We start from the raw sequence: 144,179 nt of genomic DNA, 5'->3' as shown, positions 1-144,179 counted from the left end.
GGTTTGAGGCCTAAACAGATAACCATACACAAAGAGGGATGGATGCTGGGAAAGTAAAACAGTGTGGCTGAGCACTGAAGCGGAGGATGAATATTGGTAGTTCTATTACTGTTTGTTATCTATCATGTTATGAGGACTGATTTTTGGAATAACTAACATCTCTTGGCCTGAGGGTGCAAGGAGAGAAGAAGACTGATGTTTATGAAACCATTCTGAAAGAGTACTTACTTATTTTTAAAAAAATCTCTTCATGTTCAGTTCCTCCCCCTTTGCCTCATATCTTACAGGTCTTGTCTTTTTGTAATCTACCAAGGCTAACAAAATACTAGATATAGATAATACAACTTTACTCTGCTTCTCCACATTTTCATTTTTAAGGTTCACTGTACATTTTTGTTCAACTGGATTCCCTCTTTCAAATTGTCACTTTTTATTGTTCCCCATCTGTAGACTTCCCTCTTGTTACAAACCAAGAAAGAGTACTCGATAGACCTGTAAGGTATGCAAAGACTGACTTCCAGGTGAGACAAATAATGCTGGCAGGAGCTACTCTCAGTGTCATTTCCATGATGGCCAGAGGGATTCACCACAGAAAAAAAAAAAAGAAAGAAAGAAAAGAAAAGAAATGCTGCCTCCTCTACTTCCTCAAATCTCCTTAGAATCATAGAATATCAGGGTTGGAAGGGACCTCAAGAGGTCATCTAGTCCAACCCCCTGGCTCAAAGCAATTCCCAACTAAATCATCCCAGCCAAGGCTTTGTCAAGCCTGACCTTAAAAACCTCTAAGGAAGAAGATTCCATCACCTCCCTAGGTAACCCATTCCAGTGCTTCCAGGGAATCTTTTAGGGACTGAATTTGATTTTTTCCATATGGTGCAGAAGAAAAATTTCCACAAAAGAAAAAGCAAGTTGGAGGCACAGAGGAGTAACCTGAAAACGTAGTGTGAAGCTTTTCTAACACCACCATTCCAGTGCTTCACCACCCTCCTAGTGAAAAAGTTTTTCCTAATATCCATCCAATGTGCATTACTTTACATTTATCCACATTACATTTCATTTGTCATTTTGTTGCCCAATCACTTAGTTTTGTGAGATCTTTTTAAAATTCTTCATAGTCTGCTTTGGTCTTAACTATCTTGAGCAGTTTAGTATCATCTGCAAACTTTGCCACCTCACTTTTTACCCCTTTCTCCAGATCATTTATGAGTAAGTTGAATAGGATTAGTCCTAGGACTGACCCTTGGGGGACACCACTAGTTACCCCTCTCCATTCTGAGAATTTACCATTTATTCCTACCCTTTGTTCCCTGTCTTTTAACCAGTTCTCAATCCCTGAAAGGACCTTCCCCTTTTATCCCATAACAGCTTAATTTATGTAAGAGCCTTTGGTGAGGGACCTTGTCAAAGGCTTTCTGGAAATCTAAGTACACTATGTCCACTAGATCCCCCTTGTCCACATGTTTGTTGACCCCTTCAAAGAACTCTAATAGTAAGACATGATTTCCCTTTACAGAAACCGTGTTGACTTTTGCCCAACAATTTATGTTCTTCTATGTGTCTGACAATTTTATTGTTATGATAGATGGGATTCCAATGCCCTTCAGCTTTCTTTTAAAAGGTTTCCAGTAGTTCTTGACAAGTGGAGCTGCTCAGGTGACACACAGACAACAGTTACATAGCTTATTAAATACTGAAGATGACCCTACTCTCTAGCTGCAACCTAGGCCACAAAGAGAATGAAATATACAAAAACACAAGACAGTACAGAATGTGTGTCACTTTTATACAATATCCATTTTCCTGAACTATAAGTTGCACCCGTGAGAACATTTCTGCTATATTGATATCAGCTCAAAAGGAGCCTCAATGAAAGCCCCAAAAGAAGGGCCCCCACCCAATAATCTTGATTTTCTTGATAGAATGATGGGTACCATATGAGAACTAAACTACACAGTTGTTAAATTATTCACTGACTCACCACTGACAAATGATGAATCAATAGAGCAACTGGCTGAATTTTTCACAGCCCAGCCACACCCAAAGGGAAAATGCTCATGGGTTCAAGTTGTAAGAGTCCAGCCCATGAGCAGTTAGGTCTAGTGGTTGGAGCAGGAGTCAGTACTAAGCAGTGTTCCCTCTAGTTTTTCCCACCCATGTAGGGAATGAGTTTTGTTATGTGCACCCATATGGAGGTGATGTGTGACACATCATCTCCATATGGGTGCACATAACAAAATTCATGCGACAGGGTAGGGCTGAGGGGTTCAGAGTATTGGAGGGGGCTCAGGGCTAGGGCAGAGTGTTGGGGTGTGGGGGGGGTGAGGGCTCCATCTGGGGGTGCAGGCTCTGGGGTAGGGTTAGGAATGAGAGAATGGGGGTACGAGAGGACTCAGGGCTAGGGCAGAGGGTTGGGGTGTGTGGGGGTGAGGGCTCTGGCTGGGTGCAGGCTCTAGGGTGGGGCCAGGGATGAGGGGTTTGGCGTCCAGGCTGACCCGGGGCTACAGGGTAGGGGGGGAGAGAGGACTCTCCCCAGCTCTCTCCCCCCCCGCAGCAGCACCTGGGCTTCGGGGGGGGAGAATTAGGGGGGGTGGAGAGGTGCACCTTTCCTCACTGCGGCAACTCTGGTGGGGCTGGGCCAGGGAAGGGCTCCTCTCCCCAGCTGCAGCAGCTCCAGTGGGGTTGGGCATGACCGGGGGAGGGACTTCCCACCAGTCAGGTGGTATAGCCAATCGGGCAGCCTACTATAGACTATCTGTGCTCATTAGGTTGCCCAGAGACTAGCACTGCTGCAGGGCCTGATTCCTGACACAAGCAGGCCATCATACAATAGATCTGCTATTCCTAAGTACTAGGCTGGGCTGAAATTTTGGGTCTGAATTCCTCACCAGAAGGAATGTTTAATGTAGGACTAGGTTAGATAGCTTGCTGCTCACAGAGACATCTTGGTTGATGAATTATACCAACACATGGCCTGTGCTTTTATTTATAAATTCAGAACAGATACTTACTGTGTAATCCTTTGGAGTCTAAATATGCTTCCTTTATGGTACCATATTGAACTCTTTTGTGCCATTGTTTGGTAGGTTTATGTAATATCATTGTTTTGCATCTCTCTGCATAATTGTGTTTGACAGCCATGGTTTTCTTCTGTTGTTCCTGTAAGTCAGAAAAGGCTCCTCTCTATTCAAATATACAAATAGATTAGTCACAAAGGTACCTCTTAATTAGTCAGTGGAAGCCAATTTTTGTTTGTTTTCAGTCTGAAGATTCAGGATGCTGATCAGGGATGGACAAGTTATATTTGTTCAGGTCCTGTATGTGGCTCAGGTTTCTAAGTTAGAAATTGAATCTGATAGCATGGCAGTGTCACAAGCACTTAAAATTCACTTTATATAATATAGGCATACACATGCACACTATACTATACTACATGGAAGCTGTGAGTGGAAAGAGCCTTTGGGGGATTGATGGTAGGTTAATGAAGCCATCAGACATTCCGCCAAGCCCTGAGAACAAAGCAAAAGGTTTGGGCATGCTCAGGGGTGTCCTGAGAAACAGCTTCCAGCAGGAAGGGAAAAGGCATCCTCCCCAAATTACCACCACTACTATTTATCTGTATTGCAGCACCACCTAGGAGCCCTGGTTCTGAAGCAAGGCCCCATTGTGCTAGATGCTGTACAAACACAGAATAAAAACATGGTCTCTGCCCCAGAGAAGTTACAATCAAAACTAGTGGGAACACACCATCGTTTTTTTAACAGAGAGGGGCATGTAGCCACATTTTGGGAATCATTTTATCCCTGTTTAATTACAATTTGAGCACTACCTAGGGAAGGAATTCAGAAGCAGAACAGTGTAGAGTTTTTTCCTCTTCCCGTGTCATTTTCCTTATTAACTGGTGCATTACCTGTGTAAAATCCCTCAAGCTACTATGTTATAGTGTTATTTTATGCCTAAATTGTGACTGTTTCTGAAAAGGCAAAACAGGCTATACTAACAGCCCTCTTCTAAAAGGCGCCAAAATATGTTTTAGAAATCCCCTGTAGATGTAACAGTTGGTCAGGTAAGAAATATTATGCTCTCAAGGGACATTTGCTGGGTAGCTCATAGTACACCAAGCATATGTTACACAGCTGAGGAAAAGCTGACAGTTTTTGTGAAAGCACAATTTTGTGGTTTTAGTATTCTCCAAGTTAGGCTGTTATATAAAGTAGGTGATTTTTGGAATTTCCATACGAGACCGGGAAATCATTAAGTGCAGGACTAAGACTTGCATAGTTTTCCACCAATTTCTTTTTAAATGATGTGCAGCATTGTGAAAAATCTGGGAGAACAAATTTGGACAAATCTGCTAAAAACATAAATTTTCACTCCTATTGCCAGCAGCACTAATTCCCTTCTTCCCCAACCAAACTGATTCTTCTTATGGAAACTTCTACTCTGAACATTGATAGTGATGTACACTAGCACTGATTTTATCTTTGAATGGACTTGGAGTTTTTCTTTCACTACCTGTGCTCTCCTCTTACTTGACCATACCTCTCAACAATTCAAATGGCTTAAGCATGACACAGTGCCACTCCGACTTGCCTGGCCACCCCTTTGTAGATGGAGCTATCAGGGCTGCCGGGCCATACCTGAGTGGCACTGTGACCCTATGCACCAGGTCGCAATTCCAGTTGGTTTGGATGGCCTGTCAAACCATGGCTCAGGGCACACAGCCTACCCCACACCAGCAGCCCTGAATGTGGAAAATGGTCCACTTCAATTGGGACTGGGGGGTCAAAGTGGGACCATCCCACCACCTGGGACTTTTGGAAGGTCTGCCTTACTGTATAATGAGAGATAATCACCTGCCCAAAGAACTTATAACCCAGACTGACAAAAAGGGAAGACAGAGAGAAGCAACAGAAGATTTTCTTTTACATTTTTTGAAATGAAAGATATAATGAACCAAAGCCCGTATAGTGAAAATTGCAGGAACTCAGCATATTACATTTGTAATCATAATAAAAATTGTTAAATAGGTATTTATAGTTGTATCTGGCTAAGTTAAAAGAGCACAATACTATCTCTATGATACCGGAATGATTTCTCATGCTCAACTAGAGCAGAGACTGGAGTAAAAAACATTCCTGCACTGCCACCTTGTGGTGGGTGTGAATGTAGGTAGATTTATTATTTATTTTTGCTGCACAAGAGCATGAGCCAATTGCAAGAGGAATGATTTCCTTTTCTTTTAAGACGCTTTAGAGATTTTTTTTTCCTGTGTGAAAGTGTATGGGGAAAAGGGCACCCCTTTAAGTGTCAGGCTGGACCCTACAGCAGGCAGCATGAAGATCATAAGGACAAAGCAGGGCCTACTTAATTAACAGGAATAGGAAGCAGAGAAAGAGGGTTGGGGAAGGGAAAGAAATGGAAGCCAGGAAGGCGGCAGATACAATGTTACTCTCCCAGGCACAAATCTAAACTTACTCAGAGACTTGGGTGTGGACTGTATGTTTGGAAGCCATGAATCAGGGTCCTGATTAACTGTTTGTTACAACGGTTCCTGTCCTGGAAATCTGATTAAAAGGGACCATGGAATTTTGTTTGAAAATGTTTAGCTTTTCCTTGCACGGGGTGGTTAAAGTGAATCGATTGTGGCTCTACTTGGGGAAGTTAAGGTGGGATACAGCCCCACACCAGACTGCAAGGAGGCTCTCAGGGATTGCCTGCACTTTTACAGCCCAACTGAGTTACTAAGTCAAAATATTAAGTTTTCAAGGTGTAAAGGTTAAAGTGGAAATCTTAGAAATGTTAGTTTAATCACAAATAATTATATTAATAATGATAATATTTTTAAGAGTTGACCAGTATAAATCTGTACTACACAAGTTACAAAGAAAGACACAGGCCCTGACCTGAAAAACCTATAGTGACTAGGGGCGGGGGAAGCACCATAGGGTTCCACATTGATTATGTCTCAATCACTGCAAATTCAGCTTGCAATCTGAGTGCAATTGGATTTTTCTTCATATGAACTGTCACCAATAATAAACGTTTTGCAGATTAAATTAGGCCATATGTGACATCAGTATAACAAATTGTCTTCAGTGCGAGCTATACAGGTGTTACATATTAGAACTTCGAGCCAGATTGTGTTTATCCTTACATGTGGGCAGAGATGGGGGGGGGGCGGGAAATGACTGGGCAAGGAGCTTTCATCCCCTACTTGCATATGTCCTGTATAAAAGCTTGTAACAATACAATCCCTCACTCAGGGGAGTGTAATGACTGCTTCTTCCATTCAACCCCAGAGGTGCCCCAAAGTGGGAATGATGGGGACTCCATTTATTAGTCCATAAAATGTGCCCGGCACATCAAAGAGAGCTCTAAAGGGTAATTTTTCCAAAGCAGAACGCCTCTCAAAGCTCCCCACAGGGTGGGTGGCTTCACGTTGCTGCCAACCCAGGACTGTCCTTAAATGGCACAACCAAGGCCTTAGAAAACTATTCTGATGATGCAACAAAGAATCCTGTGGCACCTTATAGACTAACAGACGTTCTGCAGCATGAGCTTTCGTGGGTAAATACCCACTTCTTCAGATGCAAGTCATTCTGATGATGATGCACAAGCAGGAAGAGAATCCAGCTCAGTCTCTCTCAGCAGGGCTATACTTGTCTTTCAAGTCAGCAGATATGGTCCTGAAGGTGTCCCAGGACCAGATCTGTGGAAGAGGAAGATGGTATTTTCACAGTGTTCTGTATCAGAGTAGAAGCCAGTGGAGAGAATTGAAGAGGGAGTGATGTTATCTGAGTGCTGGACAAAAAAGATCATTGTAGATGCTTCATTCTAAATAGACTGGAGGGAACAAAGATGGAAAAAGGTGAAGCCAGGGAGAAGGTTGAAATAGTCAAAGTGAGAGACAACCCAGGCATTGACAAGCATCTTAGCCAGTGGGACAGAGAAGGGGGATGATTTTATTTTTAACCGATTAGACCTGGGTGAATACCAAGCCTCAGAGTATATACAACTGTTTTCTTGAATTGGAAAATGTATTTGCTTTGACTATGCTTATGGCATGTTTATGTTCCATGAACATTCAAGCAATTGAGTTTAATTTGCATGAATGCCAACAGGGAGCTTCCTTTAATATCGCACCCACATATTCCCAGAAATACTCAAAGTTACCAAAAACAGTATTTTTTGATAAACAGAGGAAGAATTCTCCAAAAGCCTTGCCAGAACCCTGACTCAAGGACAATTAAAGGAACAAAACAAGGATCTTACCATACTCTAGACAACTATAAGTATGACTACACATTCTCATTCAAATACTCTATGAATGAGCTGAGAGAAAATCATGTGTAAAATTTATACCTAGTCATTCAGTCTTATAGTAGCCTATATTGTCCAGGAATGATGCATCTGCTAAGGCCTATATAGCCCAGAAATGAAAAGCTTTATGTTTTTTTTTTTTAAATTACGTGATCATCTTTCACATTTTTCTGATATTCAAAGCTCTGCTGGCTGGCTCAGGCAGTTACCAAGCTAATCAGTGGGCAAGTTGTACTGAAGCTGCAAATCAAATGAAAAACAGAGAGAAATTGGAAAAAAGTTTTCATGATTTTGTTGCAAAAAGCATAAATTGGCCAAGCCATGTTCAAAGGCTTTATGAATGGTAGCAAACTTTGACACGTAGCTTCACGTTTCATTTCAAAACTTGTATTTTATGTAGCTCTGCATTTTGTAATCAACATTTTGCACAGCTACAGCAATTTTACAAAAGCTAAGATGTGGGTCCAAATTCTGCTCTCATTTAGCTACAGCAACATAAAACTGGAGTAACTCCATTGAAGTAAATGGTGCTACATCAATGTATATCTATTATAAGTGACACAGATTTGTGTCCTCAGATTCTACATACTAAATCACACAAAAACGATAACTAGAAAACAGTTGTTTGCAAACAATTATATTTTCACTTGAGGATGAAGTGCTACTCCTGATACCCTATCAATCAGAGTGTGATCTGACATAATAGTTACAGTTTTCAACAATGTAAGACAAGAGCAGGGAACAAGTTATGCAATTTGCAAACTTACATCTATGCTTGTTTTATTGACTGTGGGTCTAAGATATTTAATAAAACAGCTGTTTTCAGAATCTCACACACTAACTTGGAATTACTCCATCATTTGACTCCAAAAAAATCGGTCTGGTATAAGTATGATTGTGTCCTGAACTACAGTACATCCCCCATAATAGCCATCTGAGAGCACAACCAAGCACTCTTGAGATGTCGAAGAGCATGGAACATTTTATTGAGACGTCATCACATTATTGCCCACAGCAGAAAAACTACTCAACTGTCTAAGAACCAGAGTGCTGCAAAGGGTGCCATTTTGGAATGGTTCCCCAAAAAAACCAAAAACAAAAAAACACCTCTGTCAAATATGGGGGCCCAAAAATTATAAGAAAGAGTTAACAGTGAGATAGAGTTTGAGTTACTTGAGAAAGAAGACAGTGAAGGCTAAGTGGGGCTTCCTCACTGATGAGTTAACTAAAAAAAATATATATTGAAACTCAACATTGTTCCTTGAATGGCAAATCCCAGTTATCAGAGGAGGAAACTGGAACCAGATACAATACATCTTTATCATATTCTCAGAGATACAATTGCGCTAATAAAATACACTTTAAAATGTTGTAGAATACTGTATGTTTACATAAGTTAATGGCAGGAGAGAACAGTCTTTGAAAAGACTGTATATACACCATATAGCAGGATGGACAGACTCTATAAATGGAGATATAAAGAAGCAGATATTCTGATTTGATGAAGCATGACCACAAGTCGCCAAGTATTGTACATGCCGGGTTGCCACGTGGCATTAGCAATAAGAATGGTTACATTCATCTTTATGACATATAGGGCCACATATTTACATCCAAGGATGTAAGAATATCTGTTTTTACTGCAATCACATGTGAAAGTGGGGTAAATGCCATACACAGACAATAAGTAGTACGTGAAATTGAAATGTACTATTTGTTTTCACAGCACTCAAAAGTTTGCTAGAGGCTTGTACAAATACAACATATTTTGTCCACAGCACATTTTGTGCTGTCCTTTCAGACTGTAAAAAATGGCTCATAACAGTGTTTAATAAGATATACTAGACAATTATATTCTAGTGTAGATTTGTATGAACAAGAAGGTTCATACATATGACAGTGCAGGTGCTCTCCAATAGTGACCCTTCTCATTCATGAGACATCTCAAATGGAGCAAACAAGGCTGTGTGCCTGCTCCAGTGCTGTTCAGTTTGTTCTTTTCCTGTGTCTTCAGCCATGCCACAAGGGACTTGGGTCAGGGGATATATATTTGCTACCTAGTAGATTATTCTCTTTGATCTTTGAAGACAAGGCTAAGACCAAGACACTGGAGAGACGTCTCACTGTTGCACTTTTTGCAGATGACTCTGCCCTGATGGCCCATAGACATAACCTTCAGGCCATTGTTGACAGATTTTCTGAAGCATCACAACTCCTTGGCCTTACCATCAGTCTCAGCTAGACAGAGGTCTTATTCCACCCAGTACCTTATTCCAGTACCCCAGTGCCGCCATCTCTATCCCAGGTACACAGCTGAAAAATATGGATCAGTTGAAGTGTTTGGGCAGTACCCTCTGTAGTGATGGTTCGCTTGCTAAGGAAATTGCCTCCAGAATCAGTAAGCCAACCAGGCCGTTGGCCAGCTCCAAACAAAAGTCCTTAACCAACACAACATTTGTCACTCCACCAAATGGAAGACCTATAGTGCAGTGGTCCTAACATCTCTCTTGTATGGTTCCAAGACATGGACTCTTTATAGATAGGACATTAAAAAGCTTGAGCAATGTACCATGCACTCCCTCTGCACAATAATGAGCATTTGCTGGAGGGACAGAGTGGCCAATATTAAGGTCCTTGAAAGAGAAAAAAACAACCAATATTGAGGAAATTCTAGTACGAGCACAACTAAGGTGGACCGGACATGTCATCAAAATGGAAGACCACTGCCTCCCAAAACAGATGGGGAGCTCAGGCAGAACAAAAGAAAGAAGGGCCATCCATTTAAGTGCTTCAAAGATAACTTGAAGAGCAATCTTCATTGGGACGCTTTCAATCTCAAAGAACTCAAGAATACAGTTCAGAACAGGACTCACTGGTGGTCTCTGACAAGATTAGAAAGCAACAGATTTGAGCAGGATTGGCTAAATCATCTCCAGTCTGCACGTGAAAGGTGCCACAGAGATGCATCGTCAAACATCATGCATATGGACTTCATGTCCTTAGTGCAGCAGATTTTGTGCATCAGAGTTTGGACTTCAGAGGCATGTACGTAGCCACAGATGAGAATTGCAACAATATTGTCAGCGATGGACTACTACTAGTAGTATTTTCTAGTATATTACAGGCTATAAACAGAGTATACATGCTTTTCGAACTATCAGAGTGACAAAGTGAAATGTCTACTTCCACAGAAATGGACAATATTACTTTATTTAACTACTTACAAATAGTTATGAGACTGTATACATTTTTTATGATTACAGAAATATTTCTAAACATTTTTCACATACTAGGATGTGGATTAAGAGTTCAGAAATAATTACCAATATTTAATACTTAGTTAATGAGACAACATTGTCCCACCTCAAACAAATCATGAAGCTACAGAGATATAAATGTGCTGGCAACTTTCACCAACTATCCCCAGATCAGAATATTTCTAACCCTCTGGAAAATCATTTGAAAATCCTGTCATCTTGCTTAGCTTGATTTTCTCATTGATTCAAAGTAATAAAAAAAAGTAATGACATTCAAATGAACTAGTTATAGTCAACAACAGCAAAATTATTGACCATAGTAAGTTTCTTTTCTTTAAATATTTATATTAAATATTTGTTTTCCAAAATATATTAAGTATACCTTATAAAAATGCATATACACACACAAAAGTATTCATACTCATATCAGTCAAATAAAGGAAAACTTTACATAGAAATAGACTATACTGAAAACAATATAACACTGACAAATTAAATTATACCAAATTTAAGGTCAAGTATGTGTCCCTTAGCTTAAATATCTCTGGACCGTCTCAGAAATCAATCAGCATGGATACGTATTATGTTCTAAAGGGATACTTGCATGAGACTTGCGTGAATCATTTCCATATTGGACACAGATCCTGGCACACTATCAGCTGGCAAGAAATCGGATAGTGCAATTTTGGTGTGGTAGACCAAACAGAAGAAGAATGCAATACGTTAACCTGATGACCCATGTAATGTATCTGATACCAGAACAATACTCAAATTTAGAACAGTATCACAAAGATCTGTATTTTGATAGCTATATCAGTAGACTTACCTGATTCTTGTTAACATATATTAAAACAGAAGAATTTTAAGCAAATTATTTTCACCACCACTGCTCATGTTGAGAGGTTTGAGAGTTGGGTTCATGCCATCCCTGAGGCAGAGGGTACAAAGTCCCCAGAAAGTGTTTTTTTTAATTATTATTATTATTAATTTATTTATTCAGGACAATCTAGTTTTCCATAAGGTTGAAACTGTTTTTCACCCATAGTTTCAAGAGGAGCCAGATATTGGCATCCATGAAGTAAAGTGTGTGAACTGATTAATGCATAATCCATGTTCACCTTACATTAAGAGCGGCCTGGATAACTTGTTTTAAAATCATTTGTTTCATAGTTTGTCATTGAACTTGAATTTGATAAGGTAGCACACAACCATTTGGTGATTTCCTAGAGTACACAACAGTCCAGATTCTATACCAACCACTCCAAAAGTATCCTAACATAGCTGTGAAGTATTTTGTTTGGCTGTTGTGATGAAAAATGACCAAGCATCTATATTAATTGCATTTTTGGTCTGTACCCAAAATATTATTTATGTGCTTGATTTCTAAGATTATACGTTAGACTAAGGAAGGGGAATTGAGGGGGCCGCATGTGCTCAGGCTATGTGCACACTACACCTTATGTTGGTATAAGTCAGGGGTAGCCAATTACTTTTGGCCAAGGTTGAGTCAAGGTCCAGACTCCAGAGACAATTTATTTAAAAAAGGCAAATAAAAAGATTTTGGGGTCCATTCAAAAGTGTCTGGCAGTCCGAATTTGACCCATGGGCCAAACTACCCCGGATATAAATTATGTTGCTCGGGGATGTGAATAAGCCACCCCCTTGCAGGTTACACCAACCTAACCACCAGCATGGACAGCACTTTGTCGGCGGGAGAAGCTCACCCGCCAATATAGCTACTGTTGCTTATGGGGACTGGAGTATTTAAGTTAATGGGAGCAAGTTCTCCCACCAACAGCTGTCCACAGCTGTGCTACTGTAAGCTTGGTAGTGTAGCCATAGCTTTAAGTTTTAACACCTCACCTACATGGAAGATGTACGAATCAGGTCAGTGGTTACAACTCATTGAGACTTGAATGGATCTAACCACTCCAACAATGAACCAACATCATGAAGGCAGTCTCCTTGATAGGTCTTGGTGGGTGTTCTGGGGGAAAAACAGCTTGAAGCACCAGGAGGACTTCACACATGGGACTGGAAACAAAGAAAATGATTAAGCACTATGGTAATGGTTTCCCTGTGGAATGGGAGGGCCTCTCTTCTATTTAAGACAGACTCTCCCCAAAAAAATGGGGCAAGATGAAGATCAGAGGGCACAGTGGGAATGTGTAACCAGGGTGGTCATAGAAGGGTCTTGGCAGTTGAAACCATGTGAGTTGTCTCAGTTCTGTTCCTGTAACTTAAGAGGAAAGCCCATCTAAATTTAGCTTATAGTGAAGCACAAGATTAAATGAGACTAAATGTGTGTAGGCTGTTTTATTTTAAAATGCTTTTTCTGTGATGCTTTGTTCCAACTGCTACATAAAAATACTTCATTTTAAGAAAGCTCTTAATCAAAATCACTAGTCACAAGGTCCTAAAAAAATACATACAGGTGCCTGAAACCCAGTCAGAGCAGCAGGCTAATAATCAGTTAGTATACGCTGGAGCTAAGGCTACGTCTACACTACCCGCCCGGTCGGGTAGTAGCGATTCGATTTTCATCGATCGATATCGCGCTCATCTAGACGCGACGATATATCGATCCCACGCTCGCTCGATCGAACCCGACCCACTCCACCGGCGCGGCGTGCGGCGCGATATATGAGAGCCCCGACATCATCATCCATCGAGTGGAGGATATAAGGTATCGATATAAGAATCTTCTTCTCGCTGTTAGTTGCGTATCTTATTGATGATCTATATCTTTTTTTTTCCCTTTTTCCAGTAGACCCTAAGAGTGGAAGGATTGCAAGATTCCACTCCTGCTGCAAGTAAAAAGACAAGAAGCCTACGTCTGAGAGGATGCACTCAGAGACCAGAAAGGGGAAGAGATACAACTAGCCCCATAACTGACATATTGGTGGCAGCATGTGAGGATTATGATGGTGGTGAATTTCCAATAAGTGACAGCAGCAAAAAATGAATGGTATTGTACAGAAAAAGCAAGGGAAATGTTGTGTTCTTTTGAGGAAGAGAATAGGAGAAAACAGTCTGGAAAATGAGTTATAAACTGTCCAGAAAAGATGAGCTAGTGGAGTCAAAGAAAGTTGAACTGTAGGGAGCTTAAAAAGATGCAACCTATTAGCCTGCTGCACTCAGACAACTAGAAAAGGAATGGTTTGTAAGGACTCAAAAGGAAGAAACAGTACATTGGTGGAGCCTGAAAATGTCAAGGTAGATAGAGGCCTGAATGGACTAGGAGAACTCTGATATTAAGAACAATGACAAGATTTTAAACAGATGTGCAGATGAGGATGCCTGAGCTGTATATAATGACTAGATGGGCAAACCAGACCCCCTCCAGACCAAGGACTCTGAACCAGAGTAGTCCAGGGTGAAAAAACTGCATCTCAGGAGAAAGAAGGTGGAGAGAGACTGGTTAACAGAGAAAAAGACCAATAGCATGAACTGGAGAGACTGTGCAAGCAGCTATCCACCAACTGAATAAGTGGAGACAGACTTTGCTCATAGATTGTTACCTCAGTATAAAGACAGAGATGGTGATGTATTTCTAAAAGCTTTCAAGAGTGGGTGTGAATTAAACCTGGTGGCTGCCTAGGACGATGCACTATCTGACTCCCTTACTATTGGGGAAGGCCTTACACACCTATAGTAAGATGGCTGATGAGGACTACAGAAATTAAGAGTATTTTACAACTTGACATATTTCAAAAATTGGAATGGATATCTGAAGCACATAGGAAGAAATTTTGGAAGGGTCAGAAAGCAGGAGATACAAATTATTCCAAAGTTGCAAGAGAAGCTAAGGACTATATAAGGAAATAAGTGGGGCCTGACAACTATTGAGAGGGCCTGTGAGCTAATGGGGCTTGAGTAGATTTATGCCTTATACTTATATGACTTAAAATTGTGGTTAATAGACCAAAAACCTATAGAAGCTAACACAGCTAGTAAATTGGCTGATAAATATAGACTGTAGTCCTGGGGCCAATAGGAAACAAGAGGAATGGAGACCACTGACCAGGCCTATTGCACTTCTTTGGATGTTTACATTTTTGGTCATGTTTTGTGAGAGGAGACAGAAGAAAGCCATCTTACAATCAATTCTTATTATTAGTCATTCCCATTCTGTGCCTTTTGATCTCTTTTAACGTGACAGCCACAGCACTTTTACCTTCAGTTACAAAAGTTATCCCAACATGCTTTGAGGTTTTATTACAAAAACAACAAAACTTATGTATTTGCATATCGACAACCACTATATTTTAAAATTATGTGCAAGATCATGGTCCCTGCTGGACTTAATTTTAAAACCCGGGGCAATTAAAGGGGAAAGTTTGCACTTTCATATGTGAAGCACAGTGAACTAGTTTTCATTAATAACTTTTATGGAGGTATTATTCACCTTGATTCCTCAATATACCTGTTTTTTAACCTTGCTGCAAATAGATCCTAACCTTCTTTGTAATGTGTAGACCATGCAGGGCCACCCAGAGGGGCGGAGGGAAAGGGACAGTTTGGCCCAGACAACCCATCTGAGAGCTCCCACCCCCAAGTGATGTTGCAACTTGGCCCCAGGGGCCACATGGGGCAGCCAGTCCAAACCTGAGTGGTGTTATGAGCCTGCATGCAGGTCGCAATACCTAGAGTAAGGAGCAGGGCCCAGCCCCATGGGACAAAAGCTGCCACTGCAGGGTGAGTTTGGTTGGAGGGGGTGGGGATGGCTCACTCTCCAATCACCTCCCCCCTGTGGCCTCTTCTCTGTGTTTTTGTACACTTGGTTTCTTTGGAAGGGCCTCAGTTTCACATTTTGCTTTGTACAATACAGAAACCTCTCTGCAGCCCTGGGACCATGTAAAGTCATTTTGGAGTTTCTCTAAGCTCTGCAAATTTAGGTTATATTAGGATAGAAGCAAAGAATACATGTAACTGTTTCCAGATATATTCCTGTATCCAGTCCTATCAGAGAAACATTACTGTCTCATACTAACGGGGAAAAAAATTCAGGGCTTATATACAAATTCTCCATCATTTTCTTCATGCAACTGAATATTTGTAATCATCTCAGACATCTGATTCAGCTACAAGTGGGAAATTCCAAATGCACTGCAGAGTTTAATTGGTGTGGTACTATGAAGTCATTTACCTTTCCAGATACTGTAATATTGCCCATGCATATGAGGGGGGTGGGGGGATGGAGATAGAGAATACACATTTTTACATAGAGGAGGGTCATGTTATAATTTACAGCTATTGCAAATCAGGCATCCATCATCAGAATTACTGGATAACTGTACATTCAGCTATGGTGATATTCTCCCATAGCTGCTGGCCTTTGACTCTGGCTCCAGCTCTTACCATTGGCTCAATTCCCAGCTCCAACTCTGACCACTGGATCTGACCGCCCAAGGCCCAGTCATGGCTCCAACTACCTATAAGAAAGTAAATTTATAAAGGAATTATAGAATGCCCCTTTTCTCCAGGAGATCCCTCAAGTCCTATGGATTTGGGTGGGAAGGAGTGGGAGGGGAAGAGGAAGTGAACACACCTTGTCTCTTAGGCTATGTCTACACTTCAAACTTTACAGCAGCATAGATGTATGCTACAGCTGTGCCGCTGTATGGTTGCCCATGTAGCCATTCTTTGTCAGCAGGAGAAAACTCTCCTGCCAGCATAATTAAATCATCCCAAACGAGTAGTGTCAGCTATGTCTGTGGGAGAGTGCCTCCTGTCAATATAGCGCTGCCCACACCAGCACTTTTGTCCATCAGGGTGTTTTTTTCCACACCTCTGATCGACAAAAGTTTTGCAGACAAAAGCCTTCGACAGGGAATGACACTGTTCTTCCCTGACAGAAAAATTACTAGGGGACTTATGAAGATTCCATTTCCCTAGCAGCTTGTACTTGCCTTGGGGAACATCAGCCACTGAATTCAACAGATTTTATTCAGATTTAAGTGCAAGTGAAGGTATAATCTGCCATGATGTATTACTTGTATTATCAGCACCTAGAAGCTCAATCATGGACCAGGAACTGTTTGTGCTAGGCACTGTACAACCACAGAACTAAAAGACAATCCTTCCCCCAAAGAGCTTCCAATCTAATTATAAAAGACAACAGATGGAGACAGACAGACCAACAGGTGAGTACAAAGATATGAGACAATATTGGTCAGCAGGGTAGACTGTGGTCTCAGTGCACCAGCAGCTTCCTACTTCTCCACAGCTACCAAAAGGCTGCTCCCCCAAATCCCAACTGCTCCCCCAGTATGCTCTTGTGCATAGATCTGCAAGGCAGGAGAGCCGGGGGGAGGAGCAAGATAAGGCCTACATTATCCCTGTGCTGCTTCTGCATTGGGGGTATTCTCAAGGAAAAGGGAGAGTTCTGCTGCCTGTAATACTCCTCTATGCCTCCAGAGCAGTGTAAAGCCTCTGTGGAGGACAGAATCTGCCACTCAACCTCTGTTCCAAAAGACAACTAAAAATAGATAAAACCACCACATTGTGTGACGAAGCTCTTGTACATGATGCATACATTTATATCAACATTTTATAGCAGAACAAATAGCCAGAGCATAATAGATTGCCCTTTTGAAATAACTGTATGAAATTTCCTTTGGTAACAAAATGGATCATAATATCAATTACCATATATTATAGCATCAAGAGCAATATATACAGATATCTAATCACCACAATAAATGATGCTTACGTCTCTAATGAAATACTATCCTGTTCCACATGGTTTTTTAATATACTGTAATATTTCTAAAGAGTTCAGGCTGCTGATAGTAAACATTCTACAGTAAAATCATCAACCCCAGCACATTGACAGCAGACAAAATACTAAAGGATACCTCAGTGATAAGGCTGAAATTAAATTAAAACCAACAGCAAGAACACCATGAATGTAACTCTCAGACATGCAAACACTACCTCTGAGGAAATGGCCTATTGTGGGAGAGTGGTTAAACCCAAAGAAATTCTGGTTTGGATTCAAGCCCTTATAAACCTGAATCTATGGAGTTCAACAAGGTTCTCATTTGTATTTAGGATATTTGATGTTCCCATATGCTAAAAGAAAATGTAGGACTTCGGTCTTGCAGGCTTCAGGTACAGATTTAGACCTAAATAAATTCATATAAAAAGGCGTCAGGGATGCCAACTCTGGGTAATGCTCCACCACCTTCTAGCATCTGAGCTGTAGAAAACAGCCTCTACATGAAGACAGTGATATGTGGGGAGGGAAATCCTAAGTTTTCCTTTCTTTCCACCAAACCAGTCACCTATTTATACCATTAGCTTTCTCTTTCTGCAGTTGGTACATTTAGTTCCCAAATGTATCCCAGAATTTTTTGCAGTGGCTGCAGTAGTGTTTTAAAGGTGATGCAGTAGCAGCCATGGCAAAGGATCCTGGGGTCTCTCTGAGATGTTAAACCCACTCACTGCATGCAACTCAGCAGAAATGCATACAACTCACCTGAGTAAGACAGCCAGTGTTTGGTCCTACTAACAGAATATGCTCTCCACTACAGACAAGTATGAATGCACCTAGTTCCTAGAAGTTAAATTACTACACAAATTAAACTGCATCTGCAAACATTCTACTCCTACTTAACTTAATCCCTTATTGCCTCCCATTTGCTATTATAAATCTATTTGTTTCTCAATTTGCAGAACATGTCTGTAAAATTGTTCTGCACTCACTCATACTGGTGAAGGACGTTCGCATGGGTGCCATGATTTGGAACCTCCAGGAATGACATCTACTTAGAAAACCAGAAACACAACATCAAATTCTCTGTTGGTGTTATTCCATAAACAACTGGTATTTTTCAGGTGCTTTATATTGGACAACTAAGTGGCGGTGGGGCTGAGCACTGCTGTTGTGTGGTGTGTTGCTTCAGTTCAGACAGATTGATGGTGGAATTGATTGTATAGAACACTGCTCTTCTAAGGAAGCATTTTAAGAAGGCACTTGAAATCCCTGATTGCAGCAATACTTCTTAGGCAGTCATATACCATGGTGGTGATGAGTGTGGTATGAGAAACTACTTGGATTAAACTAGTAGAGAATTAAACCATTGAAAGAGACCAGAATACTAAACAGGCCTGTTTATTTCAGAACATCTGTATTGTCCACTTACAGGTTTAAGTAGATTCTGACAGAATCTACTTATTATTCTACTAACCATCTTATTTAGCATTAGGGGCCAGTTAGTATTGTATCTTCCAATAATTGCTCTCTTCTATAGTTTCCTGATTAAAAGTGAGTTAAATCAAAAGAACATGACATAAGATAACTTACTTAGCGTTCCTACTTTTATGTCTACATCTGTTCTTACATGCATTATAAACTGTAGTGTTACAATATAGTAATGAGAGCTGATGGAAACTTTCAGGTTTTTCAATCAAAAATGCCATTGAAAATTGAGTTTAACAAAAATTGTCAAAAACTTGAAATTTGGAATGTTTCCTGCACCTTTAATACTTTTATCTTTTTATTCACCATCCTCTTGTAATCTATAAGGAATAGTAACAGGATAGGATTTGCTATAACAGAGACCCTCCCTAAATATGTGTTCTGCATATCTAGATTCTTATACTGCACCCATTCCCAAGGTGTCTGAAATCAAGAATACCAGACTAACAATATCTACAGATCACAGTACTCCCTAGTTTTCTTATATACTTTTGGGAACCTGTTCAGAATCTGTCAAATATTTGTTTGACTGAAGAGCATGAAATTTTAGTATTGTAAAGAGCTTTAAGAGTTAATTGCCAAAACTATTTTGTAGGGCCTGCTATACACACAGCAGGAAGGCAGATTACCCAGCGGCTGCAAGAACAAGGACTTTTGTTATACAGCCTCAGAGGTCCCATAACTGCAGATTGAGACATATGTGTAGCATATCAACACTGCAAATGACAGGTCTGCAACGTGCAACAGCCTCCTGATGGTCATTATGTCCCTAAAACCCAGTTTTATAGAAGATCTAATTTTATTACCAGAGAACTGAACATCAGAAATCACTTTAATATCTCAGAGCTATCAATTATTTGTGCTTGGAAGAGCTACAGGTCTATGTTCTCTTCAATAAGGAATTGATATTAGTCTACAACAGGGTTCGGCAACCTTTCAGAAGCGCTGTGCCGAGTCTTCATTTATTCACTCTAATTTAAGGTTTCACGTGCCAGTAATGCATTTTAACATTTTTAAAAGGTATCTTTCTCTAAGTCTATAATATATAACTAAACTATTGTTGTATGTAAAGTAAATAAGGTTTTTAAAATGTTTAAGAAGCTTTTTAAAAAAAATAAATTAAAATGCAGAGCTCCCCTGACCGGTGGCCAGGACCTGGGCGGTGTGAGTGCCGCTGAAAATCAGCTTGTGTGCTGCCTTCGGCACGTGTGCCATAGGTTGCCTACCCCTGGTCTACAATGTTTCTCCACATCACTTGAGCATCAAATTGTAAGGGCTTTTGGGCCTGTTTCCCCATGGTACAAGTGTATAACTTCCACAGATTCACTGACACTCATGAAAGTTTTATATGCACATATCAAGTGTGAAAATAACCACCTTTAAAGCTGATAAAAATGGATCATGTTGTGAATAGCCATATAAACCAGGTGGGCTAAATACTTCAGGTTACATTAGGTCCTCGATTTTTGCTCTGGGGTATGCAGATGTAAGTTGATATACACACAGACATGTCCATATTTATATGACAGAAAACACACACACACACACAATAAGTGACTCTGCATTTGCAAGCAAGCTTTTCAGCCAATTTCACAAGCAATATGATGTTATGCACTCATGTTTTGGAGGGAAGTATCAATCTCTGAATCAATAGAAATAAAAGACATTCTTTAAATATTTTAAAGATATTAACAGAACAGAGTTGGGTGTTATAGGGTCTGCATCATCTAGTGCCTAGAATAATGGGCTCCCAACATCCTACTGAAACAAATTTACAGAGTTCCTTGTGTGGAAGTTGGGAAAAGCACAGACATTCTTAGTCTTCTAGGAATAGAGCAAGAGTCAGGCTAACAAAGTCAGGCTGACACTGACTCTAATAACACGAGACTTAAAGGCCTAGGCTAGTAGAAAGCGAATGAGAACAGACTGTAAGAGATACTGTTTTGACCTTGTGTTAGATAAGAATGGAATGTAGACTGTGGCAGAAATTAATAAGAAAAGTGAGATATCTGGAAGAAAATGTATAACAAAATACATTTGTTGCTCATTATTGTACGTAATGAAAGGTATAAAAGCTTGCCTAATTGTTTATCTAACGGAGAGCTGCCCATGTGTACTCTCCCGAGCATTTGCAATTGCTCGAAAATAAAGTTGCCTCTGGCTTGTAGCTTCAAACTCAGAGTGAGGACTCGTTTTTCTTCCATACTTGCTAAAATGTTGCTACCAAACTGAAGAGATGGGCAGGGGCAATTTTCCCTGCCTCCAACTGAATAACCCCTTCTCCCCATACTGTTAAATCACTCCTGCCAGAGATTCCTTAGAACACAAATAAACTCTGCAAATACATACTTTGCCTTTGTAATGGGATCAGACTGCACTAAGCATCAGGTATTTTCAAAAACATTTCCTGAGGGAGGATACTCCCAAAATCCACTACAGTATCTTTTCTGTTGCTCTTAGATGCACATACTTTTCTATTTCAAAGTACATACATTGAATATATATCATACCTTCAATAGAATATTTTTTTCAGAAAATGTCAATGAAGTGCAGCTTAATATGAATGTTTGCCAAGTGGCATTGCTTCCCTTCTTAAAGAAACATTTAAAATTTACAAAATCCCAGTCCCTCATCCCTCCACTCTGTAAGCCCACATGCACCCTTACACATATGATTTATTTATCAGTTTGGCAAAATTCCTGAGGATAGCTCAGAGAGAACTTTCGAAAGAGCCCTTCTTTATTGGCTGCCCATAAATGTTGACTTTTTAATGGTGACCACTCTACGTTGCTTAGTACATTTAACAGGACTTAGACTACTCTAATAAAGTTACAAGCTCTCAGAGAAAACATGTAAAGATGGTAGGAACACAACTGGTGAGAGATGAAGTATATTGCCACTGCCAACAGATGATGGACAAGCACCACATGAGCAGGTAAAAAAAAAAATCTAGTGGTGGTGAAGGTCTGATGACAGCTGTGGGTCTACTTCATTTATTAATCTGTTTCCATTTATATTCACTTGTGTATCTTATGTATTTAGGGTTTTATTTTATTAGTATCTTTGGATGTATTTAAGCAGGTACTCATGCACATTTGTTTAAGACAATTAAAAATGAAAAAGTTAATAGGGGCACATTAAATGACACAAGAAGGTTTGTGAGCAAGGCATGCTCATTGCAAGTAAAAGCAATAACTGGTGAACATTATTATTGGTTCTTTATCATTTAAATAGTTAACATTTTTTCTCTCTGTTTTATTCATCTTCATAATAGAGCAAGATTGTCTGGGACAGATTATAACAAATACATGTATGTTGCCATATATGAGGACCTTCACATTCTAAGGTTTCTTTACTGATCCACCCCATCTCCTTCCTGTCCCCAGCCCCATATTATAGGATGTTATTTTATAACCCACTCTATGATCTCATCTGCCTTCCTCTGTATTTATCTTGTGACAGAGGCACTGATTCAGGAAAGCGCTTACACATGTTTCTCATCTATGACTGCCAGTAACAAAAATCCCCAATGGCCCACAAAGAGACACTAGATGGGGAGAGCCCAGGTGTCTGGCTGGTGGGTTTTGCCCACATGCTCATACTTGGGGTCAGGATGGAATTTTTCCCTAGATCAGATTGGCAGAGACTCTGGGGTGGTTTTGCCTTCCTCTGCAGCATGGGGCATGTGTCACTTGCCGGTTTAAACTAGTGGAAATGGTGAATTCTCTGTAACTTGCAGTCTTTAAACCATGATCTGAAGGTTTCAGTAACTCAGATAGAGGTTAGGGTTCTATTTCAGGAGTGGGTTGGGTGAGGTTCTCTGACCTGCCATGTGCAGGAGGTCAGACTAGATGATCATGATGGTCCCTTCTAACCTTAAAGTTTACGAACTTGAGTCCCATTGACTACAAGTTAGTCAAATTAGTCACATGCTTAAGTGCCCTTCCTGAATGCAGATGCTCTGCTCAGTCGTGGTCTAAGAGCATTCAGAATCATTGCTGGTCTGGGGTCATTCTCCAAAAGTGCTCTCCTACCTACTTATTGCCTCTTGAGGAACAACACACTGTTGACAGAGTGCAGTGTAAGTTTGTGGTCCTATGTAAATGTAGTAAAATAATATTAATAGATGACAGTTTCCTGAAAAGCTTTAGAAAAATGTGTTACAGAGAATTAGCTTAAAAACAGGATTAAGTCACAAAATGTGGATCCGAGTTTCAACTTCCCTGATTCTTTAAGGGCTTAAGGAGTTCTGATGCAGGGCATTAGAGACAGCCCAAGCCTTAAAGTTTAGCTCCCAATCTGGAGGTGTAGTTGCCCAAAGTTCAGATCTGGGGATCAGATTAGGCCTAACCTGTCTTGAGCCCATTTCTTATTCTGCACCTGAAGTTACAATCTCCTCTTTTTGATATCATGATCATCACAGCAAGTAATTGTCATGTCACTCTAAAGAAACTAGGACTGCTAAAAAACATAAGCAACAGAGGAAGATGAACTCAGTGAAAACATGATTTTGTCTCAAAACATTTCCTGAACAATAAAATTACAAAGAGAAGCAGAGAACATATAGAAGCATAATTATATCTAAACTGTATTTTTCCAAGAGATAGCAGCAGATCCTTACAGCTGAACATGTTTTATAAAAACTCCAAGTTTGCCATTCCCTGCAGTGCAGAAGTCCAAAAGTTCTCTCCTAACTAGTCTTTTAGCTTCTTACTGTAACTCATGGTTAAAATATGTTAATGTATACACACACAGATCAATTGCCTCAAACTCTGAGATGCTTATGAAGGGAGTTAGCATTTGGCATGGAAAATGAAAACAGGAATGGTACAAGCACATTCAAAGGAAGGTGATGTCAAAACTCAAGCAAAATGCTTGCAGGACTTACCTTCTCTTCTTACAACACTGATATATTTTCTCAATTACATACTTCTGTCTTTATACCACAAAAATCTCCTCCTGCATGCAGGACTCACTTCCTTAGTAGAACTAGTTGAAACAGTTGGATTTTACCAATACCTTTTTACCTAGAAAAAGAACACTCTTGTACAATTTATAATATAAGTAGTAATAAGTTATATACACAATTTAATGTATCATTTTTATGGCATCCTGCTGTCATTTGCAAAGTTTACAACAGGACCTGTAAATATGAAGTTAGTGAAACTCCTTAGAGGCCAAGTCATATGAAGCACTGGTTTGCAAAAGGTGCAGTAGGGGCATGAGGGTTCATGAGAATTAGTACTGTTGTGATAAGGCTCATCAGAGATGATATAAAAAGAAGATATATTCAAAAGTGTATGTTGTTGACTAGGCTGTAGTCCCAAAGTGGAAATCAAGATACACACCTTATATCTACACACACACATATGTACATACATACATACATACATGTATGTACAAAAAAAAGAGAAGCGAATATATAATGGTGTTGTGTATGAAGATTTACTGGCATGAGTTTAGGATTGCTCCCATTCACAAGTTTCAATGCTATGAATGAGTTACACAGGTCATCTCAAACCCTTTATACTATCCCGTATGGCCATGCACCACATTTTACCAAATGCTTTTTAAAAAAAATTTTTAAAAGGTTCTAATATATCTTTTCTTCTCCGTCCTGCAGGATTCTTTGGTACCATACACAACACGGTATAGCTCTTGTAGGGAGAAGATTATTTTTTAAACTCTAAGAAATTCCCTAAAATGAAAATATTCTAGAAGTGAGTTATGATTTTAAGCTCTAATATGTAAATTAATGGCCAGGGCCCCACCTATCTTAGGAATTGCCTCTTTCAATGCCACACTGCCACAGCTGTGCTTGAGCTAGATTCCCCTTGTTACAAAAGGAGCAGGGTGAGGGAGAAGAGGTGGCTGCCAAGCCATTTTCTGGGAGGGCTCCAGAACTTTTTCCTCACTTTGTCCGAAGTACACCAAAACCAATGACCTTCTAGGCCCTCTGCAAAAGACAGCTGTTTGAAAGGGTTTTACAAGATGGCTGTGCTCCTAGAACAATGAATGGGTGGAAAGGAGTTTCTGTAGGTGTCTGACTGGCTGAGTTCCTGTTAAAATGATGAATATAATGAAATCTCAGCAGCATGAATAATGTGTTAAGGTGCCTGGAGCCTTGGATAGGCATCTTTTAAGGTATTATTTAAAGTCCCAGCTCCTGGAGTTATGGTATGTAAAGGTACGTCTACATTGCACACTCTTTTGGCAGCATTGACAGTACATACACTACATGTCCCTCCCAGGGACATAATGATCATAAATGATCTGGAGAAAGGGGTAAATAGTGAGGTGGCAAAGTTTGCAGATGATACTAAACTGCTCAAGATAGTTAAGACCAAAGCAGATTGTGAAGAACTTCAAAAAGATCTCACAAAACTAAGTGATTGGGCAACAAAATGGCAAATGAAATTTAATGTAGATAAATGTAAAGTAATGCAGATTGGAAAAAATAACCCCAACTATACATACAATATGATGGGGGCTAATGTGGCTACAACGAGTAAGGAAAAAGATCGTGGAGTCATCGTGGATAGTTCTCTGAAGATGTCCACGCAGTGTGCAGAGACGGTCAAAAAAGCAAACAGGATGTTAGGAATCATTAAAAAGGGGATAGAGAATAAGACTGAGAATATATTATTGCCTTTATATAAATCCATGGTACGCCCACATCTCGAATACTGTGTACAGATGTGGTCTCCTCGCCTCAAAAAAGATATTCTAACACTAGAAAAGGTTCAGAAAAGGGCAACTAAAATGATTAGGGGTTTAGAGAGGGTCCCATACGAGGAAAGATTAAAGAGGCTAGGACTCTTCAGCTTGGAAAAGAGAAGACTAAGGGGGGATATGATAGAGGTATATAAAATCATGAGTGATGTTGAGAAAGTGGATAAGGAAAAGTTATTTACTTATTCCCATAATACAAGAACTAGGGGTCACCAAATGAAATTAATAGGCAGCAGGTTTAAAACAAATAAAAGGAAGTTCTTCTTCACGCAGCGCACAGTCAACTTGTGGAACTCCTTACCTGAGGAGGTTGTGAAGGCTAGGACTATAACAATGTTTAAAAGGGAACTGGATAAATTCATGGTGGCTAAGTCCATAAATGGCTATTAGCCAGGATGGTAAAGAATGGTGTCCCTAGCCTCTGTTTGTCAGAGGATGGAGATGGATGGCAGGAGAGAGATCACTTGATCAGTGCCTGTTAGGTTCACTCCCTCTGGGGCACCTGGCATTGGCCACTGTTGGTAGACAGATACTGGGCTAGATGGACCTTTGGTCTGACCCGGTACGGCCATTCTTATGTTCTTAGGACTGATATAAGTAGTAGACAGTGAGGCCCTGCTTAGGTGAGTAAAGACACGACCGAGCCCTGTGGGTATATATCTTCCGTGGCTCTCTACAGACCTAAGCAGTGCCTTCACCCATCTACACTGCTACCTTTAGCAGTGTAGTGTCCTCTTGCCTCCCAGTCTTCCCTGCCACAGGGAAAGACTCCAGCAGTAGGTCAAGGCTCTGGCAAGGGGGAGGCAGTGAGGAAAGACTGCCAGAACCTTTCACTCATAGGTGTAGCTACACAGTGCAGCATGGACACAGCCTGCCTTTCACTATGGCATTTAGCTATGCAGCCCCTTCTTTTGTTGATCTTACACTCCTGGCTAAATCTTGCTTTGGATTCCACTAGTAGCCCAACTGTCAAGGCAAGAGCTAGTATTCAAGCGATAGGTTGCACGATGGAATGGAAATGAATTAACCTTCAATAGAAGGGTTAAATATTTATAAAAATTGAATGTGTAATTCTGCATAGTCACAGCAACAAATCTTCAATTGGTGTTATAGTTTGGGAGCTGTATGGCCATGAAAAAAAAAGTGATTGAGAATGGAAAAAACAGACTTGTCTGGATTGTGACCAAATGAAATATTTCAAAAAATTTTGAATCTATGCCCTGAAAGAAAGAAAGAAAAAAAATTACCACTGAAGTTTTTTTAAACATATCAACACCTGCAATATCACACCTTATGAAAAATATAAAAAAGTTTTTCCAGTGACAAAATAAGTTTTAAACTACTACTAATTCTTTAAGCTGGAAACAAAGTTGATGTTGTGTTGGCTGTAGAAGACAAGTTATTCTTAGCACAGTCAAACCAGACAGGAATGTATAAATTAATCATGGATTTTTTCAGGCAGTAGAAAAAAACACTACCACAGACTAGTTAGAGGCAGACTTGTCCTCAATCTTTGTCTGTTCCCTCAATAAGAACTTGTAGGAGGGAAATATTTCTAGGGTTTGCACCATAAAATAGCTGGAGAAGTGGGCAGGAATACACTTCGTAAAAGTTTTCCAAGCATGAAACAATGCCATAAAATGTGTCATTTTTCATTTAATTTTGCAGTCTTTTTGTGGTTGTTTTACACAAAAAGTTATTTTCCCCCAAGCCATTTTTGTCACTCTTTTCTGAAAATAGTAGAATTGACCACTTTATGTGCAAACATTTCAAACAACTGTAGAAATACTTATTACTTTTAAGTTTCTGCATATATTTTAAACAAACAATTTGTTATATTTTATATAGAAAATTGCTTGGATAGAAAAGATTCTTCCAATGCATATTTATACATCACTCAGGAAGTGAATCATCTTTCTTAGCCAGAATATCTAAATACCTTAGTGGACACCTCTAAATGGTTTCTGTTCTCATTAAATCTTCAGTGTTCTGCTGCTTAGAAAGAACAGCATTATATCCTTAACAGATGTACTGGTGGAATGATTTTATGCTCTTTTGAGCAATGACAGTATGATTTATGACTCTAACAAAAGTGTAACTATTTTGGCTGGAGTGCTGTCAGTAGTGAATGACAATTGTGACTGACTGGAATTTGCTGGGGAAAAAAGAGCACAAATTGGTATTATTATAATGTGGTAAAGCTCTAATAAACTTGAGTGAAGTCAGCTTGCCACGTTTTTCTCATGCAATGGCCATCTAGTCAAAGTAATGGAACCTAAAAATATGGTTTGTTGAGTCTTTAAATTGAGACATTCTTTGAAACATTCATGTTGCAACTTTTCAACATGTCTAAGGTCTAAGTCTGAAAAGGCTTAAGCACATGGAGGAATCCCAATGATTTTGACTACTCGGGTAGAGTAACACACATGCTGAGGTTGTTGCAGGACCAAGGTCTAGGTCTAAGTTTGCAGCATGTTGGCTTGACTCTACTTCTGCTGCAGTCAATGGCAAAACTCCTGTTAAACTCTGATGTGAACAGGATGATGCTCCTGATAATAGATTTTTCTCCACTCACAATTAAGTACATATTTGAAAGGATTTAGAATTTAAAGTCTATACATTATTTCAGTATTAAGCCAAAATAAAGTATTTTATTTAAATTAATAAAAAAGTATCCAAAAATGGCTTTTCATTTACTGAACTTTTCAAACTTGTAAGACAATGTATAACTCCAATTTTTTAAACAAAAAACACCCCAATTTTCTTCTCCTTTTTATATTTTGACATATTAAGCTTTTTTGAAGTTTTAGTCAGCAATGCATTAGCTGTTACACTAACAAGTGTTAATGTAGTTCCTGCCTTTCCTCTAAAGAGCTATAAAACCAGAGTACTTTCAGGATTTAGGCATGATATAAATCTTGGATCCAGGTGCTTCTAACTCACTTTCCATAATCTGAAATTATTCTAGTCTTGCGCAACTCTGGCTACATTTCTTGAGTGTGATACATGTTTGTATTAAGTTAAACTATCTTAAGAATGAGTATATAAAATAAAACAAAACTCACTGACATATTTACTTCTGGGAAAGCATATCAAATGAACCTTAAAATCAGATTAGAAAGTCCAGCTGTGAAAAGGTATGCAAGAATGATAAATGAGAGCTAAACACCATCCAAATCACAAACTGAGCAGGATGAAACACAGTAGGTGAGTCAAAATTCCGCTTAATTTAGAATCTGCTATTAGTCTTCCAATTTATGTCAATATTGATGCTGCCATTCATTATATAACAAAAATCACGTATTTTTAGCAAGTGCAAGCCATTTTTAGTATAACTAATGTAAGCAGTGAAGGTTTCAAGCACTGCTCCTGAAAGCAGAGTGGAAAACTTCTAAGCTGCCAAGCCCAACACAAATTCCCTCAAACCTGTGCCCACTAATCATGTTTCTATTTTCAATTAGGTCCAAGCCCGCTGCCTCTGGATTAGAAATCTTTCTCTCATTAGCTTGACTGATTACTTCAAATAGCAAACGAGTTAATCACTAGCACAACATTCTAGGTATCAGTTCCACAAATGTACAGAATTCAATGACATGGTTTGGGTCCGTCTAATTAGGAGGAAAATTAATATTAATGGCCTAAAAATACGATGCTGAGCCAGGCTATATGTGCTTGACTGAATAATTTCCATATACTGTCTGTCCAGCACAAAACCTTCAATGATTACAGCTTTGTTTACTTAGCATATTTATTCCAGAACAATCAATGGTTATAATTAATAGAACTTTCTACTGTGGAAGTTGGGAATGTTCAGATGTGTAGCTGGCAAAATATCCACAATGGATTAAAATTATAGAATTACTAACACTACAATTAAATATTTTACTATATGGATATTTTCTGAGAATTGTGGTGTATGTTTGACAGTCAAAAAATAGTTCAGTTTTGTTGGTAAAATACAATATTGCCCCACGTTGACTTGTCAGGACTTTGAAACTGAGGAACGACCTAGACCAGCTTCTTTCTTGTTAAGTTGTCAAAATATCTAATTCATATTTTGTTTTGTGATATTCCTATTTGCTCACCTCCTTTTGACTCCAGACTATACCTCTTACCATCATATTGCAAGCTCTGTGTTGAAGTTAATCTAATATCAGATTGTAGTCAGTTTTTTGTTGTTAGTTTAGGTTTTTTGGGTCTTACCATTGACTGAATTACTACTTAGATGAGCACAGTTATGCTATATATAATCTTTACTAAGCAATCTTTTGTTCAACTCTGTGAAAAGTAGTTAGGCATATTTAGGGGCCTATTGTAAATTTGGCACCTGTTATCCATATGATTCAGTTCTAATCAAGCACAATAATGATGCTAACCACACATGTGAATAATGACTTCTCCATCTGTAGTAATATACTGTAAAGCTTATTCACTGGGGAGATAGGAAAGCACTCTGCTAAACATGGTATAGACAGTTTGACTGGTTGCTGACTGCTTTTCTGTGAGGATAAAATGGGGGAACCCAAAAATGATTGGGAGGGAAGAAGCCTATGAAATACAAAACAGACTTTTTATTAATTTAAAACAAATTCCTTAAAGTCAACTTTGAACAACAGAATGAATGTCATTCTGAACACGTTATTTCAATTTCAATTTATCATAGTTTTAGATCTTATCAATATTTAACCTTATACCTGTGTTAAATATAGATTCTCACAAAAACATTACTTACACAACCCTCCACATCTCTCCTGAGTAGGTACAGAAAACATTCCACTTTCCACTCATTCCCCCGTCCAAGAAAAGCAGTCATAACTATGGCTTTGGCTACACTTGCACTTCAAAGCGCTGCCGCAGCAGCGCTTTGAAGTGCGAAGTGTAGTCAAAGCGCCAGCGCTGGGAGAGAGCTCTCCCAGCGCTGTCCGTACTCCACCTCCCTGTGGGGAATAACGTACTCCACCTGTCCGTACTCCACCTCCCTGTGTGGGCTTTGACCACACTGGCGCTTTGCAGCGCCGCAATTTGCAGCGCTGGAGAGGGTGTGTTTTCACACCCTGCTGCAGCGCTGCAAATTTGCAAGTGTAGCCAAGGCCTATGTTATCAAAAGTCATTCCATTGTTGTCATCTCATAAACCTGAAATATCACTGCTAATGTAGTTTTATTGAGGAGTGTCAAGGTTCCTTCCCCACTCTGGACTTTAGAGTACATATATGAGGACCTGCACGTGAACCCCTAAACTGAATTACCAGCTTAGATCTGGTTTACCTGCCACCACTCCCAAATACTAACTCCCTTCCCTGGATAGTCTTGAGAGTCTTCTTCACCAAGTTCCTGGTGAACACCGATCCAACCCCTTGGATCTTAACACAAGGAGAATTTAACCATCCCCGCTCCTTTCCCCCACCAATTCCTGGAGAGTCCAGATCCAATCCCCTTGGATCTTAAAACAAGGAAAAATCAATCAGGTTCTTAAACAGAAGGCTTTTAATTAAAGAAAAAGGTAAAAATCATCTCTGTAAAATCAGGATGGAAAATAACTTTACAGGGTAATCAGATTCCTATAGCCCAGAGGAACCCCCTCTAGTCTTAGGTTCAAAGTTACAACAAACAGAGGTAAATCCTCTTAGCAAAAAGGAACATTTACAAGTTGAGAAAACAAAGATAAAACTAACACGCCTTGCCTGGCTGTTACTTACAAGTTTGAAATATGAGAGACTGGTTCAGAAAGATTTGGAGAGCCTGGATTGATGTCTTGTCCCTCTTAGTCCCAAGAGCGAACATCCCCAAAATAAAGAGCACACAAACAAAAGCCTTCCCCCGACCAAGATTTGAAAGTATCTTGTCCCCTTATTGGTCCTTTGGGTCAGGTGTCAGCCAGGTTACCTGAGCTTCTTAACCCTTTACAAGTAAAAGGATTTTGGTGTCTCTGGCCAGGAGGGATTTCATAGTATTGTACACAGGAGGGCTGTTCCCTTTCCTTTATAGTTACGACAGGGGGGACAACTAATTTTTACAGCATGTTCACCAAAAGGATTGTAGCATGCAAATAACTTACATTTGACAGTCCATTATCAGCAAAGATATAATTGTACCACCTACACGCATTGCCATTCAAAAATGCAAGATTTGCCAGACACCTTATAGTTACCAGTTATTTCATATATAGAATGTAAAGAAAATCTGTGGTATCTAGGCTACTGTATAGTAAAAGTTGGCAAATGCTTACATTTTTAATAGTAATGACTGTATTTGGTAGAGGGTCATAACTAAGGTTACTAAGGCTACTGTTTAGTCCATGGGGCCATCTGAGTGGCTGGCTGCACCAGTAGCGGCTGGAGCGGCTGTCCATGGGGCCGCCTGACGGGCTGGCTGCAAAGCAGCACCAGCAACAGCCGGTGCAACTGTTTGCGGGGCTACCTGAGCGGCTGGCCCCGGAGCCAGTCACTCAGGCAACCCTGAGATCAGCCACACTGGCTGCTGCAGAACCTCTGTGACAAACATGGAGCCCTAGTCATAACCACAGTTAACTAAAATGAAGGGTTGTAACAGCAAAGTGTTTTCGCTGGTTGTTTTCTTTAATATATTTGACTGAATAATGTTGCAGATATACTAGACAGTTCATATATTTTTTAAAAATCTTGACAGCTGTCAAACACAATAGAAAGTTAGTTAAAAGTATTGTACATCCCAAGGTTTCGATGACAGCCACACAAGTTTTGCATTCTCAGCTATTGAAACCTCTAATGGGCCATCTATAGTAACTCACAGGTGTTGACCAAGGTTACTTTTGCCCCCTTTCTTTGTGTGTGAATGTAACTGTGAACATAAGGCTATGCCATACCTAATACACTACCCTGATGATGAGCAAAGCTTAGGGTTGGGTGGGAGCCTTTAAAATCAGCTGCCTCTGAGGCCATGTCTCCAGCCCTAGCCCATTCATCACAGTAACTGAGTGCAGGAGCATGGGAGGGTTTATGCTCAAATCCTTTTCCAGCAGGAGTGAGACATGCTGGACTGGATTTAGGAACCGTACATAAGATGAAACCACTCTTCTGCAATTTTTTTCCTAAAGAAAATGGAGCATGTTTTCCACTGCATGCCAGATGGTGAAGACTGGCCATGCAGAAGGTACCTAGTTAAAAGCACTAAACTTGGGAATAAAAAATGTCAGTCACAGGTTGGTTTTTTTTGTTTCTTTTTTTTTTTTAAATATACCCTGACGTTTGTCAGAGATTAATTTGTAAAAACTTTGTAGTAAGGGCAAGTCAACTGTCCTGCTGAATACAACATTCAATATTATGGAATACATGATGCAGCTCTTCTCTGTTTTACATTTTCTTAATCAGCATTTCTAAGTTGATTTTATATTTTAAAATGTACTCTCAAGCCTTCATAAAGCAATCATTCCAGATGACTAATATTTAACTCACTGAAACAAAGACATTATTTTAAATTAATCAGTCACAGGTTTAGTTTCAGAGTGGTAGCCATGTTAGTCTGTATCAGCAAAAACAACGAGAAGTCCTTTTTGGCACCTTAGAGACTAACAAATTTATTTGGGCATAAGCTTATGTGGGCTAAAACCCACATCATCAATTGTATGGAGTGAAAAATACAGTAAGCAGTATTACACATACAGCACACGAAAAGATGGTGGTTGCCTTACCAAGTGGGGGGGTCAGTGCAATCAAGGTGGACATTGCCATTTCCAACAGTTAACAAGGTGTGAGTATCAGCAGAGGGAAAATTAGTTTTTGTAGTGACCCATCCACTCCCAGTCTTTATTCAGGCCTAATTTGATGGTGTCCAGTTTGCAAATTAATTCCAGTTCTGCAGTTTCTTGTTGAAGTCTGTTTTTGAAGTTTTTTTTGTTGAAGAATTGCCACTTTTAAGGCTGTTATATGGAGATATACCTATCTCATGGAACTGGAAGGGGCCCTGAAGGGTCATTGAGTCCAGCCCCCTGCCTTCACTAGCAGGACCAAGTACTGATTTTGCCCCAGATCCCTAAGTGGCCCCCTCAAGAACTGAACTCACAACCCTAAGTTTAGTGGGCCAATGCTCAAACCACTGAGCTATCCCTCCCCCCCAATATATGGAGATATACCTATATCTCCATATATTGAGTGTTAGAGTGTCCAGGGAGACTGAAGTGCTCTACTCGTTTTTCAATGTTACAATTCTTGATGTCTGATGTGTGTCCATCTATTATTCTTTTGCGTAGAGACTGTCCAGTTTGGCCAATGTACAGGGCAGAGGGGCATGGCTGGCATATATCACATTGGTTTAGCGTGTTCATAGCTTTTAGAAAAAGGAAACACTAATATACTTTGTGTGATCTCCAGAACAATAGACATGTTTATGAAATTTCACCAACTTTAAAAAATGTTTCCAAAGATTTTAGGCATAACAAAGGATTTTATATACTACTAAGGTACTGATTTTGCTAGAGGGTTCTCTTAAAACTAGTTCATCAAATAGTCAGTAGTAAAGAAAGGAAACTACTTTGTCCAGCTATCTGGAAGGAAAGGGGTGTTGTCCCTTTAAGGGCTCGCTTCAATGTGGGGGGTGAAGGATGAAACAGATGGACAGAAAGGACAGGAAGACTATGGAAGCAAGTTTTTGGTACCATACTATAGTAATTAAAATTAAAATGTGTATTGTAGATAAGGGTGGTCTTTTGAAGTATTTATTTTAAAAGAACTATATGTCTGAAGATCCAAGCATTTAAGGCTAAAGATGAATACTCAGATTGTGCATCTAAAAATCTATGCAACGATTTTTTAGAGATGTGATTTTATAATCTTCAGCAACACACTAATGAAATATTTTTAATGCAAATTTTAAACTAAGGTCCTGTAGACTAACATGTTCTGAGTAAATCTTACAGTAATGCACAACTATTTTTATCAGTAAATTCAGAAACTGACAGTATATACTGGGGGTTGGCAAATGCCTGTTAAATGACTTCATTACCACTTGAATGGCTCTTTATCAGTTTAAATGTTGTGTTAATAGGTCTGGCGGGCTGGAAGGCTTTTTCACTTTCAAGAACTAGATCCCCTCTAGAGGAAACAGATCTAGAAGACCCTTCCTGCAGCAGCCAGCTGTGGGAGCCTGCAGGAAGGGTCATAATGGGGATAGGAAGAGGCGGGCGGGTGGACACTAAGACCCAGGGGTGCCCCAAATTTTCAGGTGCCCTACTCAGCCACGTATGCTGCATATGCCTAAGGATTGCCCAGGTTGTTCTGCATCTACTAATGACCACTTATTTTTTTGGGCATGGTAGAAGCTTTGTATAAAGATCCCAGTTTTGATTTCTAATTGTACTATGGGGTGATGCAGGAGTTTGGTTATGGTTACTCACAGTACTGGAAATATCTTATTTTACTGAGGAGGAGCCAATACAGATGGTTTATATGCTCTTCCCTTAAGGTTTCTTACTTGGACATTTGCTATCTCATGCCAGTTGCACCACTTCAATAGCTATTAGAAGGTGTCTGAGAACATAGAGCTATACTGATGTATAGATACCACAAGAAGGGAGGGGAAGTATATTCTTAGCCTCTTGGTTCTGTTGCGGTGGATATTTGGCTTTTAAAGAAAGGCTAAATGAATCATTTATTACCAGCCTCACGGGTCTTGTTTGAGGCCTCAGCTGAAAAGTAGAAAACATTAGATGACAGGCACGCTACACTTGGCTGTTCTCTGGCTGAAACTCAGCCTGTTTCGTTCAACACCATGCTAGATGTTCTAGAAAAAAATTAAGCTGCCATCTGCAAATTGAATTCCAACACAACCTGGACAGTTGGAGCAAACACGCAAGGTAATAATGGGTCCATGTTGATTAAATTCTTTGTGCTTTCCTTAGGGAGCAAAGGGTCACAGCTCCATTCAAACAACAGTAGTTAAACCCTTGCTGAAGAAACATTATCATTGTATTGAAGACCTTACTACCTACCACCCTGTCAGTAACACACTTTTTTGGGTGGGAGGACAAAACCACTGAGACTGTGATGGAAAGACAGCACTAGCACCGTCTGAAATCCTTGGATTTCCATGATCCTCAACATTTAGATTGCCATAGGTTTGGAAAAGCCTCCAGGAGCAATTAAATGTCTGAAAAGAAGGAAAACATACAGGAAATAGTCCAGCACTTTGAGAAGAGGCTGGAACAGCAGCCTACAAAATATAAACTTTTCTAAAAGTAAAGCAGAGGAAGCACTCAGAGGAAGTTTGTTGGGTGAAAAGAAGACGACTTTCTATTCAAAATGGAGGGTTTTACATTGACCAGTTGAAGGAGACAGATCTGAAGTGGGTCTGAACCTTCCAGATTACTTTGGAAGTTAGAAAATAAATACTTGGAGTAATTGATTTAGAAGTGATTGGAAGCTAGAAGTGGGTGGTGAGCATGAATAATAGAAAGCTTTCATCTGTTTGTAAGTCAACTGCTTTCTTCTCAGAATGTGAGGTAAGACTACTTCATTATGTAAGGAAAAGAAATCAAATGAATTCTGTGTAATATGATAAGAATTTCCCTAGAGATTTTTTGTCATTATGTAACCAGTCTACACATAGAGGAAGTGGTGGAGTCTGCTGCATATAGAAGCATATAGAAGGTTTGAGCAGCTGCCCTTCATTATGGGTTCCTAGTTAAGTTGAGGGTTAGGTCCTCTGGGCTCTGCTGATGTCTGAATAATATTTTATTTGGTTAGTTCCATAAGAAAGAGCTGAAATGATTGCCTCAACTGACAAATTTGCAATGGTACCTTTTCTCCTAGGTCTTCTTAGGCAATGTTAACTACATAAGTTGGTGGAATCCTTGATGATCTCATCAAAAGAGATTTTTGAACAGCCTCAGTGTTCTAAGTGAGGGAAGTCTCTGCATCCACTGCCATAAACTTAGCTCGATGCTCAATCTAGCTACTGTGGAACAAATCACAGAACAATAAGGAATATGAAACAGCTCATGCAACATCAAGAATAAGGGCTGGTCTCCACTACGGGGAGACTGATACTGCTGCAACTGATGCAGCAGGGATCAATTTAGCGGGTCTAGTGAAGATCCACTAAATCAATGGCAGAGCGCTCTCCGGTCGACCCTGGAACTCCAGCTCTCTCAGAAGAGTAAGGGAAGTCGACTGAAGAGTGTCTCCCATCAACACAAAGCAGTGAAGACACAGATAAAAGTCGACCTAAGCTACATCAACTCCAGCTACGTTATTCATGTAGCTGGTGTACTTTAACTTAGATTGACTTACCCCCGTAGTGATTATAAGCCCTGGAGCCTTTTGAGTTGTGTGTTTTTTTTGTTTCAATATGTTTGACTTCAAACTAAGGCCTGCATAAGCAAGAAAGGTACTAACCACTGGTTAAAGATACTTTAAAGAACCAAATTACCCAAGTCTTTAAGAGCTATCACTGAGGTTTGAGCTATGTGAAGTATATCTACCATGGCTGATCACAGCAGCACTCTGGGGGAGTCACTATTTTCCTAAGAAACTGACAAAACAGGAGTAACCACTTGAGAGAATGAAACAAAATGTATCATCCTTGTCCTTCTGTACTGTTTATGACACATGGCTGATGAGCGTTTTTTTCTTCTCAGAGTCCCTCCCATCCTCAAGGGGCTAGGAAAGGGAAAAAGCAGTCTTTATTTTAAGGGGATCTAAACAATTTCTATTTAATATCCATGTTCTGAATAATATTTGCCATTAATTGATGAAGTTTGTATAGAACTAATGTGCTAAAAATCCAACTCTGACCCAGCAAAGGAAAAGGAAAAAGCTGGGGGTGATGTCAAGACAATTTATTTTCCATGGAAAAGACTCTGCCATTCATGGCAGCCTTCTTGGAAAACTTCTTGGGAATTTTTATTTTGCCCTACTACTTAGAATTTGTAGGAAGTTACTTAAGCACCTAAGAGTGCTTAGAGTCTCATATATTTGATTAAGAGAGGAATCCAGCTAGCCCCCATAACACAGACTCTTCCATCACTTGGGATTGTGGTATTCTGGACATAAGATATGGTCCAATTAGAGTATGAAAAAAGATCAGGCCAATGATTAAAAAAAAAAGAGAGAGAGAGTTTATTTGGAAGCTGAAGACTGGAGATCCGTGCACCTATTTCCTGAATGTTACTAGTACAAGAAGATTCTTCTTGAGAGGAAATAGTATCATCCCTGAAGGAAACAGAAGGGCCTGTAAGCACATCTAGGCTGGGCCAAAGCTGTGTGGTCTCTGAATAAAGCATAATGGAAAATTTTGAATATGGAGCAAATTCTTTTCCAAACAGATTCTACAAAAGGTACAGTGGCACCTTAAAGATCAACAGACTTATTTGTGCATAAGCTTTCGTGGGTAAAACACTCACTTTCTTCAGATGCATGGAGTAAAAATTACAGATACAGGCATAAATATACTGACACATGAAGAGAAGAGAGTTACCTTAGAAGTGAAGAACCGGTGCTGACAAGGCCAATTCAGTTAGGGTGGATGTGGTCCATTCCCAGTAATTGATGAGGAGGTGTCAATACCAAGAGAGGGAAAATTGCTTTTGTAGTGAGCCGGCCACGCCCAGTCCCTATTTCAAGCCCAAATTAATGGCAGGGCTGCCCGGGGGAGAGGAAAGTGGGGCAATTTGCCCCAGGCCCCAGGAGTCGCTCCGGGTTTTCGGCGGCACTTCTGCGGCGGGCCCTTCACTCGCTCCAGGTCTTCGGTGGTGGGTCCTTCAGTGCAGCGGAAGACTCGGAGCGAGTGAAGGACCCACCGCTGAAGTGCTGCCAAAGCCTCGGAGTGCCGCCCGGTGAGTACAAGCACCGCAAGCGGTGGAAAAAGAAAAAAAGCCACGATTGGCGGCACTTAGGCTGCTCTACTGCCGCTGCTTCATTCTTCGGTGGCAATTCAGCGGTGGGTCCTTCCCTCCGAGAGGGACCCGCCGCTGATTTGCCGGCGAAGACCCGGCCCTGCCCCAGGCCCCCTGAATTCTCTGGGTGGCCCTGATTAATGGTGTTAAGTTTGTAAATGAATTGTAGCTCTGCAGTTTTTCTTTGAAGTCTGTTGTTGAAGGGTTTTTTTGTTGAAGGATGGCTACTTTTAAATCTGTTATTGAATGTCCAGGGAGACTGAAGTATTCTCCTACTGGCTTTTATATGTTACCATTCCTGATGTCTGATTTGTGTTCATTTATTCTTTTACATAGAGACTGTCCAGTTTGGCCAATGTACATGGCAGAGAGGCATTGCTGGCACATGATGGCATATATCACATTAGTAGATGTGCAGATGAATAAGCCCCTGATGGTGTGGCTGATGTGGTTGGGTCCTCTGACAATGTCACTAGAGTAGATATGGGGACAGAGTAGGCAACGGGGTTTGTTACAGGGATTGGTCCCTGGGTTAGTGTTTCTCTGGTGTGGTGTGGAGTTGCTGGTATTTGCTTCAGGTTGTGAGGCTGTCTGGAAGCGAGGCGTAAACCACATCCACTCTGACTGAATTGGCCTTGTCAACACTGGTTCTCCACTTGTAAGGTAACTCCCTTCTCTTCATGTGTCAGTATATTTATGCCTGTATCTGTAATTTTCATTCCATGCATCTGAAGAAGTGGGGGGTTTTACCCACAAAGCTTATGCCCAAATAAATCTGTTAGTCTTTAAGGTGCCATCAGACTCCTCATTGTTTTTGTGAATATAGACTAACACGGTACCTCTCTGATACAAGATATAGTTTCTAAAATGTGCTGAAAAGGTAACATTTTCTATCTTCTGCCACAGTCTCAGAAACAGATGGAAGAAACAGTCACAACATCATAATGTCAACATGTAATGTACATCATTTTCCAACCGGTAGAGTCCTAGCAAGCAGAGATAGAAAGAAAAAAAGTTAGTAAGAAGAAATAAAATGTGGTCTAGATGAAACAGGATAGAATGAAATAAGCTTAGAGATAAGAAGGTGCTGTCAATTTCGTTGTAAAGCAGCAGTTAACTTGACCCCTGTGCTGTGCTACCTTTCTTATTATGATGTTCTGGAACAAAACTTTGACTGAGCAGCCTTTATGTTGCTGAGAGGGTGGATCAAGGCTGATCTCACCTACAGACTTTTAGATGCTGAGAAGAGGAGAATTTCAGTTTTCCAAGGAGAGGAGCACCACCAGCAGCAACAGTCAAGGATAAAAAATGGAATTAAAAGATTTACAATTACAACACGTATTGTAACTAAGAAGTCAGTCTTCCCTGTTGCCATATCAACTTCTGTTAGGATGGGGATTTTCAAAATCACTCAGCACTGACCTAAACTCTGCTCCCATTTAAGCCACTGGTAAAATTCCCATTGAGATCAATGGAAGCAGAGTTAGGGCAATGAGACGTGCTTTTGAAAATCCACCCTTAGCTTTAACCATTGCTAAAAAGAATTCTGATACTTGATGAAACTAAGAGGTTACACTACAATTACTTGCAACTAGAATAGAAAGGAGAAATCCAAACTCATAGATGACATCATATAGATTTACAAGATTTCCTATGCAAATAATTATCCAAATATATCTGTGTCTAGTTGACATGAATGTATATACTGTATTTGTCAGTCAGAATCATTTTCAGATTTATGGGTTCACTATCTAAGTGTTTATTCCCCAGTGTCTTTCTCAAGGCTGATTTATAAACCTCTCTAGTTAAAATTTTGCTAATGCACTGGATTATTGCTTTCCTGGTATTCTTCCCAACAATACCTTTTCCAGATTGCAACCTTATTCATGAAATACGATCAAAATACTTCAACTTCATGTGCTGGATACATCAACAGAAAACCCTCTCGTGCCCCTCTTTTACTGAAGAATCCCCCAAATGGTTTTATATTCTCTACAATATACGCGGAGCAGATGCAAATAGAATCACTTAAGTGATGTCAGTTGACTGATCCTATTTATTTCCTCTCAATGTCTCATAGGAATTACATAAAGCACTGAAACACTCTCAGCTAATCATACAAACAGTATTCTTCTCCTGGAAAAAGTACTAGTTATGAAATAATAAAATAATCTTAATAAAAAAAACCACTCTTTCAGGTGAATACAATGTTAAGATGTTGCACTATAAATTTTCCCTTCAGTAAGATGGGGAACATGTGAAATTGAATGACTTAGTTTAATGAAATTCAGAAAAGGACTGAGGACTTAGAGGAATTTCTTTGCTTATTTATATATTAGAACAATACAGCTGTAGGAAAGTTAAAGCATTAATCTAACTATTGTTGATCTGCTAACCAATATTTCTAGCATACTATCCTGTACATGGACACTACCTAAACAAATCTGATATTTTTGCTGCATGTGCACTTAGTAGACCATGATCAAATTGACCCTAATAACATTGGCAAGGACAATCTGTTTTTCTCCTTCTCCCCTGCAACAGCACTTACAGACCTAAAGGAGCTGTGGGGACAATACCAATCAGCAGAAGTAGCTGTAGTATTAGAAGAAACAATACCAGTGACAGCTAAAACTCCTAATCCCCAAATACATATTCCAGAATCCAAAAGGAGGAGATTTTAGGAAAAGAACACACAGCTGCATTTCTAAAAGGAAGGAAATATCAGGAGGAAAAGATGTATACCGTATGGGTGATTTCTCTTATACCTGTGGTAAAACTCAGTTATTTGACACAGAAAGAGTTTCACCTCAAAGTTGCCAATACGTTGAAGACTATTTGAGGTACCTTCTAAATAACAGCAGCAGCAGGTCTGTGAAACATGTTGACCCATTCAGTGCATCAGATGTGATAAATTTCAGTCTTATCAATCTCCCTTTTCTACTGTGGGGAGAAGTTTGAGACGCAAGAAATTACAGCAGGTTTTAATTTTGTAGGCATTGGGTGTTGTAAGGGAAGGCGAAAGGACAAGTGTGCTTATATTCTGCAGTGGTTGTCCCACTGAGAGGACATAGTTGTCAGTGGTAGTAATGCCCAAGTATTAGAATTCAAGGTCATAGTTCTATCCTCACTAACAGTTACGACTATTGAATACATGAGGTGGAATACTGTGTCCACCTAACTCCAGCTTAACAAACAGCTAACATGATCTGTAAGGTCCATTAATGACATTGGGTCAAAAGAAAGGAAAAGGAGTAGTATCTGGCTAAAGCACCATAGCTAATGTTGAAGAGATTTATAAGTGGATATTTAACACACATTCTCTTTTGCTAAAAGAAAAAAAAGATGATCATTCAGGAAGCCTTGCTCTCCTGGTATACAATATAAAGTGTTGATATGTAAAGTATTAGTATTTGTGCAACTGCTTATGTTACCAGTATATATACAGAACTAATAAAGACCAGAACCTGTGATAACAGTATACTGTAAATACATTCCCCTACATCACCCCCAGCCGCCCCCCCCAAAAAAAAACCCCAAGACCCCCAGGTCTTTAGTAGTTCTTTCTCCTCCTAAGTGATTCCTGGTAATGTAACTGAAATAAAATCCATCTTATTATACACAGAGCACTAACATTTTTGTTAATCAACAACATTGTTTGCTCCTCCTATTACCCAATGACAAATTTTTCATGCCAAAAGTTATATTTAACCTAATCTCTACCTGAAACACTTATAATGCTGTTTAATTTTTCAGGAGTTCTCAAAAAATCTTGCTATCTATGTATCTATAAAAATCATTTGTGGAAGAAAACATTTCAATTGAAAACTCAATTTTTCCCCAATTATAGCTGCTTGATTAGGGCATCTATAGCTATATCTCACAAGAAAGAATAATTTGGCCAAAGCTCAATGCCAGAAAGGTACATACAATTGATTAAAAATATGGACTATCCCCTGAGTTAGAGTTTTGTTTAATTTGAACTTCATTTTAAGTGTTTATCTGCAGTTCATTTTTCCATAAGCTATATAGTGATTTTCCTGGACACAAGAACCAGTTTGGTTAGGCTGCTGAGAAAAATGTCTGTGTTTAGGAAAAGATTAAAAACTAAGGCCCAACTGCAGACCATTTATGCACACAATGACTGCAGCCAATCTTCTCCCTGATAAGAGTGTTGGCTACTGTTATCTGGAAAAAGCAGAAAATGTCAATCTTGTATGAAAAAAATGTAACTTAAAGACTAAACAGTTTACATTATGGTAGACACTTCTGTCTAAGCTAGCCAATAAACTACAATAAAAATAGGAAACTCAAATTTATAATTTAATTTAGATGAACAACCTACACTTCCAGAGCTTTACTTGTGGTAAGAAGCAACCTTATTAATTTTGTATAATGACTATTACTGGGGCAATAACAAAGAATGATCCTTTAGTAAATTCTATGACTTGAGAAGTTCAGGTTCAAACATTATTTCTGAATAACACGTTTAGTTTACTCAGTACAGGATGTTAATTTTAGTAATAGGTTTGGTTGGTTGTTTTTTTTCCTGGTTCCCATGGGGGTGGAAGATGATGCACAAATGCACATTGTCAAGAACCAAAAAGGAATAAAATTTCTTCTTTGTTTCTGAGGTAAAACTACTATATTGTTGGAATAACTAAATCTTTACTGTGAGGATTTGTTACATGTTGCTAAAAAAACCAACCAACCTTACACTCTTACTATGCCACATCCCCAGTATTGACAGCTTATTTGTGAGGGAAGTTCTGATTAAGAACTGACGGTGTGATACAGCCCTATATATTATCCACATTACACAGCTGCAATAAGAATAGAATCTCATTCACCTTAGGTTCTGTTAACAGTCATGTTCTAAAAGTTTCGGAACTAATTTCAGATTTGCTTTGCCCACCAGTGAAGAAACCATGTTTTAATCCAGTGGTGGGCAAAGTACGGCCCACGGGCCACATCCGGCCTGCGGGACTGTACTGCCTGGCCCTTGAGCCCCCAGACCCCTCCCCTGCTGTCCCCCCTCCCCCGCAGACACGCCGAGACGCAGGCAGTGCTCTGGGCAGCGGGGCTGCACGCTCCTGGCTCGTGAGGCAGCGCAGTTGCCAGACATGCTGCTCTGAGCAGCATGGCAAGGGGGCGGGGAGTGGGGGGGTTGGATAAGGGGTCCCAGGGGGCAGTCAGGGGACAGGGAGTAGAAGTTCAGGGGGGCAGTCAGGGGACGTGGGGGAGGTTGGATAAGCATGGGAGTCCCAGGGAGCCTGTAAGGGGGTGGGGTGTGGATAGAGGTCAGGGCAGTCAGGGAATAGGGGGGGTTGGATAAGGGGGAGGGAGTCCCAGAAAGGGGCGGTCAGGGAACAAGGAGCGGGGGGGTTGGATGGGTCAGGGGTTTTGAGGAGGGCAGTCAGGGGGAGGGACGTGGGAGGTGTCGGGTGGGGATGGGGGCCAGGCTATTTGGGGAGGCACGACCTTCCGTACCCAGACCTCCATACAGTTTTGCAACCCTGATGTGGCCCTCGGGCCAAAAATTTTGCCCACCCCTGTTTTAATGGGTTTAAGAACTGTATTCCAGACTGATTTTTGAAAACGTGGAACCAGATCTTTGGTCCTGGCCACTTTGCATTGCTTCAGGAGCAGCAGAAAGCAGTCAAAAAAATCTACTCTGAAGGGGCTGTAGAGAATTCCCCTTCTACCCATAATGGGAGTGCCAAAATGTAGGTTATGGAGCGCTGCCTGATCTTTAGCCAGTGCAACAGTCCCTACAGAACCACTGCCACTGGCTGACTTAGAGAAGCCCTGTGGCTACTTTCAGGTCTGCCAGGCCATTTCAGCTGACTAGTGCTAAATTCAGCGCACTGAGGATTGAACTCTTGGTTTCTGAGAATCAGTCTCAAATGTTGTTTGACATCAGCCGTGCTGGCAACTCATGCACTTTCACAACCTGATTTAAGGAGACCAATGTTTGTACTGTATTGTGAAATAGTAATTTGAACACAAACGCCCTCTTCTACTGTAGACTGTGCCTTAGAAGAGGAGTTGAAATTTCTTAAAAGACGTTATTCTCCATCTCTTGAGTTCTACTCATCTACGAGGCAAAATTAAAAAGGATGGGGGTCACATTCTGTGGCCTATTCCACTCAGGTAGTGGAAAGGGGATAGAAACTGGCAACCACTCCCCAGCTAGGCACCACAAAGCTAGCATAGCCAGTTCCTACACATCACAACCACGAAGCTTCAAAGAAAGAGGCAGCATGTTGTGGGAAAGGTTGCAGCTACAGCATGCTGCACCATGGTTATCTCCAGATAGTAGACTGCCTCCCACTCCATCACTGCCTGTGTAACATTGGGCAAGTAACAAAATCTCTCAGTTCACCCTCTATAAAACGCGGATGATTCTCTTTAATCCTTTGTCTTGTTTATTTAGAGCGTAAACTCTTTTGTGTATTTTACTATGTGTATGTATCATGTCTAGCACGCTAGGGGCTCCTGGCATGACTAAAACAAAAACCAAATGGTAATATTTACTTCTGTTGTGCTTATTTACAGTATTAATACAGACCAGTATTCTTGGTCTAGTACAACAGACTCCCTGCTATAATGGCTTACATTTTAAAATGAAACAGACAATAAAGCAGACACATACATACCGATTGGCTAAATGAAGACACAAATAATGTGGATTGTGTGAGTGGTTGGTTTGTTTACGATTAAGTGGGGCTTATTGTTGAGGATTTTACTAAAAGGCCACTTTTCAAGGTTCTGAGAACAGTCCCATCTATTGAGAGCTGCAATGCTAAATAAATTGGAAAAGCAAGTCAAATCTATCAGATTTCAACTACTCCATGTTTTAAGCAAGGTTATTCAAGGAGTTTATTATCAGATTATGAAATATCCACTATAAGTCTATTGATCCTCATTAGCTGGGGCTACCAGAAAAATATATGAATTGCTGTCCTATTGCCAACTGAATCTGTTTCACATTTGAACAAGGCAGTTTGCACAGTGGTATAACCTTGGAAATCCATTAAAGGGTTCATAAAGTATAACAACAAGCCTTCAGAGGATATAGAATTTAGGCAACGGGGCAAGAAACCTGTAAGAGTCTTCAAGGACTTGCACCAATGACAGTCTTATTTCAAAATAATTGAGGTTAAGACAAAATGAAACTAGAGTGAGTGAAAAGTGTGCATGTGCTGCAAATTGACAAGGGACAGTTTCACAGTAAAACTAAATGGGGGAACCCAGAGAGAACCTGTAATGGTTACAGTGCAATAAAAGTGTTAGAATAATTCACTCAGTGTACTACTTATTATTTCAGTAGATATCTTTGGTTAGTAAAAACTGTTTAGATTTGCTTGATGACTATTTATCGTCATACTTTCCTATTACAGAACAATGGCTCAGTAAATTTTAATAGACCATTAAGTTTGAAAATAATGGCTGAATTTTGGGAGTTAATGAAAATGGCTGATGTTTGGTTTTTAACAAAAAAAAACCCTCTTCTTTAACATTTAGGTCTATCTATACCAAGGGGGAACAAGTCAGACTGGAAGTGAACATGCCATCCCTTTTGGCCAGTAATCTATGAAGAACAAGACTACTAGAGAATAATGCATGTGTGGATAATTAATAGTGGGAACAATTCATGATCAGTGGATCAAAGCAGTATCTTAACAGCAAAAATTGAAATCACTTTAAAATACATTAAACCCTTTCTTAATCTCATTCTGATGCTTAACCACAAGCTGTTAATTTGTTAACAATGACTGCTAGAACATCGCCATGAAAAAAAGGAACACAAAAATCAGCACGGACAAATCAGAAACAAAATATGAATTGGCTGTTACTTAAGACCACAAAACAATGTATAAAGATTGCACAATGGCCATTTTAACTTTTTTTTATTTTTATTTTTAAAGCCTTCCAATTTGTATACATTTGCAAAATTCTGAACTGGGGGTAAAGGTGCTCTTGTTTGAGGATTTTCTACCTTGTTAGAAAGAACAACCTTTTTCAAGGCATCTGTGTACCTTGGCATTGAGAAGCCCTTAGCACAACTCTGGCTGCTGAGCATGATTTTTTCCAGGAACAGACAAATGGAGCTATGGAATAGTGAAGAAGAGTGCATTGCTAGAGTGCATTGCTAGAAATAGGATGCATGGCAGAAAAAAAAAATCACAACTCTTAATATCAACAGGCTAGTCATTTTGAACCATATAGCATAAAGTGGACACAGAAATGCAGGATTTAACAGTAGTGTGAGAGACAAAAGGAGGGAGCAAAATTTAAGTAGATAAGTAGTCTTGCAAGGTCTCGGTGTCACTATAACACAGGATAAATATTTGCTCAATGAAGAAACTCAATCAATCAAAGAAGCCCATCCAGCACCAGCTTCCATATTTTGTTACAGTACTGGTACAACTTTGAAGTACTTAGAGAGGAGGATTTCAAAAAGAGTTAAACATTTAAGACTCAAATAAGATGGAGCCTAAATAAGTGGATAAGGAAAGGAATTGATTGGTTTAAATTAAAGAACTTTGAAAAAAGGCGGTTACTCACCGTAGTAACTGGTGTTCTTCGAGATGTGTTGCTCCTATCCATTCCATGTAGGTGTGCACGCGCGGCGCGCACACCTACATGGAATGCATAGGAGCAATCACTCGAAGAAGAACTATACCTACAATGTTAGAGAAATTATTAGTACTCCAAATTTTCAAAGCATAAAGCAAACGATCAATCCTTACAATGCCCCTGTGAGGCAAACAGGCAGGCATCACTCTCTTTTTACAGATGTTGAAAACTGAAGTACAGAAATTACTGTAGATTAATTATCCAAGGCCATACAGCTGAAAACTATGTAATTCTGAATCTTAACTTGGCATAATATGGAAATGGAAACACTACTCTGTACAATCAAGCACACCCATACTGTATCTGTTATCTATCAAACAAAATAAAATGCACCACTATAATCTATTCACATGCATATCAGAACTCCACCTCTACTCCATGATAGATGTTATAATAAAAAAAATAATAATTGGAGATATACCAATCTCCTAGAACTGGAAGGGACTCGAAAGGTCATCAAGTCCAGCCCCCTGCCTTCACTAGCAGGACCAATTTTTGCCCCAGATCCCTAAGTGGCCTCCTCAAAGATTGAACTCACAACCGTGGGTTTAGCAGGCCAATGCTCAAACCACTGAGCTATCCCTCCCCCCATAATTGTTGATAATAGTTAAACTACTACAAATTTGGCATAAAACAAACTGCTGGATTTAGTTTACATATACCTTCCTATATACCTAAGGTTGCGATAATCCTATTTCATGCTGTCTTCCAAACAAACATTTGCTCTCATTTGATCAGTTCAAATATAAAGTTTCAACAGTTTCTTACCTTATAGTAACTGATTCATCAAGATGTTGTGTGCACGTGGATCCCACTCAGATGTATATATACCATGGGCGGGAGCCATGTGCGCAGAGACTCAACAAAGAAATACATTTTCTTGTATAAGCCAAATTCAGGACTTTGCACAGAAAGCTTTTTCCAGCTTCTCTCTCCCTGAAATCAAGAGTCATTGACCAATACTCAAGGCTCACAAATAATCCCAAACAAATTATCTCTAAATTCTGTTCAATTTATGACCTATACTAGAACAGAAATACAGATTAAAATTAATTGATAGTCTTGGAACACATCTGTTAAAAATATACTTTCAGTGACTTATTGCAAGTTAACGATTAAACCCTATGTTATGTCTTGTATAAATCATTACAAACACAATACGGCCACGGTTGTCTCTCTGATGGCCCAAGGGTGTGTCACCAAAAGCCATATTCTTTACTGCATTTGAGATTGCCCAATTGCCATCAATTTTTGGTCCTAATTTCAACATGTATCCCCTCAAGATTGCAGGCAAAAACAGCTCTACTGCACCAGAATTTTAGCTTTGTCAGTGATGTCACTTTATTTTCCCACTGAAGTTTTTCCCATAATTAAAGTGCCTTTTTTCTCAGACTGAAAACAAAAAAACCTGATAAATTAAAAGTGCAGTTCCAATGGAACAAATAGACACTGCCAGGGAACAAGTTTCAGATGCGCTTAAGATGCAGAGAACATTTGTATACCGGAGTGTTTTTTCAAAGCTGCACCAGTACCTCATGTTAATAGGTTAAAAGAACAACATAATACCCATTTCTTAGAATTCACAACATGAGCTCTACACATCAACTATGGAGTGCTACAGAAAACCACCACTCTAGAAGATTACATCATGGGGAAATCAAACACTAGCAGACAAAGTATATAAAAAGGATCTCTCTTCCCAGTAGAGCTGTCCGGAGACAATAATTCCATTCCATGGCAACTTTCTAGGGTTTAGAATTTGTTTTCATTCCACATTGGAACAAAACAGAAACCTTTCCATTGTTTTTGAAAAACAGAATTCTGTCAAAATATCCACTGTGGGTTCGAAACCTGAGCTAAGGATGAGTATACTCTCACTTTCTACAGCCTAGTGGTTAGGGCTCTGGCTGGGGAAGTAGGAGAATCAGGTTCACATCCCTGATTTGCCTGATTCAGAGTGATCTTGGATGGAAAAAAAACTCTAAATCAGGCAACGCAGGGATTTGAACCTGGGTGTCCCACATCCCAAGCCAGTAGCCTAAACATCACCAACCTACGAAGTATGTTAGTCTCTTTCTCGTTTAAAGTGACCAAAGAACCCTGGACCCCAAAAAACTTTCCCCATGAAAATGTCTTCAACATTTGTGTGTTCATGAAACATTTCAGCTTTGCAAAACCCAGCATATTTCTGACCAGCTAGTGAGCTACTCAATAATACAAGGAAGAAATATATTTCTCCCCAAGGACCAGTGTAAAGTTATGAAATGTAATTCATAGAAGCAGCATAAAAACCAGGTGGGACATTCTTACTAATAATGACTAACCCCCCCTCACATATGCACAGATTACAGCTACTGTAGAGAATTAAGAATTAAATCCTGCCCCCCCCCAAATACTGTGTTGAGACCATTTAGGTCAAGGGGAGTTAGGTCAGGCCTTTAGCGAGATACTGTTTCTGTCCTCTCTATTAGAATAACTAAAGCAATATGATAAAGCCTAAAGTGCATTCTAAGGCCATATACTGCAATTGTTCCCTTACTAGCTATGCTCCACAGCATTCAAATATTAAAACCCAAGAAGCTCTCTACAGCAACCCCAAGTAAGATTAACAAAAGAGCTGTGACTCAAATTATATATCAGTAACTATCAGAGACGGCTACCCCTCTGATACTTGACAGATTTTTATGGTTATTACACAAGCTAAGCATGTTCTAAATAATTTTTTAAAAATATTGGATTGCTATGGTCCTGGAGTTGGTTTTTTTTTTTTGTTACTTTGGCTCGTCAAACAAGCATGCATGCTTCAGTTCACATCTACTAGAAAATTTAGAACCCAGTCCAAGATCAACTGCTATTTTAGGAAAAGGTCAGGCTTAGGTGTTCCACTTTAATACAAATATGCTTCATTATCCCTTGCATGATCATGAGTGTCATAAGAATTGAAAGGTGGGATTCTTTTGTATGATCTATGAGGAGAGAGAGAGAGAGAGAGAGTCTCCAATTAATTTCTTTAAATTATATAAATTAAGAAGAAAGGTATTCAGGAAAAGAGTGTCTGTTCTGCAATGGACTGATTTTTCTTCTCTTTTAAAGAACCATCTCTAAGAACTTTAACGTGTGAATAGCAGAACAGTAAATAGATAAAAATAATCATGTAAAACATCCACATTTTGAAACCCCAGAATTCTTGTTAGGCAAGTTGAAAGAAACTAGTCATGATAAAAGCTGTTAGGAAAAACATTCTCTAATGTCTAACTCTTTTTTGGGGGGGGAGGAGGGGGGAATCGTCAACTGTTTCATTACCAGTCATGGAGATCTACCAGTGTGTTAGTATACATGGGATACTAGCATTTTTACCTCTAGTCATCACAATGATAAAAGTGGCATTGTTCATCTATGCTAGTGTTCCTGTTGTTGCTGCTAACAGTGGAGTTGCACTTTTGGGAGCATGCAATCGTTTGCAGTAATTTCCACCCTAAATTACCAGTTAGAAGCCTGTTTCAATGCAATATAGTAAACAATGAAAAGTTGATACTCAAAACATCATCATTACTGTTTCAAAGCAACAGTGATTGTGGGTAGTCTGTATCAAAACAATTTTATTCTACATTGAAAAATACTTTGTATAAATATGCACCACAAGATGGTGCTATAATTTCTATTTACTGCACACAAACACACCATCTCAGATCAGTAGGAATTTTTTCTTCTCTCTAGAAGAAACAATTTAAACAATTATTCTTTAGGATAGTGGAGTAGTGGGTTGTGAACAAGGGGTATTTCCAAATAAACTTTAAAGTTGCCATCACCAGTGTAATGCTTGCTTCCCAGGGAATCTGCAACTTCAGTATACTGGAAAAAAATGGGAGTTTATTACAAGTGTTTTCATGTCCTAAGCTTTATGAAGTTTATGAAGCAACAACAGATTATTGTATGTTGCTCAGTTTGGATATGTAAAATGAAATCAACCACATATTTATGGAGGAACATATTCATAATGATTATTAAATCAAATAAATCATTTTTACAAAGGAAGAACAAACAGATGCTCCATCTGAAAATTATACCATTAAAATCTTGATATCTTCAGCTGTTACAATGTCATTTTTTGATCTTTTCATGTGAATCAAAGGAATATGAATAGCTACAGCATGTTGTAAAAAGCTTCCTTACATAACACTTTAAATATCCAATAATTTAAAAAAGAAGGATGAAATCCCATCTCTCTACCCAGCCCACACTCACGCCTTTGATTTGACTATATCATGTTTATGGAAGTCTTACATCTACTTATGTCTCAAAAGAGAAATTTTATATAGTTTCAAATCATAAAAATGTTGTATGTCTTTGTACACTGGATGGTCTCCATCTGTGCTGCTGGTCTTAAAATGTGTTGGGTAATAGAGCACTAAAACACTCACCACATCTCTCATAGTCAAAGTCTGTGGACTTACTTACACATTTTAGTGTTTAGGATCCAAATGACCCTCACTTTGTCAGTGTTAATGGAAGCCATAATGTGTTGGGGTGCTTTCTGACTAAACCATGAAAATTTATAATTAAAAAAACAAAACAAAAAAGGTACACATTTACAATATGTGCATTTAAGTTTTCATTAAGTCTTATTGAACAGTACAGATGGCAAGATGGTATGTATGAAAGTCTCTTGGGTGCAATATGCAAGTCCCAGCTGGAGTGTTTCCAACAGGATGTAAACCATGGTCCTCAAGCCTGAACTTTAAAAAAATATTACTTAGCACGCTGCCAACAAATGTCAACACAAAAATACACTGCTGTAATGACTTCAACTCATGCAATTTTCTATAGCAAAAGGTTAAAATTAATGTAATCATGACACAAAAGGTATTAGAAAACATTTATTCAAGTAAAATAAAAACAATTTTAAAACAATTATGGTCCTTAAAACTGATAATATATTCAAAACTTTAAAATTGTACAAATTTACATAATAGTTTTGAGATCCAGAAGTCTAGACAGAAAATTGTCTACGATGTGCTACTTTGAATTTTTCAGCAATTCTGAAGTTTCTTCAATCCTAAAAATATTTTAAAAATTGGTTAAAAGAAAGACTAAACACAAACACTTACTACTAATGAATGAAGCTAAAGTAACAAAGCAGCATTCCTGACTTTTTGTTTGTTTGTTTTTACACTGGTCAGGCTATTAGATTTGCTGTTATTTGAGAGAGACATTTAAAAAATATACATAGAGAAGGAACAAAACTCACAAAAATAAAGTTAATGGAGGAGATAATGGACACTTTGTATATCACAAATTAACCTTAAAGAGGCTGTCACCATCAGAAAGCTTAGGTTTTTGCAAAGTTGCAGACAAGATTAATGACTTCAGCTTCCTGAAGTAACTCGTTTATATGATACCTAAATCTTGTTGAATAGAAGTTTCACTGTAATGATGCATTTCATTTTACTTCAAAAAGTGTAATGAAAGTTATTTCTACCTGTAAATTTTCATTACAGATCTCAGAACCAGCAGTAGATACTGCTTATTATTTTGGGTATCTTTATGTGATGCCTGGTCTGAAACCGGTCTAGACCTTTTCATTTAATATTTCACTTCCAAGTTTGAACACAAGTTTTATGTAGTTCCAGTAAACTCTTATCAGAAGACAGATAATACTCCTATTAGTTGTCAACCAAATTCTAAACACTCTTTAATCCCTAGTTAATACCATTAAGAATGCCTTATATTGTTTGTTACAAACCAAAACAGTGACTCAGCCCACAAACAGAACTGTAAGTGGATTTATTATCCAGTGGAGTCGTAAGGAAATGCCACACCTGATGTAGAGACCTTTGAGGTTTGGAACACATATGCACATTCTATATATGTCTTAGTCCAGTACAATTCCCTACTGGGAAATGAATTCCTGCTGCCCTTTTCTATTACTTACATTTTACTTATCCTTTCCATTCTTTGTCTTGTTGTCTCCTGCAATTTAAAAGCAACATATTTAGGCAATTCTTCAAAGCCAACAATCTTCAGAAATGGACTTTTAACCTGGAGAATTCATGCAAAAAAATACTTTAAGCACTGTTTACATATCAAAAGGATTTTTATGAGACAGACCTAGATGAAGTTTTGCATAGTTTTGCTGTTTTTTGCTAGTAGTATATACAACTAAAACTAATGCTTACTTGTTCTCTTGACCTTAGAAAGGAAATCAACTAAGCATTTGCCAGTTTTACTTACCTTTGAAATCTCTGTCAAACCATGATAATTAATGGTTGCGGCTTTAGGAGATGGGTCTGTGGATAATAGTGAACTGTATCCGGACGACTGATGAAGAGACTCTGGCATCTCCTCCTTCCTCTCAATATCTGTGGAGAAATATTCATTTTTAGGTCACCTTTGCCTTTTTGCTCTCTTGCAGCAGGGTCAGCTATCGAACAGTTTGATTTACAGTATGTAATAACAGAAGAGAATGCATTGTTTAGAAAGAAAAAGGCTACTGGTAAAGGTCCAAGATGGGTTTCTCATATTCTTTTAAAATAACATGAACAGAGTATGCTCAGTACAATGTAGACAAAAAAAAAAAAATTCCAACAAAGATTATCCCGGAATGTTGCATTTGTCATGATTACAGTCAATTGAAACACTTAGGCAAGTACAATTACTGGGAAAAACATTCAATAATAATTTCAGACAGCTCACATTTGTTTTCTTACTATAAACCACTTCTCTTATACAGCTGTGGGATCTTTTAAACTTAAAAAAAAAGTTTAAGCAATATAGTAATTATCTTTGTAAACATATTTTACTATAACACGAAAAGCTTTTCCAAACATGTTTTTAATTCTGTAAGTGATTTACAGTATAAAAAGCTGACATACAAAAAAAAATGTTTCCAATAATCTAGGGTTAGTATTCATTCAGCAGAATCAGGGTTTAAACATTTGTATAGAAGTAAGTGCCAGTTTCAATAGGAGCAGAGCTAGGCCAACGTATCAAACATATTAGAAAATCCCTACCCTTTGCATCAGGAAAAGCTTGATGCTATCCTAGCATTTAAAAAAAAAGTGTTACTATTTTAAAAACCTGTGGTCCTGAGGAAAGCAAAAATTCCCATTTAAAAAAAGGTGGAGTTTGGTTTTTGGCTATGTTTTTTTTTTTTAATTAAAGCTACAGTCTATGGATCCAGGTTACAAGTCCTGAGTCCGCATTCAGAAAATAACATTGTAAACTGCACTATTTAATAGTGGATCTCAAAACCTCCAGATGGCAGCTGATCTATATCATGTGATAAAGTAAATCAATTCAAACGCATATATCCCACTAACACAAATTTATCTACGGTATTTTGACAAAACAATTGTGGGTGTTAGAGCAAGCTTGATATGTAGGACAATCTAGAAAAATATTACAGAGGTAAATGGTGTATCAGATTTGCCACTTCACTTATCAGGCATCACAGACAGAGAGAATCTTATCTTTACTCTGCTGTCTACAAAAATGTTAATTAAGTAAGTCTATAACTCATTCAGAATAAGATTTTTACTTGAGAAAGATTTTATACTACAGACAGTGCCATAAACATGCTGGGTAATATATATTCCTGCACAGAACACTTTAAGGGGAAGTTAAGGTTGTAGGCACATCTCAGTGCTTTAAGTGTATATTACCAGAGAAGACCAAATTGAAGAATTAGGAAACTAAGGATGGATCAGACTTGGGGGAGTGGCAAGTCAAGCCACAGTTTGGGGAAGAAGGAAGAGGCAATATGGATGAAGTCTAAGTAAGAGAGTGAGTGAAAAATTTGATTCAGTTTCCCTGGCCTCAGTGATGGGGCTGTCCAGAGAGGGTTATTTACCTGAAAAGATAGTGTGATTTTCTCCTGGGTCCCTTTGTACTTACGCAATAGTTAGCTTCAAAAGCTTGCTGTGTACACCTTCAGAAATGTACTTGGCCACTACCCACTACTTTTTCTAGTATTTTACAGTTTGTTAAAGAAAAAAAAGGATATATCAACTTAAAAAAAAATCACATTTGTGCCCCAGGCCTTTTTTTGAGCTTACTAAAAACAAAAATAAGAAAATATGTTTCTCTAATAATTAATTATCTTTGCGAGGATAGACACAGCAACACAGGAGAGGGGAGAAAAACACAACACATTCTATCAAATAGGAAATGTACATAAAAGCCCCAAAACTAACAGGGTGGTTTCAGGGGCTGGCTCATACCTGAAACAGCTGAACTTGAAATGTAGTTAGTTAGTTAGTTTTAAAGTTGACAGTGTCTATTTAAACAACTTAAAATCCTAACTGCGACAATTTTATGCAAGGTTAGCAAAAGCTGCTTAAAAGAAAACCTTTTAAGTGAAGAGCATTGCAAACACTCACCAGGAGAAATTGGAGTCATATTCCTACTAGAGGTATGGTCTTCACTCATATTGTTAAATTCTGTAGATAAGTCACTCTGAAACAATAATTATTTTTGCCATTTACAAAAAAAATTCTATAACTTAGCCACAAGTCTTATTTAAATGCCATCTTAGCCACAAGTCTTATTTAAATGCCATCTGAGTACTGAGAATTATAATCAAATGGGTGAATATATGTATATCTATGTACAGTACTGACCACATTTTTCTAGCATTATGGAAGTAGCTTTATTTGACTACTCCTATGAGTAAAGAATGAAAAATGTGACCCTTTATATTAGTATACCCATTTATATCATTAAAAAAAAAGGTCAATTCATTAAAGCATTTTGTCTTTTGAAATACCAACTTTGCTGTAAAAACTGAGCCCAAAAGTTTCATAGTGGAATGCGTAACAATCCAGGTGTGATTGGTTGATCAGGCGGAGTGGTGTTTATTAAAACACACTGTGTACCAACAGCTCTGAATGACTGACTACTGGTGGCTGCAAGTGCTCTGCTCCTCTGACTCTGAGGCTGCTGATTTGAGGTCTATTGCTGGATTTTGTTGTCTAATTTTAGATAATCAAGTTTGAAAATTTTGGCTAAAATACCCACTTGGCTCACGATACAAATGGTGAAAATAAACTGTTTTATACATTGTCAATATTAATGCTATATCTGCTTTCTCTGTTATAATGTGACCATTTTCTTCTTCAGAATTAATTTGTTAAGAAAATTAAAAGTTAGTTTTAGGGTTTTGCCTTGACCATTGAGAATTACTGTTTTTTCTTTCAGAAACATGAACTTATGTTTGTTTAATTTAGGCCCGAATCCTGCAAGCTAATCTATGCAGATGGATGCCCCCACCCTTCTGAAACCCCTCTGGGACTAGAACTGCTTTCATTTCAATAATGCACCATATGAATGTATGGAGTAGGGTGTGTGCACATGTAAAATGTACAGTCTCAGAGCCACATATATTCTAATACAAAAATTTACATTAAACAACATTATTTTGGTTACATGTCAATAACTCAAAAGTTACCAAGTTCCAGATTTACTGCTGTTAATGCAACCTTAATTCTGCCTGCTAGCAACCATCTTGCATGCTAAATTATGTAGGGGTCCTGTAGAAAAATAGCATATGATCATGTAATTGAAGTCTGTATCATAAAGTGAACGTACAAGGGGCAGAATTAAGGTTGCAGTGCCAACTTTTAACATAGATTTTTGTATTTAATTTCCTAGTTTGATTTAAAGTATAAAAAACCTCCAAAAACAAAAATAAACCATGCCCTCTACCATTGTGAGTGATCAGCAAGGTTTGAACTCTGAACATTCAGCACTATAACACAAATCTACCACTTGAGCTACTGGGCTTACTACATTAAGTAGCAGCAGAAGGCTATTACAGTGTGTATGTGTGTGTGGGGAGGAGTGGCGGGGTATCCCAAGTGCTGCCCTGGGCATAGCCCCCAGCTCTCTTTCCTACCCCCTCCCCAGGAATTTGGGGGCAGGCAAACAGTAATTACTGCCCTCAGAGTTGGGAGAAGTTTGGACTGGCTTCCTCTCCCCAATCCCTTCCATTGCAGCTGCCTTGAGAGCTCCAGGTATTCTCAGTGCAATGTGTGTCGCTGCTGCTTTGACGGTGGTGTGGGCCTAGTCTCAGAACGTTCATATTATTTTGAGATTTCAGAGCTTCTCAAAAGAAGTTTGCAAGAACCAGCTCCTTCTGTACTGAAAAATAAGCAACCATGGTGCACACAAACTAAATCAAACTTGTTTTTGTATACTCTTGCTCTTACAACAAAAGTCTAGACTAAAAAGAAACACAATCTGGTTAGATGTTTTCAAAAAATGGTACTACTGTTAAAATATTTAAGTGGCAGATAAATATGAGGCTAGTCTAATCCACAGCACCATGCAAAATAATGAATATTTATCTATATTTATCTATTGTTTTAATTGGATTTAGTGGTATTGAAAAGTTCCAGATTAGAAGGCATTTATCAAGTCACAGAACAGGTAGAGCTGGGCTAGTTGAGACCAGGGGCAAGCTTCTCCACACTGTCTCCACCACAATGTGCCTCAACAAGTGATCTGTGAAAGACAGGGCAATTCTCTTTATGCTCATCCAATCCTTGGATTCCTGAGAGCACTAGCAAGGGTAGCAAACTGTTAACAGTGGTTGTGTGATTTGGACATGCACTGAGAAATAAGACCGAATTCATCCACAATGACTGATTAATAGACATAAGATGGTATCACATTTCTGTCATTACTGACCTGAGACAAATTCAAACATGATCTAGAATTGAAAAGCTCCATATTCAACCTTTGAGCCACTGAATTTTCTTTAAAATGTTACTAAGTGAGCATCCTGAAATACCAGAGAGAGATGGCAGCTTTCCTCATTTAAGCCTCCAAAAAACCTCTTTTAGATAAACGATGCATTTTCAATAAATGTAGAATGAGAACCATATTATATGTTTATAACGACATCTCCAACTTTCTACAACCAAACAAATGATGTGACTGACTTAACATTCTAACACGTCTGCAAGAAACTGCAGCATCAGTCAAGTATTTTTTGCAAAAATTTTCAACTTTTGGACAGCTTTTCACAATAACTGAAGTATTCTGAGGACTGTAATTTACAGCATTACAGGAAGATCCTGAACACATACTCACAAATATACTGTGCTGTGAACACTAGCATTATATTATATTTATTAGATAGACAGACAGACACCCCTCAAAAGCTTTTAAAGTTAAAAAAAATACACTACCCTAAGGAAAAATGCTGATTTGCTGTGGCATGTTAAACATACCCAGCATAGTGATGTCACTAAATCTCATGTGCATTTAGAGAGTTTACCTAATGTCACCAACAAGGAGTGAAATGCCAACCACTAAATCAGAAATCAATAAGATGATGATCAATGATAAACTTGCCTAATGAATGAAGTGTTTCCCACAGTACTGAGCAAACCATCTGCTGAATTTTCATTCTTAATTTTGCATCTAGTTTCTAGATGGCTTGCCTGAAGATAGAAATAGTGCATTTTTCTACAATCAGAAATGAAGATGTCTAGTATGAAACCCAGATAATGCTAAACAGAATGAAAGTCTAACCTTTTCAAGAAGCTCTTGTAAAAGGATTCTCTGTTTTCAAAATATAATATTCCTAGACTTGGGAAATTAAACAGTATTCAGCTTCATAAGTGGTACTTTGGCTGTCTCACATAAATTATTAGTTACAGGAAGAAAATCCAACAAGGTAGGATGAGACAGTCAGAGTAAGAGAAAAATCACATGCCATTAAACAGGCTGAATTGTTTCATTACAATAGCAACCACTCAAACAGTAATTACATTCCTTCAGTAAATGTATTAGTACCACATACTAACACAGTGGCTATCATTGATAAACTGCAGAGCTATTTCTGTAGTTCCCTCAGGGTCTGCAGGCTCCTTCTGGGAAACTCCATTACAATGCACAGTGCTGCTCCACAAGTCCTGAAGAAATAGCTGTGCGCTTTTCAGAAATAAGCCACTAACTTTTTTTTGGATGAGAGAGAAACAGGGGGCCCTGAAAGGGAGAGAGCGCACAACTGGGAGAGAGGAGGAATAGCAGGCTCATGAGGAAATTGAGATTTCTGTCTTGTTTAAAATTTTGTCATGTGATCATGGCTATACATTACCTTACAAATGGTAGATATTCTAATTGCTAAATATTAGTACAGATCAGGGTAGAGAAAATGTTTTATTTTTAAAAAGAAAAATGTATTTAATTTCAATTTTAAAATGTTTTTATTTAAAAAACAACCTATTGACAATGAAATTTGAAACTACAAAAACCTACATCAGGCTTAACCTTACTAAAAATCTATCAAAATCATTTAAATTAAATGAAAAGTTTAAGCAGCACATGTTTGCTTCTGAAGCTATGAAGAAAGTCAAGCCTCTGAAGTGGTACAAGTCACCTGGAACCATATAATTTGTTGAAATGCTAACCTAGCTTTTGACAGCAGTAACTTCTTCTGTAACTACAGAAGGAACACTTTTTCCATTTCAATTTAATCATTACATCATTAGAAGTAAGTTGAAGAAGAGGAAACCCTTTGCTTTTCTCTTCCAATGTACAAATAAAAACAAGGTGTGAGGATCAGATCTACTAGCTCTAAAATCTTGAAGGACATGGTGACCGGAACCTACAGATGTCTATACAGCAATTAAACACCTATGCTTGGGCCGGGTCAGCTGGCTCAAGGTCAGGGGGGGCTCAGACTACGGGACTGTAAAACTGCAGCATAGACATTGGGGCTCAGGCTGGGGGCCAAGTGGTAGGATCCTTACCCCAGCACCCAACCTCCAGCCTGAGCCAGGACATCTATGCAGCAATTCTATAGGCCTGTAACCCAAGTCCGGCAAGCCCAAGTAATGTAACTCCTCATTTAATGTTGTAGTTATGTTCCTGAAAAATGCGACTTTAGCGAAACGATGTTAAGCGAATCCAATTTCCCCATAAGAATTAATGTAAATGAGGGGGTTAGGTTCCAGGAAATTTTTTTTCACCAGATAAAAAGACTATTTTTAGTCTATGTGTGTATGTATACACACACACACACACACACACACACAGTATAAATTTTAAACAAACAATTTAATACTGGTGCACAGTGATGATGATTGTGAAGCTTGGTTGAGGTGGAGGAGTCAGAGGGTGGGATATTTCCAGGGAATGCCTTACTGCTAAATGACGAACTAGCAATTGGCTGAGCCCTCAAGGGTTAACTCTCACACTCTACTGTACAAGGCAGCAGGAAAGGAGGGAGGGAAGACAGAGACACACACCCTGAGAGAGAGAGAGAGAGAGAGAGAGATGTGCATTTCCCCTTTAAGTATGAAGAGTGGGGTCAGAAGTACACTGCCTTGTGAATTAGATCAGCAAGCTGAGACCAGACCACAGCTGCAGATGTTGCTGCCTGGAAGCTCCCTCTGTCGTGTCTCTCCCCGCTCTATGGAAGATGGGGTAAGCGGGGTGCAGGCGCAGGGGGGAGGGGGACACCCTGACATTAGCCCCCCCTTTTTCTGCCCCCCCCAGCAAGCAGGAGTCTAGCAGCTCCAAGGCAGAGGGCAGAAGCAGCACATGGCAGTGGGGGGAGGGACAGCTGCAACTGCTAGACTGCTGGGCAGCTGCTGCACAGGGAACTTAGGGGAGCAGGGAGCTGATAGGGAGAGCTGATGGGGGGCTGTCGGTCCACTACCCACCAGCTAGCTCCACTGGGCTGCTCTTCCTGCAAGCATTGGACAAAGCAGGCGGCTGCCAAACGATGTTAGAAGGGAGCATTGCACAACTTTAAACGAGCACGTTCCCTAATTGATCAGCAATGTAACAATGAAACAACATTAACCGAGATGACTTTAAGGCCTGGTCTACACTGTGGGGGGGGAGGGGAAATCGATCTAAGATACGCAACTTCAGCTATGAGAATAGCGTAGCTGAAGTCGACGTATCTTAGATCGACTTACTTCGCCTCCTCGCGGCGCGGGATCGACGGCTGCCGCTCCCCCAGTCAACTCCGCTTCTGACTCTCGCCCTGGTGGAGTTCCGGAGTCGATGGGGAGCGCGTTCGGGGATCGATGTATCGTGTCTAGACAAGACGCGACACATCAATCCCGCTAGATCGATCACTACCTGCTGATCTGGCGGGTAGTGTAGACATACTATAAGTGAGGAGTTACTGTAAACTTACCCAGCCCTGTAGCCATGGTGTGGGTCTTTTATTACAGTATAGATGTACTCTACAAGTCTATGAAACAATCACTTCAATTCACTAACTATAGATAATACGTCCTTTGTTTCACAATTCGCTTTTAAATGCAAAACAGGTATTGATTAAAAAAAATTCTTAAGTATTTAACTAGCAAACAAATTTTACATGCTGTTTAGCGCATTTTGACTGCATTCCAATTTTCATCTACATGAATCTTGATACAAATCACAAGTAAAAAAATTGATCTAGTAGAAAAGAATTGCCTCATTCACTATTTTCTAACAAAGTAGTAAAAATTAAGAATTTGAATAAATGTATGCCACGCTTTATAATTGTTTAAATGTGAATAGATATAGTGTATCTCCCTGTTTAGCAAAAGTAGTACTAGATTTCATGTAAAGGCTACACAGTAGAACCTCAGAGTTACGAACCCCTCAAGAAATGTTCACAACTCTGAACCAAACATTATGGTTCTTTCAAAAGTTTACAACTGAATATTGACTTAATACAGCTTTGAAACCTTACTATGCAGAAGAAAAATGCTGCTTTTAACCATCTTAATTTAAATGAAACAAGCACAGAAACAGTTTCCTTACCTTCTCAATTTTTTTTTAAACTTTCCCTTTATTTTTGTTGTTTATGTCTAGCACAGTACTGTATCTGACTTTTGGGGACGGAGGGGGAATGGGGTGGGGGGGAGAGAATGTGTCTGCTGCTGCCTGATTGTGTACTTCTGGTTCCAAATGAGGGGTGTGGTTGACTGGTCAGTTTGTAACTCTGATGTTTGTAACTCTAAAGTTCTACATACTTAGTTGCAAAACAACATATTTTGATGGTTATATCAACCAATGAGAATCATCCTTTCTTTAGGCAAATAATATACAAATGCTAAATAAGATTAAAATCCCCGGTTTAAATCAATCCACCCTGCTACACATTCCACCTCCCCAATAAAATAGAAGCTTTATGGTAAAATATACCTTTTTTGATTGCAATAACAGTTCTGTTTCAAGAAGCAAGATCCGGCTCAGGAGATTATTCCAGTCCTTCTCATCTATAATCACCTTCCCTTTCAGTCTCTCTTCTAAAACATGTAGTTTATCTTCCATCCAATTTAGCTTATGAAGTTTTTCTTGGCAATCAGCAAGCTGGCTCTTTAGCAGCTCAATTTGACTATTATCTTCTGTGGCCTGGAAATAAGAACAATAAGAGATTTTACTTTCTTTAATTTTAGGCATAAATACAATTGTACAGACCTGATAAACTCAAATGAAGAAGCATAGAACATTTTCTCTTCCCCACTAGGACATTTAAACCATTGTGATGAGTCACATTTATGAATGCTTTTTCCTTCAGAAATTGCTGTGAACTGCTTTATGCAAAAAGTATGCACATTAGAGACACCTGCCAGAAACCAGCCAGCTGACTCTGAAGTTGTGGGGTAACTGGGGATGCTTTATATTGAAATAATAATCAAGAGAAGACCAACCACCACATAACTATTCCCACAGGCTTGTTGTGCCTCTTCTCCCTTTATCCTGTTTTTTTGACCATCTTGTATGGTCTTTTAAGAGAGGAAAAAAACAAAACTAAAACTCATGGGGCAGAGACCCTTCTTTTTTGTGCTTGTACAGTACATTGCACATTGGGGACACTATTGAAAATAAATAAGATGTAGTAAGTCTCAACTGCTACTCATGTTAGAACCCTTTTTTTCTTAAGTTGTTCAATTGTACTACCAATGTTCTTTACACATTTATTATATACTTATAGATCAAGTTTAATTTTGAAAAAAATAAAAAAGATGTTTGGAAGCCACTTAGGCTATCATACCAAACTCTACATTTTAAAATTCAAATTCTTACTTGTTCACACACAACTTCCAAAACATCATCAGCTACACAGGATTCTTCTTCACTATCTTCATCTACTGGAATGGCTGTATTATAGCCATGCACATTAACTTCACTATCTGGGTGACGTTCCACTTGAGGTTTCTTTGTATGTAAAAACAATAATCCACATGTATGATTTACTACAACAAAAACATCCTTGCCAACTAAATGCACAATGTTCTGCATTTAATTATTTTGCATTTACCTATACACCCAAGCAATCTGATCTCACCCAGTTGTAAGACAGATCATGAAAGATTTAAACTGTGAAAAAACAGAGTTATACTTGATAATCTTTTCAGAGTTATACGGCCCATCACCCCTATTGCTTCTGCATATTTAAAGTCAGAAACATCTCTCCTTTTCCTCGGCAGCCTGTTAGAAAAATAGCTTGATTAGGTGGTTTTGTTTATTTTTAGTTTTTCTAGGTAGGCTTACTGAGGGAAAGCCAAGTCAAAAGATCAGTTTTACATTTCTTTCTGAGTACAGCAAGGTCTCTTACCTCTTGCAAGAGTTCCATAGTGTAAGCCCTACTCCTCTGAATGTTCTGACTTCAAAGGCTCACAAGTCTCTCTCTCTACTGCTTAATAATTTTATTGTTCCAACAGAACTTAGAAGGCATGGGAGGTCACAGTTGTGGAGGAAAGGGCATGCTCACTGGTAGCTAGGTCCAGGCCCATGAAGGGGACACTGACCTTGAACTATACTCTATTCAATGGGAGCCAGTTGAAAAAGCAGAACACCAAAGTGACGAGCTCATGGTAATGTGCACTGCTAAGCAAATGAACTTTTGTGTTTTATATTAGTTGAACTTTTTCAGGCTGTTTGGCTTCATTATAAGGTACAAGTTACAATAATCGAGTGTGGAAGTCACAAACATATCATAGAAATGAAGGGCTGGAAGGAAACATGAGAAGTTCTCAAATTCAGCTCCCTTTGCAGAGGCAGATCCAAATAAATCTAGACCATTCCCGACAGCGATTTCTCCAACTTCTTTTTAAAAACCACCAATGATGGGGTTTCCACAACCTCCCTTGGAAGCCTATTCCAGAGTTTAACTACTTTTAAAAAAGTTTTCCTAATATCTAATCTAAATCTCCTTTGCTGCAGATTAAGGCCATTACTTCTTGTCCTACCCCCTGTGGACAGAGAGAACAATTGACCACAGTTGTTTTTATAACATCCCTTAACATATTTGAAGAGTGTTATCAGGTCCCCCATTTAGTCTTTTCTCAAGACCAACCATGGCCAGTTTTGTTTGTTTAAACATTTCCTCATAGGTCAGGGTTTCTAAACCCTTTAGCATTGTTGCTCTTCTCTGGAGTCTCCCCAATTTGTTCACATCTTTCCTAAAGTGTGGTGCCCAGTATTCAACAATACCCCAGCTGAGGCCTCATGAGTGCCAAGCAGAACAGAACAATTACTTCCCATGCCTTACATACAACACTCTTCTTAATATGCCCCAGAATATTAGACTTTTTCGCAACTGCATCACATTGTTGATGCACATTCAGTTTATGATCCACCATTACCCCGAGAACCTTTTCAGCAGTACTAGCACCAAGCCAGTTATTCCCCATTTTGTAGTTGTGCATTTGATTTCTTCTTCCTAAATGAAGCACTTCACACTTGGCTTTATTGAATTTCATCTTGTTGTTTTGGACCAATTCTCCAATTTGTCAAAGTTGTTTTGAATTCTAATCCTTTCCTCCAAATTGCTTGCAACCCCTCCCAGCCTGGTGTCATCTGCAAACTTAAGTGTACTCTCCACTCCATTTTCCAAGTCATTAATGAAAAGATTCCTGTGGACCCCACTGCATATTCTCCCCCAGTTTGACAGCAAACCATTGATAACTACTCTGAGGAAGGTCTTTCAGCCAGTTAAGCACCTACCTGATAGTAATTTCATTTAGATCGTATTTCCCTAAATTTGTTTATGAGTATATCATAGGGTATTGTGTCAAAACTCTTACTAAAATCAAGATCATGTCTAATGCTTCCTCCCTATCCACTAAGCCAGTAATCCTGCCAAAAAAGGAAATTAGGTTGGTTTGGCATGATTTGTTCTTGACAAATCCATGCTAGCTATTCCTTATAATCCTATTATCCAATAGGTGCTTACAAAGTGATTTTTTAATAATTTGTTCCAATATCTTTCCAGGTATCAAAGTCAGCCTGACCAGTCCAATTGCCAGGTCCTCTTTGTTTCCCCTTTTAAAGAGAGGTGCTATGTTTTCCCTTCTCTAGTCCTCTGGGATCTCACCCTTCCTTCATGAATTTTCAATGATAATTGCTATTGGTTCAGAGATTGCTTCAGCTAGTTCCTTCAGTCTCGCAGGATAAATATAATCAAATTGCCTAGGCTTGATGAAATTCAACTTAGGGAAAGAACAAGTTTAAAAATATTTACCTATTTTGGCTTGTGTTCCTTCCTCCTGATCAATTGTGCTGAGTATCTGGTCATCATCAACTTTAGTGAAGACTGAAGCAAAATAGGCATTAAACTCCTCGGTCTCCTTGATGTTATCCATTATTAGTATTCCTTCCCCTCTAAGTAGAGGACCTATTTTTTCCTTTGCTTTCTTTTTGGTTCCAATGTAATTTATAGAACCTCTTCTTATTACTTAGGTATAACTCATTTTGTGCCTTGGGCTTTCTGATTTTGTCCCTATATGCTTATGCTATTCTTTTGTACTCCTCCTTAGCCAATTATCCATGTTTCCTCTTTTTCTAGAATTCCTTTTTTATTTTCAGGTCATTGAAGAGCTACTGAAAAAGCCATATTGGCTTCTTACTATTATTATCTTTCCTTTGCATCGGAATGGTTTGCAGATGTGCCTTTAATAGCTCTCTGAGAAACTGCCAGCTCTCTGGAACTCTTATTCCTTAGACTATTTTCCCCATGGGATCTTACCTACCAGTTATTTGAGTTTGTTAAAAGTCTGCTTTTTGAAGTCCACAGCTCTCACTCCTTTCTTTCATGAAATGGTAAACTTCATAATTCAAAAGCATCGCTTTCACCCACATTGCCTTCCACCTTCAGATTTGCAACCAATTCCTCCCTGCTGGTCAAAATTAAGACTAAAATGGATGCCCCCACTTACTTCCTTCACTTGTTGAAACAAAAAGTTGTCCCTAATACATTCCACTTGTCCCCACTACACTTCAAGAATATATTGGAAATTTTGTGTTTTGCTGTATTACTTTTCCAACAGATGTCTGGGCAAAGTTCCCCATTACTATCAGGTCTTGTATTTTGGATATTTCTGTTATTTGTGATAGAAATGCCTAAATCCACCTCCTCTTCCTGATTTGGTGCCCTACAATGACATCACCCCAATTTTCCCTCTATATATCTTTACCCAGATATTTTCAACTAGGCTTTGAATCAAAACTATGAGGAAGCAAGAAGACAACGTTGTTTATATTTAGCTTAAAGGAGATGTTTAAAACTTCAGCCTGTTTTAAGAAATCTCTCAGGGTATGTCTACACTGCAGTTAAACACCCACAGCTGGCCCGTACCACCTGACTCAGGCTTGCAGGGATTGGGCCAAGGGGCTGTTTAGTTGCAGGGTAGATGTTCAGGCTCAGGCTGGAGCAACGGCTCTAGAATCCTATGGGAGTGGGAGTCCCACAGCTCAGGCTGCAGCCCAAGCCCAAATGTATACACCACAATTAAACAGCCCATTGGCCCGAGCCCCAGTCAGCTGCAGGTATCTAACTGCAGTGTAGACATACCCTTGATGGCCTCCTATTGGCAACACGATAATTAAGGGAATAATCATGTGCATTGTGAGACTCCAGAGGTGATGGCTTTGGAAGTGGAAGAACAACTGTCCATGATGTCCATTTCCCCCTGAAGTCTCTTGGAGACTAGACAGGTGTACTAGGTGATCAATAGTATCAAGTGTCACAAGAAGTTTAGCAAAATGAGTAGGAATCTATTTCTCTCATCTATGATGGAAGACCTACTCCTGTCCAGAGCAATAAGCTCTTTTCCTGTATCATGCACTGACAAAAACCAGAATGAAAAGGATCTAGAACACTGGCTGCTGAAAGGTAGAATTGGAGACTTCTCTGCTAGCTTCACAATTAGCATGCTTTAAAAAGAGAGGTAACCAATGGTCAATGGTTTGCAGAGTTGTGAGTATCAATCAATGGTTTCTTCAATGCTGGTTGATTAATGCATATTTTAGTGTCGCTGACAGATTCCTCTCTTCAAAGGAGCTGTGGAGTATCTGTCCATAGGAGTCCCACGTGTTCCCCATTCTACTTTATCATACAGAAAGGGTAGAGTCAGGTTGTAAATCATGCCAGAAGCAGGTAATCTTTGTGATGAGGCCAGATTTTAACAGCAAGTGATGCTACGTTCTGGCATTGAGTAGAGACTGTCTGGATTTACTAAACAATTACAGTTCTGTAAAGTTCTGCAGGGTGTAACTTTGCTGCCTCTATGGCGGGGAGGGATAGCTCAGTGGTTTGAGTATTGACCTGCTAAACCCAGGGTTGTGAGTTCAATCCTTGAGGGCGCCATTTAGGGAACTGAGGTAAAAATCTGTCTGGGGATTGGTCCTGCTTTGAGCAGGGGGTTGGACTAGATGACCTTCTGAGGTCCCTTCCAACCCTAATCTTCTATGATTCAATCTTCTATGAATAAGAGTAAAACCTCTTTGCCTCCCTCACAGTACACCTCTACCCCGATATAACACAACCCAATATAACACGAATTTGGATACAACACAGTAAAGCAGTGCTCCGGGGGGAGCACTGCACACCCCTGTGCATCAAAGCAAGTTCGATATAAGGTGGTTTCACCTATAACATGGTAAGATTTTTTGGCTCCCGAGGACAGCGTTCTATCGAGGTAGAGGTGTATAACAGTAGCAGAGGTTAGTAGATCAAACATATTATACTGAGAAATGTGTTATGAAGAGACATTTCCAGATTTTGGCAGAATATCAAAAAGCATTTCTGATAACAGATTATTGTAGTGTTACTTACGGTCAGATTGGAAAGAATTCAAACTACATTCATAGCCCAAGTTCTACCCACCATCAATAGATTATGCATGTCTTCATATTATGTTTTTCCCTCTCCTTTCTTTCATATCTGATCACCAATGAAACAGTTAAATTATAATGATACTTTAAATACCATCATTAGACGTCAGTGTGTACTGAAGCAGAGCACATTTCTCAGAGCCACTCTTTGCATCTGTTTGCATCTTGTTTTTACACATCTTCACACCTAAAGTTTTTGTTTATTTTAAATGGAAGCTTACATTCTAGGAAGGTACTGGCTTGCTGAACAACTGCAGATCACCCCTAATCTGATTTGTTAATATCACTAGGGTCAAAGAACTTTAAACTGTATACATAAAAAAGCAAACTATTTTCTTTCTATTTTCATACCTGCTGAGAAATCACAGTCCTGCAAATAACAGGATCAGCAAGAAGTTTCTCATAATTTGCTTGTGACTCGGATTTTAAAGACCTGGTTTTTTTTCTTGTTTGAGATTTAGCCTTTAAAATAAACAAAAAACCCACATTAGCAAAGTTTATTTTAGGGGGGAAATGACAGTTAAAAATTATCACTATATGATCCGATTGAACATCATACATATGAAACAGGTTTGGATTTTTTCATTATAAAATATTGACCAAAAATAGAAAAAATATGAAATTAAGAATGCTAATAATGGCTAAAACAAACACTTGAAAGTGAATCTAATGTACATACTTTCTCAAACTACATTTTGCACATATGAGGTTGGGTCTAGCCTGGTCATGGATATAAAAGAAAAAATAGTTGTAAGGTATTTAACACTGATTAAATCATAGGAAAATATATCCTCATAGTTATACAGGTCACAAGTTACAAATGCATAGAATAGAACTTAACGCTAGCGTTACATGCAATGATTATCTATATCAGGAGTGGCCAAAATTACTGATCCTCCGAGCCACATGCGATAACCTTCAGAAGTTTGAGAGCCAGGCGTGCCTGCCAGGGTTCAGGGCTTCAGCCCTGCAGAGCTCCTGCTCTGAGGCAGGGCTAGGGAATTCTGCCCTGGGGAAGGCATCTGCCAGGGCTTCAGCCCCAAGCCCTGGCAGGTGCCTCCAGCGGGGCTGAAGCCCTGAGACCCTTCCTTCCCCTTGGGCAGAAGCCCTGAGCTCTCCCCCCACCCCAGACTGGTAGGCGGAGAATGGGGCAGGGGGACATGGAGGGCTCAGTGAGCTGCACTTTAACAGAGCCGCCGTTTGACCACCCCGACCTACATCCTACAAGTCTGTATGAGATAGGAACAAGTTTCAAATTTCTTTTCTGAAAGGAACTTGCCCATACACCCAGTATCAACTGATGTGCTAGATTTCTTACCTGTCCTAATACTAAATCGATATATATTAAGATCTATATATAAACAAGACCCAAAATGTGTATTGTGAAATCCAACTAAAACTCACATACAAGTAGTAAGAATATATATAGACACACAATTTGTTGCAGATGTTTGTTTTGTTTGTTTCTGAACACTATACTGTTAGTGTCACACTTTTCAGAAAATTAAAAAAAAAAAATTAAGAAAACCCCAAACGAGCAGATGTTTGAATTTTGTTCCTATCTACCTTAACAGTTGTTCCAGAAGTACAATGAACTATTTTGCAATGATATTCTTACTACATCCAGAAGTGTAACAGAGTATATGAAACTTACTGTTAATAGGTGTGAATTTGTTTATCTTTGCTTGAAATTTTGTCTGTTCACTACAAAATGTTAGTATGTCTATGTCAGTGGTTCTGAAACTAGGTCGCGACCCCATTTTAATGGGGTTGCCAGGGCTGGCGTTAGACTTGCTGGAGCCCCATCTCCTGGGGCTGAAGCCCAAGTCCCACCGTGTGGGGCTGAAGCCAAAGCCTGAGGGCTTCAGTCTTGGGCAGTGGGGCTCAGGTTACAGCCTCCTACCCCACCTCCTTCCCCCCAGGGCTGAAGCCCTTTGGCTATGTTCCACACACACTCACACTCAGGGCAGCGGGGCTTGAATGGGCTCAGGCTTCAGTCCCCCCTCCTGGGGTCATATAGTAATTTTTGTTGTAAAAAAGGGGTTGTGGTGCAATGAAGTTTGAGAACCCCTGGTCTAGGTCATTTGGCTAGCAGCAAGTGTAGATATTTAGAATCACTTAAATATCTGATATATCCTCTATATTGGGAGAGTACATACTGAATTTGTAAGGGGATGGACTCTGATTTAGGGTTTTTTCCCCCCACTATTCTAACTTCAGTGATTCTTATTGTAGTTCTTTTTCTACTTATATTTCAGTTCAAATGTTGCTCTGTTACAAAATATAGTTAATCTTTCTCTCAAATACTGTAAATCATATCTGAAGTATCACCCTGATCCGTACCTTATTCATATTACTTAATTCCTTATGCTTTCTCATTACAGCACTGATAATGTCACAAACAATCTGTATTTTCCTTTCTGCAAAGCCACACTGGAGAAACTGCTGTTTTGTTAAAACTGGTTTGTATTGAAACTGATCTCGAAGTAGCTGCAAGAGAGTAAAAAACTTTATTAGTTTCCCAAACCTCTGTATATTCTCTGTGATGTAGAAACTATATTTTTGTTCTTATTTTTGCACAATTGCCCCTTTGCCCCCTTAGCTTTGCTAGTGAATCTTTTCACACGTTGGTCTTTGTATATTCTAAGCTGCCCCCATAACTGTAACTCCCATCATATGCCAGTCTGCCAGGCACACTTAAATCAAATCACTCCTTTAAAAAACAAAAGCAAATACAAATACCAAACTTAATACGTGTCTAAATAACTAAGCAAGTTTGGAAAAAAGTTTTGGAGAGTTCCAGAAATATGAATGCACAGTAAAAACAGTTTTGTTTGTTTCAGATCTGGAGAGAATCATAAAATCATAGAAGTGAAGGTCTGGAAGAGACCTCGATTGGTCACCAAATCCAGCCCCCTGCACTGAGGCAGAACGAAGTAAACCTAGACCATCCATGACAGGTGTTTGTCCAGTCTGTTTAAAAAAAAATCTCCAATGATGGGGATTCCACAACCTCCCATACAAACCTATTATAGTGCTTAAATACCCTTATAGTTAGAAAACATACAGAAGCATAGATACAAAGTGTAGTGTCATGTAGTGAAGTGCATTGCTATAATAAAAAGCAGAATTTCACAAAAACTTTAAAAAATTGACAAAAGGTGTATTTATGTGAACCTCTTTGGATTAAATATAAAGCTCTGCAAAAGTCAAATATTTTGATTCTTAATCTATTGATATCAGTATGATGTTATTTCAACAATAACGGGCACTTACAGGAATATGAGAATTGAAACCATATTTTTACTTAATGTTAAAATGGGCAGCACATCTCTATCCAACTAAAAACCTACATTTGAGTGAGTATTTCCGCCTCACAACAAAAGACCACCAACCCTCCACTCCCCCCCAAAAAAGCAAAAAACAAAAAACCCCACACCTTTGTAAAGTGTCTTAACTAAGATGGCGCCACACACCTACTTTTAACCCAGGCATACAACATATTTATAAAAGTAATTTAAGGATAATTACATACGCTGTACCAGTGAAAAAACCTATATTGCAGTCTGTATATAACAAGCAGAAGTCCCTGTAAGTTTTCATATTTATGTTTAAAATGTGATGTTTTAAACCATCCAAATTTTAAGTCTACATAACTATCTATAAAGAAACTTTCAAAGAAATAACTTGACAAATTAGTCTATTCAATTCCATGAAAAACAACAAAAAAAAATCTTGTAAAAACAGCTGATAATTTAATTCAGTTTGAATCAAATTATCAGCAAGATCTAAAGGTCAGAAATCTTGGCTATTCATTAAAGCAATACATTATGAACACAAACCTGATGGGAAGATTTTTGTGTACAATCTTTAGATTAAATTGAAACACACATGTACCAACCAGCTAGCAACAAATTACATTAAAATATTTATTACCTAACCATACAAGACAAGGTTTAAATTAATAACTGTTCAGATTTTATTTCAATTTTAAAAGAATAAAAATGTAAAAAGATGATGCATGTACAGGCTTAACACCCTAGCTCCCAGGGTACATCTGCACTGCAGCTGAAAGCATATTTTCAGCACAGGTAGACAGACGTGCTAGCTCTGCTCAAGCAGGCATCCTAAAAATAGCAGTGTGGCTGCAGAATGGGTAGCAGCTTGGTTTAGCCACCCAAGTACTGCTACTTTTAGTGTGCTAATCTGCTGTCTACCTGCACAAGGAAGTATGGTCCCAGCTGCAGTGTAGACACACCCACAGTTAGTAACATCAGAAGTATTAAGCAATCAGAAAAGACCCGGCCAGGCACCTATAAAAAAGCTCCTTTCCATCCCTTCATAATGCAAGGAGTATATCCTCAACACACTCCAAAAGCCAGAGGAAAGGCCATAGGATTACCCAAAATCAAGCTATTTTGGACCAAGGTGAGGGAGCAAGTTCCAGAGCCCTGGAGCTCACACAAAATGTCTCGCCCACACCCCCCACCTTTTTTATAAATTGGAATCCCACTTGTGCACCACAGCTGACTGCAGCAGTGGCAGTATGCCACTGGGAAAAAAGGGATCCCCCAGATATGCAGATTGCAGGCCATTTAGGACTTTAGAGATCATAGCCAACACCTTAAAACTAACTGGAGACCAGATAGACAGCAATGAACTGGTGTCACATGCTCCTAATAAGATGTTCTGCTAAATACTGAGCCACTATTGCGTTCTGCACCAGCTTCAGCCTACAAACTCTTTTAAGGTGTAGCACCAAGTACAGTCAAAAGTCTAATTTTACAGTAACAGATGTGGGTAACAGTGGAAAGGTCTGTATTCAAAAGGAAAATTCATAACCTCTTAGTCAGAACCAGATTGTAAAAAGTTGACTGGTTTAGTGCTATAGAATCACCTCACTGCAACTATGAGGAGGGAGGGTGTCCAAAATCATCCTTTGTTGCAAAACTAGGTAACTCATGGCAGACACTCTTTCAAGCAAGAAAACCAATATAAATTTTTTATTAAAGTTAATGTTTAAAATGAAATATACACAAGTTAAGAGGGAAGGTACTGTACATCTGGGGTCAGGCTTGGGCTATGGGGGGTTACAGGTATCAGTTGCAAGGATGAAGAGATACATACATATCGCATAACCGGCATAGACCTAGATTGGGGTGCAAGGGTTTTTAAAGTGTCAGTGGATAAGTGGGCTCAGGTACACCACCCATGGAATGAATAAGGAGTCCAAGCCAGTATCGGTGTAGCGGATAAGTACATGGGTCAGGTGCGTCCCTTGGTTTGTCAGGGAAGGAAGTGGGTTATTTCCCTGGCTGGCAGTCTCAGTTACTCAGTGTGGTATTGGCGGTGTCCTGTGATGTGTTCCATATAAATGTCTCTGGACCACCTGATGGTGTCGGACACCATGAGCTGTCTCATGAGCCAGACGTAGCATCGACCAACTCCACACGCTCTCAGAACCAGCTCGTTGTGGGGATCCCATGAGCCCAGGGCTCCCATGATCAGGGCGTGTATCTGGACCTCGTAGCCCTGGGCTCTCAGGGTCTCAGCCAGTGGGGTGTACGTTACATCCGCCCTCTCCTCCAACTGCTTCCTGAAGCCCAACATCATCTTCTCATTCTTTTCTATGCTGAGCTTTAGCCAGCTCACTTTCATTTAATTAGCATGTAAGACTGAAATGTGTTTTTATATATAAAATAGCAAGTCCTAAATATTCCTTATGTTATTGTAATCTACGATGCAGTTTTTCCTACATAACGTATTCTCTAACCCATACTTCCATCCGGTCACAGAGTTTGGCAGTATTCCCTCTACTCAATACTCACCATGAGAACTGAGATAAAACAATTTTAAGTAGCAAATTGTATTTTCTCCAATTAATATAAACTAGATCAATAGTAAAATAATCAGGATACAATGCAAGTAATTCTTAGATTTTTTAAGTCTAATGTACCTTTAATATTAGAATTGTATAGAATTTCTAATAGTCTTGATGAGATTATGGTGCAAGTATTAAAAAGATCAAATTTGCATGTACCAGTGTGAAAGGCACATCATAGGAACAACTCAAGAACAGATGTTTGCAAAATGAACACTTAGAATTGGTTTTAATTTCCTCAGTGGCAATAAAGCACACTCTCAGTCAACTTTAGGCTGCATTGTACAATTAATGTTTCAGGTAAGCTTACATATCTACAGTCTGTTGATTTAAGATGTAATTTAATAGAAAAGTATGTCACAGTATTTGCTAATAACTTGACATTGGCTAGGCTTCTGGTATGTTGATACCACAGCTTTTCATTCTGACCACTTATGTCTCATTGTTTCTTGTATTCTATCAATCTGCCTGTACTTTTGTTGTCTCTTGTCTTACATTTTGGTGTAAGCTCTTTGGGGCAGGGACTGTCTTTTTGTTCTCTGTCTGTACAGCATCCAACACAATGAGGTCCTAGTCCATGACTGGAGGTCTTAGCAACTACAATAATACAAACAATAATAGTATCAACTAAAGAGTAAAGTTGAGCTAATATCAACCTTCACTGTTTTCATTAAAAGCAGCAGAGAGTCCTGTGGCACCTTATAGACTAACAGATGTATTGGAGCATGAGCTTTCGTGGATGCATCCGACGAAGTGGGTATTCACCCACTTCTATAAGGTGCCACAGGACTCTTCGCGGCTTTTACAAATCCAGACTAACACAGCTACCCCTCTGATAATTAAAACAAGTAAGTTATAAATCAAAATTTGGACCTGCCACATACTGGTCATGGCTCCTCTGAAATCTTGACTCTAGACACCAAGCAGAAGACACTTTGAATATGCTTTACAAATCAACCCAGCTAAATCTACTCACAGACTCAGAGACTTTAAGGTCAGAAGGGACCATTATGATCTTCTAGTCTTACCTCCTGCACAACGCAGGACACAATCTCACCCACCCTCTCCTGTAACAAACCCCTGACCTATGTCTGAACTACTGAAGTCCTCAACTTGTGGTTTAAAGACTTCAAGGTGCAGAGAATCCTCCAGCAAGTGACCCAGTCCCCAAACCTCTTGTGCAGGAGTTACCAAATGATTGTGTCACCAATATTTCCATTTCCAAAATTATTCTATTACCCAGCAGAGACACATATTAAATGTTTGGCAGGGTAATCAGATACATAAAACTCAATGAACATAAAGTTAGATACCTTATAGATAGCTTCAATAAAACGCAAATCGCTTTTAGCCGTGAGCTCTACATCAGATTCCACCAAAAGTTCTGCTATGTAAGTTGAGAAGGACGTGAAGGAATAACTGATGATGGGTAAAAACGCAGCTGGATCACCCTTTGCAAAACTGCTGGGGGGAAAAAAGGAGAAGTATTTTGCACAGTAAATGGAAGTAAATAATCAGTCATCAGTATAAAACAGTGGTATCAAACATATAGCCTGTAAGGTATATCTGTATGGCACACAAGACGTATCGAAATTGTGTAGAAGCACAGCTTCCTTCTCCCCTTCCACCCCACCCTTTTTAAGTAAGTTGCTAGCCGTCTTGGCTTCAGAAATAAAAACAGTTCACATTCAGAAGGTCACCTGATTTAGTGAAATCTGCCTGAGTCTGAAGACAGCCTGAAATTGACTCACACTCCTCTCTCCCTATGACTCACACTGGAGTGTCAACTCTAAAATGATACTTCACTGTCAACATTCAAGTATTTTACTATTGATCATTTTAGCAGATGGAATGCAGAAACAGGTGGAAGTAAAGCACACTGGGTCTGAAACTGGATGTTGCTGAACAGAAGGAAATGCAGAGACAACTCAGGGCTCACAAAGACAAAAGGAGGAAGGATGGGAAAGAAAAGAAATAAAAAGGCAGAAATAACAGTGGCCCAAATGGGAGCAGATCTTGTCACTGAGCAGTAAATGTGACAATAATGCACCAAACAAAATAGCCAAATGTTTAGTTACAACATAATGGCCATATCAACATCTTGATCTCTCTACAAACTTCCTAAGGACATCAGCAGACATTCGACTATGCACTGTGGGGAGTATATAATACTAAATATATAGCCCAGCCCCTGAGTAATTGAATATGAATTTTAAAGCACTCCTGTATATGAGACATAACCATGGTATAAACAAAATTTTAATAGAGGGTGAGATTTTTACTCACTGTGCAAAAAGACAATTTCTGAAAAGAACAGATCTAAAAAACCCCTCAATGTTATAAAATGGAAATTCAAGGCACATACTATGCAATTTATTTCATAAGCCATATTAATTCCTCATAGAAAAAGCCACTCATATACAGTGTTCTAAGCCCAGTGTTTAGTAGAGTGTAAATTACCATTTTTACCTGAGCTTGAATACTGGCACTTTAACCCAATTTATTTGCTTTTGCAGCACCTATTCCCATTTTCCACCAAACCAATCAAAATATGCAAAACACACACACACACACACACACACAGAATTGGTGTTGTGCTTGTTGGGACAAAGTACAGATCTTAAATTAAACAAAAGTCTGAACTACGTTCCATGATTTTACTGCCACACTCTGTACAGCTAACACAATTAACAATGAAAACCTCCTGTGCAAACAGATTTTGGGTAGAAATCTAGACCTTCCTTTTAAATACTGGAAAAGAAAAGAAAGACGGTATTCAGCAACTGAAATATAGTCCTTTACCCTTACCTAAACTCATTCTTTGTATCTGGGATTAGTATTGTAATAAGTGTTTTATAGTGTCTCTGAATGTTTATTTTTATTTTGTGTCTTTATGTCATTCCAGTTCTTTGTTGCTAATCCAAGGAAGCCAGATTTCCACCGAGTGGGAAAACACTTTGCCCTGATTCTCACTGATGTGTATCTTTTGCTGTTACCTCTTAGCAGGATTAAACTTCAGATAATGGTAAACTTTTCAAGCTCTGCTTAACAGCCGTATTTAAAACTGCATTTCGTTATTCAGTTTTTTATATTTTTTGCAGCTTCAGCAGACCACAAAAACTAGAGGCAGATGCATAGACATCTTATAGTCTCTCTCTCTCTCTCTCTCTCGTTTGAGTCCTTTTGTGGATGAGCAGGATGCCAAAGGCAATGAATTAATGAAGCCCTATTATCTGCACTAACTGGAATACCCTCCTTCCTAAAATTAAAGAAAGTTACTACTGCAGTGACAAAGATAAAAGTAGAATGCAATAACTGAATATCATATGAGACTAACATGAATTGCCTTCAGTTTCATGAAAGAATTACTTTAATCAAGAACTCTACTACTTGCAATACCAAAACGCTGTTATGTGGGTAACAAAGTGTTCAAAAAGCACTATTCCTTCATCAATACTTTAAAGGCCAGGCTTACTGAAGTCATATGCACTCAGCCTGAATACTGATGGAATTTAAGACTTTTCAGAAGGGATTATGGCCACAAAGAGGCATAAACACATGCAAATACTGACCTATTTATTAAAACAAGCCTAAATTCTCTTTTACTTTCCATTTTCTTATTTAGTCCATTCACCAATCTTGAGGTCTAATAATTCAAAGAACCTATCTAGCTATAATACCTTTGTTACAATTTTCAGGCTTCTATTAGAAAATGGTTAATTACACATCTACCCCGATATAACGTTGTCCTCGGGAGCCAAAAAAAATCTTATTGCGTTATACTGAACTTGCTTTGATCTGCCGGAGCGCACAGCCCTCCCTCCCCTCCCCCCCCGGAACACTGCTTTACCGCATTATATCCGAATTCGTGTTATATCGGGTCATGTTACACCGGGGTAGAGGTGTACCTTAGATAAACTGTGTCTTTTGAAGATTTGTTGCCCACAAAGACTCCACTCTTGGTGCGCATAAACAGCATACATATGAGATTGGATTCTTTAGGCCACACCTATGCCCTAGCAGTGTGCCTTCATCCATTCAAGAGCATAAAAGGCAGTTAGCTCAACTATCCCTCAGATTCCTTTACCAACACACAAACCTAGAGGAGCATGAATTCTGTAATAACCAGAAAGGAAGGTAGGTCACGGAATCCAGGTGGACAATGCATCTCAAAGAACCTGTCTTGAAGGTACAGTAATCTTTCTTCAAGTGATTGTCCACACAGATTCCACTCTTGGTGAATAATAAGCAGTTGTCTATTTGCTTGGAGGTAGGTAGGAGTCCTACTTAAACAATGATTGTGGGACAGCCCTACCAAAGTAGGTATCTGAAGGGACTTTGTTCCTTCTGTCTGCATAATTGGGTGTGGCTGGAGTCTGCCAAAGGTCTTCTGCAGTCTCCAACAATTCCTCATTTGTCAGCATTGCTAGCCTGCCAGGTGTGGAAGAGTGCAAGCTCTCCAGAAGCTTGTCATATTTCTCTTGTACCACTTCCAGAAATATCTCCAGAGTCTTTGCTATATACTTGATGAAGTCCTGGAACTCCTTGAAGTTATCCAATGAGGATTTACTGCCTTCTTGGGGAAGGATGAGGAAACTAAAACAGGGAAAAGTTGTTCCTTCCCTTGTAGATTTTGTTCCATATCATTTTCCTCCTCATGTCTCTGTATTTGAGGTTGCACTAGCTGACCTGCCTAGGTTGGTCTATACTGCCTCTTTGGGAAGGGCAGTCTAAACTTTAGAAAGGGCAGAAATTACAGGCTTATGAGAATATGACTAAACATGCACAGGTACCCAGTAGGGCCAAGTCTGATAAGGGTATAGATACTGGGATGGGGGTACCAAGATGTTCCCTGTGAGTCCCAGGTTGCTTCCTGATTATTCTGTGCTACCCAAGTAGGAGAGGGTGGCTATGTAGGAGATGACTCCCTACTGAGTCTCAATGAGGATGAAGAGAAGAAGTATACTTCTTTCCAAAAGGGGGTGGGGTGGGAAGGCCATCCTTTCAGGAGTGCTCTGGCTCTGCTGTATTTTCCCTAATTGGGCAGGGGATGATGTTGGTACTGGAGATACCTCCTTCATCTGCTGTACTGATGACTCATTAACCGGTGGCTTAGCTATCAGCTTTCTCACTGACACTGTTATTAATCCTACAGTTAGATCACTCTGTACTTTACTCATACATGCTTTAGGTGCCAGTACAGGTGGTACCTGCACACGAGGTACCAAGGGGCCAATGATGGAGCAAGGGCAGTCCACATGTTTTGTCGGTACTGCACATACACGTTTAATACTCAGTACCGAGGCACCAGATGGACTTCTGTCAGCCCTCTGGACCACCCTTTAACTGTTGAGCCAAAGATGAGCAGGTATCTGACTTGCTCGTGTCTGACTTGGGAGGCACTTATGCCTCAGCTCATATCTGATGCTAGAATGGAGGCAGACAACCGAGGCCTCTTAGTTGACACAGTGTGCAAGTTCAGGGTGAAATACTGGCCCACTGGGGTGCTCATGGAGAGGGACTGATTGGAGAACTGAGGTCTCACTACATCCTTCTTTTTGGCACCATGGAGGCTGACATAGAGCATTACATGAGGAACGATTTTAAGAGCTTTCTGAATCCACTTAAAGAAGTGATATATGAAAAATTAGAGAGACAATGTGGGTGAGGTAATATCTTTTATTGAACCAGCTTCTCAGGAATATGTATGGAACATATTCCTCACCTAGGCAAACAAAGGCATCTAGAGTACCTGTTAAGTGTTGTTGAAATTTCTCTTGAGAGAGTCAAGTTTTAAACTCCAGGGATTTCACTTCTTCCATATTGCGAGAGCCCCTCTATTTTGTGCGCGCGCATGTGTGCCCACGCTGCAGTGGGTGAGACGGGCCCTAAAACCTAAATATCTGACTAAACAAATGCATTTTTGCCAACAGGAAAAAGATTAAAACTAACTACTTAACACTAACACTGAATACAGAGAAGTAACTGGACACTGCAGGGTTTCTGTCTTGTTGCCACGGTTGGTAAGAATGAAACAAGAGATGGTTGGGATTGCTCTGCTCTTTATACCCTCTTTTTTGGGGAGTGGGAGAGGAGCACAGGCAAGGACATATAGAACACAGCTGCAAACCCAAACACACACTGCAGGTCTTAAGAATCTGGTCTCATGTGCACGGGCCATATGCACACCAGGAAGATGTGGACAATAACTCAAAGAAGAACATTGACATACACCATCTTTTCTACACTAACATTGTTTTCAATCTCCCTGAGTAGCCATATAAATCTTTTTATTACCCCTCCACCTTTATCAATAGGCCTTCTGTATATTAACATATCTATTAGAAGATATACATTTTCACTGACATTTACTCTCCATCATTGAAGAACTAAAACTTCAAAGGGATTAAACAACATTTTTGCTTTATTAAGCCACTTAAATTTATGGAACTGGTTAATGTACTAAGATTATTTATAAAGCCAGTCCTCTGTTTCCAGAAAAATGTACTGCTTTTTCCTCTTGTACAAAATTCATAAACATGATTATAAATGAAAGAATTGCATTAGCTTTAAGATCAATTTAAATGAAAAACTCCAGCTGAACTTTCCTTAAGCCAAATGTGAAGTATTCACTATAAACAATTTCAGCGACATGCTGTTGCTTCCACAGCACAGTGGAAGAAGTGGATTTTTTTGCAAAGGTCCAACTTTAATCAAGGCACTACAGGAAAAATTAGTAAACAGTGGATCAAATTATATCACCAAGTATGCCAAAATCCCCCTCTCTTGCATTTGTGCATGCACCTTTGGGAATTTTTTGATAATATTTAAGTTTTGCATGTTACACTTTTCATAATAGTCATACTGTTACCCTGAGCCTCTAGAATTCTGTTGCACTTAAGTGCCTAGCTCTGCAGCAAGCATAAGGAAACTATGTCTTTTTTTTAATTTTTTTTTAGCTTTTGCTATAGTGTGTCATTTATTCAACCAAGTATATAGCACATCTGCAGTCCAGTAGCTTAGGATGCACCTTCCCTTGTAACAAGCTGTTGTTTTTTCCATTTACTGACTCCTGTGGAGATACTGTGCCCAGGAGTCACACAGACACTAATATTATATTCTTGCGCACAAGTACTTTCCCAAGTGAAACTGAAAAGGAACATATATGAAATGTGCCTGTTCAGTTTCACACTGCAGGGGGTGTTGCTCGGGAAATGCTTGTGTACAGAAGCTCTAAGCTAACCAAATGCTTGTTCTGAGGCTGGCAAGACACCAAATAGTGGGAGAAGAGAAAAAGTCAGCTTTGGGAGGTAGGAAAGAGAATAAAAATCAGGCCCCAAGAACTTTTTCCCTAGCTTTCTTACCCCATACAATAGCTCAGAGAACCATCATAAAAGTTAGTAAAAATGCTATAACTTGTGGAACCAGGGAGGAGGAGAATACCGAAAAGGGGATATCAAAGTCAAATTATATTAGTGAAGTAACTTAAAATCCATATTTGGCTCTGTATTTGGACAATATATCATATTACAGAATTCGTACACCCTCACTGCGAAGCTGGTATTTAATGGTTACAAAATTATAGCATTTATGCCTGCTGTTTACATGGTTACATGGATCTTGTCATCAGTCCTAAACTGGATATGTATTTCCAAGTCACCTGTGATGTTAAAGCATTGCTAAAGAGAGAAAAGGACTGTAGCGGGGCAGTTACCCCACTCCGGAGAGAAAAGGCTAGGCTGTCTGGGGAAGCAACCACAGCTGGTCCTATAAAAGGGCTGTGAGCCAGGTGCTAAATCACTCTCTCTCTAGCTGTAGAGAGAAGGACCTGGCTGCCTGGGAGAGAAGGGGACCTGAGTAGAGTAGTACTGGGGAAAGGCAAGAGGAGCTGGGAGTGCCAGCCTGGTAACTCCCCAGGCTGCAGGCCCTGTGCAAGGCCTACAGAGGTGTAGCCTGCGGTTAGGCAAAGGCAGCAGGTCCAAAAAACCCTTGCCAGTGATGAGTGGTTTACAGACTGCAGTCTGCCCCAGTAAGCAGGGGCTAGATGATGACCAGCAATAGCCACTGAGGCAAGGTGGGTATAGAGGGTGGGGGTTCCCCTGGGAGGGGAGATCCAGAGCAGGGGTATTGTGGAGGGCAGAACCCCAGGGAAAGGGGCACCAGGGTCCGGGAGGGTCATGGAGCCAGCGGCAGGCGAGACAGCAGCCTGCAGAGGGTGCTCTAAAGCTGGTGAAGAGCTAATTCCCAGGACAACCAGCAGGAGGCGCCACACCGGTGAGTCATTGCTTTGCTACAAGGACAAATAACTTTCTCAGTAACAAATTGAGTGAAGAGTATCTTGATTTGCAACTACTTACACAAATGACTGGTGATACCAAGGAAAAATGAATGTGCAATAACTGTTGTATTAAATACTGAATATTTTCATTGTGACATTGTACATTCAACAGATTATTAAAATACTGAATCCATTCACTAGGGAGAAGAGTGACTTATTTGTGCAAATGAGGCAAATCATCTCAGGCTGTACCCGTAACAACATTTTGTGTTACATTTTGCAGCACTTCAGCTGCACTTGGGGTAGTGCTACAGTAGAAAATGTACAAGCATTTTATCAGTGTCATCTGACCCTGCTCAGGTCTAGATGACAATGTGGGAAGAACTGCAGTGCTTTCTCTTAGTACTGAACTACTACTACTGAGTGTGCTAGTATACAGCGAGCAGTGACACTTCTTATCACTACCTCTCTGGACTTGCACTGAGAAGGCAATGGTAAAAATACCAGTGTCTTTCTACCCTAGTGCTCTCACTGTTACCAACACTGGTGAAGCTGCACTATTGATAGATTTCCCATAAGAGATATGTAAAATAATACCTAGTTGTAAAGCATCCTGCCTCCAACATAGGCCCCTATCCTAATGCTTCAGAGAAAATGAAACCCACAAAAGTGTCCCAAGTCAATTGTGCAATTGTGAACAGCTGCAAAGGGTGATATTAGTATCTAGACATATGTCTACTGTTCAATAAAACACCTGCAGCTGAACCAGGTAACAGACTTTAAGGCCAGAAGGGATTGTCATGCTCATCTAATCTGACTTCCTGCACATTGTAGGCCACAGCACCTCACCCACCCACTCCTGCAAACAGGTCTGTAACCTCTAGCCGAGTTACTGAAGTTCTCAAATCTTCATTCAAAGATTTCAAGTTACACAGAATTCACCACTTACTCTAGTTCAAACAGCAAGTGACCTGTTCCTCACGCTGCAGAGAAAGGCAAAAAAACCCCATCAGTGTCTCTGACAATCTGACCTGGGGGAAAATTCCTTCCCAAATATGCCAGCCAGTATACCCTGAGCATATGGGAAAGACACACCAGCCAGACACCTGGGAAAGAATTCTCGATAGTAACTTTGAGTTCTGCCCCTTCAATGTCCCACCTCTGGCTGTTGAAGATATTTGCTAATAAAAGTCATGACTGTCTACGATGGCAAATGGCCCAATCTCAACCCCGAAACATCAGTGTTCTATCAGCTTTGTCAACAGGAATAACCTATTTCTTAGTGTGCACACAAAATTTGACACTATATAATTAAATGATTTGGAATGTGTATTCAATCTGACTAGGTATCTACCATACCCTGCCATTAGCATACACAGATCATAATTTCTATATTGACTCTGTGGTGGAATTTCTATCAACAATTACCAGAACTGTTTACATTCTTGTGATCATCATGATGTATAAGCACAAGTTCATTCAAAATATCTAATTGCCTCTTACCCTGTGTAATCCACATCTCTAGGATAGTTTAACAAGCGAAGTCCTTGATCTAGCTTGCGTAAACTTCCTTTTAAGTCTCCGGTTGCCATTATTTCACACACTATTCTTCTTTTAGATTTTGGGACAAGTTTAATACAGGATATTCTCTTTCTTAAAAAGAAAAAAACAAACATGACAATTATAAACTGCAATAGGATTACCGGTGAAGTCCATGTTTTTTCCCCCCCTAGACTGTCCTATTTCTGACATTCTATAACATTTCCCAATATGCTATTAAGCCAAGGTACTGCACAAATTAATGTCTGTGTGTTTCCTCATTCAAACTAAAAGCATGGAATATATAGGTCAGTCAGCAAACTAGAATTATTACTGCTAGAAAGGGAAATCAGAGTTCAAATTCCATAGATGGGTTATTGCTTCCTAAATAGCTTGCTCAGGTGGAACAAAGACCTGTGTTTTACTCAATGTCAGGTAGTCGTGTCATTATGGTCTGAAGACAGCTCTATACAACCAGCTTATGGGATCTGGAAACAAGGCTTTTTAAGCAAAGATGGGAGTATTATAAGGGGAAGTGTATAAAGCAAAAAACCTTATATAAAAGCTTTTATAAATGCTGCATAGGCCCTGAAAAAGCATACTTAACTGTAATAAAAACACAAAAAGGTGTTGCAGACACCAGTTCTGTGGCCATTAGAGGATGGAGTTTAAACTCAGTTCGGGGAAATATGTAGAAAGACAGAGAAAAAAAAACTGGGTGAACAAAAAAAAAAAATCTTTCGCATGAATGTCTCAAGTCTTACTGTAACTTAGAGATATTTTTCCCTTACGGTTTAAAGAAAAATCAAACCATTTAAGTTATGAATGGGTCTTAAAAATAAAAAATAAATAAATAAATAAAAACCTCCAGTGTTTTCCATGCTCTGGACTATTCTGATGCCTTTTCACAATCTGATAAATTCAGAACAATTCAGACTGAAATCTTCAAACGTCACATGTCTGTAGTACTCAGTGAGGAATGTGCACTTTACTACCATAAATTTTGGGGAAAATAGTAAAGTTAGCTCTAAACGATCCCTACTGGGGGAAAATATCTTTCGCATTAAGACCAGTGTAGGTATTAAACAAACCATAATCAATTCTGTAGCAACTCAAGACCAAATACTTAAAAACAAAAACAAACAAACAAAAAATCTAGAAAGTTACTGACCCATGTAACAAGCAGTTCATCCACAAAATCAATTGCTATTCATGCAGCACTTCAACCTTTCTAGCCTATTTTGGATACTAGTATATATCAATCAGGTACATACAGGAGAGTCCAACTGACACAAAACACATATGCATGACAACAAAAAGACTACCCTGATTTGTAGCAAGGCTTGTATTCCATCTGAGGATAAGTCTACACTGCAGTTAAAAAACCGTAGTTGGACCATGCCAGCTATCACAGGCTCAGGCTACAGGGCTCTTTAGTCATGGTGTAAATGTTCGGGCTTGGGCTGGAGGCCAGGTTCTGGGACCCTGTGAGGTCAGACCCTTGAGACAATTGTTGATCTACCTTCATTACCCTAGTGGAGACATGAAGGGCATCTTGAGGAGAAACACATGAATGCTGCTGACAGATATTCCATAGGAATATGCCCCAGCCATGAGATTTGTTTTTTAAACAATCAGAGGTGCCCATTCCAGGAGAGGACCATACCCACTTTGGACCAATTCACTAGCCCTGACCTATTGTGTAGCAATTTACAGAATATTTTAGCAAGTTTTCCCAGATACTTGTTTTTGCAAAAGTTTCCCATTCAGGTCCAGTAACATCCTTTAGTAATCCATGCATAGAAATTCTGATAATTCCAATTTGTATCCCAAAGGGAAAAAAAATTCTTACTAATCTAATTCTCTTTCTTGACCCAACCCACACCCCCTTCTCTTCCCCCCCCCTTTTTCTTTTGGGGGACTGTCCCAGAGGAAGAACTAGGCTTGTGACAACCTGAAAGTGTCTCAAATATCCTGGGGTAAATATCCTGTCTTTTCCTCCTGGTCCTTGGGTTCCAACACCAACAGCTGACCCTCCTCTCAGGTGGAGGAACAGAAATTTTCCTGTCTTTTTTTTCCCCTCCTATAGATCTCCTAAGATTCAAGACATTAGGCTCCAGTGATTCTGATGGAGACAGAAGTTCCTATGCAAGATTTAGGTTTGTGTTTTCTGGCCACCTGAGCCTTGGCCAGTTTCTCATTGCCAGTCTGACTCTAACACAGAGATTTGGAACACTAGGAAAGATATGCCAGCTTCTTCCTGATTTTGAGAGGAAAGTGGGGAATCTCTCTCCTTTCTGATGGGCTCCCTTTTCTTCTTTCCTTACAGCTATGTGGGTATTCAGGAAAAGGAAGAAAAATCTGTGGGTCTCATTGGAAGAGCTACCTGAAAAAGGTGGACATTCTTCTCCTTTTTGATTTAGTCTCTCTTTCCCTGAAAGGGTCACTCCACAACACCATGGAGATGTTCAGAGTAGGTGTTTTTTCACTGGTTGTGTTGGGGGAACAGAACTGCCCTGGCCCCTGAAAGTACATCCTATGGATTGGTAACCTTCAACCAACGAGGACTTTGAAAAATTCAGTTAAGGAGGGCCTCTTTGAAATTAGGGCTGGCCAAACCACTGGAGAAGAGGAAGCAGGAATGAGCTAAATGAATAAAGAGATGGGCCTTTTAATGCCATCCTATTGCTTTTGCTGGGTGCAAACTGTTTCTAAATCCATCCCTTCACAGCTGGGATTTGGAAAGCAGGTGGGGGGAGGGGGAACCATGAGGGATTATAGTCAGCAGCAGTAACTTGCTGATGTGAGCATGGATGGTTCTGCAACATTCCAAACTGGCACAGCTGTTTTGTGCGCCTTTCAGCAATTCTCCACCTTAGAAGACTGCTCTGAGTGCACTTGGCTCCATTGAAGCCTGATCAAAAGGGGGCTTAGGCAATATCTGGATAGTTGAGCCTCAGAAGATGGGATAAGTAAACTAGGCCTACTTTCTATGGTATCTCCATCTACACATTCCATAAAGGAAGAATGAGCGATAAAGATCTTTCCTTGTTGTTTGTTTGCCAAATTTGCACTCCCAGCAGTGCTGCAGGGGCACTAATTGCTGCAAAGCCTCAACAAGAGCAAGACTAGGAGCAAAAAAAAAAAAAAAAAAGCTTTCTTACAAACCTGGAACCAGACCACGCAGTTCTGAAAAGACCAAATGTATTGAATTAAGTACTTTTCTTGGTTTCAGTTTCTGTTCTGCATCGTCTTAAAAAGCCTGTTTACACCTGAGAAGGCAGAGCAAAACTGCTGGGTATTTCAGGGTCACTCCCACCCTGCATGTGACAGGTCTGGCTCTGATAACTAAGCTCTAAGCAAACTGACAACTTACTGTTTAAGATCTGTGAACCTTCCTTCCCAGAAGAAGCTAAGGCTTGTATTAGTTTCACTCAGTCTGATCTTCAGCAGAGATTCCTACAGAGAAAAACGCCTGTCTTGCAGAGAAGTTTTTAAAAATTGTGCACAAGGAAGAGGGGACACACAGAAAAGCCAAGACTTAAGATTTCTGTAATCCCACAATTTAACTCTTCCAGTAGAACATATGGAGACTGGAAAAAGTTTTGTTTTGTACGTTCTTCTGAACAGAAACAGAGAAAATTCTTACATGGAGACGGGAGGAGGATGTTAGAAGGATTAGTTGCCAAAAGAGATCTGAGGCTGTTGGCAGCTATGCCTGATTGACATGTCTTCAAAAGAAATTCATCTTGAATGGTGGCTTGGATCACAGAAACTGAATCATCACATACTAATTTCCTTTTTTATAAAAAATCCATATTGCTTCATATTTTTAAAATGTTAGATTTCTACATGTATTTAGAGAGGCTTTGTGAAGAGCTTTTGCAGCATCCTACAAGTACGTGTTTGGAAGTTACATGCAACTAAGCTTGGTGGTTCTCCAGAATGGTTAGACTTTGAAAGCACAGACTGGCTGACAGCCCAACTTTTACAAGTCCCAACTGAAAACAAATAATCTGTGTTTCAGAATTTTGCATAAACTAATTGAACACAAGAATATCCATTAGCAAACTGACAAGATTCCTCTATCAGTGCTTCATGAAAAGGTTTCATTAGCAAAAGTGTGAGGCAGTTTTCCAAGAGATAATTAGTTCAAAGAAAATTCTGAAAGTATGCAGTGCCAAATTATAGAAGATGGCATTTCCCCCAGTTTGCTTGTTTACTACTGTATACGTTTCAATCAGCATGGCAAGTTCTATATAAAACGGTATGCAACTTCCCCAGGAACTATAAATACAACAGAATCTCGCTAATTCATGTAATGAGAGGGAGATTATTTGCAGTTTAGAAAGTAAGCAAATCAATGAAAGGGTTGGGGTGGGGTAGGATTTAAAAAGAGAATTTAATTAGTAACAATACATATTCTGCAGTACATTTGTTAAAGTAGGATTTGAAAAATCCACTAGTTGAGACCCCAGTGAGTGAAAAGATCCATATGATAAATTTCTGCAGAATCTAAGCTTTAATTAGAAAAATATGTTTCTAGTCCTTTTAGAAGGTTTTCACCATAACAAACATGGACTCAGTGTAGAACGATATAGTGCCGTAGCTCTGAATCTGGAAACAGGCAGTCTCAGTGCCTCTTTGTGTGCTTATAGCTTTGCCAATCAGGTGAACGGTAACTTTAGAATAATAGAATATCAGCACTGGAAGGGACCTCAGGAGGTCATCTAGTCCAACCCAGTGCTTCACCACCCTCCTAGTGAAAAAGGTTTTCCTAATATCCAACCTAAACCTCCCCCACTGCATCTTGAGACCATTACTCCTCGTTCTATCATCTGGTACCACTGAGAACATGGAGATTCTTTAATAAGAATCTGATCAGTTTCATAGCTATTCAGAACCTCATGCACAACAGTGACACTTTTAAGAACCATATGCAACTTGGGCAAACTATAGGTAGCACCACAGGCAGGAACTGGAGTTATGATCCAGGAGGACCAGCCTCTCCTTCCTCCTGAAAAACCAGGCTGGGAGCTTTGGGACAGCAATCCTCTTTCCCTCTTTGCACCATCCAGAATATTCTGGGAGAAGACAAAAGTAACAAGGACCTCTTTCTGACCACAATGGCCAGGAAGGTGAGTTAGGGTAAAGTAGTTAAAATCTTCCCCTCATGCCCTACCTTGTAAATTACCTGTAGCCCCTGGAGGGAAAAGGAGATGCAGATTCAAGTTTCAGACTTACCAGTAACCAGAGGCTGATGGAAGAGATGGAGGTCCCCCTAAATAAGGTCTAAAGGCAGCACACTGACAAGAATTCTAGGAGCTGATGGGGCAGAAAAGCTGAGATTCCTAGTAAGGGTGGTGCTGCTTCAACACATTCTTCCCTGTTTTTTGTTTGTTTAACTCCAGCAGCTAGTATGTCTGGTCATTTTTTTCAAAACCTGAGTAAAAGTAGTGAAATTTCTGCAATAAGACTTTACACTATAGCAACCTATTAAATTCGTGCTAAAAATTGGGGAAAGTGCCTGTCACAGCCCTGGCTAAGTTTCCCCATTGTGATCAGAAAAGAGACTGCTGTACTGGACTCAACCTTCGGATATCGCCTACTAGGTCTGAGCAACATCCTCACAATCTCTAAATCCAGCCTTTCTGGCACACTCCAGGGGTACAGTCCCCTGTCTAGTAGCCCTTCTAGGGATATGGGACCCCATAGTCTAGCTGCCCTAGGCCCAAAGACCAGTACTGACGCCACAAGCCTCCCTGATAGCTTTATTATGCCGTCCCCAGAGCTCCATTCTCATGGGTATCTGGTTTACAATTTAACCCTCAGGGAGGGCAAGACAGTTAAGGCAAGTAACAGACTTTGCATAGGAACTTAACTATTCACTTTACTTACAGGCAAGCACACTAGTTACAGATCTAAGCAAAAACAACAAACAGCTGCACTCGTGAGCCTCCCTCAGTTTCTTCATCTTTCCTATGAGTCTTTTTGGTCTCAGCGAGTGTCCTTCAGATCCTCCTGACCCATCTCCTCCTGCTCAATCTTCTCTTCTTAGCAATAGTCTCCCTTTTGCACACAAGCCCTCATGCACATAAGTAGTTTTGATCATGAGTCCCGCTGTGAGGTCCCAATGTCCCAGCCATGCTGAACTCACATGAACAGTCCCCTTTGTTTCAGAGGAGAGATGGAGCCAATTGATTCAGGAGCAAGTCAGACCTTGGGAACAAGCGGGATGTCTCATTAAGTGTTTGCTCATCTTGGGAAGAGCTTCAACTCCTCCTTCTGTTGCTATACATTACAACCAGGCTATATGTACACCAGTTTAAACTAGCTCTTACATAACACAAAGTAGAGTCATATAAAAAATGGAGGTTCTAATCTACAATGTGGGGTACAATCATAATTTTGTTTTGAGAGTATCATTTAAGTTAACAAGATGACAGTTTCCCACTGCCATTTCCACACTGGAACTACAGAACGTGAAAAAAAAGTGTTGAAAACAAGTTATACTGGCAGAGTTTTAGACATTTATGCGAAGCTGTAGAGACCATTAAAATAATGGAATAAGTAGTCAAAAGATCCCTTAAACACATGACACCCCTACATTTTAATGGAAATTCCTTGTGTATACATAGGGTCCATTTTACATGGAATATCAATACTGCCTATTTGTACAAAAAACAGTTCTTAAGATCAAAAAGACAAAAAGGAGAGACCTATTCAATATGACTAAGAGCTCCCATTCAAGAATTACACCTCCAACAGAGGAGGAAGCCAACTGCTGTTTTTACACTTAGACAATATCTTAACTGCAAAAAAAGGTGGTGTTTTTACTGTGGGATAACTAATGCACATTAGCTATCCTGCTGTAAAATCCTACAGGAAACAAGTTATCTGTAGTTTTTAAACCACAAAGTACCTAGGTGACATCAATACAATATCCCCACCTATTGAAGAAATATGTTAACTTCCTTCCAGTATTTGTAACAGAAAAATAGCAAAAGCAGCAAAGAATCCTGTGGCACCTTATAGACTAACAGACGTTTTGCAGCATGAGCTTTCGTGGGTGAATACCCACTTCTTCGGATGCAAGTAGTGGGTATTCACCCACGAAAGCTCATGCTGCAAAACGTCTGTTAGTCTATAAGGTGCCACAGGATTCTTTGCTGCTTTTACAGAACCAGACTAACACGGCTACCCCTCTGATAGAAAAATAGCAGTGGCATTCAGTCAGTGTGGCTCTTTCTAGCCCTTCCATTTTTCTCACCCTACTTCCCATTTTTGCACCATTTAAATACTGAGGGCATTAGCTTCCAAGAAAACAGTTCCTTTTGCAGGGATAGGAAAAAGGATCATTCTCTGCCACACACTATATACACAGCAATAGATCCATAAACATTTGAACTTGAGATCAACACACGAAGTTGTGCATTATACAGTGGTTACATATTGTTATTGTAAAAGATAATAAGTTATTAATCAACTATGAACAGTAACAAACTGCCAATGATTGTCTCATCCCATGCCGTTTGAAACAATCATGTATGTGATGAAGCAGAAACTGGAACAGTTCTACTGATTTATAACAATGGCAAGTAGCAGCATTAAATTGCTATCCTTAGCTTTGAGGTACAGGTGAGATGATTATAACTAGAGCCCTACCAAATCCACAGCCATGAAAAAGGCATCAGGGACCATGAAAACTGGTCTTCACAAAAAAGACCAGACTTCATGGGGGCTTTTACACTACACTATGCAGATTTGACAGGGGAGATCAGCATTTCTTAAATTGGGTGTCCTGACCCAAAAGGGAGTTGCGGGGATCACAAGATTATTTTAGGGGGATTGCAGTATTGCCACCCTTACTTCTGCACTGCCTTCAGATCTAGGCGGCTGGAGAGCGGTATTAGCTGTTGGCCGGGCACCCAGATCTAAAGCCAGTGCCCTGCCAGTAGCAGCGCAGAAGTAAGGGTGGGAATACCCAGCCATCCTTTCTTCTGCACTGCTGCTGGTGATGGCGCTGCCTTCAGAGCTGGGTTCCCGGCCAGTCGCTCCCACTCTCCAGCTGCCCAGCTCTGAAGGCAGGACCACAGCAGTACAAAAGTAACGGTAACAGTACCGCAACCCCCTCCCCACAAAACCTTGTAACCCCCTTCACAACTCCTTTATGGGTCAGGACCCCTGAAATTACAACACTGTGACATTTCAGATTTAAACAGCTGAAATCATGAAATTTACAATTTTTTTAATCCTGTGACTGTAAAATTGACCAAAATGGCCCCTGAATTAGATAGGATGCTAATTATAACACTCTCCTATTTCACTATCTGGAAGAAGCATCCAGGCAGTTGTGACCAGAGACCTCCCAAAATGGTCAGCAGCCCAGGAGTCTGTTTTCCCCACAGGAGACTCAGCAAAGCAAAGGGGGGCAAGGCGCATGTGTTGCCCTTTTTCTGCCTTGCAAGTCCTCAGGAAGCTGCAGTGACCCCGGGCTCGGGTAGTGTCCCGCTCCGGAGGAGCTGCTGTAAGTCCGGGAGAAGCAGGGGCTCCAGGCCGGTGCTTTGCAGCTGGAGAGAAGCACAAGGGAAGTGCTCAGCCCCTCTCTCACTCTGGGCCACTTTACAGGGGAGCGAGCAGAGCGCTCGACAGGAAATCCGGGGCCTGGCCCGGGCCTCCGCGGGGGAAAGAGACTCGGCGCCCGGCCCAGGGAAGATGCACAGAAAACGTCGCACCCCCGATGAGTCTCGGTATGGGGGAGGGGCAAAGACTGAAGCGGACGCGGACCGGCGGGGCGGGCAGGATCAGGAAGCCGGGGGCGAGGGGTCGCAAACAGATAACCCCCCCCATCCTCCCCCTTTTTTCCTAGGACTCCCCCACAGCGATTCTCCGCTCGCCTATACTCAGCGCCCGCACCCACCTGCGGCTCCCGGCGGCAGTTTGTATTTTACCGGCAATTCAAGCCCAGCCGCGGGAACCGCCCCCAACCTCGTCTCCCGATTCGCATTAGCAGATTCATCGCTCGCTCTCCGCCGCCTACCTGCCATAGAGCGCCCGGGTCAACTCCACAGCAAGGCCCTGCTGCCGGGCGACTCCCACTTGCGGGCAGGCCGAGGCGGGACAGGGAAGGTTACTTAGCCCTGGGCACTGGCCAGGCTCAGCTCGTGTAGAATCTGCGCATACAAATCTGACAGCAGTTTCCGCTTCCGGGAAGTCTCGCGGCGCTGACGTCACTTCCAGCAACAACAGCAAACGTCAAAACTCAGGAGCGAGAAGGGGGCGGTGGCAGCGACGGCGGCGCACAGGCTCTTAGCTCCTCTCCCTCCCCCTTCCCCTCCCCGTGCCCGGTGCTGCCTGAGTCCGTTCCCAGCCGGCGAGGCTCACGCACCAACTGGGCTCGTCGCGGCGGCGGTTGGGATCGGAGCTTGGAGAGGTACGAGGGACCCCCGAACTTGGTCCGTGGGGTCGGTGCGGAGTGATGGGCCCCGCGGCCAATCAGAGGTCAGCGCTAGGGTGGGGCTGTCTGAAAGGGCCAATCCGGATCAGGGGCGGGACTTTCCCTGCCCGGTTGGGTCTGTGTGAGAGCCAGAGGCTGGCGCTGGGAGCAGCGTGACCCTAAAGCTGATCGGAGACCGCTGATCCTCTGCTCGGCCGATTCCTGCCTGCTCCGCGCCGCGCATTCAGTGCCCGCGCCTGCCCGCTCCCTCCCAGCGCACACACGCCCCTTTCACTGCCCATGGGCGAGTAATCCCTCCACCGCCTTTTCTTCCGTAGGGCGCTGGGGGGGGGGGGTGATGGTTTTTATTCCTTTGTTGTCCATGGGCGGGAGCTTTATTGGGGCGGCGGTGGGGGGGGGCGAGGTAGGTGACGATAGGAACAGGCTGATGATGATTCCGAGTTGCTCGGAGCAGCTTGTGTGTGAGTAACGTGTAACCTAGAGTGAGGGCTACCTGGGGTCTCCAGCGAGGGAAAGGGGATGCTGTTGGCACTTTGAATTTCCCATGGAGACAGTGACCGCTGCGACAATCATAGACATGAGGAAACGGAATAATCTTTTAAGTAACTAAAAAAACTTTTTAAAAACTCTTATTAAATGCACCTTTGGCTTCCAAACATAGTTCAGTAGTAATATTAATGATGCTTTATGGCCTGCGTACAGTACTGGAAAGAAGGTGCACAGTGCACTAGCCCTTGTGCTCACCAAGTGGGGGGATTTTCAATTTGTGCTAAGGAACTGGCATTTATCTTGAACCAAAACAGTCACTGATGTGAGCACAGGCCAGTAGCATTGAAGGATATGTCACTCCTGTTTCACACAGTTCAGACAACATGGTATTTCTATCAACGAGACCATGATTTGACTTTTAGTATTCTGCAGCACACACCAGCAATGTAATACTTACCATAATGTAGCACGTAAAAACCATATCCAGGATTGGGGCCTGCTTATGATAGGCTAGCAAATGTATAAATAAATATTAGTGGCTTTCCTCTACTCACAAGGATAGGCCAATCCATCAGCGTCTCAATAGGTAGGGAGGACTGTACAATTTTGAGGTCTTGGAAATACACCCAAACGATTTATTTTGGTATAAACATTGAAGATGGAGACTTTCAAGTAGAAAATTAAACCGACTACTATTTTATACAATACAATTACATTGACTCTTATTTACTGCTTCCCTCAGATGGTTTTATGCCCAGAAATAGGTTCACCCATCATGTTGTAATAGTGAGTTTCTAAAGTGTTCATCTTGATTACTGCAAAACTGAAAATAAATGCTTGATGGGGAAAAATAAGACATCAGCTCTAACAAATGGCAAATAAGCTCTTAGTTACAAATGTATTATATCTTATGGCTTTATGCTGATCAGTTAAAATGTGTCTCCATCTGTGAAATCTGCTCATTTGGTATTTAACTTAAAATACCTATTGTCCTTTATTTTATCATTCCTAAAATGAGTAAGATTTTAATGAAGGATTTTTAAACAAATTTCACCTTTGGTATCTTTCCATAAAAGTATGGGAGTATTTCACAAAGAATCTGCTTTTTTTAATATTCTGTCATACTACTGGATATTAGCCATACTTACTCCCTAATGTGAAATTGATTAGAAGTGATTGTGGTCTGACTTCTGAGGTGAAAAGATTACCAGGAGCACAAGAAAATGTTGACTGGCATTTGTGAATGAAATGTTGACTGGCATTTGTATATAAAAATGCAGTGTAGCTGCTTTTCCATGTTTTATTTACAGCTAAAGGAAAGGCTTTAATCACCTGCAACCAGTATGAACACAAGTATTACCTATAGACAGATAATCCATTTTGCAGAAGATCAGAAGCTAGTATAAAAAAACCTCGGTTGTTTGCCTGGTGGTGTAAAGTCCACTTGATAATTCAGCAGGCGTGATCATTCTATGCCCTATTTCTGATAATGCTCTTTATTTCTCACTTGTAAACCTCTCTGGAATACTCTGACTCAGGTTAAAAATGGTCTTTCAGTATCTTGTAATACTGGAAAAAGTGACAGCTTGAGTTAGCAATCTTCGTTTGTTGGATTCTCCTCACACTTTTCAGAGCCCAGAGGATTCTTCTCCCATGTCCTACTTTCTCCTTTTTCTCACTTCAGTGTTGTCGTTGATCTCTTTCTATCTAATTATTATTTTATCATTTGTTTCATTCCAACAGTATCCTCAGCACTATACAATGTGCAAAAATAAAGATCATCCCTGCTTCAAAGAACTGCAGGGAGGGGTAAAATGAGGAAGGAGAAATGGATGGAAAGAAAAAGTGTAGGCACAGAGAAGAGGGAGTAGGGGAGGAAGAGGGCAGAAGTTCTGGTGAGGCAGACCAAGTAATTACTATTAAATGTCCATTGAAAAGTCCATGAACCGCAGCTGAAGGAATCTAAGGTCCAAGTAACAAATTCAAGAAATCTAGTTTCTATGTCAGGTCGTGAGGAAATGTGGGCTTTACAGCTGAGAGATTATTGGAGTAGGGATGGGCTCTATGGTGGAGAACACTTGCCAGAATCTGACATCTTGTGCCATCATCTAGACTGAATTTTGAAGGATAGCTCAAATTGCCTCAGATCTGTCAACAGCCTGCAAGATTAGCTGGCAGAGTTAACAATTCCAAAATTGTATTTGGGTGGGAGGATCCTGTCACAATGTCAAGACACTGCATCAGAATGTGATGACTTGTCATGACAACACCAAAGCTGTCACAATGCAAACATCACATCACTTCCTCAGGCTCTGTGAGAAGGTGTTTGTGAGCAGCAGCAAATCTTAAAATGAAAGGAGGGGCTTGTTGCACTAACTATTATTAAAGGTGCTTCATGATTTTCAGTTGCTAATAATTTCGTCAAACTTCAACCATTTTGGCTGAAATGCAGGTATCCACCTCAGGCTGAATTTTTTGGGGGATAATTTCAGCCAAATGGTTCAACCATTTCTGATCAAGGCAAGGAAAAACATGTTTCCCCCATGTAAAAAAATGTGGCAACCTTTTCTTTGATCTAGCACTCCCATACTTTGGATCAGGGACTTGAAATTGAGCAGGAATGCGTGTTTTGTGATCTGCATAAAAATCCACCCAAATTTGGCCAAGTTATAATCATCTGAAAAATCGCAGTTTGCACGTGGTCAGTAGAGACTTGGTAGAGCTTAATAGCTAAAATCCCAAAAGAATCCTCACGGAACCCCTCAAAATAATCCATTCTCCTTTCACACCTGCTAGTGCTGACCAGATGCTGTGTGTGCCATCCCCACAGAGTGACTGAGCATGCTCCAGCACAGGTCAATAGGGATTGGAAGGATTCTTCCTGTAATGGCTGCTCTGGGCCTAGGATGAGCATCAGAACTGAAGCCTGTCTCTCCTGCACTGTCAGTGATCCCCCTGCTGGCACCCTGGCAGCATGGAGGAGGAAACCATATATCTCAAATGCACATGGGACAAAAGCCAGTTGAGGGTGAGGAAAAGGAGTAGATTGGGACAAGAAATCTGGTGAGACTGGGACTGGAAGAGGAGGAAAGAGAAACTGGGAGCTGGAGTGGAGGAGGACTAGGACTAGCTGGGCAAGGGGACTGGGAGCAGCAGAGGGAAGACTGGGTTTGGGAGCTGGTGAGGGAAATGGAGGCAGGGGCTAGAGACGTTGGCTATGGGGTAACACTGAGATTGGACAAGGAGCTGGGGGAGTGGAGAGAGACTGGGACTAGAAAACAGTGTGGGGAAAAAGAAAGATCTGAAAACGATCTGACATAGGGGGGTAACTGGGACTGGCTGGGCAAAGACTGGGGCAAGATGCTGGGGAAGAGAGAGATGTGTGGGGGAGACTGAGATGGGATATGGAGCCTGGGAAGGAAGAGAGGGAGGCAGTGGGAGAGGGAACTTTGAATTGGACAGGTTGGGCAAGGGTACTGGATGCGGCAAGGGGAAGAGGCTGGGAGTAAAGAAAGGCATGGAGATTAGGACTTGGAGAGCAAGATCGGGGTGGGGTGACTAGGACTGACTGGAACTATGACAAGGAGCCAAGAGTGGGGAAGAGACCAGATAGGGGCAGAATGGGTCAAGCATGGGAGGAAATAAGCCTGTTAGAACACTCTCTCTTGTAGATTATGAAATGGAACCCAAGATTCCTGAGTTTATATTTTAGCCATGTCAGTAAATATATGAGAAATCCACTGGCAAAGTGCATCTGTCATCCTCCCCTCTAGTACTTGTCCATACAGGGAATTACAATTTACTATTGCTATGATTTACTCCATTAGCTTAAATGGCAGATTAGTTCTAACATCCTATCTTATAGAACTGGAAGGGACCCCAAAAGGTCATAGAGTCCAGCCCTCTGCCTTCACTAGCAGGACCAAGTACTGATTTTTGTCCCAGATCCCTCAGTGGCCCCCTCAGGGCTTAAACTCACAACCCTGGGGTTAGCAGGCCAGTGCTCAAACCACTGAGCTGTCCCTCCCACTGCAGAATGGCTAAAGATTCTAGACATGCTGATGACCATGTGGATGAAAATATGACAGCACCTAATTACATTTCTGTATCTTAAATTTGCTTTTTTTTAAAACCTAGGAAATTATATAAAAGATCCCCTACAGTAAAAGAACATTAGTAAGGTGGCAAAGGCAAACACTCAAATATGAGATGCCTGTGCAACATTAATTTGCCCCCTTTAATTCACTCACTGGGAACTGTGGATAAATATATGAAATACTATATAATGCTATAAGTATACTGAAAACTCAGGTCCTATCTTTCTCAAATTGGGTGTCCAACATTAGTGGCTACTTTTAACTTTAATCTCTCTGTCCATCAGTTCTCCATTTGTAAAATCCCCCTCACATCATGGAGGTGTTGTTAATATAAATTATTTGTGTGTGAAGCACTTATATACCATAGCGATTAGCACCATAGAAAAGCCCATGGAAAAACAAACAAATAATAATTCTGTTTTCAGAGCAGGTTTTGAATTCAATAAGGAATGGGGTCACACACTGAACAATAAAGAGAGAACATGTTGAATAGCTGCTCATTAGCTGAGTACCATTTCCATCGCTGTACATGAAAATCAAGAGTAACAGTAATGTGTTTTCAAATGTATATTTAAACTGAAATATAATTCATATACAGCCACTGCCATTAATTAATTCAATTTTTCTTTCCACTATTTTAACAAGTTGTTTCTATGAACTATAAATATCACTAGATTAAATTTAAAAAAAAAGTCCTTTAGCAAAAGGACTAATCTAGGAAAGACCTGAAATTGATGCTATGAACATTCAGCACAGATTTGTTCTTCTAGAACTGACAGGGTCATCAACATTTACAGGAAGGGCTCCACTAGGTTTTGGGTCACATAACTGATTCAAAGACAAATGCACAGATAGCAGCGAGAGAGAAGTCTCGTGGATTTGAAGACGCAGCTTCACTTTTCTTAGATTTGAAACGTAATTAAAAACTGAATGAGATTTGTTTTTCAGCTGTATTAAATACTTGCCTTCCCAACCCTTCACCAGTTTACTTCTTAAAACCTTAATGATAAAAGGCAGTCATAGTTTATTGCTGTTTGAAAGTTAGAAAGTGAAGATTTGTAATAAAACTAATCCCAGAAATAAAATTCAGAAAACAGCTAGATTTTAAATGTCCTAATTCTGAAAAATTCTAAACAGTTTAATATTTCCACATAAAAGCTTCTTAACCAGGTAAATCTAATTTGTTTCTTCACATAACTAGAACAGCAAGTTGTGTATTTCTCAATTCAATCATATGAAAAGTTTTCCCTTCCTTGATCATCTACTACTGTCTCAAATCTACAACATGGCTATCTATTTACTGAGTTTTACTAGACTGAACAACAGATTAAACCAGCACATAATCAGCTAATCCTATTGTAAAATATTAAGCACCTGTTTTAAAAGTGCTTAATCACAGCAGGTATAAAGTGACACAATCAATTGCATGTATATGAGAAAACAAGCAATTTACTTCCTGCCTTTCTTGAGAGGAACACCTAAGCTTAAAAAAATTTAAAAAAAAACCCAAACCCTCAAGGTTGTTAGCAGCTTCAGTCTAATTCAATAGCAAGTAATGATCACATTTGGAAGGTATACTTTTGAATTTTTCCTTCTTAAAAATATAATATAATTGCAACCATGAAAAAAAAGTGCCCAACTCAGTGCATGTCAATATTTTAAAGTGCCCAGGAAATAAGTGGGTTGATGGGAAGGGGCTTATCCAGGACTTTCTGGAGAATTTACGTTTCATTTAGAAAAAGCAAGTTTTTAGTCCTTAACCTTGTAATAAAAACCTTCTGAATGTGGAAAGAATATAAGTGTAAATATATCTTCCTCACTCTGGAGGCAAATTGAAACCAGAGGTAACAACTGCTTAAGGCCTAAATCCTGGTCCCAGCACACAACCTAGACAGTTGTGTTACGGAGCTGCTCTGGGATGGAGGCCATCCTGAGGGGTGGAGTTGCTCAGTGGCTATTTATTTCATGGTGAAGAATAACTGGTGGCTCTGTACAGCGGCAGATTCACCAACTCTGCTGTTTCCTGTCCTAATTTACAGAGGCTCTGGAGCTGAGCTCTGTGGTGCCTTGTAGGCTATCAGAACCATGTCTCCTCTCCTGCTGCTGCAGTCTAGTGGAACTCCATTTGTTTTGTGGCCACAAAGGAGAGGGAAGGATTGACCCTAAGAGGCATTAACTGTTTCCATTAATCTCTATACGGCATTGCTGCTGCTGTTTGTATTATAGTAGTGCCTAGATACGCCAACTGAGATTAGGGGTCCCCTTGGGCTAGGCACTGTACGTGTACAGGTCTTAGAAAACTGGTGTGTTTCTGGACCGGTGGGAGACTACACAAGGGGCTGGGGATGGGTGAAATTTGAGCATCGGCAGCAAGTAATTAAACTTGCAAAAATTGTAGATGCAAATGTTAGAGGCTCTTTATGTTCAGAACTTCTGATGTCTTTGTGAGTGAATAGATTACTATGCTAACAGATAAACAGTAATGTTAAACTTAAGTCTTAAGCCCATCGAAGTCTAATAGCCTCTTGTAGAGTCTAATATATCCCCGCCAGTGTATATATGTAGTGACTGGATCCTCTGAGAATATCTTCTGAACTTTAGTTCTTTGAAGCAGGGATGATCCCTCCCTCCATCAGTGTTTTTTAGCCTTCTAAAAGCACCCACTCCCCACTAAGATGTGTATATATAAGAGAGAGCTGTTTATGTAAAATGAGAGGTTTAAAACAGAAAAAAAATCTAAACAGAGGTTCCAGTAGAAATAGAAACCATTCAAGAGTTCAAAAAGTAGAAACAGGCAGAAATAAAAACCGAAGTAGTTTGAATATCCCACTTTTGCAAACTTCTAAAACAATTTAATGTTTTAGTTTTGTGACCATTAACCTTGTTCTCCCTCCACCTTCTCTTTTTGTTAATTTCCTACTAGTTACATTTCTAAGCTCTTTTGGAGCCATTACATCATATGTCTGCCCTTAATATAACAGATCCCTGATCCTGATTTCCAGGTGCTACCTGAATATGAATAATAACAGCATGCATGTGAGCTCTTACTAGACCCGTGTCCAAATGCACAAGTCAGTTCAGATATGTCTTGTGTTTTTGTTTGTTTGCTTTTGGGTTGTTGTTGGTTTTTTTTTTTTGTGAGCCAGCAACAGGAGACTGCAGAGCTCAGGAATGAGTGCTCGTTAACTTATGTTCTGCTATCATAGCAGAGGTATAAAAAAAAGACTGTTTCACTAAAACATACTAGAATTCAAAGAACATTCCTTTGCTTGGGTTGTGAGTTCAAGTGTGGCCTACTTTGTGAGTAACTACTTTCCTATCCCTTTGGTTAAATACAAGTTATTACTGAAATATTTGTCATTGAGATTTAAGTGTCTAGTTTAGAAGGTTCCTGAATTAAATTTCAGAATCTTCTGCATTTACTATACACTACAACATAACTAACTAGAAATAAGTAAGAAAAGACATCACATACACAGCTGCTGTACATCTGAGATGCTGGTAAAAAGAGGGCACAGCCTAGTACAACTTTGGTTGTGATAAAAAGAAAGGCTTGGATGCCTTTTGACCAATGTCTTGTGTTGTGATTAAGATTCTCTTTAGTACTGGAACATAAATTCCACATTAAAAAATGGAGTCCTCAAGCCACCCTTTCTAAATCTCATGATATTTAAAACTTGCCATAGAAGAAAATTGCAACCTTTAAAAAAAAATAACTTGTTAGCTAGGAGAGTGAAGGAAAACAGAAAATAACATTTTCTAGTGTTCAGCCTAGTCTGATTTTTAAGTTTTGTAAGCAAAAGGGCTTCTATCCCTTTCTTGGAAAATTGTTCCACATCATAACAGATCTTACGGTCAGGACGTTTCTAAAAATTCAGCCTACATTTTTCTTAGCTTCATCCCATTACTTCTAGCTATACCCCCTTTCATCATCATCAAATAATTTCACTATCCATGGTGAATACATCCTTCAAATATTTGTAGATCTTTACTATGTTTCTCATCTTAATCATTCCTTAGTTCTTCAAAGTTTTTTTCACATTGATTAGCTCTTCTAGGTTTCTTCAGACTCTCCAGCCTAGCTATCTGATAATTGTTTTTCTGTGAACTCACTCCCATTCAATATATTTTAAGTAGAATGCCCAGAATCAAGCACACGAATCCAGGTGCAGTCACACCTGAGCTACACTGAGGCCTGGTCTACACTACGCGTTTAAACCGGTTTTAGGAGCGTAAAACCGATTTAACGCCACACCCGTCCACACTAAGAGGCTCTTTATATCGGTATAAAGGGCTCTTTAAACCGGTTTCTGTACTCCTCCCTAACGAGAGGAGTAGCGCTAATATCGGTATTAACATATCGGATTGGGGTTAGTGTGGCCGCAGATCGACGGTATTGGCCTCCGGGCGGTATCCCACAGTGCACCACTGACCGCTCTGGACAGCAATCTGAACTCGGATGCAGTGGCCAGGTAGACAGGAAAAGCCCCGCAAACTTTTGAATATTTCCTGTTTGCCCCGCGTGGAGCTCTGATCAGCACGGGTGGTGATGCAGTTAAAAATCAAAATAAAGAAAGAGCTCCAGCATGGACGATGCGGACGTGATCGCTGTAAGGGCAGGCAAATCTGTTCTATCAGCGCTCCGTTACAGAAGACGAAATTCAAAATCATTTTTTAAATATCTCCAGACAGATGCCATAGCAGGGACTCAGCGCACTGCTGCGTGACAAGCGTAATGGAAAGCCAAAGAATCAAATGGACGCTCATGGACTGGAGGACTCAAGCTATCCCACAGTTCCTGCAGTCTCTGAAAAGCATTTGCATTCTTGGCTGAGCTCCAAATGCTTCTAGGGTCAAAAACAGTGTCCGCGGTGGGTCAGGGCATAGCTCGGCAATTTACGCACCCCCCCACCCACCCCCGAAGTGAAAGGGAAAACAATCCTCTCTTGACTCTTTTACATGTCACCCTATCTTTACTGAATGCTGCAGATAGACTCGATGGTGCAGCACTCAACACCAACATCCTTGCTCCCCCCACGCTATGGCTGGCTGATGGTACAATACGACTGGTATCCGTCCTTGTCATCAGCCTATTGGCACATGGGGCAGTGCAAAAGGACTGGTAACCATGCTGACTAGCATCTGTCAGGTCGATCAAGGGCGCCTGGTCCTAATTTTTCCTGGTAGATGGTACAGTATGGCTGATAACCATCGTCGTCATAGCAACAGGGGGCTGAGCTCCATCAGCCCCCACCCTTCATGTGTAAAGAAAAGATTCAAGTGCCCCTGAACTAGCAGAGGGATGCTGGGCTCCTCTCCTACACACTCCTTACTGTCCTGTCTGGACTATCATAGCAGCTGGAGGCTGCCTTCCACTCATATCTCACTAACAAGTCACTGTGTCTTATTCCTGCATTCTTTATTACTTCATCACACAAGTGGGGGGACAATGCTACAGTAGCCCAGGAAGGCTGGGAAGAACGGAATCAACAGGTGGGGTTGTTGCAGGAGCACCCCCTGTGAATAGAATACAGCTCATAATTTCTGCAGGATCTGACACAGAGCAGCTGTGCTCTCTGGTTCTCTGATACAGTGGTTCTCTAGTACACTTGCCCATATTCTAGGCAGGACTGATTCTATTTTTAGATACCAAAAAGGAGGGATTGACTCAGGGAGTCATTCCCAATTTTGGCTTTTGCGCCCCTGGCTAAGAGCAGCCAGGGGCACTTATGACAGCAGCAAATGGAACAGTGCAAAAGGACTGGTAGCCACGATCATCTTATTACCAATTTATGGATTAGTAGACATGGGCGGCGAGTTCTATGGGCCCGTGGAGCCCAGGCCCCACCAATAATCCTAAAGGTGGGCCCAGCTCCAGCAATGTTTGGGCCCCAGGCCCTGTGCTTTGGGGGGGTCCCCGCGCTGCCATGCCGGGCGCTCTCACCTCAGCGGCAGCTCCCGGCAGAGGCCCCAGCAGCGACTGGGCTCACAGCCCATTGGCCGGGAACCCCAGCCAATGGGAGCTGCTGGGGGCGGTGCCGGAGCTGCCTGGCCGCGCCTCCACAGCAGGGAGGGGGAGCGAGCTACCGGCAGCGTCTGAGCCCTGGGCAGAGCAGCAGCGGGTCTGTGCCTGTCAGACAGACTCAGCCGGTGAGCTGTGGGGGCAGCCAGACACATGGACACAGCCGGGTGGGGCGTTGGTGGGGACAAACAGACACAGCCAGGGGGCTGTGGGACAGACAGACACAGCCGGGGGTGGTGGGGGCAGCCAGACACACGTACACAGCTGGGGGGTTGTGGGACAGACAGACATAAGGACACAGCCAGGGGGGTTGTGGCACAGACACACACAGCCAGGGGTGGTGGAGACAGACAGTCACAAAGCCATCGCTGGTGGGGGGCGTTGGTGGGGACAAACAGACACAGCTGGGGGTGGTGGGGACAAACAGACACAGCTGGGGGTGGTGGGGACAGACAGACACAAGGACACAGCCGGGGGGTTGTGGGACAGACAGACACAGCGGGAGGGGGGGACAGACAGACACAGACCGGGGTTGTGGGACAGACAGACACAAGGACACAGCCAGGGGGTTGTGGCACAGACACACACACAGCCGGGGGTGGTGGGGACAGACAGACACAGCCGGGGGTGGTGGGGACAGACAGACACAAGAACACACCCGGGGGGTTGTGGGGACAGACAGACACAGCGGGGGAGACAGACAGACACAGCCGGGGTTGTGGGACAGACAGCCATACGGACACAGACAGGGGGGTTGTGGCACAGACACACACAGCCAGGGGTGGTGGGGACAGACAAACACAAAGACACAGCTGGGGCGGTGGTGGGGACAGGCCGACACAGCTGGGGGGTGGTGGGGACAGACAGACACAGCTGGGGGGGGGGGACAGCCAGCCAGACACAGCCGGGGGGTTGTGGGACAGACAGACACAAGGACACAGCCAGGGGGTTGTGGGACAGACACACACCAGGACACAGCAAGGGGGGTAGTGAGGACCGACAGACAGACACAGCTGGGAGGTTGTGGGGACAGACAGATGGAGCCGTGGGCAGGGAAAGGAGCAGCAATGGGCACCCCGGGGCTGGTATAAAATACACAGGATGGGGGGAGCTTCCTGAGGGGACTATAGCAACACCCCCCGCAGAGCAGACCCAGGTTGCAGCTGGCTCTGCCCATCACAGCCCCCTGCCCCACAGAGACCCACACAACCCTCTGTGCCCTCGAGAGACTCCCAATGACCCCTGTGCCCCTGTCACTCCTCTCCAGAGAGCCCTCCCCTTTGTGCCAGCCCACTCCCCTCCCCCACTGCCTCCCCTCCTCCAAAGCTCCCTACAATCTCCCCCTTTGCCTTCCACCCCCCAGCCCAGCCCAGCCCAGCCCATTCCATTGGCCGGGAGGCTCCCAGTCTATTGGCTATCAGGGCCCACGGGAGCTGCACCTGAGGCAGGGTGCCTGCTTACAGATGCAGACCTGCCTGGCTGTGCCTCCACAGCACAGGGAGCGGGAGCCACAGGTGAGCAAGCCCTGGTCATCATCACAGGCCCAGTAATTCTCTGGATATTTAATTTCACTGAGGCAAAATGTGTGCAATTTTATGGGTTGAATGATTGAATGACATAATACCCACCTGCCCGCATTGTCCATCACTAAGTCCAGTAATTTTGTCAAGTGTTTGTTGCACAACATGGTGGTGCCTACCCCTACCTTGTGCTTCAGGGGGTGATGGGGTCCAGGGCAGCCTGTTATAGAACTACCTGATTAGTAAGTGGATATGTTGGCTGGCATCTTTTTTTACGTGTTTGCTCCCCCTGACGTTAGAACCTGGCTACACCACTGGGGAGGGGAGCTTCCTAGACCTGTGCAGCTGGGGCTTAGGTGAATTTTGTGATACTGTGCCCCTCCCCAGCTACCACCCTGCAGTCCCCACTCCTGCACCATGCTGGGCAAGGGGCAGCCCCATCCCCAGTGGCAGCAGGGGAGGCCACACGTGATGGCATCCTCCCCCCTCGGTACCCACCATAGGGGAGGCGAGTGGGCTTTCTGGACCTGAGAGGGACCTAGGAGCATGTGCAGTGAACTGCGGGGGAGAGGAGGGGTCCCTCCCCTGGAGCTTGCTGCTGCCAGGGAGGGTGGAGGGGAGTCCTCTTTGGCCCTAGCCCTGGGGCAGCCTGTCTGCACCCCAAGTTCCTTATCCCCAGCCCTGCCCCAGAGTCCTCACCTGACAGGAAAAACACACAACTTAAATTTGGTGGTCAGTTTAGAGTATCATAGAATATCAGGGTTGGAAGGGGCCTCAGGAGGTCATCTAGTCCAACCTCATGCTCAAAGCAGGACCAATTCCCAACTAAATCATCCCAGCCACGGCTTTGTCAAGCTGGGCCTTAAAAATCTCTAGGGAAGGAGATTCCACCACCTCCCTAGGTAACCCATTCCAGTAACCCATTCCAGTGTTTCACCACCCTCCTAGTGAAAAAGTTTTTCTTAATATCCAACCTAAACCTCCCCCACTGCAACTTGAGACCATTACTCCTTGTTCTGTCCTCTGCTACCACTGAGAACAGTCTAGCTCCATCCTCTTTGTAACCCCCTATCAGGTAGTTGAAAGCAGCTATCAAATCCTCACTCATTCTTCTCTTCTGCAGACTAAACCATCCCAGTTCCCTCAGCCTCTCCTCAGAAGTCATGTGCTCCAGCCCCCTAATCATTTTTGTTGCCCTCCACTGGATTTTCCAATTTTTCCACATCCTTCTTGCAATGTGGGGCCCAAAACTGCACGTAGTACTCTAGATGAGGCCTCACCAATGTTGAATAGAGGAGAATGATTATGTCCCTCGATCTGCTGGCAATGCCCCTACTTATACAGCCCAAAATGCTGTTAGCCTTCTTGACAAAGGCCAGAAGAGGGAGTGTTAGTGCCTTTGCGGACTTCTGGGAAGTGCATGAGGTGGAAGGGGATGCTGGGATGCTCTGGAACCACTCCTTCAAAGCCAGTCAGGACTCTGGGGGAGCCTCCTCTCTGAGCAGACTGTCTCCAGGGCAAGAAGCTTACACCTTCCTGGGTCTGACCTCAGAGCATTCAGCATGCCCTTCCACACCATGCACTTTCCACAGTGAGTCCGCCCAGGCAGGGTCCTGGGGCAGCCAGAGGTCCCTGCACCCCAATTCCACAGTCAGATGTGACTCTCAGCCAGACAGTAAAACAGAAGGTTTATTAGATGACGGGAACACAGTTTAAACAGAGCTTGTTGGTACAGAAAACAGAACCCCTCTGTCAGGTCCATCTTGGGGGGTGGGGAGCCCAGAACCAAGTTCTGAGTCTCTCCCCATTTCCCCAGCCAGCTCCAAACTGACACTCCCTCCTCTGGCCTCTGTGTCTCTTCCGGACAAGGAGGCCACCTGATCTCTTTGTCCCCAACACCTTCAGTTGGCATCTTGCAGGGGAAACTGAGGCACCCACACAGTATTCAGAGAAAATATTAAGAACATTCCCACTTCATCACAACAGGTGCAACAAAATATAATACTGTATATTGAAGTAGGCAAGTGCTGCTTCTGACTTTCCACTTTTAATTGACCCTTGTAATCTTGTGGCGCTGACGCGTTGTAGCTTCATTTTATATCGGCTTACAGGGCGGGAGCGGGGGGGCACCACCATTTTGGGCCCCACCAAAAATTATACAAACCTGCCGCCTATGTTAGTAGATGGTACAGTATGGCTGATAACCATCTCTGCTGTCATGCAAAAGCAAAAGCATGCTGCTGTGTAGCGCTGCTGAATCGCCTCTGTCAGCGGCATCTAGTACACATACGGTGACAGTCACAAAGGCAAAACAGGCTCCATGATTGCCATGCTATGGCATCTGCCAGGGCAATCCAGGGAAAAAAACCGCGAAATGCTTGTCTGCCGTTGCTTTCCCAGAGGAAGGAGTGACTGACGACATTTACCCAGAACCACCCGCGACAATGATTATTGCCCCATCAGGCACTGGGATCTCAACCCGGAAATTCCAAGGGGCGGGGGAGGCTGTGGGAACTATGGGATAGCTACGGAATAGCTACCCACAGTGCAACGCTCCAGAAGTCGATGCTAGCCTCGGACCGTGGACGCACACCACCGATTTAATGTGTTTAGTGTGGCCGCGCGCACTCGATTTTATACAATCTGTTTTACAAAAACGGTTTATGCAAATTCGGATTAGTCCCGTAGTGTAGACGTACCCTGAGAACTATTACCTCCCTAATTTGTGTAGCAATGCGTCTTTAAATGCAGCTCAAGATTGGTCTTTTTATAGCCATATCACATTACAAATATATGTTGCAGAGTTGTCAGCACTTGATTTAATCACAAATCTGATAGTATTTGGCATTTCTAAAAAAAACCGCAGTTCTTGGGTTCAGTTATAATCTGATTTTGTTTATAACACACACAAAATTAAGTTTTTGTGTCCATAACCATGAGAGCTAAAGATGAATCCACTTTCTGTTTTTGAAGCATTTTGTCTAAATAAATAAATAGTAGAAGATCTTTGTATTATTTTTTTGTCTTCACCAATAATTGCAAATCTTCCTAAATTAGAATCAATTCCAAAGTTGTTGGGTTTTATCTTAATACCAATCCCTGCCTTTATTACATACTACCCCACATGCCACTTGATTATAGTCTCAGTCTGCATTACATTGTTTCCAGACAGGCCATTTGAGTTAGTTTTACAAATAATTCTGAAAACACTAGTCCCAAACATTGTGATCCCTCTTGTAAGTCCGGTTGACTTGAATGGAGCGACTTACATTGTGCTTAGTATTATTTACAGAATCAGGCCCTGAATTTTATAATTCTGTCCAGAGCATCAATAATGTTTGGCAAATTTTATTTTTTAAGTTTTCATTGACTTTTTTTGTTCTCTATATCTGTTCATTTTACTGGGGACAGAGGATAAACATATGGCATAATAATTGACAAGATTACTCTTCTCTTACTATTTGAAAGTCAGTTCTACCTTTGTTTTTATTCAGCTTTTCAATACCTACTAGCTATTTCCCAAAACTTTTCATAAATTGTCAATGCAGCTGTAAATTTGTAAGCTAATTTCCTTAGCAGCTGTAAAAATGCCCACTGACTTTTTTAATAAATAACCTTTCATTTGGATTTTATGACCCACAGGCTCGCAGATGGGTCAGGGGCTGTGGAGAGTGGCTAGGAACCAGCAGCTGCAACACCAAGGATACAGTGGGTCAGGCTATCTCACCAGAGAGCATGGTAGAAGATTAGCTACTAACAGCATTTCAAACACAAACCATCGTAAACAAGCCCAAGGAGGAATTGACATCTACCATCTGTTGAAAACAAGAAAATCTAAAGAACAAGAAGGATTCATTAACCTGGAAATGCTGCCCCCTGAGCTTAGTTTTACCATTTTGTCATATCTGAATGCAACTGACCTCTGCCTGGCTTCTTGTGTCTGGCAGGATCTTGCTAATGATGAGCTTCTCTGGCAAGGGTAAGTTAATGTGAGGTCACCTGCATGGAATAAAGAGGATTACTAGATTGATTGTGGGTTGTCACACTGTTTACCCTTTTAAACAATGTTTCAAATGTGAAAAGTTATTGTTTAACTCATGCTAATGAACTGCTTTATACATTTTAAGGATTTTCTATTTGTCTTTTTGCAAACAAATATTACCCAGGTCAATTCAGACTTGACAGGGGGAAAATCTGAGCCCAGTGCAAGTCCAGATCTGTGTGAAAATTATAAACATCCTGTTGTTTGTGGTATCACTTCTAGAAAGAAGACAAATGGCTTGTCTTCACTGCAGTGTTAATCAAGGGTTGCCCCTAACTCAGATCCCCCCCCCCTGCACACACAAAATATTATAGTTCAAGTTCAGTGGTACTTTAAATTTGAGCTAGCTGGCCCATCAACAGATGTGGGTTGAAGCTCAAGTGATTGCTATGCTGGAGTTGATAATGTAGCGGTAACTCAGCTAGTCTGTGCTGCTTAAGTGTTGTTTGCAGTGTTGTCATTCTCACTCAACTCAAGCTAACTCCTTTCTAGCTTATCTATGCTCACATTAGTACTGAAATGAAGACAAGCCCTCTAGCTCACTGGTGTCTCCACAAGTGCTTTTCATTGCTCACTAGGTGCCTGGCAATAGAAATGTTAACCTTTGTTGTGCAGAATGTTACAGTGGGTCTAAGTCCAGCATATATAATCTAAACGGAAAAGCATTAACAAAGAGAAAGGATTAATGCAGTAAAGCACAAGAGTCATACTGCAGTGGTAGTAAAGATGATGTGGATTGTAGACTTTTTTAGTCAGTAAGGAGAAGAAAAGTCAGGAATCCATTGTCTCCATCAAAAATAGAGAACTTAAATGTAAAACTCTATGAAAATTGATTTGCAACATTCAGATAAGAGTCATCCTTTCATAAGATCCAGTTTCAAATTAAATGAACATCTAGTTGAAGCTGCAAGCAGGCTCTGGCCAGTACTGAGTCCTGACCTGGACTGAGCATCTAGAGGCCAGGGATCAGGTTTATAGTGCCATCGTCCATTCTACTTTGCTTCAGCCAATGAGGTCCTTCTACCTTTCCTTTCCATTCTGGGTTTCGTTTGTTTTTGTATTGTGTGTGTTTTTAAAACTTGTTTTAGCTGTTAAAAACAGTGTGCCATCTCTGGCCAGGAAGAAGTAAGGGACCAACAACCACCACCACACCTGGACACAAGAATTAAACATCTGGCAATTTCACACTTTACAATGAAAAGATGCAGTGATGCACTCCTAGCACCCAATGATGCTGTGTAAATATATAAATACCAAAACTTGCAAGCCCCCTCACATGGCCTAAAATGAAGTCCATTAGTGACTAGGAATTACTGTTGTCTTGTCCTGGTTCCATAGAAATCTTAGACTAGGCACAGATATTCTTTTAAAATAAAAAAGTGTATACATTTTATAGCATAAAGACTAAAGGAAGGAGAAAATAAATCAGCTCTGCAGTGTACACTATATAGCTGAATCCTCTTCTGTTTTTCCCTTTGAGGTATATTATACAATTACATGCAAAACATTAAGAATGTTATTTAGGTTGTAAAGTCAAGCACTCAAAAGTTAGGAAATGCCAGAATTAACATAATCTGTGCAGTCTTTGTTCAGGTCCCTTGTGCATTTGGATTATGACACTGTCATTAATTACATGATCCCATATAACTTTTCACAGGACCTTGCCTCATTTAGTGCATAGGATGACTGATTGTCAATTAATGAGCAGCTATTCAATATTTTTTATCCCCATTGTTCAATATGCCAAGTATTTTCATACTAGATTTATTCCTATTTTGGTAGGTTGTGCAAATCCACTTGGGGACACTGCTCTATATACAATAAGAATCCACCTCTAGGATTTTCTTTTAGAAGATTGTATATGCAGCTGGATGAGGGCAGTCTCACCTTTAATGCCAACCCTGATGAGGTAAGTGGAGTGTTGCTAACATCAGTAACAGTTGCAGTAATTTTAATACAGTTACAAAAAAAATGACATGAGAACATTGAACTTGTAGCAACATTCCAAGTTGATTTTTAATGGATACTGTGTTGTACTATGTGAATCCTGAATACTAAGGTATGGCCCTATACTGATCTTTTATGCTTACAGTTCCCAGACATATGATTTACTTGCTTGATTCATAAGTACTCTGCCCAGCAGTTTAACAGATAGATGTCAGAAATTCATAACCATATCCTGACATGGAGGTGGGATCCTGGTAAATAAAACAGTGGGCAGTTTAAAAAATGGTTGTGATATGCCCACAAAAATAAATATTTAAAAAAACCTTACTATGTAATATGGACTTTATCCTGCTTTCATTTAAGTCAATGCCAAAACTCCAGTTAACTTCAGTGGAGCAGGCTCAAGCCCTAAATGCAGATGAAACCTGCCATAGAGCGGAACACCATTGCATCTATGATGGTGGGGGACATTGTTCATAAGCAGTCTTCAAAGACAATACACAAACCTCCAATTTCAAGGTGCAAATGTTGAAATAATATCTGTTAACTTACCCTGCCTATAAAATTACACTAATGGAACAAAACTGTTAAAGACTGAACTTTTGTAAATAGCAGTGATTTTGATTTTTCTGAATGCTTCCTTTTTAATAAACTTAACTCATTCTGTTACATTAAATATGTACATTTTAAATAAAAAGATCTGTCAGAACTCAAAAAAGTAACTATTAATTCATATAACTAGTCAAAACCAAACTAAATTCTGCTTTTTCCCAGTCTAGCCACATCTTTGCTTGTGTGAGGAGAAATTTGAGAGTTGAAACAGGTTTAACCTAGGATACATGTGGTAAAAACCCCACCAGCATTTTGAAAATATTCCCTTGTGTATAAACTTAGATTCCTCATGCATCACATTTTCTGCAAAAAGATAGTAAATCACACTGAACAAAACTGAGTTTTCACTTTCTAAGTATATTTATATAATAAAGACACACAAGTGGTAATTGGATAAATCCAGAGTAGTAAAACTTTTTTTTTTTCAGTTTTGTGTTTAGAAACAAATGATTCGCTATGTCAGTATCATACAGATAATGTGTATGTACAATTGCCGGACAAAATGATAAAGCAGTCATATAAGCCAATACAACAACATGATCTGGTTTAAATTCTTTGAGTCTCATTTGCCCTGGCTCACACTTTTTTTTTTTTATTTGACTGCTGAAAGCCATGCACTTTTTATAGATCACAAAATATAATAGTCAATTCTTTTGATACACTACAAGAAGAGGGCAGAATACTCTAGACTCCCACTGAAGTTATCGGTATTGTGCAGCTCAAGTTAAGAATGAGTCATATATTTATTTTCAGAATAATCTTAGTAGAGCTACTACTAGAGATGAAATTCTACAAATGAGACTTTACACTGAGATATTTAAGATTTGTTTACAAGAGTACAAGTGCTAACCCTAGGCCAAGGCCAGGCCAAGTCCTAAATCTGGTAACAGCTCTGCCTACATACAGTTCCTCCTGCAGTTTTAATTGGATATAATATTATTATTCACATCCTGTCCTAAACTGCAATGTGCAGTTACACTCCAATTTAGCAGTGAAGTAATTTTTGTATAGTGTAAAACACTTTGGGATTCTTCAGAATAAAACAAACATACTATATATAAATATAAGTACTTTTTATATTACATGAAAATTAACAATTCCTAAATATTCTATAAAATAGGCTGATTTATATATTAAATGTATTATTATACATTTGCTACTTCAGAATTCACAATGGTCCATTTGTCAATTGAAATATGAACAGTTAGCTTCAGGTCCCTTGAGAGCCTGGAATTTCATTGTATCTCCTAGGCGCTTCTGATCTTCTCTCCCTGTGGAGCACCATAGCCTGGCAGGAAGTGTTCTGGGCCTGAAAGTTCCAAGAACATTCACTTGTTTATTTTCTTTACAACTGTGATATTGGCAGAATTATTACTATAAGGACACTGTGACTGATATGATATGAAATGACATTCCATTATTACAAATCCTATGTCTAAAAACTTCCTGCCCAACTCTGCTTTACATTTAGTAACAGACCTGATTAAAATATTATAAAAATAAGAATACTTACGGCCACAGGAGCAAGATTCTCCAAAGGACACCGCCCATGTCATGAAAATGGGTAACCAAGCTCCACAGCAACAGCTCCAGAGCTAGCAGTGGCTCACGGGGTGGGGGAGAGCGCCTGCACACTTTGTGGTAGGATTATCTGGTTCACCATTGTTGTGTGCATGACGTTGTGAAATCTGCTGTATATGCTGTATTGACTGTGTGCATGAGCTTGCATAATTCATGGCAGGTGACCACATTCTGCTGAAGGATGTACCTGACCACCTGTTTACACATAACATGACAACCTCCTTATGCATGTGCAAGATTTGTTTTTTACTTTTATTCATTGGCAGCATCCTCATAGCTAAAATCTATTTTGTTTTTTACTTCCAAGTGTATCAAGATTTTTAAGAGTTTAAGAATTATTTTTTATAATCGGCCAACTTAATTTTCTGCCATATATTATTCTAAATAATGTACAGTGCACGTGAAACTTTCCCACACAATACTCATTCCATATCATGCAGAGTTATTACTCAAAGTTTGGAGGTGTCATGGGTAGATTTAATTTTCTCTCTGAAATAGGAAGTCATAATTGTAAAGTATGCTTTAAAGATTATTATGAGGCACAGTTATGCACTTAAACTATAAGTGGAGGTGGGAGGGAGAACATTTGCCTCAGAAGAGATGTCCAATTTCTGTTTTACTCCTAATGTTAATAGTCTTAACTGAATTGTTTTATTAACATTTTCCTTCGTGGATAAAGGGTGAAATTTTGGCCCCACTGAAGTCAATGGTAAAACTGTTACTGACTTCAGTGGGCCTAGGATTTCACTCATACAATATAATAATGTTCTAAATTGTAGTGAGTATAGTGTATCTATAATTAAGTTTGACATTGCTTATTTTCTCATCCTCCCCTTTTTTTTTTTCCAATTGCTCCTAATTTTGTCAGACTAATTCATTTCTTGGTTGGTGAGGGGGATTTTCTATGCTTTCCAGTTTAGAAGTGATTTTTTTTTCAGAAGTTTTGAGCAAAATTGATTAGTTTGTTTTATAAATACCCCCTTTCCCATATGTGTCTATCTAAATTCTTGTGCAAGGTTAATTCAACAGCTCATGGTAAAAACATCAAATTGGCTTGTTTTATACATCTTTAAGGAAGAAGCTAGGCTAGAGGGAAATGTTCAGCAGTCTAAAAGTTATGAGAATTGAAAATGGAATATCATATATGCATAGTTTATTATTTTTTTAATTGACCTGAATGTCACATTTCAAGGCAACTGCACCTGTATTACTCCACTATGGTCCCACAAGGACACCTACGCTAGGCTCTAGGCTCCTCAGATGTCACCTCTCTTAAGTGGAGACTGCTTCTCTGTCCCGCCTGACCAGGGTATTTCCAGGCTGAACAGTCCCCATACTGTACTGTGCAGCAAAAGACAGATTTCCTAAGCAGGCCTGAATCACTTCTCTAATCAGAGACAGCAAACAGTGTAATTGCCAAAGTTAAGTTACCACACTTAGTTCTTTCCAAGCAAGCACATTTTTTCTTAAGGTGAAAGCATTACAAAAAAATTTAACAATAAAAATCCCCTACATGCATGCTAATAAGCTGACCAGAGATGACCCCCTAACTCCAACAAAAGCTTTGGATGGTGATTAGTCCTTCAAACCCCACATCGGTATTTCCTGTGGTCATACATTCTTCACAGCTTCAGCTCAAGAACAGCATCCATGTCTTATGGGGTCTCAGTGGGCCAAAGATCTTTCAACCCTTCCCTGAGAGTTAGGCTCCCCATTGGACCAAAGGTCCTGTACACTTGCTCTGTCTCAGGTACCCTGCTTGCTCTCCCAGGCAGCCTGGTCCTCTCTGCTCCCCTGCTGGAGCAAGAGTCTCTTCTCTCCACCTGTCCTTTTATCAGGGCCAGCTGTGCCCTAATTGGGTGCAACCACACCTGACTGGAGCGGGATGACCGCCCTGCTACACACACATACACCCCTCAACATCCCATGCCCAGGGGATGGGGGAGTCCTCTAGCCTGTGTGACCTGGAGATGTCCTGCCAGTCGCATTCGCTTCTCTTCACTTCACTTTCCTTCAACCACAGGCCCAGGTCTTCCTTCTCCTTGTTCGCCTTCTCCAGCTCTGCCTCTGCTGTCTGGCAGGCCTGGGTTCCCATCATAGCCTGCTCTCTCACAGCCTGTGTCTCAGTCCCCTTTTCTGCCACCTCATGCTGGTGGCTCTCTGGCAGGTTTACCGCCTTCACTGCAGTGTTGATCACGCTCATCTTTGCCCCTTCTTGGTCCCCAAGCACCTCCTTCTTTGGCCACCCTTCCCTTAGGGGGCAGTGCCTCTTAATATGGCCCCACCCGCAGCAGCCGAAGCAGACTCCCTGCCTGTCTGCTGCCTTGGGCCTCTCATAGTCTATCTTGAGTCCCCCCCTTCTTGCTGGAGCTCAAGAGGACCCTCCACCCTGGGCCTGGGCACTCCCACTGCAGGTGTCCGCTTTGCCCACAGGCCCAACATGTCCATCGTCCCCTGGGTTTCCTCACCCAGCGGGTCTTCCCAGGGTCTTGTCCCTTCCCCTGCTGTGGGTGAAGTACTTTGCCCCCATCCTAATAGGGACAATCCCTCCTTAAATGTCCACGCCTCCTGCAGGCATAACAAGCCCTGTACTCTGCCACTGGCCTCCTGGCGCAGGGATTTTCCCACCACTCTCTGTGGTCTGTCCTGGATTCCTTCCTCAGTAGTCTTACAAAGGTCTGCTGTTCATCAAGCAGCTGCCCCTTCTGTTTCTGCAGGGCCCAGTAGATCTCCCATTGTCCCTCCTGGCTCACCTGTAGCAGAGTCTCTAGTCTCCCCGCTGCTCACCAGTCCCCTTTCGCTGGGGCACTGATGCTGGAGTCTAGCCAGGGATGGCATAAGAGCCCTCTGCAAAAAAAAAAAAAAAAAAAAAACCCTCTACGTAGGTGGGATCCATCATCCCCTTCCCCTATATTGGCACACCTTGTCCAGGCCTCACAGTTCCCCTTTTATCAGAGTGGACCGTAAATGCCCACATTCTCCACCATATGTAGCAGAATACCAACTCACTGGCATGGCACCTCCTACTGGTCAGTCTGGGCATTAGCTCATTCAGCTCAGGAACACCCTCCTCTGGCCAGTTTCTCTCCCTCAGTTACCTGCCCTGTTGGCTCCACCACCTCTGGCCCCGTGTCAATCCTGGCCCTTGGTGCCCCTTTCCCTGGGGTGCTGCCCCACAGCAATGCCCCCACACTCTGGGTCTCCCCTCCCAGCTTAGTAGAATCAGGCTATCATTTAGCTGAAGATAACGCCTTCTTGCAGAAACCTAACACAGCAGTCACACTGCAACTGTTTATTTTATACTGGCCGTATCTTTGCTATAGTGCAGTAGAATAATACTTAATATGTATATAGTATTCAGCCATAGATCCCAAAGTGCTTTACAAAGGCAGATAAAACATCAGTTGGGGGTTGGTCCTGCTTTGAGCAGTGGGTTGGACTAGATAACCTCCTGAAATCCCTTCCAACCCTGATATTCTATGATCATTATCCCCTTTTGGCAGATGCACACAGAGAGGAGGCAATTTGCCTAGCTTCACATAGTGAGCTAATGGCAGAACTGGGACTGGATCCCAGCTGTCCTGACTCCCAGTCAGGTAGTCTCTGAGTTTTTGTAAAGTAAGAGATTACAGTATGCAGAATATTGCAGAGTGCAGTAAAACTTGTGGAGAGAACATACTTTGTAGTTTTTGCTATGTGTATCAATGATGCATTTACAATCTATCCCATACTAATAGTGTTAGCAGCAGACTAAGAACAGCAGCCCCTGCTCCTACGTGAACTCTCTAATGAGTTCCAGCAGAGAGAATGTCCAGTGCTGTCACATATGGGAGTAGTTAATGAAAATGTGCTAAAAATTTTAGCAGATGCTCACTGACCTGCACAGTAGTGATTCTTTATTTCAGTCATCTTTTTGTATTTTAAACATTTATCCAGAGCTAAGCAAATACACAAAACTCAGAACTATGTATGCCAAATGTTAAACTTTACCCAATTTTTGCATTAACCCTGATAAGAGAAGTATAGTTAGGGTGTTTTTTGGGGTGCGGACAGGGATGGGGGAGAGAGTGATTAAAGCCATTGGCAAAAATGTGTTTTACTGTCCCATAACTCAGAACTGTCAATTTTGTTCAAACTTTTTTTTTTAAATCATCAGGCATAAGCATAGAAAACTTTAGCCCAAAAGGTGAATAGTTGCAGAAAGTTATTGGCATATAAAAACAGAGCTGTTATAATGTAAACCACTTGCAGCCTTAATTATCTATAATATTTGCTACAAGATACCTACCATAATATAGCTACAGGAAAGTACTGAGCTGTAAACAAATGATAAAAATAAAAGCTGTCCACACTGGCCCCTTTCCAGTAATCAAATTCTCTACAGCGCTGAGTGGCATCTCTAATAAATTTCTCCAATCTGATCTTCCCTTTCTCAAGACACATCCTTGGCAATGCAGTCCGATAATCACCCAAATGTGCTTCAAAGAGTACCTCAGCCCCTTCACACATGTACATTGTCCACTCTCCTGCTGTGCATCTATTACTTTTTAATCCATTTCCATGTGCTACAACAAATACTATGCCAATGAAATCTTGAGTAGTCTAGCTTTGGCATGTTGAGTACATTTGAAACTAAATTTGAGGTAAAGGCAGTGTTCAAAGGTTAACCAGCATGGAATTTGCATCATTGTACATGTGTGATGGAAGCTGGACCCCTAAGGCAGAGGATGAAAAGTAGCTAAAATGGTTTAACATGCATATTGAAAATATTATGGGTAGAGAAGAAAATAACTGCAGGAGTACTGCAGTAATGTGGAGTGAAGTGAATGCTGATGAAGAAAAATTAAATCTATATTACACAATTTCAGACATCCATCCATTCTAAAGAAAAAGGGGAGAGATCAGAGGGAATGCAAATGAGAACTGGTGTAATGCATCACAATTAATTGGTAACACGAGAAAGGGGTGGCATGAACAACTAATGACCATAAACTAGAACCTGTTGTGATAGTTACTTGCCTCCCTAGTCAAGCATAGCCCACAATCATGACAGTTAGTTGCATATACGTTAAATATCCCTTCTTAAATTTAGGATTGTATCCTGGGCTTTGCGGACCTCATAAACAGCACAATGGCAAAGGAAGACACGGGTAGTTCTAAATCACCTTTTCTAAGCCCCCAATCCTGAGGATAGCCAAAGGATAAAGCTGGCCACAGACACAATTTAGAGCAGCCATGAAACTGCTGTAAAGCATAGCTGCTGGAAAAGTCTTCTAAGGACCATTTCATAGGACCATGATTGCCAGAGCATATTATCCTGCCCCCGCACCCCAGCGTGCCCCCACCAGCCTTAAACCACTCCTACCCAAAACTTGGTGAGAAACAGGTGACATAAAGCTCAATAGACTGGGTTTACTCCAACCAAGGATTCCCCTTTGCTGGGGGAATCCTCAGATGCCTGCTTAAGAGGGATCAGTGCAATGGGACTTTAAAGCAGATTATCTGACATTTAGTTTTAGCTTCCTTGTAGAATTATGCCCTTCATATAGTGTACATTCGTAGCTGAACATGCTTATCTAAGGTGATAAAGTAATAAAGGTGATTTATTTTGTGAGGGAGGAAGGTGACGGAGATGCCATAAACATACAACAGTTTACACATTTAGCGAGCAGATTGTCCAGTATCCTTACAAATAACCTTCACTCAATGTGAGCAAACAAAAAATGGGGAAAATCTTTAAAAAGAAACCATTTCAATTTGGTTCAACGTATTTGTTATTTGGGGAGAAATAACAGCAATTCAAAAGTGGCACTGTTATTGTGTTGGAATGAATATACAATCACACCTTGTGTGTGTGAAAAAGAGGAAAAGGAAATGAGTGAGGAGATGGCATTGACAGAAAAAGATACAATAAAAGAAGGAAGCAGATCTAGGGTGGGTTGAGATGTCAAATGAGGAGCTGGTAGCTTGTATAATGAGTACCAGCAACACACTGTTGGTCATAAAGAGCCTTATATAGCACAGAAATGTTTTGCAGCATCTCCCAGCTCTGGGACAACACATTCAGACTCTCTGTATAGAACAGGTGACTTATTTCATTGTGAAGATAGATGGTAAAAACATTTCTGTTCAGATTGTCCAATGTCTCCCTCTTTTAGTAACACTCTGTAGTAAGAGAAGTAAGTGCTGTGAGGACACAGCTTGTTTAAAAATAGGATATTCCTCAAGGCCCCAGTTCACTGAACACTTTAAGCACATGCTTATAGTTAAGCACATACTTTAGTGTTTTGCTGAATCAGGATGCAAGATTAATGAGGCAGAGTTAAACAGAAGATGTAATGAGATACTGTAGTGTTGCTGTTTTGCTTTTTGTCATATTTGAGCAATTGTCAAAATACTTGAGGCATCAGTAAGCAATTTTAATCATTTTGATAATCCATTTTAGTTTCCCATTTAAGCCTTGATTCAGAAAAGCACTTAAGCATGGGTTTAAGGCCATTCGTATTTGGAAAAGCCCAGATAAATCCCAATTAGGTCAATGGGTATTAAGCACATACTTAAGTTCATGCTTTAATTTAAACACATGCTTAAGTGCTGCCTTGAATAGGGATGCTTACCTGAATCAGGCCCTAAAGTTGCCTAGATTCCTTGTTCCTAACAGAAAATTGTTTGCATATATTTAATTTTTTGCATATCTTTAAAACATTGTTTTGATTATAACCAAAGAACTATGTTACTTCAGGTAACATTTTCCACAAATATAAAAACAAATGATGAACCAGTAAAAAGATGGCTAAGTAGCATATTATGTGTATGTGTGTGCTAGTCTTTCACCTGTGTTTTAGGTCTCTTAAGTGAAATCCCTGGTCATCTCAAGATTTATTTTCTAGTTTCATGTTTGCTTGACATGGTTCAGCTTTTCTGTCTTACTTAACTATCTCACTTTTTATAAAATAACTTTCCAGATTAAAAGCTCAGTCCTGCACTCCTTATTTATGCAGAACTTTGTCATCATTGTGAAGGTTGCTTATAAACAAAGTGCTAGGTTGCCCCCACTGTGTCTTTATAGATATAATTTAAACCAAAAGGGGAAATTTGAAATATATTGTAATGTACCTGGAATCGGAAGATTTATAATGGAAAAAAATTGTAAGGGTTATCTTATTTGGTGATGTAGGGAGTTTCACTGATACACTGATGTCTAAAGCAAATTAAGAGACTGCATTAGATTGCACATTTGTACATATTTCAGCATTATACTATCATGGTAGTGATGCCATATTTACTGCTGAAGACGCAATTTGAGTTTAAGCCCCTTCCCAAAAAAGTTATGCTCTGAGTTTAAATTTGTCACAGCTGTTCTCCTATTTTCTCTCTCTCCCCACCCCTCCCCCAAATTTTTGGTTAAAATCCAGTAAGCTGCTTTTGAATTATAAGACCATGACAAAAGTAGTTTTCATGCTTTGAGATATCTAAATTCAAGAAAAGCATCCAAAAAGATTTTAAGTATTGTATTTGCATGTTCAAATTTGGCATGTACATACTTCTCAGTGAAAAGTGTGTGCTTGGCAAAATGTGGAAAAATGGTTGTAATGTAGAAGTAATAAATAAGTGAATAGAGGTATATGTTCATTCTGCCACTTTCTAAACTAGTTTTTTTAAATTAGGGAGAGGCAGAGTGCTGTTGGATTTTTTTTTATACATATATACTGTACGTATGTGTGTGTGTATCTGGGTCTGCACTTTGAATAAACACACTTGCATTTATTTGAGTTATTATACATTTAATTAAACGTATATAGTGCATTTATTTGAATGTGATCCCATACACATGGAAGAACATTGAAATCAATGCTTTAAATAAAACAAAATTAAAGGCAAAAAGCACATTATGGCCAAGATTTTTACATGCACCATAGTTAGGAAATTGTAAATTATGGTCCCTACAACAAACATAATTTAACCACCATGTATATACTTATGATGACAGAAAATAGTAAGAGAAAATAGAACAGAGACAAATTATGCTTGCTGTGGGATATGTAATTTTGAATTTCCTACTGTTAATACATGTAAAATCTCAACCATAATGTTGCATTAATTTTATTTGCATTTGATTTATATTAATTTTAAATTGTATTGTGCATGTTGAAATGCCATTTAGAGGATGAAGGAGGTATTATGCTAAAACATTAGCAGGCTTATGTTCCAGTATTACTCATTACAATATTTTCCCATAAAAGAATTGTTAAGACCAATCTTATTTATATACAAATGTCCTTTTTTTGTCTCAGGGAGTTAACTACTTTATGTCCAAGGGTATACTGGATGATTCACCAAAGGAAATAGCTAAGTTTATCTTTTGTACAAGAACACTAAATTGGAAGAAACTGAGGATCTATCTTGATGAAAGGTAATTTGAATCTGTAATGAGGAAAAAATGCTATATTCATTTTCAGTCTGTAACAACTTTCTGTAATCACTCTTCTTCTCTTGCCTCTCCCCTGGCTTGCTTCCACATTTCCTTTGCACACCAAGCCCTTTTGATATTCAGGGGATAGATGGAGCATGCACTCCCATGGAAACTAAGTGTTGTGGAAGGCCTGTATGCCGGCCCTATGCACCATGAGTGAATATCACCTTAGTTGAGCCTAGTTTTAACAGAATGCTGCCTTAACTGCTTTTTAATGTACATAGGCCCTGAAAGGCATATTGTATATTTATTCCTTTTACTGTGGTTTCCTTAGCTTTGTCAGGTATTGTTGCAGCCTCAGTTTCCTCTGTACTCCGTGTGTGTGCAAATTTAGAATATTGCTTTATTATAATTTCTCTAAAGTATTAGGCTGAACTGTACACTACTGTGGTAGCAGTCTGAGGAACATGTTTCCTATTCTTATTTTATCATTGTTGGATTTTTCCTTCATTTTCTTATGACAGAAAATACCTATAATTCAGACTCTTTAAGAAATCTTCATTTTAATTTCTGAAACCTTGTTTCATGTTTAAACAGTAGAAAGGAAATTTCTCTAATTTTTTTGTTTTTTCAACCAGGAGAGATGTTTTGGATGACCTTGTGACACTGCACAACTTCAGAAATCAGTTCTTGCCAAATGCACTGAGAGAGTTTTTCAAACACATTCATGCCCCTGAGGAGCGTGGGGAGTATCTTGAGACTCTTATAACAAAGTTCTCACACAGGTTCTGTGCTTGTAATCCTGATTTGATGAGAGAACTTAGCCTTAGCCCTGGTAAGAAGAGAGGACTTCGGTGCAGTGAATCAGTCTATATTTATCTACATATACTTTGGAAAATGTTACTTTTCATAGTGGGTTTAAATTGGGGTCTAATTACATTTTTCTAAAAGTAGAAAGATGAGTCTTGGGAGAGGGTCAGGTCTGTGCATATTGTACACAATAAGTATACAAACTCCTCCCTGTCAGGAGCTACAGTACAGACAATCGTAATTAAAAAAAAATACCTTTTGACTTACTGATTTTCTTCTTGTACATACCTGACAGGTACAACTTCCATGTACAAAAAGTGATTTTAAAAAATTGTGTTGAATCTTTTCCCTTCACCCTTGTCTGCCCTATAGGTTCTGATTCTGTAAAGACTTGCACATAAGCTTAACTTTACACTCTTTGAATAATCCCACTGAAGCAAATGGAGTGAATTCCTGGCCTCATTGAAGACAATGGGTATTTTGCCATTGACTTCAGTGGGGCCAGGATTTTACCCAGCGAGACTGCTCACATACTTAGTGTTTAGAATGTGCATAGCATTTGCAGGATCAGGGCCTTAAAGTGAAATCTCTTCAGGGCAGGGATCTGTCTACCTTCATGTCTGTAAAGAATTTTGCACACTTTGGATACTAAATAAATATGAGTACATTCATTGATGTTTGTTTAGCACTGCATTATCATTATAACTTTTTTTAATAATAATAAATTGTTTTCAATGAACTACTCATGTGAGTAAAGTTACTCATGTGCATATTTATTCAAGGAAGCCCTTAAGATTGTAAGATCCTTGAGCAGGGACTGGTCATTTTAGTTGCCTGTAAAGTGCCATCCATACTTATGGTTCTGTAAACAATAACTTCATAATGTTCTCTTTTCTTTAGATGCAGTATATGTACTATGCTACTCTTTGATTCTGCTTTCCATTGATCTTACCAGCCCTCATGTGAAGAACAAAATGTCAAAGAGAGAATTTATCCGAAACACACGACGTGCTGCTCAGAACATTAGTGAAGATTTTGTAGGGCACCTTTATGACAACATCTACCTTATTGGCCATGTGGCTGCCTAAAAGCACAATTTGCTAGGACTAAGAATTTGTAGTTTACAAAAACTAAAGCTACCCAAGGAGTTAATTATTTTGTAGATATGGGGGTTATATTAGTGCTGGTCATTCTAACCTCTGTATACAATCACAATGTGTGTTGTATGTACTACCTTTTTTAGCAATTTACCATGGGAACCGAAGGATTTTGCAAAAAAATTTCTTAATTTTGTTTATGTTTTGCACAAAGCCGTGCCATTAGTCTGACACAGCCATTTATGAATGTTAAACTGACATTACAATCTAAAGCTGACAAGATGGTGGATTTGTGCATTAGATTTGCTTGAAAACTTTAACCAGTTCCATTCTTTTTTAAAATACCATGTAATGTGTACATATTTAACTAAAGAGATTTATAATCATAATTATTTTATTGTAAAATATTTTAACTAAAGTTTTTCCTTTTTCTCTTAAAAATAGTCTTGTATTTCTTCCTTTTACATTGCAAACTTTGCTCTTGTTTTCATGATGTTGGTTTTCTCAGCTACCTGAGTTAAAGCGAAATGCTGGCCATGACACTCCATCAATAAAGTTTGTTCGAGTGGAGTGTTTAAACTAGCATTTACTATTGCATTAGCTAACTTAAATTAATTGGCAGTCAGTTATTAACTCAAGTTTAAAATGAGACCACAAACTCTAGTTAGACAAATCCTGAAGACCTGTCTACAAGAGGAATAGACTAAAAAAATTGACTTTTTAAAATTCAAGTTTGAAAGCAGCCTTAACACGTAGCATAGATGCAGTTACAATTGTGTTAGCTCATTGTGAGATAAGATGGGGCATGTCAAGACTAGCACACAATAGAGGTTAAGTAACATGTTCTTGCTAACCTTAACCTTACCTTGACCAGTTTTCCAATCCAGATATTCCATTGATGGAAAATTTGGGATAAACACAGTGAATGAACACAATTTGGAAGTAGTTAAATTGTGCCTACATGAGGTGATATATTAGAGTCATAGATTTCAAGGTCAGAAGGGACCATTATAATTGTCTAGTCTGACCTCCTGCACAACGCAGGCCACAGACTTTTACCCATCCACTCCTCTAATAAACCCGTAACCTATGTCTAAGCTATTGAAGTCTTCAAATCATGGTTTAAAGACTTCAAGGTGCAGAGAATCCTCCAGCAAGTGACCCATGCCCCACACTGCAGAGGAAGACGAAAAACCCCCAGGGCCTCTGTCAATCTTCCCGACCCCAAATATGGTGATCAGCTAAACCCTGAGCATGTGGGCAAGACTCAGCAGCCAGACACCCAGGAAAGAATTCTCTGTAGTAACTTAGATCCCACCCCATCTAACATCCCATCACAGGCCATTGGGCATATTTACCGCTAATAGCCTAATTTTGGCAATTAATTGAGCTTTGACTATCCCATCATACCATCCCCTCCATAAACTTATCAAGCTTAGTCTTGAAGTCAGATATGTCTTTTGCTCCCACTGCTCCCCTTGGAAGGCTGTTCCAGAACTTCACTCCTCTGATGGTTAGAAACCTTTGTCTAGTTTCAAGTCTAAACTTCCTGATGGCCAGTTTATATCCATTTGTTCTTGTGTCCACACTGGTACTGAGCTTAAATAATTCCTATCCCTCCCTGGTATTTATCCCTCTGATATATTTATAGAGAGCATTCATATTAGCTAACTCAGTTTTTAAAAGCACCTTTTTCCTAGTCTAGTGGTCATGTAGGCGGGTTCTAATTGGTTCTGGACTCAGGAATATAGTTTCAATTATGTACTACCTTACAATTTAAAGTGTACTTTTAGCTTTGCAGCTTCCATTACAATGGGGAACTGTATGGCTGTTAGCCAAGGAACTCTCAATACAGCGTTTCTCTTTATTATGCATGAGGTTTACTTGTTCCTTAATTTTATTTCTGGATGATGTGTATTTAGATATGTGTATAGTCACATCACTTCAGTATCTGTCTGTGTTAGTCATTTAATGAATTTATCCTGGGGTCCCCTGTGAGATCTGTAAGTATTTTTATTTCCATTTTACAGGTGAGGTCACACAGGAAGCCCATGATAGAGCTAGGAATTGAATTCAGATTTCCTGAGGTCTAGTTAACTGCCTTAACCACAGCGCCACTTTCTTTAAGTGCTGTCAAGCTGCATACGGGCTACTTAAACTAAAGTAAAGATAGTTCTGCCATTGGTGAATGCAGTATTTAGTGCCTATAATATTTCCAATATCTCTCATCCACATACAAAAATGCACCCAGATATTGCGGGTGTGGTTCAAATACAGTACCTCAAAACAAGCCTTCACTCCAGCTGTACTTATGCAGCCTACACCAGAGAGGACAAGAAACACTGGTATTGCAGAGGGTCTTTCCACCTGAGTTCTACAGTACTGTTCTATTCTACACATGACTACTTTTCTCTGTATGCCAGGTCCATTAGCACATCCTCTTTCAGAAGACCTAAGAACAGATGCAGCAATGACAGGTTAATCTCAACTAGAAACCTCACAGACAGGGAGTACCTGCTGAATTGAATTAACTGCTGTCTCAGATATTACTGGGAGTAAGGCTGGGCAGAAGAGATCATATCTCTGTGGATTCTGTTGGCCCTTCAAAAGCCTGGAGTACTTCTGAGGGCTGCAGTTGAATGGGGAGAGAGGTGAGAATATTGTCCTAGCTGCTGTCTGCCATCATGCCTCCCCCACCACCGCAAGCTGTGTGAGGACACAGTCCCTCATAATGCAGAGTTCCATAGGCAGGTCAGAACCAACTGTCCCTTTTTTTTTTCACCCACTCCCAATGCACTCCTAACTATCTCTTTACTATCTCTCTCTCTCTCCCCCAATCTTCAGAGGATGTTTCACCTCTCCACTCCATTAACTGTCCTACACAATTTAACATTGTGTGGGGGTCAATGATGAAATTCTATCCATGGACTACTGGGAGTTGGTGCACAGGTGTAACAAAGGCTCAAGTAGGCAATCAGAATGTGACTATAGATAATCAAACTAACATTTTCAAAAATGGCCACAGTTCTTGGTGTCAGCTTCTTCATGTCTGACTTGAAATAGCTTGAGCCTGATTTTCAAAGGGCCTGAGCGTGCACAGCTCCCATTGACTTTGGCTGGAATTTTGGGTTCTGACTGCCTCTGAAAATCAAGCCCTTCAATTTTGAACACCCAAAAACAGAGACACTGAGAATTAGAATATGTCTTTGCTGCACAGTAGCCCGGGTGATCAACGCCTGGGTGCAAGCAGCCACATTGCAAAGACCTACTCAAGTTATGGTGGCCTGGAGGCAAAAAAAGAAAGTAGACACCTAGAAAAATCACAGGAACACTGCAATCTACAAAACCAGCACACAACTACAGTGCCACTTAAGCTTGCCCCTGGGAGATGCTGGTGAGAAGGGAGTATCCTACACCTTTCCCCACTCTGGGATGTAGGTGTCTACACTGAATAACGTAGCTGAAGTTGACGTACTTAGATCTACTAAGTACTATTTCACTGTGGTAAGTCGACTGCTGACACTCCCCCATCGACTCCGCCTATGCTTCTCACTCCAGTGGAGTACTGGAGTCGACAGGAGAGCACTGGGTGGTTGATTTATTGCGTCTTCACTAGACGCGATGAATTGACCCCCGTTGGATCGATCACTCCAGAAGTAAGTGTAGACATGCCCTGAGTCTAGGCTGCAGAGAGATGCCTATTGCTGCTAGTGATCCATGAACTGGGGAAAGATAGGTGATCCCCCCCAAACCTCCCAGCTCCTGATCCAACACAGGAGGTTCCACCAGAGGGGAAGGTTCCCCAACCCACATGGTGGATCAGCAGAAACTGCGGGGATTGGTCTTACTCTTTTTCCCCATACTGGCCAGTGATGAGGTTATCTGAGTGATCAGCAGATTTCCTCAAGCCCCCATCTGAAATTGATGCTCTCCAAGCTGTCCACGTAACAATGGACCTGTTCACAAAGCTAGGCCTCCTCGTGAACCTAGAAAAGTCCACTCTAATACCAGTACAACAGCTGGAATTCATCGATGCACAGTTGGATACCATACAAGCCAGGACCTTCGTACCACCTTACAGATTCTTGGCTATCACAGATCTGGTATCCGCCACACGGGTCTGCCCCCAGATCTCTGCACAAGCTTCTAGGCCACAAGGCAGAACACATGCAATGTCTTCAAGCATGGCTCTGTACCATATACCTCTCCCCACAGAAACAGTATTCACAAACTTTTATCCATGCCGAGATGAATCAAGGACTCGCTGATGTGGTGGACACAGCCCAGCAACATCTGTGTTAGAGATCCTTTCCGGCAGCCATCAGTGACTATGATCCTACCTCCCTGATCGGTTGGGGAGCACATCTACACAAACACAGAGTCATGCATCGAATCCACAGTGCAGGTGCAGTGCAGAGTTGTCCATTGAATCCACCTTACACATCAACCTCCTAGAGCTACAAGCGGTCTGCAATGCCTGCTGACATTTCCTACCTCTTCTCAACCATCATACCATAAGAGTGATGACTCACAATCTTGCCTGCATGTATTACATCAACAGGCAGGCCAGAGCAAGGTCCCACTCTTTATGCTTGGAGGCAATCAAACTGTGGAACTGGTGTATCGAAAACAACATCTCCATGTCAGCTGCATACCTCCCGGGACACCAGAACACCACTTCAGATGCACTGAGCAGGACATTCTCACTCAATCATAAGTGGGAGCTGGATATGCAAGCACTTCAACACATATTCAAGCGATGGGGCCTTCCCACCATAGATCTCTTTGCCACTCAACACAATTCCCGTTGCCCTCAATTCTGCTCCAGAGTAGGACTGGGATGCAGATCGCTGGGACACACCACTCCTTTATGCCTTTCCCCTTCTAGTCTGAGTACTTCACAAAATATAGGATGACTGAGGTCATGTCATACGAATAGCTCCAATATGGCCACAACAGGTCTGGTATACTTATCTTCTACACATGATGGTATGCCAACTGATCTCTCTCCACCTAACACCATGGCTCCTCTCACAGGACACAGGATGCATTCTCCATCCCAATCCACAGATGTTTCACCTCAAAGCTTGGCTCCTTCATGGTTCTGGGGCCTGGAAATAACCTGCTCAGACACAGTCAAAAAGATACTTTTGAATAACAGACGTGACATGACCAAAGGCACTTACATTCACAAATGGACTAGATTTCACTGCTGATGCACCTCACACCAGGCTGATACAGACACACTATGTTGCCACTTATTCTTGACTACATTCTACACCTCAAAAGTCAGGATTGGCCAATAGCTCTATTAGAGTACACTTGGTGACAATCACTACTTTTCACTCACCCGTTGACTGCCACTCTGTCTTCACACACCCATTCACGAAGCGCTTTTTGAGGGGTATTCAAAATCTCTATCCCCATATACAAGACCTGACCCATGCCTGGGACCCCAGCCTAGTCCTACATTCTCTGACGAGGCCCCCTTTGAACCAATAGCAACCTGTTTTTACATCTACCTATCAATGAAAACAGCCTTTCTTGTCACCATCACCTCTGCTAGATGAGTTGGCAAAATCATGGCCTTCATGGCATATCCACCATACACAGTGTTTTATAAAGGCAAAGTTACACTACACTCACACCCAAGATTCCTCCCTAAGGTCCAAACATCTTTTCATCTCAATCAACCAATACACCTCCCTTGCTTCTTTCGGAAGTGTCACAGTAATCAAAAGGAGGCAGCTGTACACACCCTAGACATGAGGTGTGCTTTAGCCTTCTACTTGAACAGAACTAAACCCTTCTGGAAATTGCCATGAGTATTCCTCTCCACCACCAAAAGATTCAGAGGCAAAACTATATCTAAACAATGCCTCTCTAAATGGATGTCACAGTGTATATGTTTATCTTACGAATTCCATGATAGACAACCTTCTACCTCAGTCAGAACACATTCCACATGATCATTATCTACCTCAATTGCCTTTCTTAATAATGTCCCCATTGATGACATTTGTAAGGCTGTCACATGGGCATCGACAGACACGTTCGCCTGGCACTACACTGTTATGCACATTCTCCTTGGACATGCTATCAGATCGTCAGCAGTACATGTTGATCCAAATCCCAGCCTTCCAAATAGGGGCACTGCTTTATAGTCACCTACAGTGGAGCACCCACAGGGGACACCACTCAAAGAAGAGAGAGTTACTCACTCAAGATGTGCCCCCCTATGTGTGCTCCACTCTCTGCCCTCCGCCCCTCTGCTTTGAAGCCAAAAAAAAAAAAAAAAAAGCTCTGCGGCAGAGAAGGAACTGGGGGCAGTCAGACCATACAGTGCTATATACACATCCCACACACAGCACAGGAGAGAGGAGGTGCACATGTGAAGTCCGTCAGGCACAGTTGGTGAAGATCTCTGATCCCAGCTGCAGGGGGTGCTGCCACACCTACAGTGGAGCACCCATAGGGACACATATTTTAAAAGAACCTCAGTTACTGCACAGGGTGAGTAATGCTCTCTTTAATCCGTATGCCCAGCTCTGCCACCTAGACCAGGTTGAAAGTACCACTAAATTTGAGTGAAAGTTCTGGTATATGGAAAGGGGGAGGGGATTCAGAGCAAGACCCAGGTCAGAGCCCTATAAAACATACTCTGAGAGACCACATTTTAAATCTTTCACCATGGTGGCTTCAGCCATACACTCGAATGTGGCACAAGCACAACTGTTCTGCATGCATCCAGATGAAACTAGTGTGTGTGTCAGTGTGGAATGTCATGTACTTATTTCATTAAAGAATATGATGTACTGCACATGCTCAGTATGTCATCTTCAATCTCTGTTTTTTTTTCAAAACCACTTGTTACTAACTTGCATAGCTACTATCCATCAATGAAGATCACAGATTTATGCCAAATTTGACATTCTAAAATAAAATGAAGCTGTCTGAGTTATCATGATGCAAAAAAAAATGAACATATTTTAAGTATAAAATAGGTCTATTTTGCAGTTGGGAATAGAAGTTGCCAGTCAAAACCAGTTCAATTTTCTTGAAACTTTAAAATAAAAATCACCTTTCAGGTGAGACCAGTTATAAAACAATATTGGCCCACACTGAAAATCATTGAGAAAATTGTACACAATTTGAGACTAAGCATTTTGAAGAATGAAATGCCCAACTCAGCAAATAAGCATCACTAACTTCTTTCTGTAATGTATATACAATACATTTATATACAATAATTTGTCAGCAAGAACTGTTATTTTCATAATGGTGGGTTTTTTGTATCTAAGCTTGTCATTGTGGAATCTACTCCTTTTTATAAAGTGAACTATGTTACAAGAAGCAAATCTGAAACCATTTTCAATCCTCGGCAACACTGATGCACTATTTTCGTTTAGAAAAGGCACAGAGTTACACAGCTGTAAGTATTTTAAAAATCAGATTTACTTCCCTTCTATTGAAATACTGTTGAAAATCAAAGTAAAGGTTTTTAATTTTTTTTTCTTTTAACATATTTCAAATAAGTATCAAAACTAATAAGCATTAAGGTTGATGATTAGCTTTCTGCTGTTGTAAAATCTTTCGCTCTAATCTTAAAAGCACTATTAAAATGGACAAAGGACAGACTTGAAAGATTTCCTGCATCTCCCATAGGCACGCTATGATTTCATTTTGGTTTAAAGAACTATAATATACAAAATTGTATGATCTATCTACAATCCTGCAATAGTGATTTTAGCAACTAAAATAAAAAAACATTCTAAATTTTTTGATATAATTAATCAGATGAAAATTTAATATATATTTTATTAGTATGGAATATGCATGAGTAAAAGCATAATATATTTCAGCTAACATTAGTTGTGGAAAAAATCTCTTTCCTATATTTGAAATGTACACATTTCTGTTACTACATCATTTTACAGTGTATGCCAACATTGTTAATTGGTTTGTAAGTTTCCTTTCTTACTCCTTCAAACTAAAAAGGGGGGATATAAAACTGTTACAAAGAAAATTTCCTACCCTCATGTGGAAGTTTTTTCTTTTTTTTTTTTTAAAGTAAATTTCCATATTTGCTTAACAGCTTTTTCAAAGTTTTTATTACTGTGATTCTGTGGAAATATTAACTAAACAAAGAGGATCTGCTTTTCAAATGGGATGCTGTGCACCCATAGCTCCCATTAAAATCAGCAGGACCTGTAGGAGCTCAGCATGTCTGACAATCAGCCCCACAGTTGTTTTTTTAGGATTAGAAATAATATTATTTCCTCTGTGTGTGTGTGTCAAATATATATATTTAGAGAGCAACGAGGACAGGATATCGAATCTTTTCAGAGGGAATTTTCATTTGTAAAAGTTTAGCTTTCTTCTTGGCAGTGTTGGAGAGGAATGTTGGATTTAATTTAAAATGATTAATGAGATTTTGTCAGACTCCCTGCCTTTACCACCGCTGCAGTTTGTCAGCACAACAACCTGGGAAACCCGGACGCCACTCTGTCGCCCCAAACAGCTTTCCAGGAAAAAATAAACCTGAGTAACTAGTGCCAGGTACATGTCAATGGTATTGTCTTTCAGCTGTTGACAGTTTAACTCTAAGTAAAGGACATTTACACATTCTGAGGAAGTGAACATCATTCATTATTTAAATAGTCTGGTTTTGAAAATGGATACAACTATATTCTTTTTAAAATGTTTTCATAGCAGATGTTTAACTTACTTTTAACTATATAAAAAAAATCAGATCCCCAGAAATTAGATTTTAATTAAAAAGGAAGGGTGAACAAGCCAAAGTGGTTAAAAAACTTGTTCAAATACATTTTTCTGGAGCAACCTGTTTTATTTCTGATTATAAATTGGAGACTTTGAGCCTTATAACCCCTAATTCACGTGAGTAGGTTATTGCAGCCAAAGGGACTACTGACCATAAGTCAAGTTTTGCCATATGAGGCCCTAAGTCAGGCAAAGTTATACATGCCCACACATTGTGGTGAGAATCTATTTCATAATCCTATAAAGATCACTTATGCAATAACCACATTAAGGAAAATGAGTAATTCATTGGGGGGTGCTTTTTTGTTTTTGCTCTGTTGTTTAAGAAAATTCTTTTTCTCACCTTCTGTGATTTGTATTTTATTCTTTTGTGCAGAAATTTTACTTTGCACGCACAAAGCCTGTGTGTTTGGATTCTTTACGAATAAGATGTGAGGAGGTTAGGGAGGTAAAATTCATTCCAGAGTCAGGGTTAGGGGCACCCACACAGCAGCCCCTCCTGGCCAGTTTCATGGGGCACTGAAATCATTATATCTTTATGCGTATGCATCAACAGTTCCCCTTCCCCAACCCATCACAAAATGGACCTTCCGTTCTGACCTTGCAGAGACCAGTTCTCCCAGCCACTCAGCTGGCCAGTTTCCCCATGCATCCCCATACGAGTCAAGCACAATGGAGGGCTTTGTGCTTGCCTTTTATACCATTGGTGAATCTGGCCCTTCTATAATCAGAGAATGTCCTAAACGGCACAGTTATTGCAAAAACCACTTTTCATTGCAAGACTTATATTTGCATTCTACAGCTTGGATCATCTGTGTGACAAAGCAAAAACAAGGAAACCATCTAACTGCAAAACTGTTTCTCCTTTTATATATTCCTTGATGATGACTAAGACTTTCCATATGGTAACATGATATGTAAGTTCTTATTAATGGACTCCACTTAATTAAATGCATCTGTCATATTTGTAACTGGCAGGTGCCTTCCATTTCTCATGTGATGTGTCAATGAAAGACTTGTGTATAGGAAAAGTACTCCACACTAGAACTGTACAATAAAAGTCTTATTAGAAATATCAGAATTGACTAATTTCACCTTTACTGATAAGGTCTAAACAATTAATAAAATAGAGAACTGAGGGTACGTCTACACTACGGGATTATTCCGAATTTATATAAACCGGTTTAACAAAACAGATTGTATAAAATCGAGTGTGCGCGGCCACACTAAACACATTAAATCGGTGGTGTGCGTCCACGGTCCGAGGCTAGCGTCGATTTCTGGAGCATTGCACTGTGGGTAGCTATTCCGTAGCTATCCCATAGTTCCCGCAGCCTCCCCCCCCCCTTTGAATTTCCGGGTTGAGATCCCAGTGCCTGATGCGGCAAAAATCATTGTCGCGGGTGGTTCTGGGTAAATGTCGTCAGTCACTCCTTCCGCTGGGAAAGCAACGGCAGACAAGCATTTCATGCCTTTTTTTCCCTGGATTGCCCTGGAAGATGCCATAGCATGGCAATCATGGAGCCTGTTTCGCCTTTTGTGACTGTCACCGTATGTGTACTAGATGCCGCTCACAGAGGCGATTCAGCAGTGGCACACAGGGGCATGCTTTTGCTTTTGCATGATAGCAGAGATGGCTATCAGCCATATTGTACCATCTACCATACCATAAATTGGTAATAAGATGGGCATGGCTACCAGTCCTTTTGCACTGTTCCATTTGCTGCTGTCATAAGTGCCCCTGGCTGCTCTTAGCCAGGGGCGCAAAAGCCAAAATTGGGAATGACTCCCTGAGTCAATCCCTCCTTTTTGGTATCTAAAAATAGAATCAGTCCTGCCTAGAATATGGGCAAGTGTACTAGAGAACCACTGTATCAGAGAACCAGAGAGCACAGCTGCTCTGTGTCAGATCCTGCATAGATTATGAGCTGTATGCTATTCACAGGGGGTGCTCCTGCAACAACCCCACCTGTTCATTCCATTCTTCCCCAGCCTTCCTGGGCTACCATAGCATTGTCCCCCCACTTGTGTGATGAAGTAATAAAGAATGCAGGAATACTTGTTAGTGAGAAATGAGTGGAAGGCAGCCTCCAGTTGCTATGATAGTCCACATAGGACATTAAGGAGTGGGCCATTAAGGAGTGGGACATTAAGGAGAGGAGCCCAGCATCCTGCTGCTAGTCCAGGGGCAATTGAATCTTTTCTTTACACATGAAGGGTGGGGGCTGATGAAGCTCAGCCCCCTGTTGCTATGATGATGATGGTTATCAGCCATATTGTACCATCTACCAGGAAAAATTAGGGCCAGGCGCCCTTGATCGACCTGACCGATGCTAGTACGCATGGTTACCAGGCCTTTTGCACTGCCCCATGTGCCAATAGGCTGATGATGACAATGGGTATCAGTCTTATTGTACCATCAGCCACCCATGGCGGGGGGGGAGCAAGGATGTTGGTGTTGAGTGCTGCACCATCGCGTCTATCTGCAGCATTCAGTAAAGATAGGGTGACATGTAAAAGAGTCAAGACAGGATTGTTTTCCCTTTCACTTCTGGGGGTGGGGGTGGGGTGCGTAAATTGCCTAGCTATGCCCTGACCCACCGCGGACACTGTTTTTGACCCTAGAAGCATTTGGGGCTCAGCCAAGAATGCAAATGCTTTTCAGAGACTGCAGGAACTGTGGGATAGCTTGAGTCCTCCAGTCCATGAGCGTCCATTTGATTCTTTGGCTTTCCGTTACGCTTGCCACGCAGCAGTGCGCTGAGTCCCTGCTATGGCGTCTGTCTGGAGATATTTAAAAAATGATTTTGAATTTCGTCTTCTGTAACGGAGCGCTGATAGAACAGATTTGCCTGCCCTTACAGTGATCACGTCCGCATCGTCCATGCTGGAGCTCTTTTTTATTTTGATTTCGGACTGCATCGCCACCCGTGCTGATCGGAGCTCCACGCTGGGCAAACAGGAAATATTCAAAAGTTTGCGGGGCTTTTCCTGTCTACCTGACCACTGCATCCGAGTTCAGATTGCGGTCCAGAGCGGTCACTGGTGCACTGTGGGATAGCTCCCGGAGGCCAATGCCGTCGATCAGCGTCCACACTAACCCTAATCCGATATGTTAATACCGATACTAGCGTTACTCCTCTCGTTAGGGAGGAGTACAGAAACCGGTTTAAAGAGCCATTAAAATCGATATAAGGTGCCTCCTAGTGTGGACGGTTGTGGCGTTAAATCGGTTTTACGCTCCTAAAACCGGTTTAAACGCCTAGTGTAGACCAGGCTTTATAGTTAGTAATCTAATTCTTTTGGCAACTTCTGTTTCAACTATCCTTTTTATAAACCCATTAATATTATTTCCTTTTACTGGTATTTATCATTATTATTATGTAGGTGTTGACAATGTACTCAGTGCTATATAAGCCACAGTGTAATATTCACAGTACTTAAGACTCAATTTGAGGATTTAAATACCACACAGGCCTTGTAGTGGCCCTCTAGATAGGAGTGAATTTCCTGAAAAAAACTTGAAATGCTTACAGTATAAAGGCTTGATCCTCCAAAATGAGTCATGTTTAATGTTACTGAGGAGAATAAACATGGATCCTAAGAGACAAAATGGAGAAGGCAGAATGTCCTGGAAAGCCTAGAAGAAGGATTAGTTTTGAGTTATAAGATTGTTTTGTTTGTTCACATTTTATGGGCAACATGAAAGTAGTGAGCTTGAATATGGAAAGGGTAACGGCCTAGAATACACAACACATATATAACCTTAACAATCTTGCTCCTTTTAAAATACAAACTATATTCTATATATTTTGTTGTTCATCTACAGAGTACAGAGCAATAAACATCATAAGAAATTAGAAATGTAAAATTATTTTACAATGAGTATTGGTAAGTTAAATTACAGATATAAGATGTAGTTCTCCTTACCAAAACCATACAAATATATGTTGCAACCAGTGCATCTTTCTGTCTAATAACTTTAATAACCAAAAAATTCACATAATTGTTGTTTTATACCAAGAATATCTAATTAAAATCACCCATGCAAGATTATTAATTGTATCTGTTTTAAAGGATTGTCCATTACTTTGTACAATACAGCAACATTGAAGCATCTCATGTAGAATTTGTGCTACTTTCGAGGATGAGTATGCTAACAACAAGTAGGAACTAAACTCAACAAGTTTGAATTGTTTTTATGCTGCATAAAAAACCTTCCCAAGTGAAATCCTGGCCCCACTGATGTCAATTGCAAAACTACCATTGTCTGCAATGGGTTAGGATTATACACTCTGTGTTTGGAGTGAGTAAAAACTGATTAGTAATTTAAGTATCTGTCCCCCTGGCAGCATTCCTTTCATTGTTTGAAGATTGTTTCTTTTTTGCATACCATATAAATAGATTAACATTGCTATAATCCCAGTAACTATAGAACCAGACTTCTTGCACCCTCTGAAAAAAACCTTTTAATAGCAAGGGTGATTAACTCTTGGAACAAACTACCAAGGGAAGTGGTGGATTCTCCATCTCTTGATGTCTTCAGATCAATATTGGATGCTTTTCTGGAAGATCTGCCAAACCCAAGATATGCTTAAGTCACACATACAAGTTATTGGGCTCAATACAATGGTCATTGGGTGAAATTTTTAATGACCTATGCTCTGCAGGTCAAATTAGATCTAATGGTCCCTTCTGGTCTTAAACTCTGTGAAACTATACAGACAGAACAGTGTATTGGCAGTGACCTTGTGTGACTGGGACAGCGCTCACTGAAAATGCCAAGGTCAGGGCAGGCTGCAAAAAGGAGAGCAGATAACCACTAGTTTTGGTAGTAACACTGTAAACTCACCAACCAGTCACAAACTGTATTTCTGATCCCGCACACTGGTTATCAAGAGAATGAAAAAAGAAATCACACAGCTCCATTTATTGCATTCCAATTCTCTGACTCCCAAGCAGCACATGGGTCCAGTACAGTGAGAAGTTATTTAAAAACTCTGCTCACTATTCAAAATGTTCTTCTGACCCCAAAGGGTCAGCCATGTTACCAGGCCAATATTAGTTTGGATCTTACCCAAAATACCATGCTGACAGCCAATCCTTTAGTGTCTAAAATTCAGGTTTATTATAAAGAAAAAAGAAAGAACTAGAAGAAAGTTTTCAATGATAAAGCACTCAGATACATAAAGAGACTTCAAAGTCCGTATATCAGGTTCTTAGCAGTATTGGTGAGTTTGCTGGCTTTAAAATCTCTCTGGAATACATCCACAGCTTGGATGGGTCATTCAGTCCTTTGTTCAGAGCTTTGTTTGTAGAAAAGTCACTACAGAGGTAAGAAACAGAAATGAATAAAAAATGGATATGATGCAGCTGCCCTTTATATTCTTTTTGCCACGTGGCTTGTACTTCCAGTGTCCCAAACACAAGCTTCACAGCACATGGCATGGAAAAGCCTTGGAGTCCCCTGTCCAGAAGCATGCCCCTTCGAGTCCTGATGACTCATAAGGTGTAACCCCTGGCTTCTTTCAAGGGGTTCTTTGTACAGCTGATGACTCTTGATAGGCCATCCAGCAGGTTCAGTTCTGATGGCAATCTGTCTGGGGGTATCACCAAGAAACACATAGATATACCATGCATATGTATAACTCATAATACAAAGGTGATACAAACATATAAACAAGATTAGCATACTTGGCCAATTCTAACATTTTTCACAGATACCTTAGATGGCATATCTGGCATGATTCGTTGCAATTTTGTAATATTGATATTAATATTATAAAGTGCTTACATATTCTGTACAGTGTCACATTGGCCAATGTGAAAGAAAAAGTGAGTGATATCACACTTAGAGCATCCAGCTTTGATAGGCACACTCAGCTGATAACCCAATATCAAAAGCCAAAAGAACCCATATCTCACACACATACTTTGGAGTTCCGGGCTATAAGACTGACCCTTCTTCTGATCAAAAGAAAGTTGATGCACATTCTCACAGGCAAACACAGTGGTGCCCTTTTGCATAAATTACCAGGCTTCCATATTTTATTCAGTAACAAGTCACCTGTAGGAATGTTGTGGCTCAAACAAAGCACTCCAATCAGCAGTATATCTGACCAGTATGATGCACACTCTGGCTGACAGTCTGACTACCAGATGGTCTCTGAATGAATCTTTACAAAATAGAATCTTCGAGAGAGGTATTTGCCACCAGTCACATCATCAAGTGTTAGAGCTTCTGCTCAAGAGCTTAAGTGGGGTAAAAATATGAATCTCCCCCCACCCCCTTATGCTGTGGAATATGTCTAATATTCACCTTTCACCCATTTTTTTACTCCCCAAAGTCCCATAGAAAATTTGACAGGACAAGGCATAAATAATGGTATATTCAGCCTGGGCTTGAACAGTTTGTTTTCAAATCTCCTAGTCTTTCTGAAAGCGCCTCTGTTCTTGTTCCTAAAGGAAAGTCAGATCCTGCATCTGGATCTTAAATCCCTTCATAGCAGGTTTGGACTAGGTTTGTTAGCAGTCGAACTGTACACATGATCAGTACATGTTAATAACATATTGAAATCGTGAAAGCCATCCACCAGATGTTTCCATGCTGCCAGATAGAAGCATTTTAAAGTTTGGGGAAATAATTTCAAGATCTTGCCCCATTTTTATCATTCTTGTCTATCTTTTATCTTTAATGAACGAAGATCTCTCTCTCTACAATGGTGAAAGATACATGGCTTGCTACTATTTTCCCACAATATATTAAAATTCCATTCCTGTGAATTGTCACAACGATACTTGTGGATAAGGACTATGTACTTCATTTTAGACACAAATGTTTCTCCATTGTACTCACATGCAGACTTAAGCCTTTTTATTCTCAACCACCAACAATTAGAATGTTGAATAGTGATGTGCTTTTATAAGGCATCCCTTATGTCAATGCTATTAATTATTTCAAGAGTCTTCATCTACTATTTTAATTGCATCCTTCAATATGAGTTTTCATTCCACATCATGTCCCACAGCTGGGCCTCAGCAGAGTGAGAAGAAGGATTTATTTTTATAGCAAAGCTATGAAAATGCCATATAATCCATTGCTATGGTAAATATTATAGCAATCATCAACCAACTTTACAGCAATCAAGACTGGTAAATAATACATTCAACTCTATCACACTACCTTATGTGATGCTGAATGGTAAAAAGAGTCTCACATATAGATTTTTGTGAGCAAAACAAAATGTGCATAGCCTCTATTTTATTCACAGGAAAATATGCTCAACTTTCAGCATGTGAGTAATCCTAATCTTATTCAGTAAAATCCTTAACTATGTGATTAGATTTAAGCATGTGAATAACCCCATCCCTATTCAGTAAAGCACATACTTAGCTTTAAGCACCTGGTTAAGACCCATTGAAGCCAAGACTCAAGTGTGAGGTTGCACTCCATATGATTTTATGACAATATGCTAATGAGTGTGACTATAATGCAACTGGAATATGCTTAAAGCAAAAGGTCTCTTGTAAAGTATCATTACAAAGCTTGTAATCTACTGAGTATATTTATATAAATCTATCATTCTTGTATCTGAAACTAGAAATATGAAATATAACTCTAATGTCCTATTGTAATTACGCAAAGTGTGGGCCATTAATGGTGCCTTGGAATCTTGATGGCTCCCATCAACTAGGACAATTGGCTGTAAATAGCTCTGTTTACTTGCAAACCTTCCTGTGAGTCAGACCAGGAAGAATGAAGGCTTGGGGTCTCACAGGACATGTGAGCATGTCACCTGGTACTAGAATCCAACTTAAACATGGTGCTTTTCCATTAGAAGGAGGGGTGAGGACCCAGAGAGACAAACGATTCCTGCCTTGTGCCAAAGCTATATAAGGGGGTGGAACAGAACAAAGAGAGTTCCAGTCATGAGAAATACCCTAGTTACCATGTGACCTGAGCTGGAGCTAACAAGAACTGTACCAGGGGAAAGGATTGGGCCCAGACTAGGAAAGAGTCCAGTCTGTGAACGAAGCTTATTGGAACATCTCTGAGGGTGAGATTTACCTGTATTCAGTTTCTTAAATGTATTAGGCTTAGACTTGCATATTTTGTTTTATTTTGCTTGGTAACTTACTTTGTTCTGCCTGTTATTACTTGAAACCACTTAAGTCCTACTTTTTATACTTAATAAAATCACTTTTGCTTATTAATTAACCCAGAGTAAGTGATTAATACCTGGGGGAGCAAACAGCTGTGCACATCTCTCTATCAGTGTTATAGAGGGCGAACAATTTATGAGTTTACCCTGTATAAGCTTTATACAGAGTAAAACGGATTCATTTGGGATTTGGATCCCATCGGGAGCTGGGTGTCTGGGTGCTGGAGACAGGAGCACATCTTAAGCTTTTTTCAGTTAAGTCTGCAGCTTTGGGGCGCGTGGTTCAGACCCTGGGTATGGGCTGGAGCAGACTGGCATGTCTGGTTCAACAAGGCAGGGTTCTGCAGGCCCAAACTGGCAGAGAAAACAGGCTCAGAGGTAGCCTCAGCACATTAGATGACAGTCCCAAGGTGGGTTCTGAGATCAAACCCGTTACATCAAGCATGTGCTTAAGTGCTTTGCTGCAGCTGGGTTTATAGTGCCTATGCAGATCCTCTTGAAGTCAATGGGAGCTGAATCAGGCCCTCTATGTTTTGTATTTCAAAAGGTGACCACAGAATTCAAATGAGAATGATAGAATATTAATATATGTGTTAGAAATGCCCATAAAATGAAATAAATAAAAATGAAATGAGAACAAATTGGACAAAGCCTATATACAGGGAATATGATCACAAAGAAACAGAGTTTGGACCAGTCTATGGACAGTAGCCTGAGTCCTTCTGGAGCTAGGCCAAATTAACTGCAAGTAGTTCCATTTGGGTGAGTGCAAGGGTTCTTCTAGAATCTGGAGCAGCTTGCAGGATGGGACCATACTTCTCTTTGCACTTTCCTCAAAGCTCTTTATCACCATTCCCGTTTTACAGAAGGAGAAAGCTGTGGCCCAGAGCAGTGACTGTATATTGTAATTTCTTCTAATTAATTCACTAGTCAAATACACATGACTAATTTTTGTAAGTTGTGTTGTTGGGGTTTTTTCTTGGGTATTTTTGTTTTATTGTTTTACTTTTAGAAAATGATGGCAAAGAGTTTACTGGGAGTATTTGATACTCAATGGACCAGGTATTGGGTACAGGCAGAATGCATAGAACACAAGTCAGAACATAGTGTGCAAAAGTAGCTTAAATCTCTCCTCTGCATTGCCCTAATATTGGTTCTGCTCTGTGCATGCTATTCCTCCTGGGCTGGGTTACAGCAGCCTGAGGGCTCCTCTAATTTATGTGAGCCTTTAATTGCTAGGGAATATCAAAAACACAGCCTAAGATCACTTTGGTGGGCCTATCCCTCATTTCTGCAGCAACATTCCCTTCCCCCTGCTAGTCTGGGAACGGGGAGAACGTGTGGCATTCCAGCCCCTAAATTAGCTTTACACAACTATAGGCTCTCCCTTGCACTGGAGTGATCCTTCCTGGGGAGTACATTGGGGACTGATAGTAGTAGCATGGCACAAAAGTAGCCATAGTGCACTGGAGGTAAGGCCTTTTGGTTTTTGTTTTGTTTAACATTTCCTGGGAATTTATCGGTGTTTATAAAAAATATTAAAAATGGGTGAAAATCAGCAAAAACTGAAAATGAAGGAGCAACGGGCAGGGGGTTGATGGTTGTCTTCCACTCCCTGTAGGTCTGTTGCGTAAGTGGTCAGATAGTCTTGGCTACTGGGATCTGGCTATTGGCCTATCTCATTCCCTGCTACACAGAAGAAATAGATGGGGCTGGGTTGAAGGGCTGGGGTCAGGAAGGAGCTCTGTCCAGCAGGGATAGCAGTTGCAAACTATCACCCATTTCCCTCAACCACTGTGAGACAGGCAGGGAGCCCTCTCAGTTGCCAGGACCCAGCCCACTGTTTGGCTTCCTCCCGCTCTGCACAGCAGCCAACATCAAGTGGAAGTTACTCTGCACTGTGCCATTCGATGAGGACTCTGCAAGGGAGGAGCCAGGTGCAGGGAATTCCAGACAATACTTGCAAAATTTGGGTTAAAAATGGGTAAAACCCAAATATTTGCTTTTCCAAAACTGGGGAAATTTTCATAGAAATGTGGTAAAGCTGAAAATGAAGGGCCTGAGGCTATGCCCCATCTGTAGTTGTTAGTCATGACTGGTTATATAAGTCACATGGTATTGTTTTTGTTCCTCAACTAGATACCCAGGAGGAGCCAAGAGGGTTTGAAGCCAGTGTGAATTTAAGACAGTGAATAAACACGATTAGAGAGACATTGTTAAACCATTTCCTTTCAGGCCCACGCAGGCCTTCCCCAAGGCATCTTTCCTATAAATATGAAACCGTTGTAAGAGCAATTATCTGGATGCAGAATTTAACTTTCTGTCATCACATTCACACAAAGTAATTGTGTGAGGGGGTGTTCTCCAGAGCAAATACTAATGTGAGTTTAAAAATGTCCTATGCCAAAGAGCTCAGGTATATGTGTATAAAATTTGGTCTCTACAAGCATTCATGCAAGTAAAATTCAATTGCTCAAATATTGCAAAACTGAACACAAAAAGAATGAACAAGCCAAAACAAATTAATGTCTGTATCTGAGCACAGTTTCAATTTTTGCTATTGATTACTCAATTTATTCCTTGTCCTATGCATGCCTCAGTGCACAGAAATTACAGTGATGCACCCTATCTGTCCTCTATAAATATCTAAAAATATAAATGCCTCAGCTCTTATTTCCTCTCCCTCACCACTCAATGCTGTGTGCCTTTTTAGGTGCTGTGCCTTGCTCTTGTAACAGCACCCCCTTTTCACGAATGCCAAGTAGCTTGCTCCCTTTCAAGTCCCTCTTCAGATCCCTACTAATCTGATTCTAATCTTTCCAGTGGCACTGTCCACTCCTTCTGTGGCACCTGATATGCAACAAAACATCTATCTATCTATCTAAATGCTACAACACACAACAAATCTTCAAAGAAGAACAACTGTAAACTGCAAACTGCTTTCCTTGTAAGATAATGCTTTCCCAAAAGCCGTATTCTCTTTGTCATATTCTCTTTTTGATTCCTACTCACCATGGTTGGCATTCATTATTTTCTGTGATATCTGTCTAAATAATGCAGTAAGGTTCTGGGGAATGGAACTGGTGAATTTTTGGGCTTGTAGTTGTCATAACTTACTTAATGATCCTGGAAGCAGAAAATGGGATTTCTGTGATTTTAAAACTGGCATATTTAACTGGGGTGTGTGTGAAAAATATACATAATCATGATCATACTGTAACAGGGAGCAAAGGGGTTATCATTTAGGTCTCAGATCTTCAGATGTAGAAAGAGACTGAGGAAACTGGTTGAC

General features: G+C 40.5%; 2 protein-coding genes and 1 long non-coding RNA gene across 14 annotated transcripts in view; 1 reads left to right on the top strand and 2 right to left on the bottom strand.

The window, feature by feature from the left end:
* Positions 1 to 51,945: 51,945 nt before the first annotated feature.
* Positions 51,946 to 93,074, bottom strand: CEP44 (centrosomal protein 44). 11 transcript variants are annotated; one of them, XM_039541383.1, is made up of 14 exons: positions 92,898 to 93,074; positions 89,756 to 90,076; positions 89,102 to 89,300; positions 87,234 to 87,316; positions 83,822 to 83,971; positions 75,354 to 75,504; positions 70,503 to 70,649; positions 68,511 to 68,621; positions 63,069 to 63,200; positions 62,184 to 62,393; positions 55,403 to 55,478; positions 53,256 to 53,383; positions 52,957 to 52,994; positions 51,946 to 52,080 (listed from the first exon to the last, which is right to left on the bottom strand). In XM_039541383.1, the coding sequence occupies exons 5-14, from the start codon at positions 83,908 to 83,910 to the stop codon at positions 52,041 to 52,043; spliced, it is 1,122 nt and encodes a 373-aa protein (XP_039397317.1). In that variant the 5' UTR covers positions 83,911 to 83,971; positions 87,234 to 87,316; positions 89,102 to 89,300; positions 89,756 to 90,076; positions 92,898 to 93,074; the 3' UTR covers positions 51,946 to 52,040. The 11 variants fall into 11 exon arrangements, with proteins under 11 accessions (XP_039397317.1, XP_039397319.1, XP_039397318.1 ...); XM_039541385.1 differs by lacking the exon at positions 92,898 to 93,074 and adding an exon at positions 92,778 to 92,840; XM_039541384.1 differs by lacking the exon at positions 87,234 to 87,316.
* A 34-nt stretch (positions 93,075 to 93,108) lies between these two features.
* On the top strand, positions 93,109 to 124,340 carry FBXO8 (F-box protein 8). Of its 2 annotated transcripts, none has more exons than XM_039541393.1 (6): positions 93,109 to 93,358; positions 109,085 to 109,421; positions 111,267 to 111,393; positions 121,919 to 122,037; positions 122,676 to 122,872; positions 123,748 to 124,340. In XM_039541393.1, exons 2-6 carry the CDS (start codon positions 109,093 to 109,095, stop codon positions 123,933 to 123,935), a joined length of 960 nt encoding a protein of 319 aa, XP_039397327.1. In that variant the 5' UTR covers positions 93,109 to 93,358; positions 109,085 to 109,092; the 3' UTR covers positions 123,936 to 124,340. The 2 variants fall into 2 exon arrangements, with proteins under 2 accessions (XP_039397327.1, XP_039397326.1); XM_039541392.1 differs by having other exon boundaries at positions 93,110 to 93,290; positions 123,748 to 124,339.
* Positions 124,341 to 137,904: 13,564 nt separating this feature from the next.
* The window catches only part of LOC120405776, a 14,621-nt gene continuing 8,346 nt past the window's right edge, over positions 137,905 to 144,179 (bottom strand). The window contains exon 3 of the long non-coding RNA XR_005598859.1: positions 137,905 to 138,051. This is a non-coding gene — a long non-coding RNA (uncharacterized LOC120405776). The remainder of the gene's footprint in view (positions 138,052 to 144,179) is intronic.

Source organism: Mauremys reevesii, linkage group 5, assembly GCF_016161935.1.
Source record: "Mauremys reevesii isolate NIE-2019 linkage group 5, ASM1616193v1, whole genome shotgun sequence".
NCBI lineage: Eukaryota > Metazoa > Chordata > Testudines > Geoemydidae > Mauremys > Mauremys reevesii.
The sequence above is the reverse complement of the archived record's forward strand: the minus strand, read 5'-3'. Positions and strand labels throughout refer to the sequence as shown.

What these genes read in the sequence shown, in the direction of transcription:
- CEP44 (XM_039541391.1), bottom strand. Translation starts at nt 92,876, where the DNA reads ATGAATCTGCTAATGCGAATCGGGAGACGAGGTTGGGGGCGGTTCCCG. An exon ending in AATTAAGTAATATGAATAAG is followed by an intron (nt 68,622 to 70,502) that starts GTACGGATCAGG and finishes TTTATTTTAAAG; the next exon opens with GCTAAATCTCAAACAAGAAA. An exon ending in ATGGAAAGGATAAGTAAAAT is followed by an intron (nt 52,081 to 52,956) that starts GTAAGTAATAGA and finishes AAATATTTTTAG; the next exon opens with GATTGAAGAAACTTCAGAAT.
- FBXO8 (XM_039541393.1), top strand. Translation starts at nt 109,093, where the DNA reads ATGGGTCAGGGGCTGTGGAGAGTGGCTAGGAACCAGCAGCTGCAACAC. An exon ending in GATGAGCTTCTCTGGCAAGG is followed by an intron (nt 109,422 to 111,266) that starts GTAAGTTAATGT and finishes CTATTTTGGTAG; the next exon opens with GTTGTGCAAATCCACTTGGG. An exon ending in AGGATCTATCTTGATGAAAG is followed by an intron (nt 122,038 to 122,675) that starts GTAATTTGAATC and finishes TTTTTCAACCAG; the next exon opens with GAGAGATGTTTTGGATGACC.